At 55.0% G+C, this 101,331-nt stretch overlaps 3 protein-coding genes across 14 annotated transcripts in view; 1 reads left to right on the top strand and 2 right to left on the bottom strand.

The window, feature by feature from the left end:
* Positions 1–8,001: 8,001 nt before the first annotated feature.
* On the bottom strand, positions 8,002–65,468 carry GRIK5 (glutamate ionotropic receptor kainate type subunit 5). The gene is given in 21 exon segments (XM_027079688.1): positions 8,002–8,995; positions 12,754–12,875; positions 12,970–13,098; positions 14,905–15,130; positions 15,678–15,843; positions 20,169–20,239; positions 20,241–20,343; positions 20,757–20,866; positions 21,036–21,149; positions 33,607–33,810; positions 44,505–44,612; positions 44,739–44,843; positions 45,207–45,359; positions 46,962–47,123; positions 47,223–47,276; positions 49,320–49,498; positions 52,177–52,342; positions 52,440–52,537; positions 54,869–55,033; positions 55,345–55,472; positions 65,210–65,468. Coding segments are annotated over 20 exon segments (2,943 nt in total). The 5' UTR covers positions 55,424–55,472; positions 65,210–65,468; the 3' UTR covers positions 8,002–8,566.
* A 102-nt stretch (positions 65,469–65,570) lies between these two features.
* On the top strand, positions 65,571–71,086 carry ZNF574 (zinc finger protein 574). 2 transcript variants are annotated; one of them, XM_027079689.1, is made up of 2 exons: positions 65,571–65,721; positions 68,141–71,086. In XM_027079689.1, exon 2 carries the CDS (start codon positions 68,161–68,163, stop codon positions 70,828–70,830), a length of 2,670 nt encoding a protein of 889 aa, XP_026935490.1. In that variant the 5' UTR covers positions 65,571–65,721; positions 68,141–68,160; the 3' UTR covers positions 70,831–71,086. The 2 variants fall into 2 exon arrangements, with proteins under 2 accessions (XP_026935490.1, XP_026935491.1); XM_027079690.1 differs by lacking the exon at positions 65,571–65,721 and adding an exon at positions 67,089–67,243.
* Positions 71,087–78,133: 7,047 nt separating this feature from the next.
* POU2F2 (POU class 2 homeobox 2) overlaps positions 78,134–101,331 on the bottom strand; it is a 77,084-nt gene continuing 53,886 nt past the window's right edge. For 4 of the 11 annotated variants that reach the window (XM_027079676.1, XM_027079674.1, XM_027079677.1 and 1 more), the window contains 15 exons: positions 101,071–101,136; positions 100,924–100,958; positions 100,725–100,781; positions 97,309–97,425; positions 96,833–97,069; positions 86,884–86,989; positions 86,702–86,793; positions 84,205–84,366; positions 83,761–83,902; positions 83,522–83,670; positions 83,267–83,443; positions 81,951–82,017; positions 80,597–80,798; positions 80,390–80,463; positions 78,134–80,136 (listed from right to left, as the gene is read on the bottom strand). In XM_027079676.1, coding sequence (XP_026935477.1) covers positions 79,805–80,136; positions 80,390–80,463; positions 80,597–80,798; positions 81,951–82,017; positions 83,267–83,443; positions 83,522–83,670; positions 83,761–83,902; positions 84,205–84,366; positions 86,702–86,793; positions 86,884–86,989; positions 96,833–97,069; positions 97,309–97,425; positions 100,725–100,781; positions 100,924–100,958; positions 101,071–101,128 — 2,007 coding nt within the window. In that variant the 5' untranslated portion in view covers positions 101,129–101,136 and the 3' untranslated portion in view covers positions 78,134–79,804. The remainder of the gene's footprint in view (positions 80,137–80,389; positions 80,464–80,596; positions 80,799–81,950; positions 82,018–83,266; positions 83,444–83,521; positions 83,671–83,760; positions 83,903–84,204; positions 84,367–86,701; positions 86,794–86,883; positions 86,990–96,832; positions 97,070–97,308; positions 97,426–100,724; positions 100,782–100,923; positions 100,959–101,070; positions 101,137–101,331) is intronic. The other 7 variants (XM_027079675.1, XM_027079678.1, XM_027079679.1 and 4 more) reach the window with 7 other exon arrangements.

Here is a 101,331-nt window from a genome sequence, read left to right as displayed (position 1 = left end):
GTTTGCGCCTCTCTGTCTTATTCTGTTTTGTCTCTGTCTCCTTGTACCTCTTTATCTATCCTTCTCTTCATGTGTGTGTATCTCTGTCTCTCTGTGGCTGCTTCTCTGATCTCTCTCTCCCTCATCACTTCATATTGTCCGTCTCTCTCTCTGTCTCTGTCTCTGAGTCTCTGTGTGTGTCTCTCTCTGATCTCTGGCTCTTTATGTTTTCCATCTCATACAATATCTGTTTCTATCTCTTGAACTCTCTCTCCCTGAGTCTGGCTGAGTCTGTCTCTCTGGGTTCCTATCTCTTTCCCAGTTGGTGTGCAGGGATCTCAGACTGTCTCTGAGTGTCCGTATTTTCTGTCTGTATCTTTCTCCATCCTTATCTCTGCTTCTCTCTGATTTCATCTCTCAAGGTACCTCCTTTTCTGTAATGCTTGGTGTGTCTCTCCGTAACTATCTCTACTGTTTCAACCACCTTGTCTATCTCTCACGATCTCACTCTGCCATCTTCCTCTCTATCCCTGCATCTCTCCTTCTCCGAGTCCATCTCGGCATCTCTGTCCTTCCAGTTGAAGGTCTCCCCATATATCACTCTCCCTGTCTTTTCTGCCTGACTCTTTTTCTGGGCCTCTCTCCCCAACCCCATGGATGTCTCTGTCTCTCAAAGGACCCAGCAAATCTTGGGAGACCCCACAGGCCTAGCAGGAAGGGGGAGGAAAGGGCACTCCAGGTGTTAGTCACAGCTGGGACCAACGCCTGGGAGGCAGCCTACTGTGCACAGGGATGGTGGCCTGGCTGGACATGCAGCCAGTCCTGAGGGCCTTGACTGACAAGCTGTGGGCCTAGACTCTTTCCTGGGGGCTGGTGGGAGCCATGGATAGGTTTGGACAAGGGGTTGGCATGGTTAGGCCTCTGGAGGACAGACTAGGAGCTGGCTGGGATTTGGGGTGCAGAACAGCAAGAGGCAAAAGCCCCCGGGCTTGACTTGAACTGGATGTAGCGTGAGGGGGAGTGACTGAAGTTCCAGTTTGGGGACCTGGGCTGATGGGGAAGGAAGTGTCCTTGGAGGCTGGCAGGAGGGGTGGGGTGAGGCCAGGTGCTGGTAGAGGAGCGCTGACAGATCCTAAGGGTCCAGGGCCAAGCTGGGATCCCAGGCTCAGTGCAGCTCAGCGCTAATCCCCTCGTGACCTTGTAGAGAGTTGAGCTGCCTGCCGTCTGCCCCCAGGCTGGGAGGCTGAGCCTGGGAGGCTACTGCAGCCCGGAGGCCTGGGAGCCTGGGTTTCAGGGGTGGGAAAGAGGCTTGGCCCTGGGCCAGCCCTGCAGCAGCACTGCGTCTGACATGGAACATGGAGGCTTGGGGGACAGGGAGGACACTCCTCCACCCCCAGCTTCAGGAGGGGTCTCAGACTCCACAGAGGGGTAGACCCAAGGATGGAGAGAGTGGAGATATGAGGTCATGGGCACAAGTTAGAGAAATAAAAGGAAGGCAGGAGAGGAGAGAGATGGCGGCCTGGAAGGCAGGAGAGGAGAAGTTGGGAAGAAAACCAGCTGCCCACCCCTGAAACCTCAGGGAAGGCTGGGGAGCTGATGCTTGGCCCCTATGAGGCCTAGGGGTGGCTTCCTGGACTCCTGGGTCTGAGGGAGGAGGGGCCGGGGGCCTGGATCCTGGGTCTGAGGGAGGAGGGGCCGGGGGCCTGGATCCTGGGGCTGAGGGGGGAGGGACTGGGATACCCCAGTCCCTGGCAGACAAGCCTTGGCTCCTCCTTGCCCTTGCCATGACCAGACTCCCTTGGGGGCGGGCTTCCATCTGTTAGAGGGGGAGCCGAGGCTTTCCCAGTCAAGGCAGGAGGCCCAGATGGGCGCACTGCAGGGCGGGAGCACCTCTGAGGGTGGGGGACACGCCTGCCTCGCTGCAGCCCGCCTCTGCGGCTCCTCGCCATTTTCCATGCTGTCTGCCTCCCCTGACACCTGCCCAGCTCACGCAGCCTCTGCCCCTCAGCCTGCCTCTCCCTCCCCCTTTCAAGGTGTCTGAGGCCTCATCTCTGCATCTCTCCCTCGACCTCCCCTTTTGCCCTCTGTCCCCTCTTCCTATCATTCAGGCTGCCTCTGGTTGTCTCTGGATAGGAAATGTCTGTCCTTGGGTCTCCTCATCTCAGCCTCAGTTTTTCTCTTTGTCTCTCCTTGTCTATGTCCCACTCATGTCTCTCTTCATCTTTCCATGTCTCTCTGCCTGTGTCCGTCTTTTTGTCTCTATGTCTCTTTTTCTCTTTCTCTTTCAGAGCATCTCTCTCAGTCTCTGCCCATTTCTCTCTGCTTTCCATGTCTCTGCCCCCATGTCTAAAGAGCCTCACTTCTCCTGTTCTCACGTCTTTTCCTAAGACCCTCCCGCTCCTTTTTTCTCTAAGGCACTTAGCCCCAGTCCTCTCCTCCAATCTGCCCTTGGCTTCCCCTCCATTTCCACTTACCTGGAAGCCATCACTGACTCCCACCTCCCCCTTCTCTCTCCCAGTCTCCTCCCCACCCAGTTCTTCTCTCCTTCTCCCCTCGCCCACCCCAAGCCACAGATCTGCAGCCCCATTCCCCAGCTCCATCCCTGGGCCCATCAGCCTTCATCCGCCATCTTTCTCTTCATCCTTCATACTCCCTCTCCATTAGCCTCTCCCATCCCGACCCTCTCTCTCTCTCCATCCCATCCATCCCAGCCCACCCGCCTCCTAGCCCCCCATGGCCCCGCCCGACACGCAGGGAGAAATCCAGGGCTGCAGCGGGGGTCAGGTGGTCAGCCAGGGGAGGAGGCAGCATCTGCTGGAGAGACTCACAGACAAGGACACATGGACACGGAGGAAAGGGCATAGCCAGGCATGCACAACCCCTCCCCCCATACACACACGTACGCATTTGCATACATACACCCTCAGCCAGGCTCTCAGTCTCCCCGCCATGACTCTCCTGCTCCCCCCAGCCCCTGTGTCTGCTCCCCCAGATTAGGAGCTAGACACACACTGCAGCCCCAGGCCACTCCGCATTGCGGAGCACCCCCATCCAGGCCTGGAAGGAGAAAGAGAGGTCATCTGGTGTTCATCCCATAGTCTGGACCTGTCCCCGCCTGGCCAAGGAAGCAGACGGGCTTCAACGCCCCCAGACACAAACACCAGCTTTCAGACACACCCAGACACGGTTACAGACATTCAGACACAAACCCGGGCCACACAATCGCAGGCAGACGGTGCTGCAGGGCCTGACAGAGCCAGGAGCACACACACGCACACATGCACACGCACACATACGGTTGAGCAGGCAACCGCACCAGGTCAGGCAGAGGTGCTGAGGGCGGGTCCGTGCCCCGCGGGCCCCGCACACAAAGGACACACCAACATGCGCCACAGACCCCAGCCAAGCCAGGCGGCCCCGCGCACACACTCAACCAGAGACACAACCACACGGACGGGCTGAGTCAGCCGGCTCACAGGTTCCTGAACCCGGGTCCCGGAGAGCAGGGGTCCCAGAGTCCCCGGCCCCCGCAGACACCCAATCTCACAGGACCCACAATGTCACACAAACACACACACACACACACACACGCATCGCCCGGCCGGCCCGAGCACCTACCCCCATCTTGGCGGCTCCGGGGGACAGGGGCAGGCGAGCGGGGCAGGGGCCGGGGCAGCGGCCTCAGGGTGGGCTCAGGCGCGGGCTCGCGCTGGGGGCCTCTGCAGCGCCCGCGCCTCGGTCCACGCGTCCGTCCGGCGGTCAGCCCCACTGCACACAGTCTGCGGCGACCGCCGCCTCCGCCTCCTCATATGCCCGCGCCCGCCGGGGGGCCGGCGCTGGCCAATCAGGGGCGCCGCCGTTCTGATGGACGGCCCGCGGCCCCGCCCCCGGTACTGCAGCTGTCCTCCCCGCCCCCCACCCACTGCAAAGCGGCGGCGAGGCGGCGAAGGGGGAGCGCTGCGGGAGGCGGAGACCCCCGAAATGAGGGACCTGGAAACCCCCGCAGTGTGGGGTGTCGGCTCCGAGGAAGGGGCGCCAAGGGTGGGAGAGCCCCAGAATCCCCCTCATTGTGTGCCACCAGAGGGAGGAGTGCGCTGTGGAAGGTGGACACCCACCACTGGGTGGGGGGAAAGCCCCGTAAATCACCGCAATAAGGCAGGAGGGCCAGAGCACCTTCTTCTGCAGTGAGGCAGGGGGGAACCCTGGGGACTGTGGGGTGCTGTTCAGGAGGGGGAGATGGAGGGGGCACAAGGGGCAAGGAAGACCCCACAGTAAGTGGGGAAGCTGCAGAGGGGGTAGGAGCCCTGAGGCTCCCCTCACTGTGTGACCTCCCCCCAACACACACACTATGGTATGGCAGTTATCCAACGAGACACAGCTGCACAGGTACACAAGAGACACATCACAGCCAGAGGATTCCACCAAGCATCATACTCACACATGACCATCACCCAGACAGCACAGATGCTGTGGACACACACGGACACCACCCCACCACTCACCACCAGTTTCACAATCACATTCCATCACACACCAGCTAATACCCTCCCACACACCCTACACTACCCCATCAAACAACCCCAGGGACTCACAAACATGCAGAAATGAAACACACATAGCACACACACCTTGCACACCCCATCACACCATAGAATCAGAGTCATAAAATGCCATGTAGATTAACACACACCCTCAAAACACAACCTCACAGATATGCACATCACGCACTCCATCAGAGCTGGCCTTAAACCACCTCACATAGAGAGCCATAACCACAAAATCCATGGACCCACAAACCAGTACACATCTACACTCAGCACCATAGCACAGGCCTCACACTGCCCCAGACACCACTTGAGGCTTTGTGAACACTGTTTCACGCAACATCACACACACTCCTCCCCAATATATCCGGGCATAAGCAAAGGCCCACAGTGCAAAATTGCCAAAGTGTTGCTAATTGTGAATGACAGACAAAAGGTGCACACAGACTCACACACAGCACAATAATTCACCGACACAGATCACACAACACCATCCCACACACCTCACACACTACACACATCATGTATCACAGTGCTATCTCATACACCTCTGTTGTAGCTCCAAACACACCCCCCATGCCCACACCCACACACCACACATCCCATCTTCGTATATATCTACACACACAGATGCACAGCCAGCACCCACACCCCAGGCCTGTCACATACACACAACACCCCGTCAGCCACCCACTGGAGCCTGAGGAGTTACAGCCTCCTACCCCCACCTCTCTGCTCTATGAGGAACACTCCCAGACTCTCCCTGAGAAGGGCAGAAGGGGCAGAGAGCAGGCAAGAGCCTGTCTCTGTAGCTTTCTCAGAATGTGGGTATCCTCCCCACCTATGGGAGTGGGGATGTGGGGGACAGGCAAGGGGCACAGAGTAAGCCTGGAGTATAGCAGGTGAGAGGGGAAGGTTAAGGACCTGGTCACCGAAATGTGTGAAAGGGTGAAGGCCAGAGGGAGACACACAAACTGAGAAAGACAAGAGTCAGAGATTCAAAGCCACAGAAAGATGGGCATGGACAGGGAAACTGGGCCAGAGAGTAAAAGGGGGCAGGGAGGTGGGTTCCTTGGCTTTCCCCGGCACCCAGAGCCTCAGCCCAATCCTGTACTCTGACCCATCCCCATCCCTCCCCGCTGTCCCTTGTTGCCATGGTAATAGGGAGGCCGCATTTGCAGCAAAGGAGGCTGGGCTTGCAGACCTGGCTTGTCTCCATGGAGACTGGGGAAGGGGGGAAGCCACATCTTCTAGCCCTGGTAGTTGCCCCCCTACAACTCTGTCCCCTTCCAGAGGGAGGGAGGGAAGGAGGGAGAACCTGTCAACATATTATCTTTTCCCCCTCCACCTTGTCCTACAGGGATGGGCTTGGACCATGGGAGGGAGATTGGGGTGACAGAGAAGCCTGGGGATGTCAGGATCCCAGGAGATTCTCAGCTTTCTCTCCTCCTGCTTTCCAGCTGGACTGGGGGAGACCCCGGTCCCCCACACCACATCCCAGACACAGGCTCATGTCCCGCCCTCATGCACTCCTCAGCCTGGTGAGACTGATGACTGTGCACCGTGTTCCCAGCGCGAGGCTTTGCGGAAGTTGGGTGAGGGGGGGAGGGAAGATTTACGAAGGTCACAGGGATGGATGGGGACAAGAGAACTCGGCAAGAGAGATGGAGGGAGAGACTAAGAGAAGAAATGGATGCACAGAGTTCAGAACCAGAGAGAGGCAAATAGGAACAATAAAACAGAAACACCAACAAAGACAGAGAGATGGGCAAAGACAGAAATGAGAAAACAGGCGTAAGAGGCAGATAAACAGAATTACTTAGTGAAGATGACAGAGACACGCAGGGACATAGAAAGCCAGGCAGACACGTTGGGCACACTGGGGAGACAGAGATAAAGACTGGGGAGACAGAGCAGAAATGGGGGTGGGGGAGACTCAGAAATGGGGAAAGACCCCAGAGGAGATCTGCTTGGTACTGGAACAGAGAGGGAGACAGACCAGAAATGTCTGCAATCATATTCTAATCACCTTGACAGACTGACAGTCCCGCCCAAGGGCAGAGACATTGATTAGTCTGTGAGAGATGTGGAAACGAGAGACCTTGAGACACAAGCTCATCCCCACACCTGTCTGGGCACACACACGGCAAGGGTCTGAGACACAGAAGAGGCCAGATGGAGACTGGGGGCGCTGTGTGCCAGGCGGGGTCCCCCGAAGTGTGGCCTGCCCAAACACTGAGAAGGCAGGCAGGTCCTGCAAGGGAGACAGGGCAATGCTGCGCTCCAGGACCGCCAAGCCCAGCAGGCCGGTGCTGAACGGACAGCTCCCGAGCTCTGGGCCCCCTGCCCGAGGGGCGGGGCCCAGCCTCGCTCCTTTCCCTCGCTTGCTCCCTCTCTCGGTCTAGTGTTCCTCACTGCTCGGGCCCCCTACTGTCCTCATCTAGTTTTCTACAGCTTCTTGTCTCACCTGTCTCTGTTCCACCTCAGTCTCTGCTTCTCTCAGCCCCAACTCCCCGGGTCTCTTATTAATATCCCTGTTTTCTCTGTCTCCACCTCGTCCCCTTCTCCATTCTGTCTCACCCTTCTCCCACCTCATCATGGTATGTCTCCCTGTGTCTCCCCCTTTGCCCTATTTCTCCATCTCTCTCTGAGCCCCCCCATAGTCTCTCCCCATCTCTACCCCATCTCTGTCTCTTCCCTTTCTGTCTCTCCGCCGTCCTCTCCCCATCTCTTTCTTTCTCTCCACCTCTCCATCTCTCCCCCTTCCACTTGGCCTCGTTTTGGTTCTGGCTGTGTGACCTTCACTTGTCCTTTCTCAGCTGCAGTTTCCACAGAAACCTCCAGTGGGGCGGGGGAGGGCGTGGACAGAAAGCAGACCCACCCTTCTCCCCGCTCAACCAGCCGTCAGCCTACCCCGCCCCACCTCCTCCCTCCCCCCGACTGGGATTTCTCACTTCCTCTCTTGGGGGCTGGGGAGGTACGTTCTCAGCAGAAACACAGGGTCACAGTCACACAGCTGAAGGTGGGTTCACGGATGTACACATATACACACATGCACATGACTACAAAGTCATGACAAATTACCCTGGCCCAGGCACACACTTGCCACCATACGGGCCACCCAGGCACCACCACACTGAACTGTTCACTCACCCTCCCCTCCCCCAGCCCCATCTGGTTGCTGTCTATGTCTCCTTTTCCTGGTGTCTCCGCCTCTCCAGATCCCTGTATCTCTCTCCATCTGTCTCAGGGTCTCTGTCGCAGCCTCCTTCTGTCCTGAGAGAAGGTCAGTGGAGAAGGGCCAGCTGCCCGGACCTGGGCTGACCTGCTGTCTGTGGGCAGGGCGGAGAATCGAGAGAGTGCAGGAGTGACTATCCAGTCTGTGGTTCTCAGCAGACTCCCTGGAGGGGGGAGCCCAAGCCTTCAGTGCCCTCGCACCCCTAGGAAATGAGACCCGGGTATCCCCAGTTTTGGGGTTTTGTTCTTTTTTTATTCCAACGGGGACTGGGGTGTGGCAGGGGGAGGGATGGGGGCCCAACTGACCCCCTCCCTGTGGGGGTCTCATAGAAATTCCGAGGTTTCTCCCCAAAAAAAAGAGAGAAAGAGAAGAGTCGAGGGGCACCAGGGGACACCCATCTGCCCAGAGGCTTCCCACTTCTCCAGGAGTGGGGAGGGCTGCGTTAAGTCTTGGGGAGCCCGAGCAGTCCCAGGATGGGGTTCTCCCCGCGAACTGCTTTCCGCTTCCGGGAACAGCCCCTGCAGTCCTCGGCCCCTGGAGTCCTCGGTTCCTGCGCGCCTCTTGTTCGCAGTGGGGGACGGAGTGCGGGCGTCCGCGGCACCCTCTGGCGAGTCCACTAGGGGGCGCAGGCAGGTTCCGGAGCCGAGCCTCAGACTTCATCGGGAACCAAAGGCAAAATCGTGGCGTCCGGCGCGCGGGGGCACAAGTCCCGTCCCTCGCCCACCAGGGAAGCGAGGGCGGCCGGGGCCTGGGGCGAGCCCAGTCCCTGCGGTCAGTCCGGGTGCCCGCCCGGCCCCGCCCATGATCACTCGTGCTCGGCCAGCTCGCGGGGGCCGGCGGGGCCGGTCCGGGACCGGGGCGGGCTGGTGGCTTCAGCGGGGGCGCCCAGGCCACGCGGGGGCGCGCCGGCTCCGGAGGCCCGCAGCGCCTGGATGCGCCTGCACTCCTGACAGACACGCACGTGGGTGCAAGGGGTGGGGGCGGGGGGCCGGGCCCCGCCGGGCGGTCCCGGATCGTCCAGGAGGCGCTGGGGGCCCCCGTGCGCGCTGCCAGCATCCCCGCCCGCGCCGGCGGAGTAGAGCTTGCCGTTGCTGAGGCGCATCTCGCGGACGGCGCGTAGCGACAGCAGGGCCCGGCTTGGGCCTCCCGGGCGCCGGCGCCGGCGAGAACGCGACGTCTTGCGGCAGGACACCGCGTGCCGCAGCTCCTGCAGCATCTCCTGGCACACCGACACCTGGGGGCGGCGCGGGGCGCGGTGGTCACTGCCTGCGACCTCCTTGCCGCCGCCCCTCGCCGCTCCTTTCCCCTCTGGTCCTCTCGGAAACCTCCACACCCTCTTGCTCTCCCCGCCCCACCTCTGTGTTCACCTCTCTTTCTCTTTCCTGCAAGCCCTTTCACCTCCTCTCTTCCACCCTTTCCTCATTTCCCATTCTCTTCCCTCACAGTTCCCTTATTTCCCCGTGCTCTTCCTGTCTCGTCTCTCCACCTCTCAACTCCTGTCTCTCCTCCACTTCTCGCTCCCGTCTCCATTCTTCTTTGGATTTGTTCTTAAATCTGCCCTTCACCTCCAGTCCACGCTCCTCTCTTCCTACTCCTTCCTCTTGCCTTTTCACTCGAAAGTTTATAACTGCTTCTAGTCCTTCCCTCGTACTCGTTCTCCATCCTCGGCCACTGATTCATGCACGCACTATTGCCAGACGTATTTGCTGACCGCCTACTGTGTTCCAGGCACTGTTTCAGGCACTGGAGATACAGCAGAGAACAAAACAGACAGAAGTCCCTGCCCTCATGGAGGTTATATTGTGCAGAGACAAAACATAAATATGTAAATATAAGTTGTATGTTAGATGGTGATGAGTGCTTTGGAGAAAAATTAAATTGGGAAAATAGGTGGGGTGGGGAGTGATGCTGAATTTTGAGATGGGTCCTTAGGGGAGACTCATTGAGAAGAGGAACTGCAAGTAGACAAACGCAGTGCAGGATGAGCTGCGTGGGGCCTGGCAGGAGGGAAGGCAGACCGTTCAGCTGGTTACAGGTGTGAGGTGCTGGAGGAATGTGGAGCAGGTCAGGGTGGCCAAGGTGCGGTGGGCAAAGGGGAGAGGGAGGAGGTGAGGTCAGGGGAGCAACGGGGGCCGGCTTGTGTAAGGCCCAGAGGCCACGGTAAGGGTTTGGCTTTTACTCTGAGCCAGACGGGAGCCACTGGAGAGTTTTAAGCATAGGACTGCTGTGCTTTCACAGGATCACTCTGCAGCTGTGCAGAGAACAGACTGTAGGGAGGCCAAGGGCAAGAGCAGGGGGCCCACTAGGAAGCTGCTACGGTCACCAGAGATCAGATAGAGGGCGTGAGAAAGAGGGAGGAGTGAAGGGTGACTCCACATATTTTGGCCTGAGCAACTGGAATGATGGCATTGCCTGACGGGTGGGCAGGAGCTCTGTGTTGGCCACATGACGTCACACACTACCTGGTGGACATCCACGTGGAGATGTCAAGTGTGGAGCTGAATTTACAAACCGTGGGCTCAGGGAGAGGTCCCTGTAAGGGATACACATTTGAGGGTTATGGTAGGCAGCCTCCAAGATCCTGCCCCTGGGGTGTTCACACCCTTGTGTAGTCCCCTTTGCCTTTGTATGAGGTTCACTCTGTGACCAACAGAATAAGGCTAGGTCAGCTGACATTTTGGCTTCTTCCCGACTCTCTCTTGCATCACTCGCTCTGGGGAAACTCAGCTGCCACGGCGTGAGGACACTCAAGCGGCCCTATGGAGAAGTCCCTGTGTGAGGAACCGAGGCCTCCTGCCAACTGCTATGTGAATGAGTGTATTTTTATTCTCTCTATCTTAGGATGTTTTGACATCTGAAACATCTTGCTAGCCAGGGAGAGACTGCCCTCCCAGAGCTAGCCAATTGTTAGGGATAGCAAAGGGCTGGGAACCTGCCTTTCACATGAAAACCAACCAATCCTGAGTCTATACACCCCCTTTATCTGACTCTCACACAACAAGCCAGTATTTCCCCTGCCCTAAATCAACCCAGGGCCGGGTACCAGACAATTAGAGACCACCCCTCTAGTCCAGAGCCTGCTGACAGTACGCACACTGCCCGGTCCTAAGCCGTTTCCTTAGCTGCCTTGCCCTTCTCATGGAAACCCCAATAAAGGCTCTGCCCTAGGTTTCTCTCTCCCCTCTTCTGCCTCCTGACCAAATCTGGTGCTTTCCTCGTGGCCCTGTGTGGCGTGGTAGGCCCCCTCCTGTCAGGCAATGTAAGTAATAAATTCTTCTTTCACTGGCATTGGCCTCTTCTGCTCAGTCACTTCCATAAATTAAAACCCCACAGGTACATTTTGAGACAGTGAGCCATCCTGGAAGTGGATCCTCCAGCCCCAGTCGAGCCTCCAGACAACAGCAGCCCCAGCCAACATCATGACCATGACCTTACCAGAGACACTGGGCAGCCAGAACCACCCAGCTAAGCTGCTCCCAGATTCCTGACCTATGGACACTGTGAACTGATAGAAGTTTGCTGTTTTAAGTTGCTAAATTGGGGGATAATTTGCTACATGGCAAAAGATAAATAATACAGGAGTCATCAGCATACAGATGGTCTTACAAACCATTTGGCTGGATGGGATCACCAAGAGAAGGGAGAAAGAGAAGAGAAGAAGTCCAAGGATCGAGCCCTAGGGCGCCCCAACAGAACAGTGCCCGAGAGGTAGGAGGAAAATGAGGCAGGAGCAGGGAAGCGAGCGTTGTGAGGAGAGAGTGATCGGCTGTGCTGAAGCCCATGGCTGCCTCACGATGATGAGGCCAGAGGCTCAGGCGCTGGATTTCAGATGCGGAGGTCGCTGGTGGCAAGATTGGCTTCAGAAGAGAGGTGGGGACAGGAGCTGGATGGGAGTGTGTCCAAGAAGGAATGGGAGGACAGAAACTGGAAACAGCAGAGGGACACACCCTGTCAAGGCTACAACAGAAGGGGAGAAATGGGGTGGTGACTAGGAGGGGAAACGGGGTCCAGAGAGGGTTCCTTGAAGATGGGAGAAATGACAGCACATCTGTATGCTGCCGGGCTTGATCCAGTAGAAGGAGAAAAGCTGATGATGCCGGAGGGAAGGAGAGAACAGCTGAGGAATGTCCTTGGGAAGGCGAGAGAGGAGGAGACAGGGCGCATGCGGAGAAGCCTTAGCGAGGAGCGTGGATGTTCATCTAGAGTCACTAACGGGGCGAGTGGAGAAAGCATGAGGGTAGGTGGATGTAGAGGTGGGGCTTGGCACGCTTTCCGACTCCTCTGCTTTTCTCAGGCCAGGAGAAGCAAGGTCATGGGCTCAAAGCAAGGAGGAGAGGGGGTTGGCTGGAGGCTGGCAGAGAGAGGGAAAGGTTGGAATCGCGGAGGAGCACGGGGGCCCGCGGGGTTAGCACTGGAGTATGGCTGGGGACCACCATGCCCGCGTGTGGGCTGAGACCGGCCAGCAAGTCTGCCTTCCTGCTGCCGCATTCAGCTGCATCCTCCTTGCCCCTGTCTCTCCTCCTATTTCTTCTTGCTTTACCACCTCATTCTTTCCCCATATCCTTCTCTCTCTGCCCCTCCACACTCCTTCCCCTGCATCCTCATCTCTGCCTGCGCCCTCTTCCCCCTCTGTCCTTCCTCATGTCCGTGGACCCTCTCTACCGCCTTCCGTCTGCTCTCACCTCTTTTTTTTTTTTTTCTGGCCGCACCGCGGCTTGTGGGATCTTAGTTTCTTCCCCCATCAGCGATCGAACCTGGGCCCTCTGCAGTGACAGCGCAGAGTCCTAACCGCTGGACCGTCAGGGAGTTCCCTGCTCTCACCTCTTCATGGACCTCCTGGACCCCTGGAGTCGCTCCGATCCTCTCACGTCCCCAGCTCCCAGCCCCCCAACCCTCGCATTCTTCCAGTAACGGCTCCCAATGCCATAGTGTTCACACCCCCTGCCCCTGGGGTCCCACTTCTTCCCACACACCCTTTGCCAGCCCCCTCACCTCTTCTGACTCTGCCGACCTCCGCGTGGACCATATGAATTCCATGACTGCCACGAAGACAGCAATGATGAGGCCACAGATGAGCACGACAAAAATGCCGCCGATGTTCTCCATGCCCAAGCCTGGGGGTGGAGGGGGAGAGCCAGGGGTCGGGCTGCGTGGGCCAGGGGTGGCAAGGGGCCTTTGGGAAGGGCACGGCGTGCAGGGGTGGCTGACCTTTAGCTCGATGGTCCTCTTCCTTGGGGCACCGGCTCCCCTCCCACCACTTGCGCTTCAGGATCTCCAGCCGGTTGTTCTCCTGAAGCTGCAGAATGGCCAGTGTGATCTCATCCCGGAACGGGGAGCCTGGACCGGGCACACGGAGGGTGGACGGTCATCGGGACCCTGGAGCCCTGCCGGCCCAAGCCCCAGATGTTCCCTCCCCTCTGCAGCTGCTCTCCTCCCACCTCTGCAGCATCCCCAGCATCTTCCCTGTCCACCTTCAAATCTGACTACTGCTCGTCACCTCCCCTGCAACCACCCCTGGGCCAAGCCCCAACTTGTCACATTTGTCACCGGTCCCCTCTCCCTGTGCCCCCCCCCACTCTCTCCCCGCCAGGCTCTTCTCAACACAGCAGCCAGAGGGACAGTTTCAGAAACACAGCCAGAGATCACGCCTCTCTGGTGCTTAAAACTCTCCAACGGCTCTGTCTGCAGCTAGAAAAAAAAATCTTCAAATGTTCAACAACATTCTGCATTCACTGGTCCCACCACCTGGGGCTCCCTTAGGACCTTTGCCTCTGCCTGGAATGTTCCTTCCCTCACTTCCTCAGGACTCTGCTCACAGGGTGCCTCAGGGGTTCTTCTCTAACTCTATTTAAAATGACAGCACGCACCCCACTCCCTGTCCATCTCTTCCCCTTATTTACTTCAGAGCAGTTGACACTGCTTGACATCACATTATAAAGCTATGTGTTTACTGTCTGTCTGCACCCCTAGTAGATGGCTGGAGGTGAGGGCTGAGCAGCTAGCTCCCCGCTGTGGCATCCCAGCAGCCAGGGCAGTCCCGGCACACAGTAGGACATCAGATCTGCCAAGTGAACGAATCCTCTGCGTGGCCCCAACCCTGGACCACCTCCCTCCTCTCTACCCTCAGATCCTCCCCTTAAACCATCCTTGGGCCCCACACACCCCACCCATATCCTACCCTCTACTCATTTCTTCATTTACTACTATAATTCTTGAGCATCTACCAGGCGCCAGGAACTAGGGATGCAGGCAAGTGGGGTGATTGGTATTTATCAGGCACCTACTATGTGCCAGACTTTGGTCCACAGAAGCGTACTTAAGTCTCACAATAATCCTGTGAGGCACGTGTTACCACCCTCATTATCTGCATGAAGCAGGTGACACTCTTGCCTGAGTCAGGGAGGAAGCTGGGATTTGAATCCAGGTTGTTGGGACTCCAGAGCCTGTCCCTCAAAGCACCAGGCTATACTGCTTCCCTGATACAGCACCGACCCTACCACAAAGCTGCTAAGATTTGGGGTAATTTGTTATGTAGTCATAGCTAAGAAATGCAGTGGTCATCAGAATATAGGTGGGTTTAAAAGCCGAAATGCCAAAATTTGGTGGCAAAATTGGTGGTGAGTTTCCAGCACCAAGCCCTGGAAAAGCATGTCCAAGTCTCCCTAGCAGATCCATCCATCATTCTTCCTCCCTCCCTCCTTCCCTCTCTCCCTCCCTTCCACCCATCCAGCAACATCCATTATGTTGCTGGACCACCTGCTCTGAGCCAGGCTGTGGGTTTGGTGCAGAGAATATGAAGTAAATAAACCCAGGTCCTCACCCTCGAGGGGCCCTCGGACCAATGGGGCAGGGCAGCAAGCCTCATGGCTCACGCGCACTGACTTGTGCACAGTATCACCGGGTTCTCCCAACAGCCCTCCAGGGCTGGAGCTGATCGTTCCTAGGCCTGTTCATATGCAGGTGGAGGGTGCAGAGGCTCAGGAAGGTGGCATCACCTTCCCAAGGCCACACAGCTAGGAGGCCACACACAGCACACCCAGCCTGCTCGGGAAGGGCCTGGCCTACTCCCTGGCCTGCTCACACAGCTTGGTTTCAGCTGCCTGGGGACCCACGGCCTCCCACCCCACCCCACTGCCGCCATACCCAGCGGCATGCCGATGCCGTAGCCCTTGGTGTCGAGGAGACCCCCGATCTGGGTGAGGTTGCAGTTGAGGCGCCGGTGGTACTCATTCATGGTGGACTCGAGCAGGAAGGCATAGCGGGAGTTGAGGACGCGTGCGATGCCCTCCTCTGTGCTCTTGACAAACACACTGGGCTGCTTCGACTGCATGTAGTTCCACATACGCTGGTACGTCTGGTACCGTGAATTCTGGGCAGAGGGCGCATGAGGGGAAGACGGGTGAGGGTCTTTCCACTCCTGCCTTTCCCCTGAGCCCTGTCCCCTGCCCTCTAGAAAGTCTCCCTCAACCCGAGAGAGCGGGGAGACCAGAGGAAGACAGGAAGAGCCGACGACAGAGGAGACGCACAAGACAGACAGACTGCTCAGGGCCAGACCCAAGCCAACCCCCCACCCACCAGCCCAGCGAGGATCCTGAGGACCGAAGGCTTGGGAAGACGCAGCCACAGCCTGTTCTTCAACCTTTTTCTCTCTTCCACCCCTGGGCCTCGGCTCGGCTTGACACCCAGCCCTGTCTTCCCAGTGTTCCCAGGCCTTATTCAGAGAAGCTGGGAGCAGATGCTCAACCATATACGCCCAGGGCCCAGCCTGCTTCAGAGAGACCTGTGTCCAAGCCAAACAGGAGAGCTTACTTCCTACGGCCCCGCGGGAACCTTCTGAGGAATGCACTGCCCTACCCTGCGCTGCTGTGCACAGCGGGGATCCCGAAACCAAGCCTGGGTGGCTCCGGGGGCCCCACCTGAAAGAAGGTCATGGTGGAACCAGCGTGGATGGTACCATACTCAATGTTGGTCTGGTCCGCCAGGTCGTCGGCCGACTCCACAGGCACCTCCATGCGCTGCACGGTGAGGAAGGCAGCCAGGTTGGCCGTGTAGGAGGAGATGATGATCAAGGTGAAGGCCCACCTGGGGGGGGGGAGGGGTGAGCTACAGGCTGGAGCCGCCACTGCCCCCCTGCCCCTGTGGCCATGCGCCCCACTGGTGGTGCCCCCTCAGTGACCCCAGCATCTAGAAGGATGACTGCTGACTAGTGGAGGGGCTGGGAGCATGGAATCTGGAGCCAGATTCCTTGGGTTTAAAATTGCTTTCAGAGGGCTTCCCTGGTGGCTCAGTGGTTAAGAATCCACCTGCCAATGCAGGGGACACGGGTTTGAGCCCTGGCCCGGGAAGATTCCACATGCCACGGAGCAACTAATTCCCGTGCGCCACAACTACTGAGTCTGTGCTCTAGACCCTGCGAGCCACAACTCCTGAGCCCGCGTGCCACAACTACTGAAGCCCGCACGCCTAGAGCCCGTGCTCTGCAACAAGAGAAGCCACCGCGATGAGAAGCCCGTGCACCGCAACGAAGAGTAGCCCCTGCTCACCGCAACTAGGGAAAGCCCGCGCGCAGCAACGAAGACCCAACACAGCCAAAAATAAATTAATTAATTAATTAAAAGAAAAGAAACGTTGATTTCCAAGGCAGAGCTGTCCTGAACCATGGCGAGCCCTTGGGTGTGGCAGCAGGAGGCTATGGCCCGTGTGCACATGAGATGAGGGGCCCAGGAGGGGAGTTCTGGCCGAGCTGCTGCTATTCAGGGGGCGGCCAAGTCCCTAGAGCACTGGCACCCACCCCCACCGCCCTACCACCAGCCCTGGCTTGCTGAATCACCAGGCCGAGGTCACATCTGGAGATTAAGAAACATCTGTTGAATGACTGAATGTGGGGGAAGACTCGGGGTGGAGACAAGAGTGAGCCTGAGGTCAAAGGGGTCAAAGGTGAGAGAGGGGACATGACTGTGGGCTTCCTGGGTGACAGCAATGGGAAGGGGCAGAGAACGCTCAGCTGGGGAAGAGGGTCCCTGACTGAGGAGCAGAAGGGATGGGCTGTAGAGAGCTGGTCACTGGTCCCCCACCTGACTGGGGGACTCGGCCAGATTTGTCACAGCGGGTCCCTTCACACCCTCTCAGCCACCTCCTCACACATGCCTCCCTCTCGTGCCCGGCTGGAATGCGCCTCCCTCTCTTTGGCAGGCATGCCTCTGTTTGCACCTTCAGATGAAACAGCCTAGATGGTACCTCCTCAGAGGGGCCCTTCCCGAGCACCCTCATTCTCTACTGTTCTCTTTCACTGCACCCTGTTTGGTTCTTCAATAGCGCAGTTTACATACATCTGATACATCATTATATTAAAAATGTTAATAAAGTTTAGTCGGGGTGTGTGGTAGGCAGAAGAAAGGCTTGCCCCCCAAAGATGTCTACATGCTCATCCCTGGAACTTGTGAATATGTTCCCTCACAGGGTAAAAGGGTCTTTGCAGATATGATTAAGTTAAGAGTCTTGAGATGGGGAGATTAGCCTGGATTATCCTGTTGGGCCCATGGAATCACAAGGGCCCTTATGCGGAAGAAGGAGGTCAGAGTCAGAGAGAGAGATTTGAAGACGTTATGTTGTTGGCTTTGAAGATGGAGGAAGGGGTCACAAGCCCAGGAACGCAGGCGGCTTCTAAAAGCTGGAAAAGGCAAGGAAATGGATTCTCCCCCAAAGCCTCCAGAAGAACTGGCCCTGCCAACAGCCTGATTTTAGCACAGTCGTATCTGTTTTGCACCTCTGACCTCCAGAATCATAAGAGAATAAATTTATGTTGTTTTTAAGCCACGAAGTTTGTGGTAATTTGTTGCAGCAGCAACAGGAAATGAATACAGGGTATAACTCCTGACATGATGCCAATTTCAAAATGTTAAAAAAAAAAAATCATCAAGATTCAAAAGTTTAGGGATCTCCCTGGCGGCCCAGTGGTTAGGACTCCGAGCTTCTACTGCAGGGGGCACGGTTTCGATCCCTGGTCGGGGAACTAAGATCCTACATGCCATGCGGCACATCCGGAAAAATTTAAAAATTAAAGAAAAAAAAACGTAGGGGCTTCCCTGGTGGCACAGTGGTTGAGAGTCCGCCTGCCGATGCAGGGGACGCGGGTTCGTGCCCCGGTCCAGGAGGATCCCACGTGCCGCAGAGCAGCTGGTTCCATGAGCCATGGCCGCTGAGGCTGCGCGTCTGGAGTCTGTGCTCCGCAACGGGAGAGGCCACGACAGTAAGAGGCCCACATACCACCAAAAAAAAAAAAAGAAAAGAAAAAGAACGTTTCAAAGCCCCGCTGCAACTAAGGAGCCCACGTGCTGCAACTTAGGAGCCCACATGCTGCAACTAAGGAGCTCTGGAGCCGCAACTAAGGAGTCCGCCGGGTACATCTAAGACCTGGTGCAACCAAAACAAACAAACAAAAAGTTTCAAAGCCAATGGACCAAGCAAATTGCAAACAACTGCCAGATGGTAGTTAGCCTCGCTTAGCTGGGAAAGAGAAAAACCTGCCACCGTTATGGTTAGTCCTGAACAAACAAGTTTTGAATCAAACAATATCTTCGGGACATATTCTTGGCATAAAATATGATGTCCTTGTGTTTATTTATCTGTTTATTCTCAGTTCCTTTGCCTCTTGAGGACTGATTTTCCACCTGCCTGAGTGCCTGGCACATGGAAGGGCCTGAGAAGCACCTCTTGCTGAATGACTACTGAGCATAGATCCTGACTGATGGGGAGGAGGCCCCATGCCTCAGTTTGCCCTGGAGAGGCACCCAGGGCCTACGGGGTGGGTGGCACTGGGGCGGGAGGCTGGCTCAGCCCAGCCCTGCCTCTAGCCAAATGCATGCTCTTTAGCAAACCACTTCCTCTCTCTGGGTCTCGATCTTCTAATCCATAAAACCAGAGAATATTCCTTATCCTAAGCATGCTCCTCGGCTTTCTGTGGTTCTAATGAGGAAAAGGAGCTGAGAAGAGTTATATGAACTGCAACCAAGCCCAGATGCTATTTCAAAGATAGGGTGGCAAATGTGAGTGCTTATGGAAGCCAGGCCAGAAAGTGACTGAAGGAGGACTTTCCTGGTGGCGCAGTGGTTAAGAATCTGCCTGCCAATGCAGGGGACACGGGTTCGAGCCCCGGTCGGGGAAGATCCCACAGGCCACGGAGCAACTAAGCCCATGTGTCACAACTACTGAGCCTGCACTCTAGAGCCCTCGAGCCACAACTACTGAGTCCGTGCACCACAACTACTGAAGCCTGCGCGCCTAGAGCCTGTGCTCCGCAACAAGAGAAGCCACCGCGATGAGAAGCCCGCGCACCGCAGTGAAGAGTAGCCCCCGCTCGCTGCAACTAGAGAAAGCCCACATGCAGCAACAAAGACCCAATGCAGTCAAAAAAATAAAAATAAAAAAAAAAAAGTGACTGAAGGAGGGAGAGAGGACTGAGGCCAGTGGAACAGGCATCGACGCCAGGTGGGAACGCCAGCCGAGCACTACCAGATCTCCCAAATCTTTGAGAAAAGTGAGAAATCTGAATTTGGGGAGTTTCCTGGTGGCCTAGTGGTTAGGATTCCGGGCTTTCACTGCTGTGCCCCGGAACAAAGATCCCACAAGCCGCGCAGCGTGGCCAAAACAAAACAAAAAGAGGAATCTGAATTTGTAAGTGAATTTACCCAATTTTTAAATGCCAACTAATTCAAAATCTTTTAAACTATGGGCCAGACACCACCAGTTGTCAGTGTCTGCTCTCTGACACATAGGTTCTTGGAGCTTGTCTTGGGGGCAAAATAAGTTCCGTTCAAAATAAGTTACTGGGTCTGGGTAATTCCCTGGCAGTCCAGTGGTTGGGACTTGGTGCGTTCACTGCTGAGGGTCCGAGTTCAATCCCTGGTCAAGGAACTAACATCCCACAAGCCATGCGAGGTGTGGCCAAAAACAAAAGTTACGGGATCCACGTGGGACTTTGAGGGAGCAGGTATCCCTGTCCAGGGCCTCAGCCTCAACGTCTGGACAGTGAAGGCTGTCCTGGCTCAAGGATTCCAGTGTCTCTGTGATTGCCCGGGCAATGTCCGAGACAGCAGTAACAATGCCAATACTGTCCTGATTATAACCCCTCCGGTCAGCAGAAGCACTTTCCCATCCCTTAGCCACACCGAATCCTTACAACCTGAGACATGGGCATTTTTATCCCCATTTATCAGATGAGGAGACTGAGGCATGGAGACCCAAGGTCACACAGCCAGTGAGTGGCAGAGGTGGGGCTCAGCTGCCCCCACCCCATTCCCTGTCACACAGCTTGTGTGGGACACAGGAATGGGCCCAGGCCTCAGAACCCCCCCGCCCTCCTCCCCACCTCCGTCAGCCCCGGCTGGGGCAGACAGGCAGCCTCTCACCAGACTCCGCTGACGCAGCGTGTGGACAGCGCCCGGGGCATGATCTCCGAGCCCTGCTGCATGAAGCCCCCCCACGGGGAACCAGAGGCTGTTGCCCAGCGTGTACTGATTCTCCAGGATGTGGGGACGTGCCCGCAGGCACGGGTGCGGGTTATACCACTCGTAGGGGCTCAGCCTGTGGAGAGACACGGGGAATGGGGAGAAAAAGGAGAGGAACAGAGGAAAGAGAGAGCCACCGTGATCAGAAGAGATGGGGGGACAAAAACGGAGGGGAAGATAGACAGAGATGGACAGAGAGAGACACACACACACACACAGAGAAACAGAGACAGTGCAGGCAAAAGGGGAGGGGGACAGAAAGAATGGGAAGGGGAGAGACCCAGAGAGAACCACGGAGCAAAAGTCAGAACCACAAGAAGGAAATACAGAGACAGGGCCAGAAAGGGAGAAGGGAGGGTGCAGGGAATCCAAGGCCCCAAGTGGAGGCCGAGGATGGTCCAGACAGACAACAGAAAGGTCAGGCATGGAGACCCCAGCTCGTGCTTCCTCCCCGCCCTCTCCTTCCCAGGCAGCAGGTAGTGGACTCACCTGGCGGCCAGGAACAGGACGCAGCTGACAGCCAGGTAGGCCAGAAGCATGAAGAGCCACACAGCAGGGGAGAAGGGGTCCAGGAAGGAAAAGTAGCCAGGCTTGCGGCCCTGGTGGGAGACGGAATGAGAGCCGGAGCCACACAGACCTGAGCCCCTCCCCCAGCCCCGGGGCCCATGAGCCCCACCGGCCCATCCGAGGTCCAGCCCACAGCCTCTGCCTCCCTTGGGTGTCCGGCCCCAGCACCAGCCCCCACCCCCACCTCCAGGGGAACTGTACCATGTGCACACGGTAGAGGATGCTGATTCCCAGGGTCATGAAGGGTTTGGAAAAGTCGATGACCTTCTCCCGCTCAGCTGTGATGGTGAACGCAGCCACAGCCAGGTCTGCCTTCTGCTGGAGGGGAAGCGGGGCGGGGGTAGATGGGCGGGCCAGGGAGACAGATGGGCAGTTAGAGAGAACGCACTGAGGGAGCGACTTAGAATATCAGAAGGTGAGAGAGAGGCAAAGAGAGAGGACAGCAGAAGGAGCCAGGGGACTGGCTCCAAGAGTGCACCTAGGGCCTCCAGCTGGACCCTTGTCATCTCACATCTGCTGTAAGCGGCTCCTGTGGCCTCCTTCCTGCCTGGCTGCCCTGCCTCATCCAATCTCTCCCACTCCCCAGTCAAGTTCATCATTAAGACCCTGCTTTATAAAACCTACCGCTGACCCCCACCACTCCCACCATGCCGGGGTCCTGAAGAGAGAGCCTGAGATTGGAGCTGAGATGCCTGGACGCTGACCCCTCAGGACCCTCTTGGAGCTTTGGTTTCTCTTCTGTATGAACAATTAACAGGGAATATTTATCAAGCGCTTACTGTGTGCCAGGCTCCATGCTAGATGTCACTTTATATAGATTATCTTGTATAATCCTCTTAACAGCTCCCTGAGGGCCACTACTAGGCCCATTTTATAGAAGGGGAAACTGAGGCTCAGAGAGGCAAAGGCACTAGGGAGGAAAGGCAGGGGCTGGGGACCATAAAGCAGAGACATGACCTCCACTCTCCTGCCCCTGGCAGACACCAGGGACCTAGATGTGTGCATGAAGCCACCCCTGACACACAGGACCACGCCCGGCTCAGTTGAGGTAACGATCTCAGGAGAAGCTGCACGTGGTCTTGAGTCGGGGAGGGGTGGCTGGGGTCCAGGTCTGAAGTGGTGAAGGGTGGGCAGTGGGTGGGGTATGGCGGAGAAAAGGGTGTGTGTTGGGGTCTCGCTGACACACCGGAATGCCTGATCCAAAGAGGCCATCTTGCTCTTGGCCAAGTGCACATCAGCCAGTCGTTAGCTGTGGGCAGGACACAGGCTGGGAAAAAACCTGGCACTTCTCACACACACACACACACACACACTGCACACGTGAGCACTGTACCCGGTCAGGTCTACACCACCATGTGCACACCGTGCCATATCCACACATGCGTGCCCAGACACAGGCTGACCCAGTGACATACTGTCCACGTGGACTCAGGCAGACAAACCCGTGCCCTGCACGCGAGTGTAGGGAGGAGTGATGACATCGTGGGGGGCATTCCCTAGAGGCACAGTGCACACACCCAAACACGTGGGCTCACGTGTGCACATACATGACAGAGGGGGCAGGGTGCTGGGAAGAGCCGCGGGTGGGAGTAGAGAGCCCTGGCTCTGCCCCAAGCTCACTGGGTGACCAGGGGCAGGCGCTTGCTTCCATGTCTCTGGGCCTCAGTTTGGTCCTCTGTAAAACTGGGCGGGAGGGGAGCGAGTTGTCTCCTGGATTTGGAACCCGGCTCCCAGGACGCTCCTTCCAGGCATACTGATTCCATCGCCCAGGGCTCAACTGGGCCCCAGCACTGACTCCAAATTCAAGTAGAGTCCTCCCCCTGGGGCTGAAATAAGAGTCAAGGTCCTGGATCACTGGCCTGGGAGGAGGGACACACTCACCCCCCAAGGGGCTGAGACTGAGACCACATGGTAATACAGACTAGGACAGAACTGGGGTGGGGAGAGAGGGCACAGGCCCCAAAGATACTGCAAAGAGACATGGCACAGGCTGAAAAGAAAACCAAGGTCAGGGAGAGATCACGTGGACCCAAAATGAAATCCAGGGTCTAGGAGAGAAGAGATCTGAAAGGCAATTCGATGTCAGGGAAAGAGGACAGACCCAGAAGATTAACCAAGAGTAGAGAGAGACAGCATAGATGAAGCAACTATGGCAGGGTGAGAGAGAGATGGCACGTCCCCAAGGCAGAATCCAGAGGCGGCCATGTGTGGCAGGGGCCCAGAACGCACTGGATTCAGAGCATACCCCTGGGAATTCCTGGGTGTTGAGAGTAAGGAGTGGTTCCCCCCCCCTTTTTTTTGGCCACACCCCACGGCTTGTGGGATCTTAGTTCCCCAACCAGGGATCGAACCCGCGCCCTCGGCAGTGAAAGAGCAGAGTCCCAACCACTGGACCACCAGGGAATTCCCGGTTTTCTCCTTTCTTGTGCACTTGCCACTCTCGTGACTAATATGTGAATCGTTGTGAACAATGTTAGCTAATACAGGAATCTTTATTTTTATGCACCCACAGGAGGTCTGTCCTGGCAAAGGCCCCCCACGATAACCCATCAGCCTCCTCACTGGACCCCTGCCTCTGCTCATAACACGCCCCCCATCCAAAATGATAGTCACCTGTTTAAAAACCCTTGGGTGGCTTTTCCACTGCACCTAAGACAGTGTCCAGGGTGGCTGGAGCAGAAAGGGGGGGTGGGGTGGGAAATGCAGCAGAGTGGGGACCAGAGCCCTGCAGGGCCTTGCAGGCCAGGAGAAGGGGGCCGGATTCTACCCCAAGGGCAACAGAGGACATCACATCAGAGGGTGTGTGCAGCGGAGGGTAACATGATCTGGCCACCCTGAGAACAGACCACAGGGGCAAGAGTGGAAGCTGACTAAAGATGCCCACAGAGGTGCTGGGGGTGGGGCTAAGTAGAGGTGGAGAGGAGGTGGTCCGATTTGAGATGAATTCCGAATGGAGGACAGACAGATCCTTAAATGCTGCAAGTTCTTCTAGACCCCTCTCAGAGTCTTGGGAACCCCTGCCCCCTTTCCACCTCCTCCTCTTCCTCCTTCATTTCCCAAAAGGGACACCTGTTCCTTAGAGAAGACTTCCCTCCCCAAGGGAACCCTGACAGTTTAATCTCTGGGATGAAATCAGGAAGAATCCAAATGATAAGCCACCTGTAGAAATGACAGGGGGATTGTCTAAATGCCTAAAAACCAACCAAAGCACTTGTGACTGTCCCTCTGCCCCAGCCCGCCCTATACACCAGCTCTGTGCAAACCATCTGTGCTGTGCCGTCAGCTCCCTGACAGGCTCTGCCAATAGGGGGCACTAGAGGAAGGCTGCAAGGCTGGAGGAAGGACAGTTACCTGCTCCTTCTGGTCTACTCTCGGGTCCCCAGCCTTTCTGCGCCAAAGGCAGCAGCATTTCTTCCACAGGGCGGCAGACAAGTTCAGCCTGCAGCTTCCCAGCACTTGCAGAACCAGCCTAGCCCAGCCTTTCTTGGGGCACCAGCACCAGCTGGCGAGTGCCCCCTCCTCGGGGTCTGAGTTTCCGCCCCACAGAGCCCTTCCTCTAAGTTTCTGAGTTTCAGCTCTTCTCTGTTCCTTCAGAACTTGAGACAGAGCCACTTCCTGCCTTGCTACCTCCTTGATGCCTGAGAGAGAGCAAGGGTGTGTAAACTATGGCCCTCAGGCCAAGTCCCAACTGCCCGATTTTGAAAAATAAAGTTTTATTGGAACACAGCCAGGCGCACTTGTTTAGGTATTGTCTACAACTGCTTTCCATACAATGGAAGAATTGAGTAGTGACAGAATGACCTGGAAGCCAGAAATATTTACATGTGGCCCCTTGCAGAAAAACTGCTGATTCCTGCCTTGGACTTCAACTTTTACCCTCTCAGTTAACTAGTTAGCAACTTTATTCCTAGTAAATAATTCTCTTCATTCAAATATCTGGGGACTTCCCTGGTGGCCCAGTGGTTAAGAATCTGCCTTCCAATGCAGGGGATGCGGGTTTGATCCCTGGTCAGGGAACTCAGATCCTACGTGCCACGGGGCAACTAAGCCCATGTGCCACAACTACTGAGGCTGTGTGCCACACCTAGAGAGAAGCCCACGGGCCGCAACGAGGAGCCTGCACGCTGCAGCGGAGATCCTGCGCGCCGCAACAAAGATCCCGCATGCTGCAACTAAGACCCGATGCAGCCAAAAATTAAATAAATTAATAAATATTTTTAAAAACCCCACAAATATCTGGAGTGATTAGTTTCCCCGTAGACCCCTGACTGATGCCAAAATGACAATACCCAGGTGACATGAGCGCTCAGGTCACGGGGTCACTCACTGTCCATGGGCAGGTGTTCAGTGTCTAGCAGGTAATGAGCAGTTTCTCAAAAGGAGAATAGTATCTGCAGAAAACAGCATGATTTGCTTCAAAACCCTAGAGGTCTGCATGCGAGTCACCTCTTGGTGCCTGCTTCCCTATTTGCCACCAGCACTCTACACTTCCCGGGGTCTGCCGGGTCATCAGGCCCAGGTGGCAGATCAGCTTGCATGAAGCCAGGACCTGCTGCAGAGCTTTTGCACGCTCTGGGCCTCCCTCAACATGGAAAGCCTTGCAGGTTGTTTGGTAAAGGGATTAAAGCAGCACACACAAGTTATACCCAGGTATAAGTTGTTGCTCAAATCCAAAAACCCCACCAGATATCCGCAATACCAGACAAACAGCAAAGGTCTGAGTTTCAGCTCTATGGGGACCCTCGTCTGAGTTTCTAAGGTTTAATCTTTCCAACTTCTTCCCCTTTCCCCTTAGCCCTCGGGGTGATGGCTGCTTCCTCCAGCTGCTACCTTCAGGATCCATTAGATTTCTTTTTACTCTTTCAGTTAGTGGGTTAACAACTTTACATCTAGTTAACAATTTTTTTTTTTTTTTTTTTTGGCTGCACTGTGTGGCTTGCAGAATCTTAGTTCCCTGATCAGGGGCTGAACCTGGGACCTCAGCAGTGAAAGCATGGAGTCCTAACCACTGGACCGCCAGGGAACCCCTAGTTAACATTTCTTTGTATTAAATTCTCTCTGTTCAAATAGCTGATAAGAGGGGAATTCCCTGGCGGTCCAGTGGTTAAGACTCCGAACTTCCACTGCAGGGGGCACGGGTCCGATCTCTGGTCAGGGAACTAAGATCCCACATGCCTCGAGGTGCAGCCAAAAAAAAAAACAACAACAAAACAAAGAAACAAACAAATATAGCTGATATGATTCTGTTCAAGTAACTGGCGCTGTTTTGTCTCCAGACTGGACACTGACTGACTGGTATCAGCCGTGGGTGTATTGCCAACCTCCTCACTAAATGTTATTTCAGACTCATAAGATCTGATCAGCAAAATGTTGCCAATGTGATGGACCAGCGTCAAGAGACCAAGTTCTCGGTGTTCTATATCGGGGTCCCCAACCCCTGGACCGTGGACCGGCACCGGTCCGCAGCCTGTTAGGAACCAGGCCGCACAGCAGGAGGTGAGCAGCGGGCGAGTGAAGCTTCATCTGTCGCTGCCCATGGCTCCCCATCGCTCGCATTATCGCCTGAACCATCCCCCCGCCAGTCTGTGGAAAAATTGTCTTCCACGAAACCAGTCCCTGGTGCCAAAAAGGTTGGGAACTGCTGGTCTATATGATGGCAGAAAGCAAGAGAGTTGATGTCAGCCTGAGGCAAGACTGAAGGTTTATACTCCTGGCTTCTGGTGGTCCTTGGAAAGTGGTATGGAGGAAAAAGCATTTGCTAGGTCAGTAGCTCACACCAGCTGCCAACGGCTGTGTTGACTTGCTCCAGTAAAGATACTTCATTTGGGCCAGCATCTGCGATTGGAGTCACCACCTGATTGCATTTACAAGAATCCACAGTCATTCTCCAAGATCCAGCTGCCTTCTGCACAGACCAAACAGGCTAGTTGAACAGGGATGAGATCACTACCCCTGCTTCTTTCAAGCCGTTAATGGCGGCACTAACCTCTGCAATTCCTCCGAAGGATGTAGAATTGCTTTTGGATTACTATCCTGGGAAACAGGGGGAGTTCTAGGGGCTTCCACTGGCTCTTTCTACCGTAATGACCCTGACTCCACAGGTCAGAAAGCGTATTCCAGTTATACAACCAGGACCTGGAAAAACACAGAGTGAGTCCAAGGGCCTATCAGGCCCACTCTGAGTGGAACTTGGGCTCAGACTCCATTTATCACTTGGCCACATAAACCCTACTGTGGTCCACCAGACAAAGCAGGAAAAATCAAAATGACTTGCCATCTATGAAAATGACAGGAGGTTGTCTGAATATCTAAAAATCCATCAAAAGCCTCAGTGCCAAGAAGGAGCCTGTATAGAAACTGGTGTTAAAAAAGAAAAAAAAAAAAAAAAAGAAACTGATGTAGTCTTTCTGGAAAGCAGTTCAACAGTATATAACAAAAGCCATACGAAGGGTTTTCCTCTTTCACCTGGTAATTCTATTGAGATTCAATCCTAATCAGCTACAATGCAAGCCAAGCTTTCGTGCATAAAGATGTTTGCTTATGGTTGTTTTTAACAGCACAAACAAACATCTAAAAATACCTGGAAACAACTAAATATAAAAGATGCTTCAATAAATTACAGTACATCCACATGGGAGTTAATATGCAGCCATGTGACATTCTGTTTAGCTTAAAACAATGAGATATTTTTAGCCTCTCAGATTGGCAAAGGTTTTTTTAAAAGATTGATAATACCCATTGTTGGCAAGAGTGTGGAAAACTTGACATTCTCGTGAACTTCTGGTGGGAATATAAATTGGTGGAACCTTTTTGAAGGACCATTTGGCAGTATATACTTAAAAAACATTCATACCCTTTGAACCAGTGCCTCCACCACTTGGAACTTATCCCTCAGGAATACCCCCACCAATCCAATTGATGGTAGCATTGTCTATGCCTGCAAAAACTGGAGACCACCCAAATATCCATCAATAGTGGACAAGTTAAATAATTCATGCTCAGTCACACAAGGAAATTCTTTTGTCTCCCCCTTGAATTTCAAATAGGCATCTCAAACAACCCACGCCCAGAGATAATTCTTATCTCCCCGACCCCCGACCCCACCAAGCTTCTCCTCCTATGTCCTCCCCACGGTGGAAACTGGCCTTGCCATTGGCCCAGCTGCTTAGCCAAACCCTGAGTCACTCTTGATTCCTCTCACCCTCTGGCACACATCCCACCTGGTGGTACACCTGACACAGCTACCACTCGAGCACAAGCCAGCATCTTCTCTCTTCCACACCTTCCAATGGACCCCCTTGTCTCTACTCTTGGTCCACTACGGTTATTTCTCAGCAGCCAGAGTAATCATTTTTAAATGATTTTGAAATTAAATCAAGGTCCTCTATCCATACAATGGAATATTAGTCAGCCCTAAAAGGCAGTACTCATCATTTTACAGCGTGGATGGACCTCAAGCACATCATGCCGTGTGAGAAGCCAGACACAAAAGGCCACATATTGGCTGATTCCATTTATATGAAACGTCTAGAATAAGTAAATCCATGGAGACAGAGAGCAGAGTGGTGGTTGCCGGGAGCTGGGGAAGGGGGGAATTGGGAGTGACTGCTTAATGGGTTCGGGTTTCCTTTGGGGGTCATGAAAATGTCTTGGAACTAGATAGAGGTGATGGTTGCACAATACTGTGAATATACTAAATGCCACTGAATTTGGTTAATTTTATGTTATATGAATTTCACCTCAATAAAAAAAAAAGAATAGGGCTTCCCTGGTGGTGCAGTGGTTGAGAGTCCGCCTGCCGATGCAGGGGACGCGGGTTCGTGCCCCGGTCCGGGAAGATCCCACATGCCGCGGAGCGGCTGGGCCCGTGAGCCATGGTCGCTGAGCCTGCGCGTCCGGAGCCTGTGCTCCACAATGGGAGAGGCCACAACAATGAGAGGCCCGTGTACCGCAAAAAAAAAAAAAAAAAAAAGAATAAATAAGTTAGATCATGGCACCTTCCAGTGACTTCATAACACAATAAAAACAACATCCAAAAAGGAGAAAAGGGACTTCCCTGGTGGCACAGTGGTTAAGAATCTGCCTGCCCATGCAGGGGACACAGGTTCAAGCCCTGGTCCAGGAAGATCCCACATGCTGCGGAGCAACTAAGCCCGTGTGCCACAACTACTGAGCCTGCGCTCTAGAGCCCGTGAGCCACAACTCCTGAAGCACGCGCGCCTAGAGCCCGTGCTCCGCAACAAGAGAAGCCATCACAGTAAGAAGCCCAGGCACCGCAGCGAAGAGTAGCCCCCGCTCTCTGCAACTAGAGAAAGCCTGCGCGCAACAATGAAGACCCAACGCAGCCAAAAATAAATAAATTAATTAATTTAAAAAGGAGGAAAAAAGGGGGGGTTGATTCCCTGGCCATCCAGTGGTTGGGATGCGGTGCTTTCAATTCTGGGGCCCGGCTTCAATTCCAGGTCGGGGAACTAGGATCCTGCAAGCCACTTGGCTCGGCCAAAAAGAAAACAACAAGAACACGCAAACTCCTTACCTGCAAGGCCCTGGTAACTCAGGCTCTGTTGTGGGACCTCCAGCTTACCCCTCACCCACTCTCCACAAAACTCTGTGAGGGAGGGAACATCATTCCCACTTCAAGAGGGGAAGCTAGTTCAGAGAGATGAAATGGCTCACCAGGGACCACACGGGAAAGCGGGCAACCTGAAGCTGGCTCTGTCTGGCATCTAACCAGCCCACAGCTGTAGTGGACACCGTGGTGGCCGCCCAGACCCTCCTTCCGGATCAGGCACTCATGGTACCAGGTGTTGGTGGCTGATTGCTCTGTAGGTGGAAGAACCCCTTTGCCCCAGGTCCTGACCCTCCCCGAGGACAGCCCTCATCCAATGACGTGTCGGTGGGGGGCATAAAAGCCTTCCCCCTTACCTCAGGGGGATGTCTTTTTTTTTTTGCGGTACGCGGGCCTCTCACTGCTGTGGCCTCTCCCGTTGCGGAGCACAGGCTCCGGACGCGCAGGCTCAGTGGCCATGGCTCACGGGCCCAGCCGCTCTGCGGCATGTGGGATCTTCCTGGACCAGGGCACGAACCCGCGTCCCCTGCATCAGCAGGCGGACTCTCAACCACTGCGTCACCAGGGAAGCCCAGGGGGATGTCTTTGATGGCCATCCCAGCGCCAGAGCTGCCCGTGGGACGGCTGAGGTCCAGTCATGACTGCAACACAGCTCAACTCCTCCCTCTGCCCAGGCCTCCTCCTCCACTCGCTGCTTTCCAAGGGCACCGCACACACCTGCCTGCTAATCTGCACCTCGGAATCTGCTCCCTGGAAACCCGACCTAAGATATCTGCCTAGTCCTTTAGGGCCAGACCGGAGGGCCCCGGGGGGTGACAGCTAAAGCCTGTGAGTGATAGGTCAGACTTGCCTCGTACAGAGATCCTACTGGAGGACAAACTGGAGTGGAGAGAGACAGGAGGCCAGGAGGCCCAGGAGGAGGCTGGTGAGAGGGGCGGGGCCTGAATTCACAGCACAGCGGTGATGGCAGGGAGAAAGGTAATTCCAGCAGTGGCCACTGGGTGGAATAAATGGACCATAATTCGAGACTGGCCTACAAGCCCTGAGCCTGGCTGGGAGGGGGGGGGGGGTGGGGGGGCGGTGGCTGGGGGGATGCTGGTGCCCTGGGCTGTCTTCCATCTGTCTTCCATCTTCACTTGTCAGCTCTGGGCCAGCCTGCTGGGGTGCCAGCCCTGGCTCTGCCTGTCACTAGCCATGTGGCCTGGACAGTATCTTGGTGCCTTACTCTGTCCATTAGAGAAAACTGGGCAAACACCAGGCCTTCCTCAGGGGGTGCCTGTGAGGAGTCAAGGAGTTAACACAAGTTCATACGGTTCGGACAAGGGCCTGGCACGGTGTGAGCACCACCTTGACCACTCTAGGCTTCCCAAGTACCTGCTGGGTGTCTGGAAAGGACACAGGCCTTGGGTCAGTCACACCTGGCTGCAGCCCTGCGTGTTGGGGGCAAGTCCGTTCACTACTGAGCCCCTGATCTCACATCGGTAGGAGGGCAGTGATCCTCTGGGCCAGGAAGGATTATTAGAAGAATTAAGTAACACTTGCAAAGTTCCTGGCGCGTGGCGTGAAGTCCATGAACGTCAGCTGCTGCTGCTGTGAGGACAGTGCTGAGTATCTGTGCGAAGCTCAGTGTACTTGGCCATCCCACAGCAGGCAGCTGAGCCTTGCAGAGGCCAAACTCCGCCCATCCTTTGCACTCTCAGCCTGCTCCTCCTCCAGTGTTCTCTCCCTAAATGTCATCGCCATCGCCCAGCTGCCCAAGCCAGAAACAGAAGGAACGCTCACGTCCTCTCTCCTCCGCCCCCGCCACAGGCGGTCACCAAGTCCTGGCCCTCTCCAGCCTCCCCTGACCTCCCCGCAGGCCATCGAGCAGCCCCGATGATTCTGTTTCCTCATTTGAGCCAGCTCAGCCCTTTGTGTGCAGGGGGTGCATCCCATGGACCTCTGGCTGCAGGCCAAAGTCTTTAACCGTAAGAGCAAGGCCAGGCCAGGCCACTGAATCCCCAAGGTGTATCACAGGGCCTGGTATACAGTAGGCACTCAATAAATACTAGCTGGCTGGAGGACGGACGAACGCATGAATGTATGTATGTGCTGGCAGGAATAACACTAACGATAGCACAGGCACACAGCACCCACTACCTGCCCGGCCTTGTTCCAAGCCCGTACATGGATTAACGCATTTCATGCTCACAACAGCCCTATGTGCTAGCATTTGTTATTTCCCCAGTTTTACAGGGAGGTTATGTAACTCACCCAAGGTCACACAACAAATGCTCAGCAGAGACTCAAACAGGACGCAGGACCACAAGAGCAGTAACCAATGAGAAAAGCTCCCAGCCCTGCTATGCTTACCCCAGGCACCTTCACACTAAGTCCTAAGGGAAGGCTCGAGGCACAGGGAGTTAAGACTCTTGCCCAAGGTCATACAGCTGTAAATAGGACTTCTTTGTTGATGAATAAACAGATGTCCAGTTGACGGTGACTTTGGCTGGGGAGGGCTGCTCTCCTGGAGTCTTATTTCTGGGGGCCCTGATGAACAAAAGTTCTGAGCTTACGAGACTGGGGACCAGGCTATGGCAATGAGGTCACAGGGAAGCCTGCCAGTGAGGTGGGCGTCCGGCCACCAGCTCCTGCCTCCTGTCTCCTCAGGCCCTGGCTTCAGACTCTTGAACCCACCCAGGGCAGAAGCTTTCAACCAGCTGGCTGCCTGTAGGGCAGTGCCTCGGGCCTGCCAGCTGGGTGGGGTGAGAGAGACCGAGCCACCAGAACCCGGGGGACACCCCCGACCTCTGTCACCCCCAGAGCAGCTCTGCTTTGTCCAGGGCCCTGAGGGCGCTTTCAAATGGAAGAAAGGCTCTGCAGTCAAAACAACTTTCGAAAATCAGTGCCTTACGGGGATAAACATCCTTGTCAAGCAAAGTGGCCTTTTTGAGTCTCCCCTGGTGACATTCAGGGGCTCAGGAGGGTGAGAGTCTCTGACGCTGTCAGCCAAGTCCAATGTCAAGGCCACCCTGACCGTTTGTGGCCACAGGTCCCGGCTCCACACACCTGCCCTGGACGTGCCCCTAAGCTGGGGGCCTGTTTGTCTTTTTTGGGCATTCGCCCACATGGCTTCTCATGACTGGAATAAAAAGAACAACCTATGACAAGAACGTGTGCAGCGTGTCTGTAACCTTACTACAGACCTGTCAGGTATCATTATCCCCATCCTAGGGAGAGGAAACTGAGGTTCCGAGGAAAGAAATGACTCACCCCAGCACTCAAAGCCAGGTTGGTCTGACTCCAAAATATTTTTTCCACTGCACCCCTGCCTACCACCCCCCACCCCACTGCCTCTTGCCCTCCTCACCTACATTCAAATCCTGCCCACACTCAGGGCCCGGCTGCTCTTCTAATACGCCCCACACCCAACTCGTTCTTACTCATGTTCCCAACCCACCCCCCGCTGTTTGTAAATGCCATCAAACACATTGCCCGTCTCCCATACCCCCCCTTCACCCTGCTGACTCCTTCACACTCTTTGGGAATCTGCTTGGGCATCACCTCTTCTGGGAAGCCCTCCCTGGATGCCTGGCTGGGTCAGGAGCCTCTGGGTCCCTCCTCTGAGTTTTCCCCATCAGCCAATGGCTCTGTCTTGCGGTCATTTGCTTTTCTGCATCTCAATGGAGCCCTAAGTTGCTGGGAGCAGGGTCCAGGTCCCCTGTGCTCACCACTATATCCCGCGCCAGCGTGGTGCAAGGCACACACTAGGTGCTCAATAAACACCTACTGAATGCGTGGCCTTGTGAGCGCAACAGGCAGCCTCCACGTCCACCTCCTGGCAGGTGCTGGGCACAGCGCACGTCCCGGCCGCCTAGCCCTCTCCCTGCCTCTCACAGGAAGCCTTCTCCATCTCCTCCACATCTGTTCAATTCCCACTCCACATCTCTTTCATTCACTCAACACATCTTTGAGCACCGACTAAGCCAAGGTGACGTGAGGGAAGCATTTGAAAGAGGAACACGGGAAGGGATGCATCGCCCTTCTTCCCCACTGTGCCCACCCCGTGGTGCTCACCAGCCACAGGGACACAGCGCACCGTCGGCTCCCACCCCTTGTATGCACCAGGCTGGTTCTGAGGCACCATTGGCTGCCCGCCTGCCCACCTGCCCACCCTTGCTCACCCGACCCACGGCCCCTTCCTCAGCCCCGGCCCCGCCGTACCCGGTTGATGAGCTCGCCGACCATGCCCGTCCAGGAGCCGTTGGGCTCGGGCGCCCCGTATAGCCCGTCCTCCACCAACCGCAGGCGGTAGCGGAAGCGCAGCAGCTCGGCCAGCTCCCGCAGCATGTCCACGCAGAAGCCCTCAAAGCGTTCGTTCCCCGACAGGGCCTGGAAGTTGGGCCGGCGCATGACGTACGGGTTCTCCTGGGGAAGCAGGAGAGAAGGGGTGGGGGGGTCAGAGACTGGGGCATCTGGGGGCTGGGTCGTGGGTCCCAGGGCCCAGGCTGCAGCCAGATCAGGAACCTGCCCGCAGAGTGGAGATGACGGAGTCCTTGCCCTCATCCCCTGCTTACAAATGCTCAGAGTCGGTGGCGGGGGCATGTAAATTAGGAGGCTGGGATTAACATATACACACTGCTGTATATAAAATAGATAACCAACAAGGGCCTACTCTATGGCGCAGGGAACTCTACTCACATTTTGTAATAAGCTATAAGAGAAAAGAATCTGAAAAAGAATATATGTATATATACATACGTATATATGTATAACCTGAAACTAACAACACTGTAAATCAACTATACTTCAATTTAAAAACTAAAACTAAAAATAACTATCAAAACAAAAACAAGTACTCAGAACCAGGGAAAAAGCACAGGGACCCTGCCAGGCCCTAGCAGATCGCAGGAAACTGGTTTGATCTCCACCAGACAACCTCATCTCAAGCTCAAATGGCTACAAGGGAGGCAGGTAACTTGAATGAATCAGACTGGATGGAGATCTTGCCAAACTTTCAAACTTTTGGCTAAAACCCGCAGTAAGATATATATATTTTACTTGTAATCCAAGTCATACACATATGTCTGTGTGCTCACAGTTGCACACATGTAACTAGACTTAGTTCCACAAAGCAGTCCTTTCCCTTAAGACTATGGCAGAATACCCTGCTATTTTCCATCCTGCTCTACTTCATTTTTCTACACAACCAATAACAACCCATTAAACTGACTTCATGAGCCACCAAGGGATCAAAGAGGATCTGCCCCACCAGGATTTAGCTCCAGCCCAATGCTGCCACAAGGGAAGCAGGCCTGAGATGCCAGATGGTCCAATGTCAAGAGAATTTGGAAACCCAGGATGTTTTGTAAAATCCCCTGATTTTAAAGGTTAGCAACAGTTCAAATTCTAATACCAATTTTTTTTTTTTTTTAATGCTTTGCAGGCTAAACAAACACCTGACAGTTTGCAATCTCTGGCCTACAGCTGTTTTGCTATGTCGATGCTTATTTCTGAGGGGTTTGAGCAAACTTTACCGACACTTTTTGTGCCAAATAAGGACAAAAGCAGAGAGAATATTCCAAGTGCTAGTAAGACGAGGCATATGAAGATGATGGTAACAAAAGGGATACTTATCTTACATAGCTATTGTCTAAATGGTTGTTTGTACAGTGTCACTTTGGACTTAGGAATAAAACGAGTTAGGACTTAGGAATCAGCAAGAAGACCTTTGGCAATAATACCCATATGGTTACCATGTGGACTGAACACCTGCGAAGTTCCAGCCCCTGTGTGTGTGCGTTCTCTGGATTTTATCAATTTAATTCCTCACAGTGGGAATTCCCTGGCGGTCCAGGGGTTAGGACTCCACGCTTTCACTGCCGAGAGCGCAGGTTCAGTCCCTGGTGGGGGAACTAAGATCCTGCAAGCTGTGTGGCGTGGCCATTAAAAAAAAAAAAAAGGGCTTCCCTGGTGGCGCAGCGGTTGACAGTCCGCCTGCTGATGCAGGGCACATGGGTTCGTGCCCCGGTCTGGGAAGATCCCACATGCCACGGAGCGGCTGGGCCCGTGAGCCATGGCCGCTGAGCCTGAGCATCCGGAGACTGTGCTCCGCAACGGGAGAGGCTACAACAGTGAGAGGCTCGTGTACCGCAATAAAAATAGAAAAAAAATTCCTCACAGTGACCTTCCACGGGAGGTATCCTTAGACTCACTTTACACATGTGGAAACTGAGGCTCACAGAGGTCAAGTGACCTCTGCCACCTCTCATTCATTCAGCACAAAATTACTGAGCTCCAAGGTAGGAGCCCAGTATTTTGCAGCTCCTCCCGTCAAGAGATAGAGCGGGGCTTCCCTGGTGGCGCAGTGGTTGAGAGTCTGCCTGCCGATGCAGGGGACACGGGTTCGTGCCCCGGTCCGGGAGGATCCCACGTGCCACGGAGCAGCTGGGCCCGTAAGCCATGGCCGCTGAGCCTGCGCATCTGGAGCCTGTGCTCCGCAACAGGAGAGGCCACAACAGTGAGAGGCCCGCTTACCACAAAAAAAAAAAAAAAAGAGAGCGGATTTCTCCACTCCTTGGGTCTGAGCGGCCCTCAAGACTTGCTTTGGACAACAGAATGCATTGGAAGTAGTGCTGTCTGACTTTCAGAGCCTGGGCCCTCAGAGAGATCTCTTGGGACCCCAGTGTAAGGAAGCCCGGGCCAAGGACTTCCCCGGTAGGACAGTGGTTAAGAATCCACCTTCCAATGCAGGGGATGTGGGTTTGATCCCTGGGCAGGGAACTAAGATCCCACATGCCGCAGGGCAACTAAGGCCACGCACTGCAACTACTGAGCCTGCGCACTCTGGAGCCCATGCGCTACAACAAAAGATCCCGCGTGCTACAACTAAGACCCGACGCAGCCAAATAAATAAATATTTTTTTTTAAAAAAAGGAAGCCCAGGCCAGCCTGCTGAAGGATGAGGGAGAATGAGTGAACCGAGATGTGCCGGCCAACAGCCCAGCCTAGACACCAGCTGAATGCAACCACGGTGAGCTCAGCAGAACTGCTTAGTTGGCCCACAGAACTGTGAGAAATAATAATCATTATTGTTGGAAGCCTCCAGGTTTTGGGGCAGTTTGTTATACAGTGATGGGTACTATAAGGTACCTATAGACTAGATTCCAGGACCCCAACAAAGTCTCAGAGCTGAGGGGAGATGGGATGGAGGGAAGTCAGTGCTTTTCTCTCTCTCCCAAACCACATTTTCAAATCCAAAACTGTGGAACCAGGAATAGGAATGAGATAATACTAATAATAGCAGCAGCAGCTAGCATTTCTTGTGGGCTTGCTGTGTGACAGCTATTCTGTCAGCGTAGGAGGTCAGTATTATTACCTCTATTTGAGAGATGAGGACACAGGTCCCGAGAAGTGAAGTAGTGAGTGGCTGAGATGGACAAGTCAGGCTGAGTCCAAAGCTCTGCTCTTAAGCCCTATGCAAGACTAAACAAGATCGGAGCTGGGAGAAGCTAGACACAGAGACGGGGGGGCCTGGCCGGGTATCAAAGCTAGAGAATCAGAAATCAAGAATTCTCTAGACAAACACCCAGTGTTAGAGCTGGAAGGTGCTCATACAGCCCTCTTGATGTACATAGGAGGAAACCGAAGTTCAGAGAGGTCAGGTGTTTTGCCCAAGGTCACACAGCTGAAGCAGGGCAGTAGGAAGGGGAGATTGGGCAGAGCTGGGATTCAAAATCCAGTTGCTGTGCTCTCCAAAGCCCTTGTTCCTTCCACCAGGCCAAGCTGATCTTCAAATTCAAGACTGAGGCACCTGGGTTCTGGATTTGGGTTTGAGGCCTCAGGATCAGGTGGGAGCTGATAGAGCCAGAAACAGGGACTGAGGCCTGTGGACAGAACGCTAGGTCAGAAAACAATGATCTATCACTCAACCCGCAGCCCCAGACCATCAGATCCAAGGGTTTTAAGAAGCCTCTAATCCAAGGTTTTCAGATTTCTTCAAAAAGAATCTTCTGCAGAAGCCCAGCATTGCAGACGGACAGTGGGATGTTGCTAAGTCTGATTCTAAGAACTCATCCTACGAATGGCTATGCACCTGTACACAAAAATGTAGGTCCAGGAGGATCATGGCAGCATTTCTTGTATCAGGAACAAAGACTGAAACAGCCTAATTTGGAACAGGTTAAAAAGATTATTGATGTCATCAAAGAATCCCAGGCAACTACTAAAATAAGTTCTATAAGATATATTCAGAGGAAAAAAACAAGCTACAGAACAACGTGTACAATATGCTATCCTTTGTGAAGGAAAAAGTGGGTATGGGCTCGTACATGCTCAGACATATCTGGGAGGATGGGGAAAAAAATGGGGGACTGGGGAGGGAAGGGGACGGATTTTTTCACTCCCCCCCTCCCCACACGCTTTGAATTCTATTTAGTGTAGAATTAAACTGAATGCTACTTAATTCTATTTAATTAACTTCTGTCCTGCCCCCAGTTTAAAATATTAATATTAAAATATTTTTTAAATTGTAGAGATGATATTTAAATGCATATGGAAATGTAAAAGATCAAAAGAACCAAAGCAATCCTAAAGAAGAACACGAAAACTGGAGGATTCACCCTACTGGGTACGAAGACAATTTAAAACTGTGGTGTTATGAAAGAATGCTCAACATCATTAATTATTAGAGAAATGCAAATCAAAACTACAATGAGGTATCATCTCACACCGGTCAGAATGGCCATCAACAAAAAATCTAGAAACAATAAATGCTGGAGAGGGTGTGGAGAAAAGGGAACCCTCTTGCACTGTTGGTGGGAATGCAAATTGATACAGCCACTATGGAGAACAGTATGGAGGTTCCTTAAAAAACTAAAAATGGAATTACCATACGACCCAGCAATCCCACTACTGGACATATACCCTGAGAAAACCATAATTCAAAAAGAGTCATGTACCAAAATGTTCATTGCAGCTCTATTTACAATAGCCAGGTCATGGAGGCAACCTAAGTGTCCATCAACAGATGAATGGATAAAGAAGATGTGGCACATATATACAATGGAATATTACTCAGCCATAAAAAGAAACGAAACTGAGTTATTTGTAGTGAGGTGGATGGACCTAGAGTCTGTCATACAGAGTGAAGTTAAGTCAGAAAGAGAAAAATACCGTATGCTAACACATATATATGGAATCTAAGAAAAAAAAAAAAAAGGTCATGAAGAACCTAGGGGTAAGATGGGAATAAAGACACAGACCTACTAGAGAATGGACTTGAGGATATGGGGAGGGGGAAGGGTAAGCTGTGACAAAGTGAGAGAGCGGCATGGACATATATACACTACCAAACGTAAAATAGCTAGCTAGTGGGAAGCAGCCGCATAGCACAGGGAGATAGCTCGGTGCTTTGTGACCACCTAGAGGGGTGGGATAGGGAGGGTGGGAGGGAGGGAGACACAAGAGGGAAGAGATATGGGAACATATGTATAACTGATTCACTTTGTTATAAAGCAGAAACTAACACACAATTGTAAAGCAATTATACTCCAGTAAAGATGTTAAAAATAAATAAATAAATAAAATAAATAAAATAAAACTATGGTATTTAAGACAATGTGGTATTAGAGCAAAGACAGACAAACAGACAATAGAATGGAGAGTTTGGAAACCCACACATAAATGGATACTTGATTTATGACAAGGGTAAGACTGTGCTGAAGGGGGAAAGAATGAACATTTTAATAAATGGTGCCATTCAATAGAACATCCATATGGAAAAAATGTACTCTGACCCCCCTACCTCACATAACACACAAAAACCAATTCTAGGTGGATTGTAGATCTAAATGTAAAAGGCAAAATTATTACATTTTCAAGAAACATATAGGAGACTAGCTTTATGAACCTGGGGTAGGCAGAGAACTCTTTTTTTTTTGGCCGTGCTGTGTGGCATGTTGGATCTTAGTTCCCCGACCACAGATCAAACCCATGCCCTCTGCCGTGGAAACGCGGGGTCTTAACCACAGGACCGCCAGGGAAATCCCAAGAATTCTTAAATTCTAAAAGCATTAACTGGACTTCCCTGGTGGTGCAGTGGTTAAGAATCCACCTGCCAATGCAGGGGACACGGGTTCCAGCCCTGGTCTGGGAAGATCCCATATGTTGTGGAGCAACTAAGCCCGTGCACCACAACTACTGAGCCTACTCACCACAACTACTGAAGCCCACACGCTCTAGGGCTCGTGCTCTGCAACAAGAGAAGCCACCACAATGAGATGCCCGCGCACCGCAATGAAGAGTAGCCCCCGCTCGCCACAACTAGAGGAAGCCCGCGCGCAGCAACGAAGACCCAATGCAGCCAAAAATAAATAAATAAGTACATACGTAAATAAATAAATAAATAAAAGCATTAACCGTAAAGCAGGGAGAAAAGGATAAAATGGACTTTAGGAAAATTAAAGACCCTTTCATCAAAAGATCCCACTGGGGGGACTTCCCTGGTGGTCCAGTGACTAAGACTCTGCGCTCCCAATGCAGGGGGCCCGGATTCAATCCCTGGTCAGGGAACTAGATCCCGCATGCTGCAAACAAGAGTTCATAAGCTGCAACTAAAGATCCCACACGCCACAACAAAGATCCTGCATTTAGCAACGAAGATCCCGCATGCAACAACTAAGACCTGGCACGGCCAAATAAATAAATAAATATTGAAAAAAAAAAAAAAAGATACCATTGAGGGGAATTCTCTGGCTGTCCACTGGTTAAGACTCCTCACTTTCACTGCCGAGGGCCCAGGTTCAATCCCTGGTCGGGGAACTAAGATCCCACAAGCTGCACGGCACAGCCAAAAAAAATACCACCAAGAGTGAAAAGGCAAGCCTCAGAGTGGGAGAAGGTCTCTGCAATGCATATTCCAACAAAGAACTTATATCCAGAACATATAAATAGATTACAAATCAATAAAAAGGTCAGATATTCCAATTTTCTAAAAATAGAGAAAGATCTGAGCAGGGACTTCCCAAAAGAAGGTTCCAAACAGGCAATAAATGACAAAGTGGTCACCTTCCACGGTCGTTAAGGAAATGTAAGTTAAAACTACAATAGGGTTGGCACCTTCCTATACTCAGCACCGGCTAAACTGAGGAGCGACTGGAATTCTCCTTCACACACTGCCAGTGGGAATGGGGAATGGTACCGCCACTTTGGAAAATGCTTTGGCAGTATCTACCGAGGCTGGAAAACTCCAGCAATTCCACTCCTGCAAATACACTCGACAGAAATGCCTATGCATGTTCACCGAAAGGCGTGTGGTAGGGTGTTCACAGCAGGACTATTCACAATAGCAAAAGAACTAGAAACAACTTCAATGCGCATCAATTTGGTGGGTAAGTAAATCGCGGTTCGTTCATATAACAGGACATATAACGAGACTAAACTATTTGCAGCAACGTGGGTGAATCTCACAAACACGTGTTGTGCACAAGAAGGCAGACCAGAGAGAGAACATAGAATACGATGCCATTTATGTGAAGTTCAAAGCAGGCAAAGCTAACCTGGGGGGTGGTTAGAGACCAGAAGGGGCATATGGAGAGCTGGGGGTGGGAGAACTGGTCCCACAGGTGTGTTCAGTAATTGCAAATTCAGTGAGTGGTACACTTAACGATTTGTGCAAATTTCTGTATGCATGTTACACTTCTATAAAAATCCCTTGAAACTAAGAAATGTTAAAGTAGGGTGGGTTCTAGAACATTCCTCACAAGCTGCTTGCCTGGACCTTTTTTGTGAAGCCAGGACCCAATTCCATATCCAAGACTTCCTGGAGGGCAGTTTAAAGGACCCCCATCTAGTTTACCCCCTTCAGTTTATTATGAATATTTTAGTTCCCTCATTTTATAGGAGGAAGCTGAGGACAGAGAGAAGAGACCCATCCAGGTCACAAAGTGTACGGACGGCAGGGCCAGGCCTAGAACGCAGAAGCGAGGCCTTGGAAAGAAGCAGAAATCGACGTGGTGTGGCGCAACGTAGAAGCACGTGGGCTCTGCCATCCTCTAGTTGCGCGATTCGCGTCACCTAACCCTCCTGCACCTTAGTTTTGTCTGAAAATCGGCGCTCACAATGGTACCTGCCTCGGGGCTGCCATGAACGCCAAGTAACTCCAGCGAACAGCTCAGCATACAGCTCAAAGACTCTGGCCACGATGGTGGCTATTCTTTACTTTTTTTGGCCCAACTACTCGGCTTGTGGGATCCTAGTTCCCCGACCGGGGATTGAACCCCGGCCCTCAGCAGTGAAAGCGCACAGTCCTAACCACTGGACAGCCAGGGAATTCCCGACTACTATTCTTACTGATGATGCCAGATGGAGAGAGAAAAGGGATTCACATGTGCTCAGCACATCTTCCCAGCAGGACACTGCCGGGGGGCCTGCTGATCTCATGCCATCCTCCCACAGCCCTTCAAGGTGGGACTATTAGACCCATTTTACGGATGAACGTATGGAGCCTCGAGAGCTGGATGACCTGAGGTCCAGGCAAAGCCAGGAATGCAAGTGAGGTCTGTCTGACGCCAGAGGCACCAAAGAGCAGGACGACATGTCCCAGTCTGATGAAGGGAGAACCTCTCTGGGAGGGGGTGGGGCCTGGGGCTTGGGGAAGGGCCCTGCAAAGCCTCATCCCCTGGGGCACCTCTCCTGCACCCCCAGCTTCCCTGAGGGACCTCTCTCGGTCTTGGCACCAGCCCGCCCTCGCTCAACTCCAGATGTGTGGGCACCACCCAGGGACAGCCCCAGCCTCCACCCCACCTGCTCCCTCCTCCAGCCCAGCCCATCAACATCCCACATCAGATCCCCTCCCTCCCCACAGCCCCAGACAGCTCAGGCCTCATCCTCCCCAACCTGGGGCGTCTCTCTCTCCTGCAGCCTCCCTCAGGGCCCCACTTTTCTGACACCCAGATCTGGCCCTGCCCCTTCCTGCTTAACGGTCTCTAACGACCAGGATAAGCATAACTAAGTTCTCCAGAGACCCTTCCCCACCTCTGTCACAGCACTCACCACCCCCCCATGTTCCATGGGGCACCACCCCAGGCCCAAGGGACAGAGCAGGGAATAAGACAAGCCCTGAAAGCTTCCTGTCCCCGGCGCCCAGGTTGACTCACGTCTGAATCCCCGAGTGCCTGGAGCAGGCCCAGCCCAGAAACACAAGTCTGAAAATGTTAGTGAACGAATGGACAGGTCCGGCTGTGCACACTGAGGCCACTGCCTCCGCATCCGATCTGGCAAACACCTCCTGAGGCCCCTGCTCCTGTGGTTCCTGCTGCCTGGAAGGCCAGGTCCCTCCTTCTCTGTGCACCCAACTCCTACACAGCTTCTAAAGCCCTGTCTAACACCACCTCCTCTGTGAAGCCTTCTTCAGGCCTTTGAAGGCTGAGGCAGCCCCTCCTTTCTGTGGGGGTCCCTTATTACCCTGTGTGGAAATGATTGTGTCCAGGTCTGTCTCCATCAGACTGGGATTCCCCCTGCAGGGTCACTCAAGGATAGGGAGACCACGGGACCACCTGGGACTCATTCCTCCGCCTCCAGAATATGTGTGAGGTCTGGCGCAGGGCAGCTTCAGTAAATATTTGTGGAATGAATGAGAAAATGAATGACTCCATCAGGAGAAAAATGAAGGTCAGGAAGAGGGCAACACTGGCTCAGGGGCCCTGGGGAGAACTGGAGACAAGTGTGGGAAAAGACTGGAAGCCCCCCGGGGTCACAGCCCTGCTCTCCTGATACCCCCTCCCTGACCTCCGCCCCTGCTCCCCACCGAGAACCCCAGGAAGCCTCTGGGGTTGGCTCCACTCCCACACGTGCAGAGGCGCTCCGTCTCCCAGCCAGCCTGGCCTGGTCCTCAGGGCCCCTGAGTGAGGCTGTTACGAAGTGTTTGGTTTCCCGTCTGTAAGCCATCTGGCCCTCCCCCGGAGGAGGTCCACATTAGGTCAGGAGCTCCCTAGGGACAGAGGAAATAGCTCTGTGACGCGCTGCTTTAGGGGGCCTCCGACGTCCTGTGGAGCCTGTGTAATCCTCTCAACCTCAGCATCCACAGCTCTCAGCCGGTCCGCCTCACGGTGACCGAGGGGCTTCGCCCAGACAACGGATGCCAGCGGGCCAGGGACCCAGCTGCTCGAGGCAGCTTCCTGCTCCCCAGGTCCTGTGCGTCTCCCGTCCCTGGCCTCCTGGCAGGAAGCAGCAGGTGCAGGGGAGAGGGCAGGGGCTCCGAGCATGTCACTCAGCTCCAGCAGGGACTCGCCCTGTGACCTGTTTCCTTACCTTCAAAAGGAGGAAGATAGGACAAACCTCACCGACTAGCTGAGAGGTTTAATGAGTGACACCTGCAAGGGCCTAGCACCGTGCCTGCTGCAGAACAGGTGCTCCATATATCCTCGCGGACCCACAAAGGCACCTCGGTCTCTGGTCTGGTAAAATGCAGGAGTGACACTCCAGGGGCTACAGGACCATCTCCACGGCTGGTGCTCAGGAAGGAGAGGACTGGACATTCAGAGCACAGTGGTTAAGACTCGGACTCTGGAGACTCAGAGACGCGGCATCCATCCTGGCTATGCCTTATAAGAGACGTGGCATTCGTCCTGGCTATGCCTTATACTTGCTGTGTGACCTGGGCAAGTCGCTTTACCTCTCTGAGCCTCTTCAAGATGGATATTAAATAAGTTGGCATGTGTCAACACACTCGGTGGGCAAATGTGACAAAATGACTGCTCTAGCAATGGCGATTTACAGGGGCCTACCCTGGGCCAGGCGCTGCGAGAGGCGCCCCGCCTGTACCACCTCGTGGAATCCTCATGATGCCAGTCGTTCCCATCTCTGCCGTGCATCGGCAGGCTGGCAGCACCCAGGGCTGGACCTGGCTCTGATGGCAGAGTCTGTGCCCACCGCTGCTCCAGCAGCAATTAGGCTGGTGACGTCGCGGCCACAGTCAGGAGTTGTTGGGTGCCTGGGTCACGTCCCCACTGGTCCGTGTGCCGTGCCAGCCCAGGCATCCCTCCTCCTCACTAGGACTGGCCTGGGGCACCGCTCAGGAAAGGCACCTTCATCTACCGCCTGTCCCCACAAGGGCCACTCACCAGGATGGTCGTAACCACCAGCGTCTTATTGGCCAGTGTCTGAGACAGGTTGATGTCCAGGGTGGTGGCGTTCATCGCCAGGGTCCGGTTGGAGTACCACACCCCGATCTGAGGCAGAGAGGGCACTGTCAGCACAGGCCCTGCCTGAGGATGCCTCAGCCCTCTGGGCCCCGCCCCGCCCTGCCCCAGCCCCCAGCTCCATCCAGGCTCTGGCATTGTCCTGGGGATGCTCACCTCACGGTGGCCCTGCCGAGACTTCTCCAGGATGCGCAGGGTGTAGTTGGTCCTCTGACCTTTGCTGTTGAACTCGACACGCCCAGTCAGCCCGTCATACTCTACCTAGCAGGGCGGGAGGAGGGCAGAGGGAAGGGTGGCAGGGGCCCAGAGGGGAAGAGACAGAGATGGAGGAGACGAGAGAGAGGGAGGGGGACCAGGAAGGACCACAGTTAAACGAGTAAGACAACATGCCAGCAAACGAGAGGAGATGGAACAAAGAAGCAGGGCAAGGGCAGCGCAGACAGGCAGAGGAAGGCCGGGAGAGGAGAGACAGACGGGAGAGTGAGGCCCAGGGAGAGCAGGAGGTGGGGCCGGGGTCGGAGGTGGGGGGACAGGGCAGAGGGGGTGCCGCGGGGTGGACACAGTGAGCACCGCCCCAGGAGGCAGGCTGCCACGCCACCTCGGCCCTCCCCACTCCCGGCTCACCATGCGCAGGTAGTTCATGAGGCTGGTCCCATGGGGCCAAATGTTGGCCGACGTACAGGCCAGCGGCTTCACACCGATCTCCTGGCTGCGGTTCAGCTCCCGGACGGCACTCACCACCACGTGCACGGCGTCGAACATCAGGGCAGCTGACAGCTGGGGTGTGGGGTGTGGGGGGGGGCAGAGATGGGGAGGGATGGGAAAGATGCAGTTCAGCCAGGGGAGCCCCAAAGCCCCGTGTACCACCCCCAAGCCCTGAGACAACTCTCCTCTCTCCAGGAACATAAAACCACGCAGGTCAGGAGCGAGGATGGTCTTCTAGGGGATCGGAGATGACAGTGGGAAAGACGTGCATGCTGCCCACGCCGCCATGGGGGCAGCTCTTCCTGACTGCGTGCGGCCTGTGTCTGTTTGGGGAAGGGCACGTCTGACAGGGTTTGCCTAGACGGCCAGCTGTCACCCTCAAGGGGGATGTTGGTGGGCGCAGGAATCTGTGTGTCTTTGTGGCTGATGTAGGGTCATGGAGGGTGGGGGGAGACAGCCACAGCCCCTGTCTGAGTGTGTCTGGGGACACATTTATGTGGGTGGGGCTGGAAAAACATGCTTATTTGTCTATATACAGGGTGGGCCTGATGTGCAGGAAGCAGGAGAACGTAACGGTTATGAGTCCAGGGCTTGGGAGGCTCTGAGCTGGAGGCCCGGCCCTACTACTTCCTGTAGAGAACCAAGTCCACACCTCTCTCAGAATCTCAGTTTCCTCCCTTGTAAAGGAAGGGTGATAGTTATCTCTGCCTCCGAGTGGGGCTTATGTGGGGCTCAAGCGAGACAATGCATGCAAAGTGCTCAAAATAGCGCCTGGCACACAGTGAGGGCTCGACACAAACTGGCCACTGAGCGGTGACGGCCAACATGGGATGTGTGTCTGGGAGAGCGTGTCTTGGCTGGGTGGGGTAAAGGTCTGAATATCCGTGTTGGGTAGGTAGGTGTGGGGTGCGGATGGATGCTCCCCTGTCCGTGTATGTGTGCGATGGCCCTGCATGCACATGTCTGACTGCAAGGCTCAGTGTCTGTGTGAGTTTTTGTGCACGTAGGAGTGTCTTGGTACCTTGGTGTATGGCTAGATGTTTGTGAACAAATACACATAAATATGCATCTTTTGTATGTTTGCATTTATTCAACATATATTATCAGATACTACTCTGAGCAGGTGGTTTTAGATGCTGGTTATACCATAGTGAACAAAACAGAAATGCCCGCCCTCATGGAACTTACAAGCTAAATATCTGTACATACCTCTAAGCAAAACATAGAGCAAGCCACATGGTGATTAGATAAGCAAAGATAGATGCTATGGAGAAAAATCTGGCAGGGAAGGTGGCTAAATAGTGGGTAGTTTGCCATTTTGTAAACAGGGGGACATTTGAGCAGTAACTTGGAGAGGAGGGAGCAAATTGCTAGTTCCCTGGGGAAGTGCACACAAAGCAGCAGGAAGAGCAAGTGCAAAGGCCCTGAGTTGCGCATGTGCTGGGGCAGCAGAGGCACCTGGAGGAGACCCATGTGGCTGGAGCGGCTTGGGAGGTGGAAAGGAAGAAAGGGCTCAGACTTAGCTCAGGGCCACGCTGTGAGGCCTCGTGGATGTTCTCAGAAAGCGAGTGGGGCACCGGAGGGTTCTGAGCACAACCGGCCAAGGCCTGAAGGGGCCCCCGAAGTGTCTGTGTGCAGGATGCCCATGTGCCGGGGGCAAGGGTGTGAGCTCACCGCGGGGCCGGGGTAGGTGCTGGCTTCACAGTTCTCCCTCCAGGACATGTTGAGGCTGCGCACAAACTCAGGATAGAAGGGGTGAGAGGTGTTGAACATGGAGAAGCCCAGGATGTTGGAGGAGTCCTCCACGATCCCGTCCAGGTGCAGGATGGGGAAGTCCTGGGACCGAGAAGAGGGGGTGAGGGAGGGGCTGGGCCCACGTCAGGGCAGATGCTGCACGGGGAGATGGGGGCTTCGGGGGCTGCAGAGGGTACGCACCATGGTGGTGAGGATGTACTTGTAAAACGCTGAGGTCATTCCCAGCTCCGAGGCCTGGAGAACACAGGAGGCAGGCATGGGGAGAAGTCGAGAGAGCAAGAGAGATTTAGAGACAGGCCTTGCAAGGAGACACCCCATAAGGAACAGTAAGAGACACCCAGAGACAGAGAGAGACAGGGGAAAGGAGACAAGTGGGGGCAGAGGGAGACCTTGGTTGCTCATGTCCCGCAGGGTGACTAGGGCCCAGGTGGGAAGAAGATTTTGTTGAAGGAGAGAATGACACCCTCAAGTGCCCGCCTCCCTCTTTAGGTCACATAGAAGACTGCCTTCTGGAGACAGGCAAAGGGACACCTCAGAAACAGGGTGGGGGAGGGCAACCTTAACCTTAACCTTAACCCCCAGGTTGCCCCAAAGCCAAATTTGGGCTGCTAATTTGTAAGGCTCAGCCTGGTCACAGGTCAGAAAAACTACCCCCTGCAATCTTTAAAAGCACTTTGCAGGGCTTCCCTGGTGGCGCAGTGGTTGAGAGTCCACCTGCCGATGCAGGGGACGCGGGTTCGTGCCCCAGTCTGGGAAGATCCCACATGCCGCGGAGCGGCTGGGCCCGTGAGCCATGGCCGCTGAGCCTGTGCATCCGGAGCCTGTGCTCTGCAGCAGGAGAGGCCGCAACAGTGAAACGCCCGCATACCGCAAAAAAAAAAAAAAAAAAAAAAGCACTTTGCAATGAAAGGCAGCCAATTTAAATCTCAAGATTCGGGAATTCCCTGGCGGTCCAGTGGTTGGGACTCCACGCTTCCACTGCAGGGGGCACAGGTTTGATCCCTGGTCAGGGAACTAAGATCCCGTAAGCCGTGCAGCACAGCCAAAAAAATAAAAAAATAAAAAAATAAATAAAAATAAATAAATCTCAAGATTCATGTTGTGAGCCCCCTTTCTCACAGTCCTCAAGGAAAACAAAGTTAGAAGACGTCTCCATGCTAGGAGTGCCCAGTTCTGTCCTGCTACCATCATTAGAACATGAAATGGCACCAGACTGCATTGCCTGTGTGGCAGGAGCTGTTATCACATGGGTTACAGCCCATTCCAGGACAGAAAAATGCAGGCTTGAGAGGAAAGTGACCACCGGTCACTTGGCTCGCACAGGAGGGGCTGGGACCCCGGCCCAGGCCTGCATTGTCTGCCTCCAGAACCCGAAATCTTTTCTCTAAGCCTCAAGAGCCCTGTGGATTCTGTCCACACTTCTTCCTGTTAGCTACGATAGGCAATGATATATGGTTTTAATTTTTTAAAAACTGGAGAAAAATAAATAATACACATTCGATTATGAGGAAAAATTAAGAGCAGGGAACAATGAATGATTAATGAATGTGGGTCACCATTGGATGGCATGCGGAGGGCCCATGGGGAAATGTCCTGTGCTGGCCCTTCCTGGGTGGTGCCCTTGAGACAGTCCATTCCCCGCCCCCGCCAGAACCCCTGCTTCTTCATCCAAAAAATGGTATCATACCTGCCCTGCCCTGCAGGTTGGAGTGAGAGCCAAATTACCTTGTTTTTTTTTGTTTTTTGGGGGCCACACTGAACGAATTGTGGGCTCCTAGTTCTCCGACCAGGGAGAGGACCAGGGCCCCCTGCAGTGGAAGCGCAGAGCCCTAACCACTGGACCACCAGGGAAGTCCCGAGAGCCAAATTAAAGAAGGCACGCAAACACCTCAACACAGAGTAGGAGAGGCACTCAGTAAAGATGACAGGGCGCTCCCACTACGCCCGCGTTTATTCTGGGCCAGGGCCTGTCCCAGTGCTTCCCCACCTTTCACTCATTAACCCTCATGACACCCCACTGAGGTAGCAGGTATGCACAGAGAGGGAAGGCGACTGTCCAGGGTCCAACAAGGGTGCAGCCGGCAAGCAGCTGAGCTGAGAGACAAAACTTCGTATTTAGCGTTTGCACGTAGGAAGCGGGGCTCCAGACCACCACGTGATAACTGAGGCCCATGGGCCTTGGTTGACTTGTTCTGTCACCCCATGTTTCTGCTCCTGACCCTGTAGGGAAATCAGAGACGGGACCCACCAGAGAGGGGAAATCAGGTGGGGACCCACCTTACGGAGAATGAGGTGGGAAATGGATGCGTTGGCGTCGATGATGATGGTGGACACTTTGTCATCTCGGATCTCCTTGAGCAGCGGCGTGGGGTCCCGGCTGTCGTCCAGCATCCTCACTGACAGCGTCTCCTTGGAGATGAGGAAGCCGCGCACCAGTTCCTCCAATCGCAGCAGGCCTGAGGGAGGGGTGGGGCCCTGGGTTAGAGCCCCTCCGTGTGCCTGGAGTTGGGGCAGCCGCTCCCTCCTCTCTGGCACGGGGTAGCTGGGAGAGGACCAGGGCTCGCCCAGGATGTGGGGTGGCTGTTTGGAGTGCAGCTGGCTCTCTTGGGGTGCTGGGCCCAGGTGCCTGATGCTCAGGTCCTCTCAAATTGAAGTCTCAACCGAGACCTCCCCCGACCTCCAGATCGCTGTCTCCTGCCACCTTTCTGCCCCCACCGGGCTGCATGACAAACGTCGCACACTTCACGTGTGCATAGTCGCAATCTGCTCTCCTCGCCAAACCACCACAGTGGTGAACAGACTCCAGCCGGCCAGGCGCTCAGGCCAGAACCTTTGACGGCAGCCTGGCCCCTGTCTGTCTCTCACACCCACGGTCAATCCACCCAGGCTCTACTTTCAAAACACACCCCATGGCACCACATCCCCGTCACGGCCCTGGCCCGAGCCACTGCCATCTCCCGCCTGTGACATCGGCCACGCCTGCCCCCGGAGAGTCTGTTCCCTACACAGCAGCCAGAACTGCTGCTGTAACGCAGATGTGTCCTCCTCTGTTCCAAACCCTCCAACGGCTTCTCGCTGGTTCAGAGTGAAGGCCAAAGTCCTCACAGTCTGCAAGGCCCTACTCCATCTGCCGACTCACTTCATTATGTCCCTGACCTCATCTCCTCCTCTCCCACTCGCTTGGCTCCAGCCACGCCGGCCTCCTTTTTGTCACACACACACACACACACGTGCCCCATGGCCTCTGCGCTGGCTGTTCCCTCTGCCTGGAACGCTCCTCTCCAGACCCCCACACTCCAGATCTTTACTCAGATATCACCTCCTCAGTGAGGTCCACGCCAACCATTCTATTTCAAATTGCACCCCCTTACTCCAGCTCTCCCAATTCCCATCATCCTCCTCTATTTGTCCACAGGACTCACTACTCCTGACCAGACCACATCTTCTCTATGTCCACTGCCTGGCTCTTCTCATTAGGTTTGACAAGGGCCTGGTTCATGCACTGCCACATCCCTAATACCAAGAACAATGTCTGGGGACTTCGCTGGTGGATCAGTGGTTAAGAATCCACCTGCCAATGCAGGGGACAGGGGTTCGAGCCCTGGTCCAGGAAGATCTCACACGTCTCAGAGCAACTAAGCCCGTGCGCCACAACTACTGAGCCTGCGCTCTACAGCCTGCGAGCCACAACTACTGAAGCCCGCGCGCCTAGAGCCCATGCTCCACAACAAGAGAAGCCACTGCAGTGAGAAGCCTGCACACTGCAACGAGTGACCCCCGTTGGCCGCAACTAGAGAAAGCCTGCGTGCAGCAACGAACACCCAACACAGCCAAAAATAAATAAATTAAATAAATAAGTAAAAAGTAAAAAATAAAAATAATGTCTGGACCACGGCAGGTGTGCAGTGAATACCTTTTGAAAGAGGAATCCCTCCTGGAGGTGACTGAGCACAGTCCTCTCTTTCTCCAGCGGCACCCACAAGCCCGTCAGCCTCCCAGACGTCTCCACTTGAATGTCTCAAAGACACCTCAAACACAGTGTGCCCCTGAACTGACTGTCCCCTCCTCCTCGGGCAGGACCTGGTCACCGTCCGTGACCCCACCCTCTCCCTTCCCTCACAACTCTCCTCAAATCCATTCTGGCCCCTCCGTCCCCATGCCACCACCTGAGCCCTAACCAGGACCATCCCTCCCCGCCTCTAGCTGCTCTCCATGCCACATCTCGTGTCATGGAGTCTCCAAGTCTGCTCTCTGTGTTGCAGCCAAAGAGCCCAAAGAGCTCTTCCTGCAACACACTCGTCCCTGCCCGGTATGGGTACTTTCCATGGCCCCCATCGTCTTCAGGAAAAAACAAAAGGCCCTCAGTGATCATGCCCCGTTCCCGGGTCCTACTTCATTGCTCCCATGCTGGGAGCATCTCTGAGCCTCCCAGGGCCTCGCCTCTGCCCTGCCCTGCCCTCTGCTTTGTACATACTCCCTCTCTTCTCTCCCACCTCACCTCCTCCCTACCTTTCAGGTCCATCTTAGAGGTCCCTTTCTCTGGGAGGCAGGCTCTGAACCTCCTAGACTAGGGTTGGATCACCCCCGCTTAACTCCTGAGAGCTCGCAACACTCCGCATCACAACTGCTCGACCACGGCGTCCCCCAGTGGCCCCGGAGCTCCGGGAAGCCGGGGACCACGCCTAGCGTTGTTCACTGCTAAATCACTGGGACCTAGCAGGGGCCCTGCTCCGAGCACGTGCTCAGTCACTATCTGCGGACTAAAGAGTCTCTTTAGGGGCAGGAGTGGGTGGGGAGGGGGTGGCCTGTGGAACCAGAGGTCTGGGTTCCTAAAGGGGAAGGGATGGTGGAGACTAGGAGAGCCTGTGTCTGGATCCCCCGGGCCTTAAAATCAGGGGGCATTCATGACTGTGGGAGACTAGATGTCTTGGGAAGGGGAGTTTGGGGAAATAGAAAATAAGGCATCCAGTTCTCCTCCCTCGTGGGACTTCCCTGGCAGTCCGGTGGTTAGGACTCTGCACTCTCACTGCCAAGGGCCTGGGTTCAATCCCCGGTCGGGGAAACTAGGATCCCACAGGCCGGGCGGCGCGTCCAAAAAAATAAAATAAAATAAAAAACAGTTCTCCTCCCTCACACTCGGCCTTGGCGCAGATGAGGCTGGCCGAAGGGTAGTTGAAGGACTTGAGGATCCGGGAGACCGCCAGGCTGACGTCCTCGTTACTGGGGTACAGGCTGACAGACGCGAAGCGAAGGTACTGAAGGCGGGGCATCTCCTCGGGACCCACCTTGACGTGGGGGATCTGAACAGAGAAGGACCTTTGCTTCCATCCTGCTCCCCCCTCCCCAGCCCTCGCCTCCAGGGACCGCCCCCCCGCCAACCCCGCGTTCCCACCTCACCTCCTTCTCCCCACAGATATGGCTCACGGTGGAGGCTGACGCAGGGCTGGAGGAGGGCCCCAGGACAGACACGACCCCCTTGGGCAGGATCTGACACACTGTGAGGGGTGGGAAGAGACCGCAGATTCAGGGACCCTCTTCCTCCTCTCTGTCCCCGCCCTCAGGGAACTGCCTTGGCCCAGGAGAGAACCCGACACTCCACATGGAGCTGCCTGACCCTCCTCCACCACCTGGGGACCCAGAAGCCCAGTCCCTGACCCAGCCCACCGCAGGAGACAAAAGGAGGGGGCATGAGACAGAGGGAGGCAGGGAGACATGGCAACAGAGGGCCGGCTCAGACCAAGAGAGAGACAATGGAAGAAATGAAGAGGATACACCAAGGACCTCCTTCTGGCTGCAAATCCAGTGCCTGGTTTCTCAGCCTTTGTCTCTCTTAAGCTTTTGAACCACGCACAACCTAAGGTGCATCCAACACCCCCTCTACCCTGAACCCACAGCCAAGGTCCCCTCTACACTCTACACCCCAAACACCATTCCTCTGCTGCATTTCCTCGCTCCTCTTTCTTCCATTTTCTTTCTCCTTAAACATGTGTGCATCTCAAGACTGGGAGGTGGACGGAAGCCTTGGTTTTTACCTGTCCAGTGCCCATCCCCATGGCAGAACCCTAACTTTTCCTGAGGGAATCACATGGTTCCCAGAATTGATTGGTACCTGACCCAGGATCAAAGAACCACATTGTGCTGGCCACAGGGATCGGTTCAGAGATGGGGACAGGCTCAAACTAGGCCACTGAGAGCCTTCCCCAGGTCCTCTGCTAAAATTATCACTGGGTTTGCTAAACTGGTGAGATGCAAAGTTTTGAGCAGTTGAGGCCATCTTGCCACCAGCTGGGGAGGGCCTTCCTGAAAATGAAGCCAATTTAGAGGAAAGTAGGACCCAGAGATGAAGACACAGAGGTTCCTGGAACATCATTTGAGTGCCTGTATTAAGCCTTGCCTGAAACAATCCTGGGATATCATTTGGGTACCTGGATTCAACCAAGCCTGAAATTAATCTTTAGGCCTTTTAGTGACATGAGCTGATAAGTTCTCTTTTTTTCTTAAGGCAGCCTGAGTTGGGTTTCTGCCATCCAACTAAGAGCACCGTAACTAAACGTCTCATCTTCCTCCAAACTTATTCCTTCTGTGTCTTCCATGTTGGTGAGGGTCCCACCATTTACACACACCAAATACCTGGAAATGGTCCTTGCCTTCAATCTTCCTCCTAATGGCCAATTAGTCACCAAATCCTGTCTCTTTTTTGTCCCCAAATTTTCTCATATCTGTCCGCTTCTCTTTGACCCCTCCTCCCCTGTCCTACTTTAGGGCTGTCAACTCAGGCACGCACCAGTCTCCTCGCCAGCTACCCAAATCTAGCTTCCAGACTCCACTTTCACCAGCTCCCTGTTCCAAACCCATCAACGACTCCCCACTGCCTGTAGGTGAAGGTAGCGTCTTTCAACCTGACCTGTAGACCTCCTCGAGCTGGCCTGTCAATCTGCCCAGCCTCACCTCCCACTGCCGAGTCCCACTCCAGTCCAGAAGTCTCTCACCATCCCCCCAAACACGTCCTGAGTCCAGGTGTTCAGGATGGGCGCAACCCCACATCGAGTTGCTTGGCTCCAAATACTCAGCCCTCCCCTCTGCCCCAGCTCCAGACTACAGGCACATGCCTGGAATACCATCTCCCTCCATACCCTCCAACCCGGTCTCTCATTGTGTTCTGTGCTATACCAGTCAAAAAAGTCCAGGAAACATTGGACCCCATTCTCCCTCTCAGTGATCTGAAACACACATGAACATAACAAAGGCTCCGATAAAGGCCTGCAGGAAAGAACCTGTCTAAAACACCTTTGAAGGCAGCATCTCCCGAAGGTCTAATGTCCCCAGCACGTCTGTTCAAGGGACATTTGCTCAGTCTGTGAGTATTCAACAGACTCAGGCACCCCTACTATAGGGCTGGTTGTGTTCCACGGGGCATACCTTGAGCAACACCTCTCCCTCTATATCCTGCTCATCTTTCAGAGCTCAGCTTCAGTTTAGTCTTCTCCAGAACACCTTCGCTGTCCCTGCCCCTGAGGCACCCTGGCCTCGCTGCCTGGGCCCCTCATTACTTAGCTCTGGGGGCTAAGTGTCCCCAGCCAGCTGTGAAGCTTCTCTTTCAAACGAGGCCCTCAGCTCCTCCAGGGCAGCACGGGGGCTGATGCTCTCCCCACCGCCCCAGGCCCAGCAGCACCATCTCTGGGAAGGAGAGGGCAGTGCAGACAGGAAGGAAGGGGCAGATGGAACTAGAAGAGAACACGGCAAGCTGAGGTGGCCAGGGCCGAGGAACAGACGGAGGGCCACCAGCCTGCCCTGCCTCACCCCACGGCCCCTGTGGCCCTGCTCACTGGTGTCCGTGGTCTCGTACTGGCTGTCCCGCTGCAGCTCAAAGATGTCTACTTCCACGCGGGCCTTGGCTGGGACCTCGATGATCCCGTTGATCTGCTCCCGGGCCAGGGCCAGGGCCAGACGTTCACCGCGGCCACACACTGTCTGGTCGTCCAGGATGGCAGCTGAGGGGACACAGGAGTTGGGGACCATACTCCTGGGTCCTGAGGGAGGAAGGGCTGGGCTCCTGGATTCCTTGGCTCTGAGGGAGGCTGGAGGTGGAGGTGGGTCAGGGCTCCAGACTCCCTGATATGAGGTTGGAGAGAGCCGGGATCTGGACTCCTAGGTCCGGAGGAGGAAGGAGCCGGGGGCTGCTGGGCCGAGGCCCAGATCCCTGGGTCCTGAGGGGCTGGCAGGCCCAGAAAAGAACCCCAGGGAGGGCTCCGGGAGGGTCTGTGAGGAGGCAGGGGCCAGCGGGGGCGCTGTAGGGCCTCACCCATGCGCAGTGATGAGAGCACCTGGCAGCTGGGGCTGGCAAAGGCGACAATCAGCAGCAGCAGCAGCTCAGCCGGCATCTTCCTCCTTCCTCATGGGGACGCAGCTGCCGCGGCCCCCACTCGCCACCTGCAGGGAGACCCCCAGCCCACGGGGAGATTGCTGATATGGGGGCCTCTGAGCCCCTCTGGGGACTGCTGGATGGGGTGGTGACCACAGAGCCTGGGACACTGTTGCTGAGCTCTGAAGGGCCCTGCCCTCATTAGAGCTGACGAGACTGAAGGCATCGCTGTAGGGGGAGCTGAGAATCAGAGGAGCGCTAGCAGGGAGAAGCCCACAGCACGCAGGCACTGAGTGGGAGAAACACTGCTAGAGCCACCAAAATGGGAGGCAGGCATGAAAAGGATCTCAGGTAAGAGCGAATTCCAGGAACCATCTCCACCCCAGGAGGAGACCAGGAAGTGCCACCCCCCCCACCCAATTCCGCCCCTGTCTCTGGGCAGGCAGCTGTTACTAGGCAACAGAAACCGGCTGGAGAGGATGCAGTGGTTGCTAGGCAACCCCATCCCAGGCCTCACTTGCCACCTTCCTGACGTCCCTGGTTCCCACAATCCCACAGGGAGAGAGGCCTGGACATCCGGGGTCTGGAGGGGAGAGTATCCAGGAGTTAGGAAACTTGGGAAGAGAAAGACACATGGAGGCACACAGATGGAGTCAGATGGTCAGACCCGAGGCACCTAAGGGACTAAAAAAGAAAAAAGGAAAAAAGAAGGGTAAAGAGAGGGAAGGGGGGGAAGCCGAGAGACAGAAAGAGGAAGAGAGGCCAGAGGTGGGAGGGATACCAAGAGACTCAGGAAAGGAGAAAGGGAAAATAGGCCAAAATATAAGAGAACAGAAAGCTGATATGAAGACAAGAGAATGGGGATAGCAATGGAGAGAAACAGAGGAGAGTTACAGGAAGATGAGGACAGGACTAGGAAAGAGAAAGAGGGAAGAGATAGGAAGACAGTGAGACACGGAGATGGAGAGAGAAAGGGCAGGGCAGAGAGAGGAAGAGAGCAGGCAGGCAGAAGAGAGGGAAGTCAAGACACAGGAAGGACACAGAATAGAACAGGAAGACAGAATGGAGAGGACACAAACCCACCGGAGATGCCACCAGAGACCTGGATGGGAAGACTGAGTAAGGCAAGGGGTGCACTGTCTGCAGAAGCGGGTCCCAAACTGTGCCCCCGCACCCAGCACCAGGGAGCTGAAGACTAGGGGCAGACAGTGAGTCTCTGCTCCCCACAACTGCTCCAGGTGCCCTGGGCTTCTGCAGGGTGACCACTGGGCAGGGATGAGTTTGGCCAGATGCATGGTGCCCCCTGGCCAACGGCCATGCCCCCAAGGGAAGGGACACTTGGGTTTCCATGGGAGGGGGTTACTGAGAGGCCTAGAATGCTGTGAGGTGAGCCTGGGGGGCTCCCCGCACCCCACTCATGCCCACAGAAGGAGGGCTCAAGCTGGGGAGATGGTAGAATGAAACTTGCTAATGGAGACAGAGGCACAATGCAAAGTTCAGATCATCCCTTGAAGCCAGAAAACCTAGGCCAGGGCCACAAGAGACCCAGCCCTCAGCCCCTGCTCTGCCACCGACTCCCAGGTGACCTCGAGCAGATCCCTCTCTCTCTTGGGACCTCTGGGAAAGACAGGCTGGGGCTGGGAGGGCCTGCTGGACAGCCTGGGGCCTGTGGACTGTAATCGGCATCTAACGTGAAGGCCTGTCAAGGGTGGAGGAGCAAGAGAAGCAGGGAGAAGCTGGAAGGAGAATTCACAGGGGGAGGGATGTGGAGGGCGGGGCTAGGAGAGAGGCTGGAGTGAGGGGGTCATCCTGAGACCCCAGGGGCTTCTGGGGGCAAATCAGGGAGCAGAGACTAGAGGATAGATAGAAAGACCGAGAATGAGACAGGAGCCAGAAGGGCAGGGACCCACAGGTGGCAGACATGGGTGGAAGCCGAAAGACACAGTCCAGGGACAGGGCTGGGGGCAGCAGATGGACACAGAGGTACAGGAAGGCACAGACAGAAAAACAGACAGACCAAAAGTAAGTAACTGGGGCTAAATGAGAGAGAAGGACACACACACATCACCTACAAGTGAGACACCAAAGGGGACAGAGACAAGACAGAGAGCGTGAGAGAGGAGGGGCAGGGAATCAGGCCCGAGTCTCACAGGCCCAGGTACTTAGGCAAAGCCAGATAAAGATGGAAACACAGCAGCTGAGTGAGCGGAAAGGGCCCTGCCAGGGTAGGAAGACAGACAAGTGGGCAAGTGAGAGATATCACAAAGGGGAGAGGGCAAATGAGGTGAGGCAAAACAACTAACAGGTACAGGAACCGTGGGGAGAAGAGAAATTGCAAAACTCTGAAAAGAAGGAGGGCTAGTCGGAAAGAGACAGAGAGAAAAGGTACGTGAGCCACACAGTTTCTCTCGAGAAGAGGAAGGGGCAAGTGGGACAGACACAAGATAGACAGAGTCCCAAACAAGGAGAGACGAGAAGTGAGAGTCAGGGAGGGAAACTGAGGGAGGAAGAGTGAGTGACCCGGAGGGGCACAGGCAGGAGACAGGACAAGCACCCACCTAAGGGGGGCAGGTCCACACAGAGGTGCATCACTCAGAGCACCTTGGAAGGGGCGGTCATTCCCAGAGCCTGCAAGCCCCAAAGGGAGGGAAGGAATGGGAACCAAAGGCCTGGCAGGGGAATGGAGAAGTGGGAAGAGAGAATGGGGGTGGGGGGGGAGATCACCATAGAAAAAACAAAGTGGACCATGGAGGGGGGCAGTTGCTAAAGGAGTGAGGGATGGAGGAGACAGGACGAGGAGTGGATCCGGGGAAGAAAGCAGAAAAGTAAGAGGAGGAAGAGAGCCTCCGAGCCCAGAGTTAGAGAGGCAGACAGGGGAGCAGAGGCACAGGCAAAGCAAACAGGGGACAGAGGGCAGTGCAGAGAGGGCTAGACGGGGCATGGGATCCTCCCAAAAGAGAGAGAGGAGAGACAGGGGAGTTTCGAGAGACAGAGGGAGGAGAGGGAGACGGAGACAGAGATCAGCAGAGACACACCAAGAAAGGGCTGGGCTAGCAGTAAGGAGAAACAAGTTGGACAGAGCTAGAGCGAGGCCCAAGAGACACATGAAATGGAGATTCCAAAACGGAAAGACATTTCCAGGAGATACAGACCGGCTGGGATGGGACGCATGGCAGGCAGAGAGGATGAGGCTCAGAGGAAAGAAGAGAGACTGAAACAGAGTGAGAGAGCAGAGCCGGTCACCGCGGGGCCGAGGCTGGAGCAAGCAGGGGCGGAGACCAGCCAGGAGTCCCGGAGAGGGAGTGAGACCGCAAGTAAGAGCCAGCCAGCCCCTCAGGAGCCCAGCAGCTGGGGGCTGGGAGGCAAGATGAGCTCTGTACCCAGAAGAAGGGGTGAGGAAAGGCCAAGGGGAAGGAAGGCTGGGAGATGGAGGGCGCAGGGCAGGCCCTTGGTGGGGGAGGGTATCTGCCGTTCCGGGGAGCAGGGGAATGCGGGGGCCCCCCACCAGGCCGCAGTGAGCCCAGCCTTCCAGGACCCAGGCCCGGCCCCAGCCCAACCCCCATCCTGCAGACACTCACGGATCCTGGTGGGACGGAGGGCTGGGCTCCCTCGAGGCCCGAGGAACGACAAGGAGGAGATGCTCTGACGCTGGGCGGTGTGGCTGGGGCGGGGGGAGAGGGCAGTCCAGAGGGCCCCCTCCCCCACCTCCGGCAGTGGCCCCCAACTAACCCAAAATGGGGGTGCTCCCGGGGCGCAGGGAGGAAGGACAGGTGGAAGAGGAGAGGGCGGGCCGGGGAGGGGAGGAAGGGGAAAGGAGAAAATGGAGGAGGGAAGGGGAGAGAGGAGAGGGGGAAGGAGCAAATGGAGGGGAAGGAGGGAGGAAGGTGAAAACGAAAGGGAGGGGGCACAGGCAGAGCCGGGGGAGGGGGAAGCCGGCCCAGGCAAGGGCCCCCGCCCCCTCCCCTAGCCAGGCCGGCCTGGGGGGGGCCACGGGGGGCGAGGACTGGGTGGAGACAAGGAAGCTGGCCATCGGGAGAAGTGGGGGAGGGGAGGGCTTGGTGGGGGGGGAGGGGGCCACCCCTTCCCCCCTCCCCCCCTGGAGCCCCGGCCCTGCCCTGGAAGAGGCTAGGGCCTGTGGACCTCAAGCCCTCAGCCCCCACGGGAAAGCATGCTGGGGGCGGGGAGAGGCAGAGGAGTGGAGGGCCTGGGGAGGACGGGGTGCTGGGAGACCCAAAGAGTGATGAGAGGGCCGGAGAGGTGGAGAGATAGGGAGGAGGGAGAGGAGGAGGGAGGGGAGGATGGAGAGAAGCAGGTGGAAGAGGGAGAAGGAGGAGAGGGGGGTGTCCCGGGGGCACCCAGCGCAGGGCCTCAGCAGGAGGGCCTGGCCATGGACCCCTGGTTCCCTGTGAGAAGCAGCCGCTGGCTCCGGGTCCCCAGCTGGGCCTGCCTTCCTGCTGCTGGTTGCCACCGCAGCCGCGGCCACCACCACCACTTCTCCTTCTCCCCTCCGAGGCCGCCGCCTGCCTGCCCGCCTGCCGCCCGCGCAGGGTCCTGGAGCGCAGGGGGGCGGGGGGGAGAGAGATGAGGGAGGGAGGGAAGGAGAGAGGGAGGGAGGGAGACGGGGAGGAGGGTGGGCAGGAGGGAGGCAGGCAGTCAGAGAGAGAGAGAGAGAGATGGAGCGATGGGAGTCAGGGGAGGGGGAGCCCGTATTGGTCCGAGCTGGGGAGCCCCCGGAGAGGAGAATGCTGATGAGGGGAAGGCGCTGCATTGGACAGAGGGCCCACCCGCCGCCACCTCCTCCACCACACCATGCCACCGCCCTGCCCAGGCAGCCCTTGGGCACAGGAGTCCACAGAGACACAGCTGAGAGGCAGGGAGACCTGGGGAGAAGGCCATGGAGCTGGGGGAGAGGGCTACAGAGATGAAGAAAAATGCAGAGAAACAGCAAGACAGCCATCAAGAGCCACAGAGGTGGACCAAGGTCCGCAAACCCCACAAGGACAAGGACAGGGAAAAGCCCAGAGCAAAGAAAGGGTCATCTAGACCAGGGAGCAGACCACAGAGACAAGCTAAGGACCTCGGAGACAAGGGCAGCTCGTGGACTCAGAGAGCCCCCCATGAAGATGGGGACAGGGGGCAGCTCATGGACTCAGAGAGCCCCCAGGAAGATGGAGAGAGGCCCACAGGAACAGAAAGCACTCCTCAGGCATGGGGAGTGGTCCATAGTGACAGGAGAAGACCATGGACAGGAGGAGAGGACCACAGACACTGGAACAAGGATGCATATTACAGAGACAAGGAGGAGGGCCAAGAAAAGTGGGAGAGGGTCACGGAAATGGAGGGAGGCCCACAGACACCAGAAAACCCACAAAGGCAGAATGTGGACACAAAAGGCCCACTGAGGCAGGAGCAGCCGGCCCATGGAGAAAAGGGAGAAGCCCCCAGAAATAGAAATAGTCCCCATGGAGGTGAAGGGATGGGTGGTGAGTATGAGAATTCTCCATCATGCAGAAAGAAATCCTGGGGACCTGAGTGGGTGGGAGAAGATTCACCCAAGCATAGTCAGTGGGAAAGGGCAGGGAGCTGGAGGGCAGAGCCAGCAGAAGTGGAAGACTCACTCCCTCTTGGAGAGAGCTGAGCAGGGCAGGGGGATGGAAGAGAGAAGCAGAGATACAGATCTTGGAGTGGGGGTGGGTGGTGCATGGCTGGGTGGGGGGTGAAATTTTGGGGGAAGGAACATGACAGTTGGCGCTGAAGGCTGAGTCCATGACTCACCACCACCCCCAATGCTCGTGATGGGGAGGAGACACTGAGACACTCACGTGCAGCCCCCAGCACACGTGACCGCATGCCTCGCGCGCATACACTCTGCACGTGGCAACTCTCACATCGGCCTGGCATGGGAGGCCCCCTGCATCCCCCACATGCTTCTGACATATACATCTGACCCTGAAGGCCCACCGACTTTACATATACCTCCTTGCCCTACTTAAGGGGCCCCCAACACCCACCCTCAGCTCCAGCTCGCTCTGAAAGCGCAGACTCGCCCTGGCCTCTAGGCCTTTGCTTATGCAGGGACCCCAGCGTAGAATGCCTATCCTAGATTGAACCTGTCCCAGAAGTCCTAGTCCTGTGCCACCATCTCCAGAAAAACTGACGCAGGCCTCAGGTTACTCCTGTATCATCTGAAGTGAAGGGACCTAGTCAATCCAGATAAATTGGGAAATACAAGCAGAAGGTCGCAGCAGAAAGGGGCCTGATAAATCAAGCCTGACCCTTCCATTTTCAAGTGGACAGGAGTGAGACTCTGCCCCAGGGCATGGAGCCTGTCAAAGGCTGAGTCTAGCTTCCAGGTTATCTGGTTCCTGCCCCTGGTGATTTCATCCTGAGGGCAAATCCAGATTACTAGCCTTAGAGCTCACTGGTTACCACCAACTTCTTTCCTTTACTTATTGCATTCATCCATTTAGCATGCCACTCTGGATGTCCCACCTGTCAGGCAGTAGAGCCTGGGAGCCAAGAGTATAGACCTTGGAGTCAACTCCTGGGTTACAATCCTGGCTCTGTCTCTTCCTAATGATGGACAAGTTATTTAATTTCTCTGAGCCTCAGTTTCTTTGCAAAGTGAGAGCAATAGTTCCTCCCTCCCAGGGTTATTGAGAGGATTAAACTGTATGATGCATGGAAAGCACTGAGCATAATACTTAGCAAGTCATAACACACTCAAGACACATTAGCTATTATTACTAGGCTCCTTGAGATCCTAATGAAAAATAACTCTTGGGTTTCCCTGGTGGCGCAGTGGTTGAGAGTCCGCCCGCCGATGCAGGGGACACGGGTTCGTGCCCCGATCCGGGAAGATCCCACATGCCGCAGAGCGGCTGGGCCCGTGAGCCATGGCCGCTGAGCCTGTGCGTCCGAAGACTGTGCTCTGCAACGTGAGAGGCCACAAAAAAAAAAAAAAAAAAACCTCTTACATAGATTTAAAAGTTTTTTTAATTAAAAAAATCTTACTGAAGTATAGTTGATTTACGTGTTAATTTCTGTTGTACAGCAAAGTGATTCAGTTATACATATATATTCTTTTTCATTATGGTTTATCACAGGATATTGAGTATAGTTCCCTGTGCTATATGGTAGCACTTTGTTGTTGTTGTTGTTGTTTTGCACTTTGTTGTTTAATCCATCATACATATAATAGTTTTCATCTGCTAATCCCAAACTCTCAATCCTTCCCTCCCCCACCTCACCTCCTTGGCAACCACAAGTCTGTTGTCTATACCAGTGAGTCTGTTTGTTTCGTAGGTATCTTCATTTGTGTTGTATTTTAGATTCCACATATAAGTGATATCATTATGGTATTTGGCTTTCTCTTTCTGACTTACTTCACGTAGTACGATAATCTCAAGGTCCATCCGTGTTGCTGCACATGGCATTATTTCATTCTTCTTTATGGCTGAGTACTATTCCATTGTATATATACCACATCTTCTTTATTCATTCATCTGTTGATGGACATTTAGGTTGCTCCCATGTCTTGGCTACTGTGCATAGTGTTGCTATGAACATAGGGGTGCGTGTATATTTCCAAATTATAGTTCTGTCTGGATATATGCCCAGGAGTGGGATTGCTGGATCATAAAGCAACTCTATTTTTAGTTTTTTGAGGAACCTCCATACTGTTTTCCATAGTGGCTGCACCAATTTACATTCCCACCAACAGTGTAGGAGGGTTCCCTTTTCTCCGCACCCCCTCCAGCACTTAACTCTTACATAGCTTTTACTCTGTGCCTCACAACCACACAAGACAGGGGCTATTATCCTGCAAGTGAGGAAACTGAGGCACAGAGGAGCTGACTTGCCCAAGACAACAGCTAAGAAGTGGCAGGGCCAGGATTCCAATCCAGGCAGCCTGGTTTGATTACATGGGTCTGGAGTTAGAGTTTAATCTAGCAGAAAGTTAGGATACCCAGTTAGAATCCAATCGAAGGACATAGCAAGAGTGGCTGAAGAGTCAGACCTAGGTCTGACTCAGTGTTTGGGGTCCCCTAGGAGCTTTTTGGCCTTAGGAAAGTAAATGACCAATTCCTCTAGACTCAGTTTACTCATCTGAGAAATGGGGGGGGGCCGGTTAGAACAAGTGAATCTCTTGCAGCTCCTGTCCTTGGGAAGTAGCACTGGAAACATAACAGTCCTGGGGCAACTTGCTCCCAAGGCTCTGAGGGCCAGAAGGGGACGTTCAGTAGGAATGGCCAGAGCTCCTTGAACATATAGGTACTCCAGCTTCCCTGAGCTTTGGGGGCATCAGCCTGGAAGGGGGGCACCCTAGAAGAAAGGAGAATATAATCCAGACATTACAGGGTCACTTTCTTCAGGTTCTCACCCTGGTTGTCCTTCAGGTCATCTACCCCCGACATTTCCTGTTTCTTCAAATGAAACTGCCTGAGCTGTCTGAGGACTGGGCACTGTCACACCCACTGGCTCAGTCCTGGGGTCGGGATTGGCCTGAGACCTTAGTGACACTTGAGTAAGGGAGGTGGGGCAGGGACTAGGTTTCCCAATAGGCAGGGATTCAGACCTCTGCCCTTGGCTAGAGGAAGCCTGTGGGTACCATGGCAGGGAGAGAAGGGTCCCTCGAGATCCCCATTGCAACTTCCTCTGTCCTGTCTGTCCTGGCTCTGAAAGCCTTGATAATAAAGAGACACTGTCCTGGACTTGGTTTCCTTTGAGATTCTCTTGGACCAGGGCCTGGGTTGAGGGGAGCTTGGGGAAAAATGATGATCCATCTGGATACTTTCCATCAGTAGTTTACTGGCTAGCTCCTTCCTGTCATTCCTCAGTGACCTCAGAGAGAGGCCCACCCAAGTTCATTCCACACCCTCTGCCTACCTGCTGTATTTTCTTTACAACACTGTCACTGGCTGTCTACATTTATTTTTGTACCTGGTATTTTCTACCCTCACTAAAATGTAAACTCCACGAGGGCACAGACTTTTCTTGTTCCTTCTCTATCCCTACAAAGATTAACCTTGACCTGGCATATCGTAGCCGGTTATTAAATAATCACGAATAGAAAACAAAACAAATGAAACTGCCCGTCCCCGATTTTATGTTTTCTCCTCCATTTCCCATTTCCTCCCTTATGCTTCAGGTTTTCATTGTTCCCTCAGATTCCTTCTCTCCTTGTTTTTCCTCCGACATTTCTTCTCCCCCTCCCTCAAGAGTCCCTCAGTTTTTCTTCCCTTCCTTCTTGCTGCCTTTATTCCTCTTTTTTAAAAAATTAATTAACTTATTTTTGGCTATGTTGGTTTTTTTGTTGTTGTTGCCGCTCCCGGGCTTCCTCTAGTTGCAGAGAGCGGGGGCTACTCTTCGTTGCGGTGCCCGGGCTTCTCATTGCAGTGGCTTCCCTTCTTGTAGAGCACAGGCTCTAGGCGCCCGGGCTTCAGTAGTTGTGGCTCACGGGCTCTAGAGCGCAGGCTCGGTAGTTGTGGCGCATGGGCTTAGTTGCTCGGCGGCAATGTGGGACGTTCCCCGTCCAGGGCTCGTACCTGTGTCCCCTGCATTGGCCGGCAGATTCTTAAACACTGCGCCACCAAGGAAATCCCTATTCCCTTCTTTCTAATGAAGTGAGTCTGGAGCCTTGATTTCCCCTTTTTCTCTCCCTGCAATTGGTGCTATAGTTTCCCGTCTCCCCTTCGCGCTGACTGTGCTTCACTCTCTCCTTTCTTTCCTCTGGGATTCCTGCGCCTCGAGTCCCCCGCCTCCGCCCTCCGAGTGTCGGGTACCTCAATTTCCCCCACTTTACCCCTCGACCCCGAGGCACCTCCCGACCGGCAACCCCAACATGGCGCCCGAAGCAGCGCTCCGCCGTCTGACGTCACCGCGCTGTCCTCCCCTCTAGAGCCTTCAAACGGAATCGCTGAGGAGGTTGAGGAGGAACATCCTTCAGGGGGCGTAAGGGGGCGGGCACTATCAACCCGGGGGCCGGCCGGTGAGAGAACGTCGCTGGAGGATTGGTTGGGCGCTGCGGGGGATCCAAACGTCACATATTATTGGCCCAGGGCTCGGAGACGTGAGCGTCGATTGGCAGAACGGCAGGGGCCAGGCGGGCGATGATTGGGCTCATTCGCCATCGGCGCGGCGGCCGACGAGGAAGGTGGGAGGGGCGTTCCTGAGGGTGATTGGGGGCGAGAGCGAGGCTGCGGAGCAGGCGAGAGGAGACGGCGGGAGCTAGAGAGGGCGTAGCGCTAGGGTGGCCGCGCGAGGGGAGCTGCGGCCCGGGCCGGGGCCCGGGGGGGTGCGAGACGGCTGAGGCGGGTAAGTGCGGGCGGGCGTGTGAAGGCAGGCCGGGCTCCCCACCCTCCCCCCGCGGTCTCCACTCGTCACCTCGCCTGCGCACTGAGGGCCGGAGGGGGGCGCGCGCCGGGAGATGAGGGCGGAGCGGTACCAACGGCCCGCGGGGCGCGCGGGAAGCTGGGCGGGGCCCGGGCCGGGGTGGCGGGTGGGAAAGGGGCCAGAGTCCTGGGAAGGGCGAGGAGGGACGGGGCTTGGGCTGGGGGCTGGCAGGGACCTGGGTGGTAAGGGAGGCGTTAGAGCTGCCCCCGGGAGGGTCTCCAAGGCTCCTGGGAGTACGCGGCAAAGGGCTGGGCGCTGGGACAGTCCAGGACCGAAGGAGGGTGGACGGTTAGAGGGCAGTAGGGTGCCCAGGGAGGGGTTTAGGCCGTGAGAACAGAGGTGGTTAAGTTACCGTAAAGAGAAACTCTAGTTATTCCTGGAGAGTTAGGCCAATGAGAGGGGTCTTGGTGTGAAAAAGATATCAGGAAATGGATGTGACTAGAGGGGAGATTTAGAGCTGAGGGAGAGGTCCCGGTGTGAAGAATGGGGTTACATTAATGTGAAGAGTTAAACCACAGTGGGGGGGGGGCGCGTTGGGTACCCTTGGAATGGGTTGAGAGGGGTCTCTGTGCAAAGAAGGGTTATGTTTTATGTTATGTTAAGTGAAACTGGCGTCTGGGTATCCCTAGAATAACTTGAGGAGAAATGGTCTTTCTGAAAAGTACTAGGAATTAGGTCAAGGTGAAGAGTAGGAATTGGGGATCCCTGGAGGGAGTTAGGGTGGTGAGAGAGATCTGTGTGTTAAGCTGGGGAGGTCTGGGTAGCCGCAGGGTAGTAGGATGGTCAGAGGGCCCTGGGTGTGAGGAAGAGGGATCTGGCTATCTATCAGGGTTAGGGTGGTGGTAGGAGAGGTTTTGCCTAAGAGGGGGTTTCACGGTATTCTTAATGAGATTTGGACAGTGGGAGGGGTATGTGGGAAAGGAGTTTAAGCCATTATGAAGTATAGTCTGTATATCCTTGGATTATAATAGAGTATGTGTGGGATCTTTTTGTGGAAAAGAGGAATTTTGATATGAAGAGGGGGTCTGAGCATCCCTGGAATGGGTTAGGGTGGGGTTGGGTCTTTTTGCAAATAAGAGGGGTTTAGGTTGATACGAAGAATGGTGTCTGGGCATCCCTAGGATGGGTTGGGGTGGGGAGGAAGGGGGTCTTTTTGCAAAGAAGAAAAGGTTAGGCTAATAATGTGAGGTGGCGGGAGTCTGTCCCTAGAATGGGTTAGGGTGAGGGTGGGTCTTTTTGTAAAGAAGAGGGGTCTGGGTATCCCAAGAATGGGTTAGGGTGGGAGGGGTCTTTTTTGCAAAGAAGAATATGTGAAGAGAGGTTCTGGGAATCCCTGAATGGTCTAGGGTGGTTGTCCATAAAGAAGGAGGGTTTAAATCAGTATGAAGAGGGGGTCTGGGTACCCCAGAGAGAATTGTAGATGATGTCTCAGTGCACAGAAGAGGTAGGTGATTAATGTGAAGGGTGTCTGGGTGCCCTGGAAACATGAGTTAGGGTGGTGGGAAGGGTCTGAATGTGAAGAAAGGATTAGGCTTTTGTGAAGATGGGTTTGGGTGTCCTGGATAGGCCCTTAGGGTTGTGGGAGAGGGCCTTGATTTGTAGAGGGAGTTAAATAATTTGAAGAGGGGGATCTGGGGATCACGGGGAAGTGGTTAAGGTTTGGAAAAGGTCTGCGTGTGGAGATGGGTTAGGCCAATGTGAGAAAACTTTATTGATGTGAGGAACCTGGGCATCAAAGGGAGAAAGTTAGCGGGTGACAAGCTGTGTACAAAGGAGGAGGGTTGCATCATGAGAGGGTGCTGAAAGTGGCAGGGCCCTGGGGCAGTTTGAGTGGTCAGTGTAAAAAGAGATAGAGAACCTGGGGGTGGGAGCAGAGGAGGAGTGAAGCTCTGAACAGTGGGTGGTTTGGGCCTGTGTGAGGACTCTCCCCAGCAGTTGGGGGTAGGGATGGGGTAGTATGTTAGTAAGAAGAGTCAGTGGAAGGAAATCTGACTGGAGAGGGTCCTGTGTGATGGGTTGGGGCTTTGGGCCAGCTGTGAGGCATGAGAATGAGAGATTGAACAGGTTGCAAGGATCTGGTAGGTGGAGTTTAATGCTAGTTGATGCAGAGGTGAGATTTGGACAGATCCACTGGGAACGGACTGCGGGGAAGGTTTTGTGCTTGGTGCTCTTGTGTGTTCAGGAGAGGAAGGATTGTTAGGGAGTGGAAATATGGAAGCAAGAAGTTAGATGGGGAAATTGATCTAGGATTTTGGTAGGGAAATGATAAAGGGAAAGAATTTTCCCTGGGAAGGACTGAGGAAGCAGTGGCTTAGATACAATTTGTCCCCACTTCTCCCAGCCCAGGGTCTTGCTGCCGTCATGACTGAGGAGTCAGAGGAAACAGTCCTATACATTGAGCACCGCTATGTCTGCTCTGAGTGCAACCAGCTGTATGGATCCCTGGAGGAGGTGCTCATGCATCAGAACTCCCACGTGCCCCAGCAGCACTTTGAGCTGGTGGGTGTGGCCGACCCTGGAGTCACTGTGGCCACAGAGGCAGCTTCTGGCACGGGCCTCTATCAGACCCTAGTGCAGGAGAGCCAGTACCAGTGCCTGGAGTGTGGGCAGCTGCTGATGTCACCCAGCCAGCTCCTGGAGCACCAGGAGCTGCACCTGAAGATGATGGCGCCCCAGGAGGCAGCGCCAGCTGAGCCACCACCCAAGGCACCCCCCCTGAGCGCCAGTACCATCCACTATGAGTGTGTGGATTGCAAGGCTCTCTTTGCCAGCCAGGAGCTCTGGCTGAACCACCGGCAGACGCACCTCAGGGCCACTCCCACCAAGCCTCCGGCTCCAGTTGTCCTGGGGTCCCCCATGGGCCAGGCCCGCGTGGCTGTGGAGCACTCATACCGCAAGGCGGAAGAAGGTGGGGAAGGGGCAGCTGTCCCCTCTGCCGCTGCCACCACCGAGGTGGTGACTGAGGTGGAGCTGCTCCTCTACAAGTGTTCTGAGTGCTCGCAGCTCTTCCAGCTGCCAGGCGACTTCCTGGAGCATCAGGCCACCCACTTCCCAGCTCCCGCCCCAGAGTCTGAGGAGCCTGCCTTGCAGCAGGAGACTCTGACCCCATCACCTGCAGAGGTGCCTGTGTCTCAGCCTGACCCACTGCCATCCTCTGACCACAGTTATGAGCTGCGCAACGGTGAAGCCATTGGACGCGATCGCCGGGGGCGCAGGGCACGGAGGAACAACAGTGGAGAGCCAGGCGGGGCAGCCACCCAGGAGCTCTTCTGCTCAGCCTGTGACCAGCTCTTTCTCTCACCTCACCAGCTGCAGCAGCACCTGCGGAGTCACCGGGAGGGTGTCTTTAAGTGCCCCCTGTGCAGTCGTGTCTTCCCCAGCCCTTCCAGTCTGGACCAGCACCTCGGAGACCACAGCAGCGAGTCTCATTTCCTGTGTGTGGACTGTGGCCTGGCCTTTGGCACAGAGGCCCTCCTCCTGGCCCACCGGCGAGCCCACACCCCAAATCCTCTGCATTCGTGTCCATGTGGAAAGACCTTTGTCAACCTCACCAAGTTCCTTTATCACCGGCGTACCCATGGGGTTGGGGGTGTCCCTCTGCCCACAACACCAGTCCCACCGGAGGAGCCTGTCATTGGCTTCCCTGAGCCAGCCCCAGCAGAGACTGGAGAGCCAGAGGCCCCGGAGCCCCCCGCTGCTGAGGAGAGCCCAGCAGGGCCTGCTGCCCCAGGCACCTACCGCTGCCTCCTGTGCAGCCGTGAATTTGGCAAGGCGTTGCAACTGACACGGCACCAGCGTTTTGTGCACCGGCTGGAACGGCGCCATAAGTGTAGCATCTGCGGCAAGATGTTCAAGAAGAAGTCTCACGTGCGTAACCACCTGCGCACACACACAGGTGAACGGCCCTTCCCCTGCCCAGACTGCTCCAAGCCTTTCAACTCACCCGCCAACCTGGCCCGCCACCGGCTCACACACACAGGGGAGCGGCCCTACCGGTGTGGGGACTGCGGCAAGGCTTTCACACAGAGCTCCACCCTGAGGCAGCACCGCCTGGTGCATGCCCAGCACTTCCCCTACCGCTGCCAGGAGTGCGGAGTGCGTTTTCACCGCCCCTACCGCCTGCTCATGCACCGCTACCACCACACAGGCGAGTACCCCTACAAGTGTCGCGAGTGCCCCCGCTCCTTCTTGCTGCGACGGCTGCTGGAGGTTCACCAGCTTGTGGCCCATGCCGGGCGCCAGCCCCACCGCTGCTCGTCCTGTGGTGCTGCCTTCCCTTCCTCGCTGCGGCTGCATGAGCACCGCTGTGCAGCTGCCGCTGCCCAGGCCCCGCGACGCTTCGAGTGTGGCACCTGTGGCAAGAAAGTGGGCTCAGCTGCTCGGCTGCAGGCCCACGAGGCAGCCCACGCAGCTGCTGGGCCTGGGGAGGTCCTGGCTAAGGAGCCTCCGGCCCCTCGGGCCCCACGGGCTGCTCGCACACCAGTGGCCTCCCCAACGACCCTTGGAGGCATGGCACCTGCAGCCCCTGCGGCCCCTGCCCGACGCCGTGGCCTGGAGTGCAGCGAGTGCAAGAAGCTGTTCAGCACGGAAACGTCACTGCAGGTACACCGGCGCATCCACACAGGCGAGCGGCCATACCCGTGTCCAGACTGTGGCAAGGCCTTCCGTCAGAGTACCCACCTGAAGGACCACCGCCGCCTGCACACAGGGGAGCGGCCGTTCGCCTGTGAAGTGTGTGGTAAAGCCTTTGCCATCTCCATGCGCCTGGCAGAACATCGCCGCATTCACACGGGTGAGCGGCCCTACTCCTGCCCCGATTGTGGCAAGAGCTACCGCTCCTTCTCCAACCTATGGAAGCACCGCAAGACCCACCAGCAGCAGCATCAGGCAGCTGTGCGGCAGCAGCTGGCAGAGGCAGAGGCTGCCGTCGGCCTGGCTGTGATGGAGACTGCAGTGGAAGCCCTGCCCCTGGTGGAGGCCATTGAGATCTACCCTCTGGCTGAGGCTGAGGGGGTCCAGATCAGTGGCTGACCCTGCCTCATGTCCCTCTTCAGCACCACCATGCCCTCTTGCTGAAGAGCTTTCTCTACCATCCCCTTAAGTCTCTGTACATACTGTGCCCCTTTTCCACCCCTCTCAACTGCCATGTAAGTTCTGTAACTGGATTTATTCTTTCTTCTGAGGGGGGTGCTCTAGGGTCCTTGACGTGCATAAAGGTGCCCCCGCCCCCACACACACCTGTTGGCCCCAAGGTGAAATGGTCAATAAAGACTGAGTTGGACATTTATGTGCTTTTGTCTGGCCTGGCCGTGTGGGGTGGTGGAATTTGGGAGCTGTGAGCCCCAGGTTCTTGGGTCTGACTTTTCATGGCTGCATTCCCAGTGCCTAGAACAGGGCCTGGCAAGTAGTGGAGCTCAGTAAACGGAAACTAAGGAGGACCTAGAGTCCATGGGCATGGCTTTCAGGAAGCAGGGACTTCACTGTGGTAGTAGATGGGGCCAGCATGGTTCTCTTGCCACTAGAGGTCCCCACAGCCCCATAGAAAAGCCTGAAGCTGTTTCTGCTGGTGGCAGGAACATTTAGGAAAATCTTCAGGTTCTCACCACCCCTGTCCCCTTCTCTCTGGCCTGACGTGAGCCTTCTCCTCCAAGGCCATCTGATTTTCTCACTATGCATCCCTGAAGGCGAACGCAGGTCTCGGAAGGGCACGATCTCCGGGGCAGTAGAGGAGGTGGCTTCTGGGACAAGATCCAGCTGTGGGATTGGAGAAGATTCTGAGTAACAGTCTCTGGGGGTAGGAAGCCTCACAAGGGGAGGTGCTCTGACACCCACCTGGAGCTGGCCTCTGGCTCAGCCCACGGATGTTGGTTGTGGGGAGAGGGGTGGTTGGGGTAGCTGACTGATGTTTGAATGCCCAATTTGTCTCAAGTATTTTCCTACATTTTTGGGAATGATCTTCACACTGATGCCGTGAAGAGAACGTTTTGTAGGAAAGGAATCTGAAGTCAAAAGCGGTGAAGTGACTTGCCCAAGGTCATTCAAACTAGATAGGGCAGAGCTTGAATTTCAGTGTAATTTGATTTGGTTTAATCACCTATACGCATTCCTCTACACTCTTCTGCCTTCTCCATACTTGGGGGAGGGCAGTGGAGAGAGGATATGGTGAATGTGTGACTGGTGGAAATGCTCGGCTCCTATGCTAGTCTTTTAAGAGCCACACTCCAAGAAAAATAACCCCCCCCCCAAGGTTACTGTAGTCTTTTTGTTAGAATTCTTATCGGAACCCTAGTAAATGAGAGGTAAAGGGAAGCTGTTCGCATTGAAACGAGGGGAAAGGGAGGCCTGAGAGCAGCCCACTCAGCCTCTCCCTTACTCTCGACTCCCTTCAGCAATCCTGTAGCCCTCTGTGGGCACTGGAGCTTATGCTTCTCTTCATTTTTAAAAAGGTAAACCACCACTCAGCCTTTTGATATCTCGACAGCTCCTAATGAAGTAGAGCGCTTAATATGTTAAGCAGTTGTTTTCGACCAGAGTGTGTTGATCGTGGGCACCATCTTTCAGTAACCTCATACCCTGCAGAAAGGACTCGAGCCATCTTAGCCCAGCATGCCAGAGCCCCTTAATCCACAGGTGAAGATTCATTCTCAGACTGCCTCCTTTCAGGAAGAGCTGTAACATCCAGAAAGTCATATCAAATAAATGCTTAGAACAATTGGAGGATTTATCTTTGCAAAACCAGATAAAAATCAGGCTGAATCAAGGGACAGGAATGGAGGAAAAAACCCTGAGGGTCAACCCTGGTTGACCCCAAGATAAAGATGCTTTCAGCAGAGAAGCAGCTGGGTGACAGTGGAGGGGATCACCCTCTATTGTGGTTCCTTTTTAGAGCCTCTAATGAAAACTTTAGACTCCCACCCTGAGAAAAGTTTATGTGTGCAAACATGTTTATGAACAAGCCATTGTTCACCGTCACCCTACCGAAACTTCCGTGGTCCTCAGTTGGACCACTCTCCTAAAAAAGATCGCACTAATCAGACCCTTCTTGGATGCTGGGATTTGCATCGGACAGGCAAAGGTTCTTGAACTTTCATGTGTGTTAGGCAATTTCCCCAGAGATTTGGATCCAGCAAGCATGTCTTGGTGAGACCTAGGCATCTGTGTTTTGAACACACCAATTCGGATGCAGGTGACTTGCAGACCCCACTAAAAAGAACCTTGCATTGCTTGGTTTTAGTTGGATGTGGAAGCTGCTTAAGCAGAACTGTCAAGGGGACAGAACAGTGGTCCTCTAGTGACAATATGTTCTTGATGATATGAGGCCCAAGTATGACTGTACAGGGGAGACCCTGTAGAGCAGCTGAGCACGTTTACAAGGCTACAGGTGGATGCCTAGTTCAGCTCCAGAGTGCTCTCAGGTGTGGCATCTGTGCTTGTCACAGGCTGGCCTGGGTGCCAAAGACCTTTTGGGTCTGTATGGTTCTGACTGCACCCCCTACAGTCAAGGGGCTGGAACAAATGACCTTCCTCCGGGTACTACTCTGAACCTCCAGCCCAACATCCCACTGCCCCATCCCTACTGACTTGGCTGGAGAGTTGGAGAAGTACTTTTTTTTTTCTCTCTTGCCAAAACGGTGCAGTACTAATATATTTTCTCTTTCGAAATGATCAAATCCTCTCCTACTCGTTTCCTTTCTCCTGTTCCCCTATCCCTTACTATTGAATTTGCAGAATCCCAGCACCTGTGTGCCAGGCATACGTTAGAGCATGGAACAGTGACAAGAAGACCTGACAGCAGTGAGAACACACAGTTATTGACACCATTTCAGATTTTCAGCAGTGAGGTCCTGGGGATCAGCCCGTGGTCTGGCCTGTGGAATGGTTGTTCCTGCCAAATGACTTAGTCGAGATGAGCACAAAAATTTGAGCGAATGAGAGACCTAATGTTCTGAAAAAGAAGTCAGGTGTGTATCTTGTACCACCAGACAACTTCAAAGTCAACTCTTTGTAAAGGGTCTTGTTAGTCCTCTGTGGATGGAGGTAGGGAACTACTCACTTGTTTCCTGCATTTCTCATAGTTCTCATTTATTGAAGCCAGCGTGCTGGAGATCTGTCCTAAGCACCTACGCCATCTCATTTTATTCTTACAACCCCACAGGCTACATATTGTCTCTGTGTTACAGATGTGGACACAAGTTCACATGTTGAAGGTCATATAAAATGGCAGAACTGAGATTTAAATTCAGGAATTTGAATTCGTTCTAAGTTCCAAGGCTTGTTTTTTTCTTTTCTTTCTTTCTTTTTTTTTTTGGCTGCATTGGGTCTTCATTGCTGTGTGCAGGCTTTCTCTAGTTGCGGAGAGCAGGGGCTACTCTTCGTTGTGGTGCTCGGGCTTCTCATTGTGGTGGCTTCTCTTGTTGCAGAGCATGGGCTCTAGAGCACAGGCTCAGTAGTTGTGGCTCACGGGCTCTAGAGCAGAGGCTCAGCAGTTGTGGCGCATGGGCTTAGTTTCTCCGCGGCATGTGGGATCTTCCCAGACCAGGGCTCGAACCTGTGTCCCCTGCATTGGCAGGTGGATTCTTAACCACTGCACCACCAGGGAAGCCCCGAGGCTTGTTTTTTTAATTGGTGAAAAAAAATTGCTCAGGTCTTACTTCTGAACATTCCCTGAACAGAAGTAAAGCCTTCCCCTCCACAGCACGCACACACCCACCCCATACCCTGATTTCCCCGCCACCTTTCCCAAGACAGAGAGGAGACCAAGGGAGAAGAGGCTGTATTTCTCTCTGTACAGTTTTTAATTTTTTATTTTTTGATGTTGTTCAGATGAATGACACACTCAAGTTACAAAAATGGGGCCTTAAAAGAAGCACATTGTACAATGAACAAGCAGATTGGAGTTAAGAACACTGAAACGCTAACCCGCTACCACGAGAAGAGACAGGGAGGGGGTACGGGATGGGAAGGGAGGGGCTACCAACACAGGGGTCAAACAGAACTGAAAGGGGGGCTAACTTGTTGAGAATGGAGGAGAGGCAGGTCTCCTCCAGGGCCTACTCAATTTCCAGATGCCACTTCTTGGTCTCCCTTACTCACCACTTGCCACCTCTTCCCATCCCCATTCCAACCTGGTCTTTCAAATGAGTAGGTGAGAGACACCCACCCCAAAAAGGGCCAAGCCAATCGGATCTTTACAAGGTGGGATCGTCACCTTGCCCTAGTGGAGCCTTGGATTTGGGAGGAGATGGTGGCAGCAGTGGGATAAGAAGCCAGAAAGGAGCTAGCAGAGAGGAACTGACCAAAGATCAGGCCCCTGCTTTTCTCCAAAGACTCCTTGCCCCTTTCCCACCCTACCATGATTCAAAGGACCTCTCTACAAGTTGTCGAGAGAGGACCCCAGTCACCCTGCAATTATATAAATAAATAAATACTGAGCCCCTGGGCTTGGGGGACAGGCTGGGGGAGGGGCAGCAGGGATAGAGGAAAGGGAAGAGGAGAGGAGGGTGAGGCAGAGGGGAGGGGTCACAGACATAGTAAATAGTTGTCTCCGTCCCAGCAACAATTCTCTCTGGATTTTTCTCTCCTTTTTGTGTTTGTTTAACAAGGAGTTAACATCTCAAGGACAAATACTTAAAAATATACATTATTTTTTCTTTTTTTTGTTCACCTTTCTCATCGTCATCTTGCTTTGGAGACTGCTGAGGTCAAAGTTCAAACCGCATGAAGGAACTGCGGCTTGGAGTTTTTGTGTATTTTTTTTAATTTTTATTTTTAAATTTTTTTCACTTTTTTTTCCAACATATAAAAAGGTAGCGGAGTTGTCTGTGGGTTTTTTTTTTTTAATGGTTAAATCTTTGGTTTGTTTCTTTTTTCTCTTGGAGGCCTTTATCTCTCGCACTTGCCTTTCCCACTCAGAGGCCAGTGGGGGCCCGCGTGTCTCAATCTTGCTCAGTCTGTCTCACTCTCTCTCTCACTCAGTTCCCCCTACCCTGGGCTAAAGGGAGAGAGAGGCACCCTGGGATTTGGGTAGGGGGGGAAATCTAGCCAGTTCAAGAGGTCCCCCACTACGTGGCTAGTCCCTTACCCCATCTTCCCAGGGTGCAGGGCTTGGAGACCCTCTCTTGGCCTTCCCCAGGGAGGAGATGTGCGGGAAACTCACAGCCTTACTACCCCTTCTGATCTTAGCCCCAATCCATACAGAGGCTTGGGTTCCTCATCTCCACTGACCCCTACTTACCCTCCCCCAGCCCTCCCTCCCACTTCCACCCCCACCCTCCCAGAAGAGAACAGAGAGAGGTGTTTTAGTTACTGGCATTTTTTTTTTTTTTGGCACAATTAAAAGGCCCACCATTAGGTAGACCCAGTCTCTGTCCCTCCCTCCAGTAGGAGGTCAGGGTTGGGGAGGAGAAATTCAGAGGGCTTCCACTTTCTCCAACCCATTCATCATCCTTTCTAGCCCAGGCCCCTGGCCCCCCACCTCAGACATCTCACCTAGCCCAGAACCCAGCCTGGGGTCTCCTTCCCCAACCCCACGTAAAGTTCCCCAGCCCCCCAACTCTCTCGCTCGCACACAGACACACGGACACAGGCTCTGTACAGACCACAAAATAAAAACGATGAGATAGTTTTGTTTCCCGGAGTCGAGACGGGGTGGGGGACTGGAGTGAAAGGGGCAGAGGGGGTTGGGGGGCATGAATTCCCCCATCACCTTCCCAACCCTGGCTCCCCCAGGCCCCCGGCCCCTTGCCCTGGCTGGCCCCCAGCCAACGATATTTGGTTTCCATTTTTTAACATTAAAGTTCTATGAGGTATTTGGTGCCTTATCTCGAGTCCTCGGGGGAGGGGGCCCAGGGGGGAGACCTGGGGCGCACTTGCCCCTCCCCCCCCCCCCCCCCCCTTCCCAAATTTTGGTTTCCCAGCTGTAGTTAAAGCTTGGGATTTGGTTATTTTTCCCCCTTCCAGGAATTTTCTTTTTTTCTTGTTTTTCTTTTCCCAGTTATGGGGGTCGGACGGGGAGGGTCCCCACCACCCCGGCTGCACAGGGGTCCCTCCACCAATGTCAGGGCATCAGCCCCATCCCTGCCCCCTGCTTCCTCCTCTCCCCTCTGCCCCGCTCCTCCCACACTGGGGTGGAGGAAGGTCCCAGGTGGCAGGACTTGATGGAGAGGAAGCAGGATGAAGTGGGTGGTGGTGAGTCCTGGATTTTCTTTCCTTTTTTTTTTCTTTTTCTTTTTTTCTTTTTTTTTCCTTTTTTTCTTTCTTTTTTTTTTTTTTTTTTTCTTTTTTTCCTTTTTTTTGGTCTAGAATCATAGTTTTTGTTTGAGTCATCTCCACCATGCCTTCCATGCTGCCTGTCTTCTCAGAGGGGTTTTTGGTTGTAATTCCTTTCACTTGGCTCTGCTCAAATGTCCTTCCTATCTGTTCAGGAGCCCTTGGCCCCCTCTCCACCCTTGGGCTGGGGCCCAGGCCCTCTAGCCAGTCCCTTCTCTTCAGGAAATAAAAATGGACAAACTCAGAGGTAGGGTAAGGGCAGGGAGTCGGTTCAGCGGAGATGCTTACATTCTGGCGAGGATGGGTCGACGGCAGGCCAGGCCCCATCGGTGCCAGGGTGGGAGGGGCAGCCACTCCACCACTGCCCAGACAAGGCACCCCGAGACCCCTGAAACAGCTGAGCCTCTGCTGCCTCCATGTCCCAGCCCAACAGTTTCATTTCCCGAGTGGGAGAAGGGAGGCAAGAAAGAGAGAGAACGCTGAGGCCTCGGGGCCCGGGGTGGTGTCTGAGGCTCTGTCTGCCTCTCCTCGGAAGTGTCCGGCGGCACTGCCCATCTCCCGGGGCTCTCCCCTCCCTCTGCTCCTGCCCGGCGAGGGGCGGGGGCCACTCTGATTTCAATGGCTCGCGTCCTTCACAGCAACACTTTGGTTTGAGGAGAGACACAGAAAGAAGGAGATTAAGAGAGGTGAAAGCGGAGGGAAGGAAGAGGGAGAGACAGACCAAGAGAAAGGAGGAGACAGAGGGAAGAGGACAGACTGCAGAGAACAGAAGAAGAACTCAAAGGAGGAATCAAACCACCCGAAAGTTTGTTAGTTTTCCTTCGTCCATTCTTTTTTGCTTTCTTATTCCTTTTTTTCCTGTTTTTTTTTTTTTTAAAGCTTTTTCAGTTGATTGGGGGGGCGGGGAGCTCAGGGCTCTTCACCCCTGTCCCTGACACCCTCTCTCAGCCCTGCCCACCCGCTTCCATCCACCCTGGCTGAGGGACAGGCCCTGCCCCAGCCGCCCCCGTCCGGCTTTCCCGAAGACGACGTCCATGAGGTATTTGTGAAGAGAAAGAAGCATCTGTCCTTCCATCCGCCTCGGGGACCAAGGGCCTGGACCACTGGTGCAGGGGCTTGGCTCCCCCTCGCGGCTCCTTCGTATCCTTTGAAGAGTCCTCGTCTTCTTTCCCTTAAATATATATATATCTATAAATTCTTTTTTTTTCTAGTTTTAATTTATTGTTTGGTTTTTTGTTTTTGTTTTTTTTGGTTCAGAACTTTGTTGGCCTCCAAAACAGCAGGAGGGCAACGTGGCTCCCAGCAGCGTCTCTCCTCTGTCCGTCGAGATGTGTCCAGGGCTGGGCAAACACAGGGTCCAGCCAAGACTTGAGGGAGGTCTTGTGGGAGTGGTGGCCACCACAGCGCCCTCTCGGATGGGGGCCACAGGTCACGGCACTGTCCCTGCCACACGGACCCTGATGGGGACGCCATCTCGAGGAACCCCACCACTGGGGTGCGTGCGTGTGTGCATGTGTGTGAGGGGAGAGGAAGAGGCATCTGCCAGTATCAGAGGGGCACAGGGTGGGAAGAGCGAGGTGAGTTCTCTTTTTGGTTTCTGGTCAATGTCAAAGAACGTGAAGGATCCCACGGATAGGCACTGGAATATGAATTTTTTTTTTTTTTCAGGGAAACTGACAGACGAGGATGGAAAAAAAGACAACTTGAAAGCCCTCACCTCATCGTCTCTTGCCTGAAGCTTCCACCTTCCCTCGGACTAGGGATGGGGGGGAGATTCCAGAGCAGAGGAGGGTGACAGGGTTGAGGGGGGACATGTGAGAGCTAGAACTTGGCAAAACGGCCTAGCCCACCCTTCAAAGGGAAAAAGGGGGAGGTACAAGGGGTGAAAAGTCAGCCCAGGCCTTCCCCTGAACTCTCCCCTGGCTGGGGTAGGGAGGAGGTTAAAGTGAGACCCCCCTGCCCGGGCAGGGAGAGCTGGGGGCCGGGCGAGAGGGGGGACACATGACAGGGACACATTCTGTTGAGCACAACGCTAAAAATTCTGTACATCCTTTGGATGAAGCTACTGAATATTTGGTGTAAAGTTGTTCAGGCCCTTTCTCTTTCACCTTCTGGAAAGGAATATTTGGCGGGTGGTTCTGAGCCCACCCCATCAGCCCCAGGCTGTACCCTCCCTGCCTTGGCTGGCCCAGGACTGAGGGCTGCGGCTGGGAGGCTGGTACATTCTCTTTTTCCTTCTCTGCCCACGCCACACGCAGCGGGAGGCTTCGCCCCGCAGCCAGGGGCCCGCGTGTCCGCCCCGCCGAGGCTTCTCCGCCCCTGGCTGGGGTTCTTATTTGGTGTCGTAGCAGTGAGGGTGAGCACACTGAGGTCTGGCTCGAGACTGGTTTTTGGTTTGTTCGGTTTGGTGAGGGATTTTTTGTTTGTTTTTGGTTTTCTTTTTTTTTTTTTAATGTTTGTTTTTCACCTCTTGTTCCTTTGGGGCAGCTGGTTTCTTTGTGATTATTTTTGGTTTTCTTTTTTCTGTTGGTTGCTTTCTTTTCTTTCTTTCTTTTCTTTTCTTTCTTTCTTTCTTTTTGGTTGGTTGTTTTTTTGTTTCTTGTTTTTTGGTCTTTCCTCCCTCGTCACTCCTGCTCCGAGGACCCTCTGCATCCCCACCAATGGCCTCCTCGCCCTCTTCCCAGGTGGGGGACGGAGGCGGGGGTCAGAGGAGGAGGAGGGGAGGCGTGGCGGGCCCTCACTCAGGCTTGGACCCTACCTCGGGCCCCCCTGGGCCTCCAGGGGTCTGTGCTGCCGCCTCACTGCAAGTGGAGGAGGACGACGAGGACGAGGACGAGGACGAGGAGAGGCCAGGAGACTTGCTGGAGATGGAGGCCGCCACGGCTGCCGCGGCTGCCGAGACCAGGCCCACACCAGGCGGGGCGCTGAGCAGGGGCAGCCCGGCGTGGTTCAAGAAGAGTGACGAGGTCACCAGGCCCGGACTCCCTGGGGCCGCGCCAGCCGCCCCCAGCACCAGGTTCCCGCTGCTGTCAAGGCTGGTAAGGGGCAGGGTTCCACCAGAGGCCAGGGCTGGCGGGGAGAGAGAGAGGCTGGGCTGGGGGCGCCTTCCGGCGTCCCACCCGCAGTGCCCCGTCTTCCCGTCTGACCCACGGACCCCCATCAGCACCCCTCACACCTTCCCCAAAGGTGAGATGGGTATGAAGAGGCGAGCGATGCAGTGTGCAGGGGCAGGATGGCATGGCTGGAGCAGGAATGGGATGGGGGCTCGAGGCCCTGGGGGACAGGGCTGGTGGCGAGGGGAGTGACATGCGGGAGCACGCACCTTGGATAGTGGCCAAAGGGTTGTTGCTCATGAGGGCTGGACTCAGCCCGGAGCTCAACCCCACCATTGTGCTTCTGCAAGAGGCAAAGCAGAGGCATTAGCAGGGGCAGAGACCCTCCCACAGAACTGGGGGCGCAGCTCCCCACCCTGGAAGCAGCAGCGGCCCTGCTTCTCCCCACAGCCTCCTACCTGCAGCTGCCCACTTACCCCGTGCTGGGGTTCAGGCCCGACAAGCCGATAGCCGAGTGGCTGCCTTGAGGGCTGGGATTTGTGCTGTTGGTGGTGGCCGGGGGTGGGGGAGTGACAGAGGGGATGGAATTGAGGGGGGGCGCGGCCCCGCCCCCGGCCCCACCCCCTCCAGCTGTCCGGCTGGGGTGGAGGGTCCCCACAGCTGAGGATAAGGTAGTAACTGCCAGAGAGAGACAGAGAGATGGAGACTTCAGCTTCCACTCGTCCTCCACTGAGGTCGACGCCTGCTGTCTTCCCTGCCCCGTCCCGCGGCATCTCCTCAGTCAGAACACACTTAGGCCTCCTGCCCTTATCTTCTCACAGCCATTTCTTTGTGCCTCTGCCACGGTGACAGTAATCGCAGTAAGAGCAGCTGCCTCCCACCGAGCCTGTGCCCTATGCCAGGAGCGTGCTCACACCCTGCTTATCCAGCCCGGAATCTCACCTCTGGGCCCCTCTGTACAAAGAACCAAGGGTTCCCAGAAGACAGAGCCCTATGGCTCCCTCTAGAGGCCAGGCACGGGCGTGTGGCCGCGCACACTGAGGCTGAGAGGGCTCTGAGCCCAGACTGAGACCAGACACCCAAGACAGCAATTCCCGGCCCTGGGACGTCCCAGCTGTGCCTTCAGGTGAGCACCTTCATCTCTCTGACCTTCAGTTCCCTAATCTGGAAAATGGGGCAGATAATGGAACCTATCTTATAAAATGGGTGTGAAGATTAAGTGGGTCAATATTCTTTATAAAGAGTTTAGACCAGTGCCAGGCACACCCTTATTACTTTATAAACTTCCACTTATTAGTTCTTAACCTGGGGAGGGGAAATATGGCGTCTGTTTTTATATTATTCTTACATATGGTGTTATACATGCCCTACCCCAGGAAGGGGCAAAGGAGGGCTTTGGGTACAAAAGTGTGTGTGTGTGTGTGTGTTTGTACACACACACACACACACACACACGTACACACTCTTCTGTGTATATATTCATGGATATAGCTTCTGTATGTATGTTATATTCACAATAATTTTATAACTGAGGCTCAGAGAAGTAAGGTCACTTCTGGAGTTCACACAGTTCATAAATGCCAGAAAGAGAACCCAAATACATCACCTTTATCAACCCCGTGCTTTTCTCACATGAAATTGTGGAGCAGATGAAGCCTGAGCTGCTCTGGCAGGGAGGGGTGAGGCTGCCCTCTCCCCTTTCCTGCCCCGCCCCCCGACCTCCAGGCTCAGCCTTGAGGCCTAGGGGTGCCCTGAACCGCTTGAGAACCTTGCGCTCGGGCCCGCGCTGTGTTCTCCCAATCCCCCTCACCATCCTCTGCCCTCCCTGACCTGTTGTGCTCAGACTGCTGGAAGCTTGGGACAACGGCAGGGTCCCGGTGCCCCCTTGGGGCGTGACCTGGGGAGAGAGGAAAGAAGGCATGGTTAGGCCACTGTCTTCCAGCAGCTCCCATGGTGCTTGCTGTGGTTACAACCCCCGCACCTCTGCCTCCAAGACGGAGAAAGGGGGCTCTGGCTGCAAGGCTGTTTGTATCACGCCAAGCGCTTTCCATCAGCTTTCGTCACGTTTACCCTAGGTGATCCCGGGGCACAGACAGGAGGCAGTCGTTCCCTGCCTCTCCTCTGACACTGTCCAGTTGCAGGTCTGAAGTGTGTGTGTGTGTATATGTGAGAGCGCGCAAGCACACGTGCTTGTGAGGCTAGGGGGTGGGGTGGGTTATGAGGATAAGGTGTGTCTCTGCATCACAGTGTTGATATGTTATACTGCTTGATTTTCTGGGACCACCCACCAGCCTCCTTCTTAGCCTCCCTGCCTCCAGTCTCATCCTCCATCAACCCCAGAAGCCTCACTCTAAGTGTGACCCAGTCCCTCCCGGGTTCAAAACTCATCCTTAGCGCCTCACTGCCTACGGTTCAAGTTCAAGCTCCTTCAGCATTTGACTTGATGTCTGGCCCCTGCCCATCCCCCACCCTACCCCCATCCTCATTCATAAATAATCATTCCAGCTCTAAACCGCACTGGAGTTCCTCAAATTGGGCTCGGCACTCTGGCTTCTAGGTCTTCATGCACGTAGATCCCTTTGCCTGTCCTTCACATGACTAACTCTTGTCCTTATGACTCAGCTTAGATGATCCCTCCCTTTACGTCATTGGGGAAGGGGGCTCCTCTGGGCCCCTTGCTGCTCTCTGTAGTGTCACAACCCTTTCCACACTAGATGGAATAAAGGGATGTCCCAGTGTGTCTGATCTCGAGCAGGCTGTGGACCTGAGTGCACACCCAGGGGTGTAATGATCTCCCTGCCAGCGTCTGTGTGGTCGTGAACCTGTGTGAGGGGAGATGCCTGTATCCTTTACCTAGTATCCATCCCCGTGTGGCTACATCCTGTGATAACTCTGTGTTTGGCTACGTCAGTGTGTGTCGGTGGGTGCTTGTATCCCCCATGTAAGACCACAGTTCCCTGGAAACGGTGTTTCTCTGTGTGACTGTGCCCCACCGCTGTGACAGCCTGTTCCCAAGGGTGACTCTCCCTGCCTCTGTTCTAGGAACTGTGGCCAACCGGGTAGGTTGTGCTTCACACGAGGCGCCTGCCAGGGGGCGAGGGTGTGCCAGAGCTTTGTGGCCCCACCCCTCGAGGGGCTCTTGGTACCAGATGGGGGCTGTAGCTGGCTGGCTTGCCCGGGCTGGGCAGCATGGGGGCCGCGCTGCAGGGGTTGATGCGTTTTTCCTTCTGGCGCCGGTTGCAGAACCAGACGCGGATCACCTCCTTCTCCATGTGCAGCTGCTCTGCGATCAGCAGGATCTCCTCTGAGGTAGGCTTCTGGTTCTGCGGGCAGAGGGCTCGTTAGCCCGGGGCCCCTCCTCCCTCCAGCCCTCAGGGCCGCCCGGGAGGGTGGGGCCTCACCGCTAGAAAACTCTTCTCTAAGGCGAAGCGGACGTTTGTCTCGATGCTGGTCCTCTTCTTGCGTCTCCGGCCGGGGAGCCCGTCGAAACCCAGGCTGGGACTGCTCAGCTGGTTGGGACTGGGCAGGCTTGAGTCCACAGACATAGTCTCTGTGTCCGGGAGGAGACGGGGTCATGAGAGGGCGCTTCCCCCGGCCCGCCGCCCGCAGCCCGCCTGGGAGCCCCCAGCCCAAGTCCCACCTGCGTCGTTGAGCCACTTCTCCAGGAGAGGCTTGAGTTTGCACATGTTCTTGAAGCTCAGGTTGAGGGCCTCGAAGCGGGAGATGGTCGTCTGGCTGAAGTCGTTGCCGTAGAGCTTGCCCATGGCCAGACCCACGTCACCCTGGGCCAGTGGGGCAGGGATGGGGCTGCGTTCAGAGCCGGGCAAAGGGCTCAGCCCCGCCCACCATCTGGCCACACCCCACCCCGCCCACCAGGTGACTATGCCCCCTTCACCCCGCCCACTAGGCAGCTACGCTCCCTCCCCCTGCCCACCTGCCGGTCACGCCCCTCACCCCGCCTACCATATGGCTACGCTCTCTACCCCGCCCACTAGATGACTAGGGCCCAACACCCCGGCCACCAGCTGGTCACACCGCCCTGTCACCCCACGCCCACCGCCTGTCCTGCCGGGTGGCCCCAGACCTGCGTGAAGCCCAGCTTGATGCGGCGTTGCTTGAAGGTGCGAGCGAACTGCTCCAGCTCCTCCAGGTCACTGGGCTCCTCGGGATGGGATGGTGGCTCCAAGCATTTGGGGGGCTGCGGGTGCGAGAGGTGCGGGTCGGGCAGCGTGGGGCGGGTCACGGCCTGGTGGGGTGGGCAGGTGGGTGGGATGCAGGACCGAGGACCAGGACGGGGCTCAGCATTGGCTGCGCAGTCCCCCCTCCCTCCCTCCCTGCCGTCCAGCCTCTTCCTGCAGACTCCCCTCCACCCACCCCCAGGTGGCCCCTCCACACTCATTGCCAATCAAGGTGACATTCTGCTGCCCCACAAGGGCCCGCTCACTGCCTGAAACTCTCTGCACATTCCTCCCAGTCTGCAGGCTTCATAAGGAGCAGCCATCTCCTTTCACCAAAGGCTCTTTCCCTGAAGCTGGGGGAGGGGCTGGTGGTTTTAGCCTCCTCTCAGGCAGGGAATCAAGGATCAGCTCTACTACCGAATTGCTGGGTAACTCAGGCAAGTTTCTTAATCTCCCTGGGCCTCAGTTTCCCCCTCTGCAGAATGGGAACAATCATGGCTACTCTACCTACCCCATGGGGTTGTTGGGAGAATCGGGTTAAAAGTAAGTAGGCTGCAAATAAAGTAAAAGTATTTTTAAAAATAGACAAGGAGGGTGACTGGGGAATTTACAAAGAAGCAACAGTTCTCTCTGGAATGCTTCATTTCCCTAAAAATAAAACATCTAAGTAGGTGGTGGGTACAGGGATGTTGGACGCACAAGTCCTTGATCCGTTATCCAAAACCCTGGGACCAGATGTGTTTTGGAATTCAGAATTTTTTCAGATTTTAGAAAGCCTACATGGGGCATGTATCATAGATAATGTGAACCTCCACCATTAGGGTCAAGGCATCACCCCATATTCGGACATATCAACAGCTGTCAGCAAAGCACAAGTACCACACAAGAGGGATAAAGAAAAGTCACACGCCGCCTGGCATCAGGCCAAGACAGGTTTTGCAGACTTCCCTAGTGGCACAGTGGTTAAGAATCCACCTGCCAATGCAGGGGACTTGGGTTCGAGCCCTGGTCCGGGAAGATCCCACACGCCGTGGAGCAACTAAGCCCGTGAGTCACAACTACTGAGCCCGCGTGCCACGACTACTGAAGCCCGCGCGCCTAGAGCCCATGCTCCGCAACAAGAGAAGCCACCGCAATGAGAAGCCCGCGCACTGCAACTAAGAGTAGCCTTGCGCACAGCAGTGAAGACCCAATGCAGCCAAAAATAAATAAATTAATTAATTAATTAACTTTTGGGTTTTTTTGAAACAGTTCATATATTTTTTAAATTTTATTTTATTTTTTTGCGGTACGCGGGCCTCTCACTGTGTGGCCTCTCCCGTTGTGGAGCACAGGCTCCAGACGCGCAGGCTCAGCGGCCATGGCTCACGGGCCCAGCCGCTCCGCGGCATGTGGGATCTTCCCGGACCAGGGCACGAACCCGTGTCCCCTGCCTCGGCAAGCGGACTCTCAACCACTGCGCCACCAGGGAAGCCCCCCATATATTTTTTAAAAGGGCTGTTTTAAAAAATAGGTAGGAGGGAACTTTAAAATCCATAATCATGAAAAATTATTATTAAAGTTTAGGACCCAGTGGGAATTCCCTGGTGGTCCGGGGTTAGGACTCCACACTTCTACTGCAGGGGGCGTGAGTTTGATCCCTGGTTGGGGAACTAAGATCCCTCAAGCCCCAAGGCGCGGCCAGGAAAAAAGAAAAAAAAAAAAAGTTTAGAACCCAGGCAGCAAACTTCAAGAAAGGCCATGGGGACCAGGCAGGAGGACACCAAGGCAGCCTGAAGAACTCACGCCTTCCAGGAGGGGGCCTGAGCTCACGCCATGTGTACGCAGATCCAGCCTTCCCAGAGCTTCTGGCTTGTCAAAAGAAGCTGGGAATCTGGTGTTTTCCGGGAATTTTGTTGACAACTAACTCGATTTTTAAATGAGTGTGGGCCCTTGTTTGCAGTCTCTGGTCTGGGAAAGGGACACGAAGTAGTACCCAACAGAGCCTCAGGGAACGCCCCCCATTTGGAGTGCTGGAAGAGATCTGAGGCATTCATGCCCTAAAGGCCTGTGAACCCCCTGAAGTTTTGTGTTTGTGCACACGTGCATTTGGGGGCAGTGGGGGTCGGATTCAAATAATCCATCAGATTCTCAAAGGAGTCCATGTGCCTGCAAGGGTTAAGAGCCACTGGTCTGGCTGACTCCCCTCATTCCGTGGAGGAGGAAGCTGACTCAGACAGGGAAAGTGGCTTGCCTGGGGTCCCACAGCAAATTAGTAGCACAGCAGCGCTGGGCCCCAAGGCTCCTGACTCCTATCTTGGCCCCTGTGGCTGGTGGGGGGGGGAGCAAATGGAGAGGAGACCCTCACTGACCACCACTCCACGCCATCTGGCCACAGCCTGACGCACTCAGTGGACCACTCACCTGTGTGGGCAGCCCTGCCCGGGGCTGGGAGGTCAGAAGAGCTCCCTGGGTTTGCTGAGGTAGCTGGAATAGATTTGGCGTCGGTAGCAGGCCTGGGGGGACAAGAGGGATCGCACAGGGTGAGGGGGGCAGAGAGAGATCTGTGGAGGCGTTGGGGAGGCCATCCGGGGTGAGGGCCTTACCTGGCTGACTCTGCTGGGCCTGCGGCAGCAGGAACTGAGCAGGTGGCTGGAGGTGGTGACCCGGCACAAGCACCAGCTGCTGCAGCTGGAGGAGCTGCTGGATGTCCTGACAGGGAGCGGGGTGGACAGAACGACAGCCTGAGTCCTGGCCCCGCTCTTCCCTCTGCATCGCCCGAGCCCCGAGGGGTGCGCCGCAGGGCAGGCTGGCATAAGGCATAGAGGGATGGAGCATGGGTCACTGGGTGCAGCCCTGAGCTAAGGGCATCCGGGAGGCCGGAGCACCCTACATGGGTCATCACAGGAGGGCTCGCTCTTTATTTACCTTTTCTTTCTTGATGAAATATTTGCCTTGTCCTATATTCCCACAGAACAAATAGGATCGTTTAAAAATGTAAATCAGACCAAGACTTCCTTTTAAAACACTCCCAAGGCAAATTACATCATGTCTGGGAATAGCTCTAAAATACTCCAGCCCCTAGCGGCTGATTAAATCGGTACAGAGACTTTGGAAAACTCTCTGGCACTCCTATGAGTTGAATTGTGTTCCGCCCCACCCACCACCAAAAAAAAAAGATATGTTGGAATCATAACCATCCCCCAGAACCCCAGAGTGTGACGTCATTTGGTGATAGAGTCTTTGCATATGATCACGTTAAAATGAGGTCATATTGGGGTGGAACCTAATCCGGTACGACTAGTGTCCATATAATACGGGGAAATTTGGAGACAGACGCACTACAGCTGCACTGAGATACTATTTTTACCTCATGACAGTGCATGACACACTATGTTGGGGCGTGAGGGGAAACAAAAATTCTTGCACATCGCTGGTGAGAGGGTAATCCGGCAACGTCTATTAAATTACCAGTACACATATCCTTTGACTCAGCCACTCCACTTCTAGGAATTTATCTTAGGGATATACTTGCACTTGTGCAGAATGTCCTCACTAGAAGGATACTCCCAGTAGCAAGCAGTGTTTTAGCAAAAGAGTGGAAACAAGCTGAATGTGTAGCAGCGGGGGATGGGTGAATGAATTAGGGTAGATCTTCATGACAGAATATTATGTGTTCATCAAAAAGATCGAGGACACTCTTTGTCCTGATATGGAACAATCTTCAAGATGTCCTGTGGAATGGAGAGCTCAAGAGGAAAAACAGTGGGTATGATGTGCTACCGTTTGTGTTAAAAAAAAAAATTATACCCTGGTACCTGCTTGGGTATGCATAGATTATACTTAAAAAACGATACCAGAAACTGGCAACGCTATAAACCCTTCTGTACCTCTTGAATTTTGAACATGTACCTTGTCCAAATAAAGGAATAAATACCCAGGTGTCCCACCCCCACTCGCCCGGTTGAGCAGTCACTTATGCCCAGCATCCCTACTTTTCCAACCACTCGTCTTGCAAGAGTTCCAGGCTGTTCCCTGTCCACCTGCAAAGGCCTCTGCTTTCTCCATGTGCTTTAGCAAGTGGACAGAGTCCCCAGATGCTCCCTGATCTCTCAGCTTTCTCGCTCTAGCTGCCAATCATCTAAGAATACAGTTTAAGGAGTTTGACATCCTACTCTATATCCTTTGAAACTGTATCCACTCTGCCTTCCCTTTTGAGACCCTCCCCACCCACCCAAGAAGGCCTCCCTGGCTATTTCTCTTCCACACTTGGATTGACCCTGGGCGGTGAGTGAAGCCGGGGCTTTAAGGCCTGCCATTTACGGTGGACCCTTCCAAGACCCCCATACCTAATCTTGTTTTATAATTTTGTCTTCTTCTTCTTCTTTTTCTGGCTGTGAGGTGGCTTGCAGGATCTCAGCTCCCCAACCAGGGATTGAACCTGGCCCCTGGCAGTGAAAGCGTGGAGTCCTAACCACTGGACCGCCAGGGAAGTCCCTTTTCATCAAATTTGTAATATCGATTGTACACCCAGCTCCTTGCCATGGCCCTGCATGACCTGGCCTTCCTCACCTCCCATGACTCTCTCACCCCCTAACTCATCCAGCCACACTGGTCTCCCTCCTGCCACTGAACCCAGAAAGAAATCCCCACCTCAGGGCCTTTGCACGTGCTATTCCCCCCCCACCGCCGCCGCTCTTGATCTGCACATGACTGGCCCCTCATCATCATTTAAGCCGTTATCAAATGCTCCTTCCTCAGAGAGGCTTCCTCTGGCCACCTGCTCTGACACGGAGATTTTTCCCCCCTAGTCGCTCTCTTACAATATGTTCTTTTCCTTCCCTCATAGCAATATCAGCTTCCTGTCTGTCTCCTCAAGAAGGGTTGGTGCCAGCTCCACGAGGGCACAGATTTGTTTGCCTAATTCCTCACTGTAACCCTCATGCAGAAAGGTGCCTGGGTGTGGTGGATGATCCCCAAACGCTGGTTGACCAAAGGAATTCAAGAAGGAGAGAAAGAGAGAAGATTCTGGGTGAACAGTGAGCTGACTCAAGACTGGGGTTAGGGACTTCCCTGGTGGCGCAGTGGATAAGACTCTGCCTGCCAATGCAGGAGAACGGGTTCGAGCCCTGGTCGGGGAAGATCCCACATGCCGCGGAGCAACTAAGCCCATGAGTCAGAAGTACTGAGCCCGCATGCCGCAACTACTGAAGCCCGCGCGCCTACAGCCCGAGCTCCGCAACAAAAGAAGCCACCGCAATGAGAAGCCCGCGCACCTCAACAAAGAGTAGTCCCCTATCTCCACAACTAGAGAAAGCCCGCGCGCAGCAACGAAGACCCAACGCAGCCAAAAAAAAAAAAGACTGGGGTTAGCCAGTAGAAGGCGCCATTTCTCCACAACCTAGAGCCATCTGAATCGGCACACCAGCTGAAGCCACTTGGGGGCGTGTTAGGACGGAGACAGGGTGGAGAAATTGGAGTAGGCGGAGGGATGCCAGCGCTCCGCAGGCCCACCCCTCCCCACCCCCGCCCGTAGTGGATCGTCTGCTCTGTCCCTAACCCGTGAGAAGAGCTAGCACAGCCCATTAAAACCAAGAAGGGGGGAGAGAAATTCTTGCTCATCGCTATATTCTCTTCACTCCCCTGCCCCAGTGCAGGCATAGAACGGGCAATCCATGAATTTTCAGTGAATGAATAAGGTAACCCTTAGGACTGGTGGTGTTTGGGGGCAGACTGGCTGTGCTTTGCCACAGGTGGGATCTTGGCCACAGACTGGGGGCAGAAAGACTGAGACACACGGTTCATATGACACATATGGGTTCATATGGGTGAACTGCAGTGTAATCACCCACTGGGCTTGGTTCCACCTGGTGGGGAGAAGGCAGCCTTGAGCAGGAACTAGAGGCCGCTGGGGCCCCAGAGCCGTGCAGGTGCGCTGCCTCACTCCAGCGCGCAGGGCCGACTCCCCTCTCCCCCATGACTGGCCTCACATGCTACACTCCCGCAGCCCCAGTGGGGACGGTGTTGACATGCACGTCGACACTCACTTGCCGTCTCTGATATGGCAAATTTTGACCAGTTCTGGACACTGTGTGCTGCGAAGACGTGGACAGCCTAGAGTGACGTCCAGAGTGGGGAAGGGATGGGGTCTGGGGACCCTGTAAGTTACTTGCAATTGATTGTAGAAGGGACCGCCTAGGGAGGAAGGCAGTGAGCACCGTCCTGGGGGTCAGCTGGGTGAAACTGCACCCCCAGAATGGTGCAGAGGGAGTTCCCACACTGGGTGGGAAGGTCACCTCGGTGTGCAAGGATCCCTTCCAGCCGAGAACCGTGAGGGCTAGAGTCCTGGCCATCGTGCCTGCTTTTTTTTTTTTCTTTGTTTGTTTTTGTTTTGTGGGATCTTTGGGGATCTTAGTTCCCCACCAGGGATTGAACCCGGGCCCTTGGCAGTGAAAGCGCGTAGCCTTAACGACTGGACCGCCAGGGAATTCCCGTGCCTGCTTCTTGCTGTGTGACTTGGAGGAAGCCAGCTGTCTCTCTGGGCCTTACTGTATAGGGTGACAATGCACGGTGTCCTGGAACCACCTGGGCTCTGGAGATGGCCAGACACCTGACTCTGTCCCTTACACACCATGAGACCATGGGCAGTTCCTTACCCTCTTTAAGCCTCAACTTCCTCAGGTGACACCTCAATAATTCTTACCTCATGGAGCTGTTAAAGGATTAAATGAGACAACAGGTGTAGAACGTTTAGTCTGATCCCTGGTTCACTGAAGTGGTCCTCCGTAAATGGCAGTCCTTTTTAACTGAGTCATTTCTCTCAGGGCTCAGTTTTGTCATCTATAAAATGGGAGTAATAATGTCTAACTCTTCACTGGGTTGTTTTGAGGCCTGAGGAATATTATCATTCTCAAAGCATTTTGGAAATCACAACCTACTCCTCCAACACCAGCATTTGCTAGCACTGCACCCTCACATCAGCCGCCTCATGTCACCCCGTGAGCTCTCGAGGGCGGCAGCCCCACCAGTCCATCCTCTTCCTGAAAACTTACAACTTCCAGCTCCCGCCCAGACCCTCCACTGAGCTTCAGCCCCGAATATCCATCTGCCTATTTGATGTCTCCCACTTGGGTGATTAATAGACTGTTTGAACACTACCACGTCCGAAGTGAAACTCCTGGTTCCCCAGCCCCACCCTCCAAAACACCCTGTTCCTCCCCTGCCTCCCCCAGCGCAGGAAACCACCTCACCGCCACCAATCTCTGAAGCCCAAATCCCAGGAATCACCCTTGACCTATCGGATCCACACGAAATAGCATCCCGGACCCCACCTTCACCCTCATCGCCACCTCGATGCCTGCAAGGACTTCCCACTCCTTACTTCTAGCCCATTCTCCCCACAGCAGCTGGAGGGAGCTTCGTAAAGGGTCAGTTGGGACCCTCGCCAGCTTAGAACCCCCAACAACCTCCCATCATACCCAGCACACATTCCAAACTCCTTGATCTTGCCCGTGAGGCCCTGCAAAAGCCAGTCCTGCCTGCCTCCCCACCTCACCAGTTATTTGTCTCCCGCTCACTCTGTCCCAGCCATTCCACTTTCCCCTGTACCCCGAACAAGTCAAGCTGGTTTCCACCTCAGGACCTTTGCACCTGCTGTTGCCCTTTCCTAATCTCTCCCGCTGCCTTCTTCATGCCTGACTCATTCAGGTCTCGGTTCTCAAAGGCCACCTTCTCAGTGAAACTTTTCCTGACCACCCCATTAAAAGTGGCTTCCTCCCTTGGGACTTCCCTGGCAGTCCAGTGGTTAAGGCACTGCACTTCCACTGCAGGGGGCACAGGTTCCATCCCCTATGCCGTGCAGCAAGGCAAGAAAAAAAAAATTGTGGCTTCCTCGGTCTAGGACAGCACCCTGTGTCATTTTCTTCATTACCCTTATGCTAAAACCGTCTTGTTTTGCTGATATGTTTACTTGTTTACTGTCTCGCCACTAGAACATAATGTCCTCAAGGACAGCCACCTCTGCCTCATTCACAGCTGTCCCCTCAGAGCCATGAATGAGCACCTGGCATACACAAGGTGCTCGATAAGTATTAGTTGAATGAATAAATGACTATGATTATTCCAGTCCCTCCACTAGGGGAAGCTCTAAAGGTTGGAGGTGGGGGGTGGACAGAGGTAGCCTGTCTCTAGCGCCGGATCTGCTACGTACCCCCGTCCCCCAGAGGTTGGCCCTGCCACATGGAGCCCACGAGGTCCTGGCGACTGGGGCAGAACACCATGGAGCAGAGAACCATTCAACAGGGAGAAAAAAACACCTACCTGCCAATTGCACATTACATTCCATGCTACCTCATGCTAAAATTCCAGGACAGACGAGCAACAGCAGATCCCAACCCAGGAGTCCTGGAGTGACTGGCATGCCTCTGGACCGGCCCAGCTCCTGGACTCTGGGGCCTGTGGTGCCAGGTGGGCGGCTGAGCTGACCTGGCATCCTCTGCCCCTGCTCCAGCAGCAGGACCCATCTCCTCCTCTTGGGGACCTGCCCTCCCCCACTCTCAGGTCTCGCAGTCCAGGTGGGGCTGACCCCACCCTCCCGGGAGCTGGGAGCAACGACTCAAACCTGGCCACTGGGTGTGTTTCTTCTCTCTGGGTGGGGTGGCTGCAAGTCTTGAAGTGCTGGTACCCATTATGCCCGACCCAGAATGAAAAGGGAGACAGATCCCTGGGGCCAGGCCTGATGTTCCAGGCTGGGCCTTTTCTGTGATTTGAGCCAAACAGTCCCTTTTCCTCTTCAGCTGCCTAGAGTGTGGCTGTGGCCCCACTGACACCCGCTCCTGGCTCATCCTTTGCTGCCTCCCACCCCTCACCTCCCCAAGCCTGCCCTGCTCTCTCGCTTTGCCTTCACCAGTCCCACGCCTGGAACCCTTTCCCCAGCTCATCCACCTGGTAAACTCCTACTTGTTTCCCGCCTCGGTTCAGATACCACCTCCTCCAGGAAGCCTTCCCTGACTCCCTCAGACACAGACCCCTTTCTTTTCCCGCATCCCCCACCACATCCAGCAGGTTTCTCTGCGAAACCCTTCTTCACTAGGTCCTACCCCCTGAAAGCTCTTCTCAAGCTTTATTTGCCGTGGTCTTAGTACGAAAATAGGGACGTTCCTCCCCGCCCCCACCGCCGCCGCTCTCCAAATACAAAATGATGTTTTAACAGTTAATGTAAATGTTCAGTCAATGCCTACCCTACCCCAGGCATTCTGAATTTACTCCCCTGGAGAGATGTCTTCCCTACCCTTGATTGAAAAGCTGCAGCAAAACATCCCTCATTGCTTCAGTAAACGTCTGTGTGGCCCCCTCGGTAGAAAGCATCATGCTGAGTTGAGTGCTGGACACACAAATTGTAAACCTGTATTATAGGGACTTCCCTGGTGGTCCAGTGGTTAGGACTCTGTGCTTTCACTGCCGAGGGCCCAGGTTCGATCCCTGGTCAGGGAACTACGATCCCACAAGGCAAGAGGCGCAGCCAAAAAAAAAAAAAAAAGTCAGTGGTAAAATTGTATTATAACTGTCCCTTCTGTACAGGCTAGGGAAATGCAGGGAAGGTTCCTGCCAAACTGACCGGCATTCCTTTGGAAGTTGGCAATAGAAGGACAGAAGGGGGACTTTCCCTTCGTACTTTATGTAATTTTAAAGTGATAGGGTTATGGATGCTTTTTGACTTTCGGAATATTTTTCAAGTAAAGCATTTCTTAGTGGCTCATTGGTGTGTCTGTTTCCCTACAAGACAGGGAGCCCCTCTGGGGACAAGGCTGGGTCTGAGTCATGCCTGCTTCCCACCAGGGCCTGACCCAGGAGGCGGGAAGTGTCTGCGAAACGAGGGCAGGACAGAGCTGGGCAGGCACAGGCAGTTGCACTGGCAGGCACGCGACACAGGCTGGGGAGAGGGTCAAGCCCAGGGCCGAGGCCGGCTGTGGCAGCAGCGGGCAGCGAGGGCAGAAGGACGGTGGTCCCCACCCCGGCTTGGGCACGGTATGGTGACCGGCTCATGGGCTGTACGGGATAAACATTGGTCTGTTGGGGAAGTGAGATCACAGGGTGACAGAACTCCCAGAAAACAACTTCAGCCCAGCTTTGCACTTGCAGGAGACAGATGGAGATCAGAGCTGAGGGAAGCTGGGGCAGGAGGAGAGAGAGGAAAGGGCTGGGCAGGAGGGATTCGAGGGGACCTTGAGAATCAGGGCCTGGGCAGGTTACAGGTGGCAGAGGGTCGGCCTGCTGCTGCTGGTGGCCGTAGGGGGTCCGGAAGAGGTGGTTCTGGGGGGTGTATGAACAGGAGTGCCTGCTGGTCACAGGGGCTGAGGGCCTGGCTGGGTCTGCGCTAGGCTGCCCCGTCCCTCCTCCCTCCCTGGGTGATCAGGGCTGTGGCAGAAGGAGAGGCAATGGGCTGGGGGCCCCCAGAGGAGACAGGAGGCAGGAAATCAAAGCAGCTGGAGGGAGGGAAGTCATGGAAGACTCCCTGGAGGTGCAGCCTCCCAAGCTGGGGCTTAAAGGATGGAGAGGAGCTCTCCAGGTAAAGGGAGGGGGCTGACTTCCAGGTAGAAAGGAGAACAGGCGCAGGAACACCAAGACTGGAGGAGCCCTGAGCCTCCACCTTGCTCAGTGAAGCGCCGTATGTGCTACAAAGCAAACAGATCACCTGCTGCTGGGGTCTCTGGTGGCCGGGGTGGGAGGGGTGCCAGTTAGAGGCAGCAGCCCCAGATCACGTGGTTAGAGCCCTGGACTCCCAGGCCTGGCTTCCAGGCTGGCTCTGCCACTTGAGTTCACGGTGTGACCTGGGGCAGGCAAGTCACTTTGCCTCCCCGGCACACCCGCTCCTCCCCCCACCCCCCACCGGCGCCTTGGCCAGGATGAGGATTTGTGGATTCAGGGAGGTCACGTTAGCATAGTGCCCGGTACAAAGGCAGCACCCGACAGACTACCTATGGCAACGGTGGCAAGCCAGGCATTGGGAGGATCTGTTTGGAAGAGTCACTGCAAAGCAGCGAGGCCAGATTGCTCTGCGTTTCTGCAGAGCCAGGCCCAGCGGCAGGAAGCTCTAAGGAGACAGAGACGCACTCAGTGTTAAGGACAGCCCCAAATGGGAGTGCTGGTCAGCAGTGGAACGGGCCCATCGAAGGCCGACCGCCACCAAGGGAACAGCCTCGCGGGTGCTGGACAGCTCCCTGGTGTAGACAGCATAGGCCAATCCCTCGCTCTAGGACTTGCCAGGCCCTTCACTGCGCTGGAACACGGGCCACAGACTCAAACGCTCTATGGAAACCAGGTTAACAGCACAAATGGGTGACATGGCAGGGGTGGAAGGAAGGGGTGGGCTGGAAAAAGCAGCCTGTCGGAAGAGGAGGCCTGCCCAGCCTCTACTCTGCTCCCGCCAACCATCCTTATGGGAAGTCTGTTGGCCAATATCATGGTTGAATTGTGTCCCCTAAAAAGATATGGTAGGGGACTTCCCTGGTGGTCCAGCGGCTAAGACTCCATGCTTCCACTGCAGGGGGCACGGGTTCGATCCCTTGTCGGGGAGCTAAGATCCCACATGCCGCAAGGTGCGGCCATTAAAAAAAAAAAAAAAAAAAGAAAGAAATGGTAGGAGTTCTAACCCCTGGTGCCTAAAAATATGACCTTGTTTGGAAACGAGGTCTTTGCAGATGTAATCAAGTTAAAAGGAGGTCATTAGGGTAGACCCTAATCCAATGACTGGTGTCCTGATAAGAAGGGGAAATTTGGACACAGAGACAGACACACTCAGAGAAAAGATGGCCACATGACGGCAGAGGCAGAGACGGGAGTCATCCACCTACGAGAAAGCCAACGGTTTCCTGCACCACCAGAAGCGAGAAGAGGCAAAGAGGGATTCTCCCGTAGAGCCTTGAGAGAGACCCCAGCTCTGCTGACACCTTGATTTTGGACTTCTGGTCTGAGATGATACATTTCTGTTGTTTGAAGCCACCCAGTTTGTGATACTTTGTTATGGCAGCCCTGGAAGCTAATACAGCCACTCATGCATGATTCCACGTAGAGCAGAAGTCTCCAGAATGGGGAGAGAGAATGCAGTGTTTCCTAACTCACAGACCACAGTCCCCTTTCTGAAAGAGCGTCTCACTGGATGAGCCAGGGCACTCGACGTGGGGCACCGATTCTGATTCTCAGCCTTTCTTTTCTGGCCACACAGGTCCTGTGCATGGAGGTGACCCCTGGTTTCCTCTGCTGTAAACTGAGGATAATGTGTCAGCCTCCCAGGTGGCGGCGGACCCTCAGCGAGATGCACAGAAAGCAGAGAGTCAGGCGCGCCCATCGCGTGGAGGGTGTCCTCCCCCTGAGCCTCGCTTTACCCCTCTGAGAGATGGGTGGCAGCATCTCCCGAGGCTTCCTGGGGTTGCCGGGGACCGCCTGGCCCAGCGCTGGTGGTCAGAACGGTCCGCGTGGACCGGCCAGCCCCCTGCACCGGCTCGGCTTCCGCGGGGCCTCCGCTGGAGGGCGTGTGCTCCCCGGGGCTGCCCTTACCTGTGCTGTGAGCTGGATGGGTTGGGACAGGGTGAGCTGTGGGGTCCCGGGGGGCTGGCTGGCAGGCTGTGGTGGCGGCAGGTCGCCTCCCCCGGAGGAGGCTGGGGGCTGCGAGGTCGAGGAGGAGGAGGAAGAGGAGGAGGAGGAGGAGGAGGCGGCGGCGGCCGCGGCGGCCAGGAGCTGGGCCTGCGCTTGCTGCAGGAGGAGTTGCTGCTGGGCTGGCATCAGCGCCGTGAGCTGTGGGCGGGGCGGGGCGGGGGCGGGGCGGCAGGGGCCGGAGGAGGGGCGTGGGGGGAGCAGAGAAAGCAGACAGGGGTTAGCGCCTGAGCCAAGCGGGTTAGGGGGCAGGTCTTCCAGGAGGACAGAGGAGGGCGAGAGGCAGGCGTTGAGAGAGTGGCCGTGGCCGTGGCCACCAGTCCTGTAACAGACGGGAGGGGGCTGGCCTGTCCCTGCCCCCGTGCACCCCAGGTACTTACCCCGGCTAGCTGGCTGCCCGTCAACATGAGTTGGGCCTGGGGCAGATGCGGCTGAACCGGCTGGGGGGGCAGGGGTGCCGCTGGGGCTGAGTCACTGCTGGGGTCTTCAGCCTTGATCTGGGGGGGAGAGAGGCAGGGTCCGGGACCCCAGAATGTTAAGTGGAGGCCAGAGAGAATGCCCACCTGTGAACCAAAGAGAGGGCACGTGTGTGGCAACGGCAGCCCCGCGCCGCCAAGGGAGAAGACTGGGGTGCGGAGGCCGGGCCTGCAGTGGCCCGCGGGGACCTCGGGCCACCTTTCTGGCCTCAGTTTCCGCACCAGTCAGAAAAGGCTAACACACCCTCTGCACCCGAACTCCCGACAGGAGGGGGTCACCCTTGGAGAGCGCTTGTACCCTCCTGGGGGTCAGTTTGCCATCTTTTAAAATGGGAAAGGATGCCAGTAGGGGTCCCGGGACATCAAAGAAGGGGGTCCTGTGTGCCACACCCCTCATCTGCTTCAGCCAGAGGTGCACCTCTTATCTGTCCCGTGGAGTAAGACTTTATTGGAAGAAAGAGGATTAGGGTATGAAATAAAAATCACCGCCTTAGAATATGGGTCATGAATTCAAAGCCTAAGGAGCAGGCAGACAGCACGAATGGGTGATTTGGGCAAGTGTGGACGGAGTGGGCTGAAAAGAGTACGCCCGCCTGCCGGAAGGGGAGGCCTGCCCAGCCCCACCCTGCTTCTGCCGGCAAAAAAACCAAAGCAAAAATGCTGCAGGACAGCAAAGGATGTCTGCAGGCCAGATGTGGCCCAGGTGCTGCCAGCTCTCAGCCTCCACCCCAGAGTCCGCTGAGCCCCTCCTCCTCTCTCTGTGGAGGATACAGATGCATCTCGCGTCCACCACGTAGGACAGACCAGCTTAGAGGGGTCCCAGCCTTCTTCCTCTCCTACCTGAAAATGCCAGACAATGGTGGCCTATGCCTGAGAGGTCTGCTGGTGAAAGACACATGGGGTGGGAGGTGTGGCTTGATGAGTCGCACACTCTTAGGCCCAGAGGGGACATGAGGGATCATCCTTCAGCCCAGTGTCCCAACAGTGTTTTGCAAAAGGAGATCCAGAGAGGGAAAGCATCTTGTGTAAGGCAACACAGTGACTTGGCAGAAGCGAGCGTGGCATTTGCAATACAGACTGAGACAGACAGATAGAGGCCTGGGAAAGGGCCAAATAACAGAGGGTGAGTGGCATGCCCCAAGGGACGGGATACAAGTGTCAGAAAGTCTAAGGCGTACAGGGATGCAGCGTGAAACAACAGTAGATACTAGAAGTCAGAGCAGTGGCTGCCCTGGAGGGGAAATGAAGGGCTTTCCGGAAGTCTGATCATGTTATGTTTCTTGATCTGGTGCTGGTGACACAGGTGTCCAATTTGTGAAAATCCACAGAGCTGGACACTGAGGATCTAAGTGTATGTCATATTTTAATTAAAAGTTTTTAAAAAACCAACATTGTGGGCTTCCCTGGTGGCGCAGTGGTTGAGAGTCCGCCTGCCGATGCAGGGGACACGGGTTCGTGCCCCGGTCCAGGAGGATCCCACACGCCGCGGAGCGGCTGGGCCCGTGAGCCATGGCTGCTGAGCCTGCGCATCCGGAGCCTGTGCTCCGCAACGGGAGAGGCCACAACAGTGAGAGGCCCGTGTACCGCAAAAAAAAAAAAAAAAAAAAAAAAAAAAACCAACATTGCGTGCCATGGTGAGAACACTATCCTTCTCATGGCTCTTTCCTTCTCTCTCCTTTAAGCCTCCATTAGGTTCTAGGACGTCTCTAACACCTTCCAGCCCTGGCTAATCGCCCCTTTTAACAAACAGAGAACCGGTCTCAGGCTTATACCCGACAGTAGGCAAGAGTCTCTGGGTACATTTTAATAATCATTGTATTTATTTCCATGGCAAGTGATTCTGGTTTTCCATTCATGAAATTTCCATTTAAAAAAACGTTTTATTTCAGCTGCTGAAAAAGCAAGACAGCTCATGAGTTGATAATTGTTGAGGCCGATTGACAGGTACCTGGAGGTTTGTTTTCGCTATGGTCTTCCTTCTACTTTTGTATCTGCTTCACACTTTCCATAATAAAATTTTTTTTTTAATTGAGCCAATTTAACAAAACTATGATGTAAATAATTGAACGCGGTGGTGTGTGCATTTGTCTGAAATCATGATGGAAGCACATGAATCACTGCAATTAGGGAAAGACTGACACAGAAGAGCTGCAGTGAGGTGGAACAGCAAAGGCCAGGAGCGGTGGGTGACCAGCTGTGGATGGAGACCCAGAGTCAGAGGCCGCTGCTGCGCGCTCTGCCTCAGGCTTTCCCCGGGAAGCAGGCCCAGGCTGGGGAAGGGGAGCGAGAACCCTTTCTTCCTTGGGCCCCACTAGTCTCCTAGGGGAGAAGCAGGGCTGCTGTGGAGCAAGGAGAGGCTGCAAAGATTCAGCGCAGGGAGGGCTGGTGCTGGGGGTGTGGGTGATGGATGCCCTCGGCTCCAAGGGCTATGGCCAGAGCCCAGCCTGAGATCAGAGGGAAGACGGTCAGAGTCAGAGCCCTTCTCCCCAGGTCCCGTCCAGCGCCCTCAGAACAAGACACCTGCCCACCAAGTAGATCAAGGCACACCAGCCACGGAAGGGACCTCAGAGACTCCCCTCTCCACCCCCACCCCCATTTCCCATGTTAGAGAAGAGGAAACCGAGAAGCCCAGAGTGGGGGAGTGATTCTCCCATGGTCACAGAGCAGTTCCTGGTGCCCCCGCCCCATCCTTCTGCCACCTTTGGTCAGGGTCAGGAGTCCTGCCCGTGCCCCCTCCTCCGTCCCTGCCCTCTGCGCCATCTTCAGGCCTCTGGACCTGCCGGCTGCCCCCGCCAGACTGGAGGGTGGAGACCTGGGCCCCAGACACCCCAGGCAGCCCAGCAGTGCCCAGGAGCAGGGCCCCATCTGGATCTGGCATTTGCTCTACGTGGTCACTTCCGGCCTACCCATCGTCCTCTCCTCCAGCATCCTCACTGGGCCTGCCCTCCCCTCCCCACTCCCCAGTCCTCCGCTGGCCCCTGAGTGTGTACTGGGGGGATGGGGGGCGGGGCCGGCCCCTGTTCGGTCAGGGACGTTGGGATGGGGGCGGGGCCCTCAGCTTCCTGTTGTTCATCGCCCTGGGGCTCTGGGGGGGATTTCCCTGGCCACCCCCACTCCCCCAGGGAAGGGGAAGGAGCCCTGGTGAGTCACAGGCCTGGGGCGGGAGCCCGAGGGTGAGAAGGGGCGGCGGGAGGAGTCCCGTCACTGAGGTACCAGGCCCTGGGCCCTCGGCAGGCATCTGCGACCCTCTCCCAAATGCCAAACCCGGCCCATCGCAGGACACCTCTCCCCCTGCCCTGGCTGCCCTGACAGGTGCTTACCTTGGTGCTGGGGCCAGTCGGGGACACAGAGAACGGGGAGGTCTTATTCTGGGGGTTCTGCAAAGAGTGAGTTGGGGTGGGAGATGGGAACAGTGAGATGAAGCAGCTTCTGACACCCTGCCCTCCCCCACAGAGCTCCCCTCTGCTCCCTTCTCCCCCCTCCCCCTCCCCACCCTCCTTCACATCCATCCCTCCTGACCTGATGGTTAGTGTCTGGTCCATTTCTTTCCGTGTCTGCAAGGAGAGGGACAGAGTGAGTTGTCACGAGCCACCCCCAAAACTCCCCCGGCGCACCTGCCCTCCGCCCGTGGTGACCTCTGCCCTCCCTGCCCCCTTCCCCACTCACCTGTGTGCTCTGACGGGGAGTCCAGACCTTGCTTCTCGGCCTCCAAGGGCTTAGACATTCTTATTTCTGGGGACAGAGGAGGGATGCAAGTGGGGTGAGGGTGCAGAAGCCTGAAGAGCTCTGGGGCCCCTCCTCCGGCACCACCCCAGCCTCTCCCCAAATACTCCCACACCCCCTGCTGCCTTGCAAGTGTCTCTTTCCGGGAGACATGCCCTCTGCTCTGAGCCTCTGCTCTCCTCCGGCAGGACAGGTGAGGGGCCT

Source organism: Aethalodelphis obliquidens, unplaced genomic scaffold (assembly GCF_003676395.1).
Source record: "Aethalodelphis obliquidens isolate GAN/ISIS:26980383/991018 unplaced genomic scaffold, ASM367639v1 scaffold43, whole genome shotgun sequence".
Lineage (NCBI taxonomy): Eukaryota > Metazoa > Chordata > Mammalia > Artiodactyla > Delphinidae > Aethalodelphis > Aethalodelphis obliquidens.
Note: the sequence above shows the minus strand (reverse complement) of the source record. Positions and strands in the feature narration are given on the sequence as shown.

Coding starts and splice junctions, on each gene's coding strand:
- ZNF574 (XM_027079689.1), top strand. CDS start 68,161: ATGACTGAGGAGTCAGAGGAAACAGTCCTATACATTGAGCACCGCTAT.